This window comes from Trachinotus anak, unplaced genomic scaffold (assembly GCF_046630095.1).
Source record: "Trachinotus anak isolate AG129_WGS33_773 ecotype Australia unplaced genomic scaffold, CSIRO_AGI_Tana_v1 ptg000005l, whole genome shotgun sequence".
Classification (NCBI taxonomy): domain Eukaryota; kingdom Metazoa; phylum Chordata; class Actinopteri; order Carangiformes; family Carangidae; genus Trachinotus; species Trachinotus anak.
Genome location: NW_027273856.1, coordinates 12838258 through 12981890, shown reverse-complemented (window position 1 = coordinate 12981890; position 143633 = coordinate 12838258). Strand labels below are relative to the sequence as shown.

The 143633-nt window shown below is 44.8% G+C and overlaps 8 protein-coding genes across 8 annotated transcripts; 4 read left to right on the top strand and 4 right to left on the bottom strand.

Annotated features, from left to right (window-relative positions):
* Positions 1-21970: 21970 nt before the first annotated feature.
* gjd2b (gap junction protein delta 2b) lies at positions 21971-25709 on the top strand. The gene is made up of 2 exons (XM_071478395.1): positions 21971-22317; positions 24148-25709. Exons 1-2 carry the CDS (start codon positions 22247-22249, stop codon positions 24989-24991), a joined length of 915 nt encoding a protein of 304 aa, XP_071334496.1. The 5' UTR covers positions 21971-22246; the 3' UTR covers positions 24992-25709.
* Positions 25710-46269: 20560 nt separating this feature from the next.
* stxbp6l (syntaxin binding protein 6 (amisyn), like) lies at positions 46270-56829 on the bottom strand. Its single transcript, XM_071478345.1, has 8 exons — positions 56629-56829; positions 55452-55619; positions 52390-52520; positions 51596-51923; positions 51424-51516; positions 47434-47591; positions 46742-47304; positions 46270-46697 (listed from the first exon to the last, which is right to left on the bottom strand). The coding sequence occupies exons 1-7, from the start codon at positions 56717-56719 to the stop codon at positions 47281-47283; spliced, it is 993 nt and encodes a 330-aa protein (XP_071334446.1). The 5' UTR covers positions 56720-56829; the 3' UTR covers positions 46270-46697; positions 46742-47280.
* A 4617-nt stretch (positions 56830-61446) lies between these two features.
* ddhd1b (DDHD domain containing 1b) lies at positions 61447-80894 on the bottom strand. Its single transcript, XM_071478368.1, has 13 exons — positions 79789-80894; positions 78917-79093; positions 78528-78656; positions 77219-77366; positions 77024-77133; positions 75862-75968; positions 75393-75649; positions 70975-71050; positions 69890-70039; positions 69678-69742; positions 69281-69459; positions 68718-68969; positions 61447-64839 (listed from the first exon to the last, which is right to left on the bottom strand). Exons 1-13 carry the CDS (start codon positions 80480-80482, stop codon positions 64655-64657), a joined length of 2529 nt encoding a protein of 842 aa, XP_071334469.1. The 5' UTR covers positions 80483-80894; the 3' UTR covers positions 61447-64654.
* A 165-nt stretch (positions 80895-81059) lies between these two features.
* On the top strand, positions 81060-85714 carry cgrrf1 (cell growth regulator with ring finger domain 1). Its single transcript, XM_071478392.1, has 6 exons — positions 81060-81406; positions 81981-82117; positions 82303-82480; positions 82621-82768; positions 82953-83060; positions 83968-85714. The coding sequence occupies exons 1-6, from the start codon at positions 81303-81305 to the stop codon at positions 84283-84285; spliced, it is 993 nt and encodes a 330-aa protein (XP_071334493.1). The 5' UTR covers positions 81060-81302; the 3' UTR covers positions 84286-85714.
* Positions 85715-86307: 593 nt separating this feature from the next.
* psmc6 (proteasome 26S subunit, ATPase 6) lies at positions 86308-96422 on the bottom strand. The gene is made up of 14 exons (XM_071478385.1): positions 96276-96422; positions 95811-95890; positions 95209-95248; positions 94656-94708; positions 93113-93180; positions 92515-92629; positions 91321-91408; positions 91043-91104; positions 90811-90934; positions 88699-88760; positions 87774-87894; positions 87604-87684; positions 86698-86769; positions 86308-86612 (listed from the first exon to the last, which is right to left on the bottom strand). Exons 1-14 carry the CDS (start codon positions 96358-96360, stop codon positions 86494-86496), a joined length of 1170 nt encoding a protein of 389 aa, XP_071334486.1. The 5' UTR covers positions 96361-96422; the 3' UTR covers positions 86308-86493.
* Positions 96423-111554: 15132 nt separating this feature from the next.
* Positions 111555-115818, bottom strand: LOC139621661 (protein NLRC3-like). Its single transcript, XM_071478400.1, has one exon. It carries the CDS (start codon positions 112999-113001, stop codon positions 112255-112257), a length of 747 nt encoding a protein of 248 aa, XP_071334501.1. The 5' UTR covers positions 113002-115818; the 3' UTR covers positions 111555-112254.
* A 1696-nt stretch (positions 115819-117514) lies between these two features.
* Positions 117515-122056, top strand: zfp36l1b (zinc finger protein 36, C3H type-like 1b). The gene is made up of 2 exons (XM_071478389.1): positions 117515-117688; positions 119457-122056. Exons 1-2 carry the CDS (start codon positions 117638-117640, stop codon positions 120450-120452), a joined length of 1047 nt encoding a protein of 348 aa, XP_071334490.1. The 5' UTR covers positions 117515-117637; the 3' UTR covers positions 120453-122056.
* A 13477-nt stretch (positions 122057-135533) lies between these two features.
* On the top strand, positions 135534-142126 carry nus1 (NUS1 dehydrodolichyl diphosphate synthase subunit). The gene is made up of 5 exons (XM_071478396.1): positions 135534-136095; positions 137108-137239; positions 139513-139665; positions 140490-140589; positions 140743-142126. The coding sequence occupies exons 1-5, from the start codon at positions 135696-135698 to the stop codon at positions 140831-140833; spliced, it is 876 nt and encodes a 291-aa protein (XP_071334497.1). The 5' UTR covers positions 135534-135695; the 3' UTR covers positions 140834-142126.
* The last annotated feature ends 1507 nt before the right edge of the window (positions 142127-143633 follow it).

Genomic DNA, 143633 nt, shown 5'->3' with positions numbered 1-143633 from the left:
ACAATCAGGATAGAGTACAGAGCAGGTCAGATCCACCCCTCACTCCTCCTCAGCTCCACCTTCTCCTCCAAATATGTTTTTTTTTTTCTGGTTTCAAAAAACCAAGCCGTGGGTGATGTCACAGTGGGCTGATCTGATTGGAGCTCTTCTTCTTTCTCTGTGTGTCACCTCACTGCTGATGTCATTCACAGGGTCACAACAACAACTTCAGTTATTTGTGAAGGTGACTTCACGGCTCAGACTCTTTTTGACCCTTATGTGATCCCATAGAGAAGAATCTAGACGCGATGGTAGAGCTTTAAACAGAAAAATGGTTCAGGTGAGAGGATCAGCATCATGCTCATCTTTGTTCAGTGAGGTCCTGGTCCTCCCCTATGGAAATGTAATCTATGTACATATGTTGAATTTCCATGTAAGTATATATTAGAAATCAGGACAATTTCATATATTGACATATATGTCTAGTCCATATAAATATCTGTTTATGTATATATGTTTATACTGTAGACATAGTTACATGAATATATATCCATCCCAAAGCCTGTTAGTATATGTTGATCATATAGTATATATTAGAGTCAAAGTCTCAGACCACTGTCTCAGAGACAAGTTCAAAGTTACTGAGAAATTCATAAGAAAACATATTCAAACATATAGAAATGTTATATATCTGTTGTTTTAATAAACTTGGACATATAAATTAAGTATATATCATTAACATGGATAGATATTTTCAGTATATGCTCACATACAAATTTACTATGGGTATTTCATATACATTATAAACTTCATATATGTGTATATGATCAACATATATGGCAACATCACTCTGATATAGGGACATTTGTGTCACATATTACATTTCTGTTTAGCATTAACACTGTAAACAGGAGTCAGGTGAGTGAACCTTACTGAACAACACAAATACAGAGCTTTATTATAATAATAATAATAATAATAATAATCTTCACCACTCATAGATGTAGTAGTCTGACCTGCTGATGGTGTAGAAAGGTTAGGGGTCAGTGAGGGTTCATTTAATTAACAAGGGTTAAAGTGGAGTCTTCGTGGTTTCAGTTTGGTGTTGCCGCTTCTTTGTTTTATTCATTCTGACCTCACCACACCTCAAAATATAACAACCAGAAGGAGGAAACAAACAAAAGCATCTGTCATCGTTTCAAAAGCCTCAAAATGACCTACCTGAGCAGGTACACCTCCAGTGAGCTTGTGACATCACAGAGAGAGGAGGTCATGTGACTTTAACACATTTCCTACTCACAGTCATATTGAACCACGATCCTTTCTTAACCCTGACGAAGTGACTGGTGAATTCTCTGCACTCTTCATCTAGAGTCATCCTCACTGCTCCTCCAGCTGCTGCTGTGTCTGCTGCTCCACTGGAGCATGGAGGTGTAGCACACAGATACACACCAGCCCCTTCTTCCTCACAGTATTCTCACACGGTTGTTGTATTTTTAACCAAGGACACAGAATTTAGGGTGTGTGTTAGCCCCCTCAACTTCCCGGTCACACCTCATCAGCCCCGGCACACTCCCTCCACTGATCACAGACTATAAACCCCCGCATGACGCTGAAATTAACAAACGCTTGACATTTGCTCCACGTCCAATTACTCAATATCCAACGCTGAGCACATGTTTAATCAACATTCATATCCCCCAGGGACGGAGCAGGAGCTCCCTGCTCCACCACCCCGGCCACATTAGGCCGGCTCCCCTGGGCCCTGTTGGCAGGCGTCACTGTTTACCTTCTCCCAAATTTCCCCGTCCTCCTGGCCCCACACTGCACATGTGCCAAATCAACCACATGGGGGAATGTTGTTTGAGGAGCAAGACATCGATCTATCTGCAACGAAGGGCTCGAGAACACTAAGCCACACCCTGTCAGCCCTGATGGAGGCAGCCCTGGGTGGGGGTCAGGAGCAGGTTGGATGTAGCAGGAAGTGAACAGAGTCAGTCCTTTCTTTCTCTAATAACTGGATCAGATTTAAAAATGGACAGAATCACTGATCAAATCTGTGTGATAGAATCAGTCAGTCCACAAAATACAGACACGCTTCATCCATCTGTCATCAGGGTGTGACTATCAGGACAGGAGCACACATCCAGCACCATGGAGAGCGCCTACAACAACACAGCAACAACACAAGAGCTGTACACAGTGCTCACTGTCTCTGCTGTGTCTACTCTGTCTCCATCAGTTCACAGTGTGCTGTGGTGAAACAATGTGTTTTACACCGTCAGCAGTAAAGTAAGTCGTTAGCACCTTCGCTCCAGTAGGTGGCGTCTGGTTACATTTTAACATGGCGGAAAGATACATGGAAAGATACATGATTGGTTGGTGGAGTCAGGGAGTTCTGAAAAAATATAGCATTTAAAACAGATTTCCTCCATCTTTACACCACCTCACTTCCTGGATCACGACAACAACCAGCCTCCTGCACTAAGTGTAGCTCAGTTAGACTGAGGTGCTGTGAAAACCAGACAGGTTGTAACTGGTGGATCAGGACAGGAAGTGATCATCAGGAGAACGACTGCTTCATATTTGACATCATATGAATAAAAACATCATGTATGTAAAGTGGTGGTGGGTAATTAGACCATCTTCGAGATCAGTTTAATAAAATAATATCTCAACTCATCACAGTCTGATTTGGATGATGAGCCCAGGTTCAACCTTAGGTCGTCTTCAAAGTCAAACACCTGTGACAGAAACAAACTCTCTGGATGAATGAAATGACTCACAACAACTGTCTGATGTCACCTGTTTATTTTACTCTCAGGTTCTAGTGTCAGCTGAACTCATGGCTCCTCTGGCTGCTGTGGTTGTAACGATACAGGAACCAATAATCAGATAATTGAACCTAAATTATCTCAGATCAGTGACTGTTGTAACGCAGATACACTGTGCTCTGATTGGTCAGACTGAGTTCACCATGGTAACTGGCTCACCTGTGTGAGAGGAGAACTGTTGACAGAATATAACTGTGGATGTTTCTCAGTCAATCACTGCTGCTCAGCCAGTGGCCTCTTTCCCAGCAGTGATGTCATCACTCAATGAATGAATGAATGAATGAATGAATGAATGAATGAATGAGTTTTCCAGCATCTACACACCAGGTGTGGAGGTACCAATGCAGGTACAGGTGTGGTGGAGCATTTTGTATGATGATGACGAGCACGACCTGGTCAAGCCTCCAACCAACCAGGAGCCCTTGACTATAACTCAACTGTAACCAGAACTGTCTGCTGTAAATGTCATTATATATGTATATATATATATATATGTATGTATATATGTATATGTGTATATATATGTATATATGTATATGTATATGTATATATATATATATATATATATATATATATATATATATATATATATATATATATTGGTACTGCCGTAAACATTACATTTACTCATCTGTCCGATGCTTTTATCCAAAGCGACTTACAAGGGAAGGACAATATTAAAGCTGCAGTATCAGGTTCTACATCTGTTTAATCAGTGAAGGAGATCAGGTAAAGAAGTGAACTGAGAGACAGGTCAGAGCTAGTTAGACATGTTAGGGTGTTAGAGGGGTTAGGAGAGGAGGTGATTTATATAATTACATATTAGTACAGGACAGACCTGAACCCAGAGCTGTGAGAGTCTGACGAAGCTGGAGTCAGCTGGAGGCAGGTGGAGGCAGGTGGACAGGGTTCTGTGAGACATTCAGGATTGAGTGAACAACTAGAAGATAGAAAATCGAGGACTGTGGAGAACCCAGTCTCAGTTTTTAGTCCAGTCTTGGGTTTTTCTGTCATCAGAGTGGTCCTCTGTCAGTCTCCACCTCAAACAGTCTTTGGAAAACCTTGTCCCTCCTCCTGCACAGAGACTGGCTGCTCCATCACAGGTCCTGAGTCATAAACCAGGTCTGAGTCTTTACCCTGTAACAAGCTACATCTTCATTTTAGACCAGTAGTTCTATGATCAGACATATGAGTCCTGAGTCTCAGTCCTGAATCTAATGCTGGTCTCAGTCCTGAATATAATGTTGGTCTCAGTCGTGCATCTGGTGCTGGTCTCAGTCCTGAACCTAATGCTGGTCTCAATCCTGAATCTGGTGCTGGTCTCGGTCCTGAACCTAATGCTGGTCTCAGTCCTGAATCTGGTGCTGGTCTTAATCCTGAATCTAATGCTGGTCTCAGTCCTGAATCTGGTGCTGGTCTTAGTCCTGAATCTAATGCTGGTCTCAGTCCTGAACCTAGTGCTGGTCTCAGTCCCGTTACACCTGGGCCATGTTGGTTTCAGTCCTGTTTCCCCTGACAGAGACAGACAAAGACAGACAGACACAGACACAGACACAGACAGACAGGGACAGACCAGGACAACAGAGACACAGACACAGACACAGACACAGACACAGACAAACAGAGACATACAGGGACAGACCAGAACTACAGAGACAGGGACTGACAGGGACAGACCAGGACTACAGAGACAGATACAGACAGGGACAGACCAGGACTACAGAGAAGAGACAGACCAGGACAACAGAGACAGAGACAGAGACAGAGACAGAGACAGAGACAGAGACAAACAGAGACAGACAGGGACAGATCAGGACTACAGCTGTGTTCCTGTGCCTCAGATAGAAGTGGATGTGTCAGAGGATGATGGATGACCCGGAGAACGTGCTGCCTCCCTCAAGTCTTACAGCAGCGGCCGGTCCTCATCCATCTGAGCCCAGCTCCTCATCTGTCAGGGAAAAGCCATTTTCTGTGCAGCAATGCATGATGCTTACGGTTGTTCCATTTCTTTATTAGGAACCAGGATGTGGTCCTCCCAGGACCCTGGTCTCCAGTCCACATCCTCTGCAGCTGCTTCATAACACAGCTTTAATCAAGCTGTCCCTGCTTTTATCCTCAGAATATCACTCAGCCATAATTACACACTCAACCAGATATTTCTCAATGAATTCAATAAACCAACAGCCCCCACCCGCCGCCACCACCGTATGACAGGAGGCGACGTGATACGAGTTCATATTTACATGGCAGGGTGATGCTGTGTGCCGATCTGTGTGGGGTTAACACGAGACGGGTCATGTTTGGAAACTGTGCTCGGAGGAGCCACACAGGGAGACAAAGACAGGGCCACCGTCATCATTAATCTTAGTCAGTGGCCAAGGCTGGCCCAATCTGCATGACCAGGGCAGTGACAAATGCCACTATTGGACTGGGGCGTCGCATCTCTCCGGCTTCATTTCCCGTTAATGTCACATCCATCACGGCTGGCCCTGTCTTGCCATGTCGCAGGAGATGAGCCTGGTCATGGGTAAGAATTAATTGGAAGGACAAGAGCGAGGTGATTGGGTGGAGGCAGTGTCTGGGTGCAGGAGGAGTCCACAACCTGCAGAGGAATCCATTGCTTCCTTGAAAAGATCTGTCCAGAAATGGCTTTTATTGTCAGTGATAGTTGGTGTTGGAAACGGCAGAAACCTCTTTAATGCTGTAATAAATTCTATAAATGTTGCTGTTAAGACTCATTAAGAGGCTGTAAAGTCATGAGAGGATTGCTAAATGATGACACAGCTTTGTGCCATTCACTGAAGATGGGTTTAGTTCAGGTGGTGCCCTGTGACGCTCTGCTGCCCTCTGGTGGTGCAGTCTGTCCTCACAGATGTGAAACCCAACAAAGGCTAATTTGTGTCTCCACTGAAGACAGAAGCTCTTTCCATCTACACCCACAGTGTTACAGGAAATAAAGAGAATTAAATCTATATATCACTGATGCAGTAGTTCAGTGCTTTAAAGACTTATATACTGATATAAATATATATATACTTATACTTCTTTTATACTTCTTTTATACTTTTTAAAGTGACTATCAAAAAGACCGACCCTACATCACCAGAGGAGAACAACAGGTTATGTCACAAGGATTTTTACAGTTCATCTCTACAATAGTCTACAGAATGTTCAGGTTAGTTAAAGGTCCATCCAGTCTAAAGGTAGATGTCCATGTGTTTTTGATTATAAAGCAGGTCTTTGTTCTATATTAATACTGTGAAAGTATCAAAGCCTCAGTCCACAGAGAAATGCACACAGCCTGTATTCAGAAACTGAGCCTTAAAACCAGCCGTCAGGTCTTCTGGAACTTTGTGATGTCATAACAAAGCAGTCACTGCCCTCAGCCATGCCCCGTCCGAGTGTTTACCTGAAATCTGCTATATTTTTTATTGGATCACTCAGAAAACAGTCAGCCAATCAGAAGAGAGGCTCAGAGAGAAGCCTGAGAGCAGGCTCGGACTGATAATCTGTGCAACCAGGCAAATGCCCGGTGGGCCGGTCCACATTTGGGCCGGTAGCCTCTGATTTTTTTTATGCAAATGCAAAATTTTTAAGTTATTTATTTCTGTAGGCTACATAGGCTATGTTGAGTGGCCCATGAATGGCCCCGCGGCCCATCAAATTCAGTTGCATCCCTTTAGCTTAGGGGGTTGCACAGGCCAATATACCTTATTTGCCTCTTCAGGTCAGGTTTAGAAGCAGGTGCGTGTTACGATCGCGCCCCCTACCCCTACCCCTTAAGTGGATCGGCCCATGCAGCCACTATGTGTATGGGAAAAATTTACAGTGATAGAGTATTGGAGTGAAGAATAATGAGAAAATAAATTATTGACGACAGAGGCTCCAAAAAGAGGAAAGGGGGAGCGGAGAAGGTCTGCGAGAAAAAGCAAAAAGCCCTACAGGCTGATGCTGCCAAATGTTTAAAAATTGACAATTTGTTTGCTGCTGCCAGTAGTAGTGCTACTAGCGTTAGTGCTAGTACAAGTAGAACTAGCGACAGCTATGATAAAAATATTTATTTATTGATGCAATATCGCACTTTTTTTATTTGGTCTTTAAGCCTACATTGTAGCTGGGCCGGTCCAGAGGGAAAATTTCCAGGGCCAAATTTTGTTCCCAGTCTGACCCTGCCTGAGAGAGGAGATATAAAACTAAACTGAGATGGTTTTTGGTTCTTAAAACCATAAATATATCTTCGGATGGCTATAAACACTTCAGATAAAACACAAAGAATAAGAGTAAAATATGGATCTTTAATAAACGATAGTTACAGGATGATGTTTGTTACAGTAAATACACAAATGGATCCATAGTCCCAGACTGTAAAACCAGCTTTTCTATCTCAAGGTGAAGGTTTGATTTAAGACTCTTTCCAAAGCTCCAGTTCCTTTCTTCAAATATGTATGAAAGAGCAAGGTCAGTCTCTCTTTCTCTATCTCTCTCTCTCTCTCTCACACACACACACACACACACACACACACACACACACACACTCATATATACTTTATGTAGTGTGAATTTAAGGTGCTATAATTGGTGTATTCTCAGTTTGATTGCATATTTTTCTGATGCACAGTTCCATGTTCATCATTGGCCGCGTTCAGACTGCAGGCGAATCTGATTCAAATCAGATTCCTACTCAAATCCGATTTTTAGGGCTGACTGTCCACACTGTTTTTAGCAAGTGTCCAAATCGGATATTGCTCTGTTCAGACTGTGCCACATTATTGACTGGTGTGACAGGTTGCTGTAGTAACGGAGCGTCTGACGTCATATAATTGTGACAGCGACAGCGACAACAACAACAACAACAACAACAACAACAACAACAACAACAACAACAAACATGATGGAGGCAGGTCACCTCAGTATATTGGTATTATCACTGTCCAGTAGAGGTGCAGAACGTCTCAGACGCACTAGACATTTGCAACGCCGCAGGAGGCTGGTAGGGTTATACACAACAATGCTTCGTGCTGCACTCACTGCCGGAGTTTCTGTGCAGTGATGAGTGTGGTGCCACCCGAAGAGCTGGGTCTGGCGTCGCGTAGAGTGACGTCACGGACAGTCAAAACCGATCTGAGTGTTTGGAGCTGTTCAGACTGAGACGCATCTGTCCAAATGCGATCTGAAACTACCTCCCGAAGGTGGTTTCGATCTGGTTTCCAAAAATCGGATTTCATGTGATTTGTGACTGTTCAGACTTCAAAAGAGCCATCCAGTTCCAATCTGGATGGGCTAAAAATCGGATTTTGGCTGGCAGTCTGAACAAGGCCATTGTTCTTCCTGTCACAGCCACGCTGTGACCCACCTCTGGACACTGTCTAACCCTCACTGGATTCATCTCTCCCCAAATCCCCAGAGCCCCAGAAGGACTCGCACTCTCTCAAACTTTGTGTCATGCTGATAAAGACATTTTATTGTATAACACCAACTGTGTTTGTGTCTGAATCCACTCTGGAGTCCAAAGCCACTGATCTTCAGATCGTAACATTTCCTCAGTCACAGCTGTTGCATCATGTTAATCATGTAAATGCACTGAAATGTACTAAATACAGGTTTTACAACTGCTTTCATCCATTTTCTAAACTAAGTTTCATTTTTTTCAAACTCTACACACACATCCAAAAATTCTACACACAAAATGCAAAGTGACACAAATCTGCTTCAAAATAAGAAACACTGCATTGAAAATATAAATGTCTCAAAATCAAGTATTTACATCAAAGGCCAAACTCCTTTTTCATTATAGTAAATTTTTTGGATATAGCATGTTGTAAATGTTGTAAACTGCCATGATGCATTGAGCATTCTGTCTGTCTCTCTCTCTCTCTCTCTCTCTCTCTCTCTCTCTCTGTTTCTGGAGCAGCCACTTCTGTTTGTTACGTTTGTTACCTGCTCCCATGAAAAAAACCTTCTCTGTAAAAACTACGTAAATATAGAAGAAAATTGTCAAACATTTGCATTCAGTAAAAACATGGAAAACAGTCTCTCTAAAATTGCAAAATGGACAATTGTTTAAAACGTCAGGGTTGAGGACAGAAATAAAGGTTTTGGAAGCAATGGCACCATGTAAAATCCTCCACTGGAGGTGACCAGTCCACTGGGAGGTTTGTATAAAATCCTCCACTGTGGGCCAGGTCCATTTTGTCTCAGTCTCTTTGACCACACAGTGGGGAGTCTGTCGCTCAGTCCGGCCTGGTGGATGCTCTTACACAGTTCCTTTAGAGGGTTACCTTGTCCGCTCTGTGTAAGGTCAGTTTTGGTTCATTGACCACAGTGAGTAAGGGGCTGGTCTTCTCTCTCAGCCCTGGGCTCAGGAGGATCTCAGGGTAGGGGTCTGCAGGATTGGGTTTTAGTCTTTGTTTGTGAAAGTCTCTGAAGAGGCTCCTTTCTTTTCCTGAGAGCCTCTGGGTCCACAACTCCAGGATTTTTTGGGCTACTCGGACTGACTGCAGTCCCAGCTAAGAGCCCAGGGCCTGGGCATCGTTCAGCGCTGGCCCCACTGCATCCACCAGCTGCTACTGTCAGGGTTCCAGACCAGATCAGGGCCGCCGTCAGGCCAGGTGTCATCTCACTGCCGACGTCCAGTCTGGTCTTGTGGATCAGTGGTTCTCTCAACAACCAGTGCAGAAAAAAAAATGTTTTCAAAAAGTTTTTGGTAAAAAAGGGCCAATGATTTAAAAACACCTTGATAAAAAGGAGGAAGTCCACTTAAATTTAGAAATTTAGAGTCGGTTAAAAACAGAACATCATCCAACCCCATGGTTATTGGCACGCCTCAGGATGCTGCTGGTCACATACCTCCACACCAGATCCGTTGGCCCTGGGAACAGCATTGAACGAACAGTATTCTGAAAGTGGCAGTCTGGCTGGCCAGGTGGACAAGGCCCTGTCCCCACTCCTCTCTGGCTAAAAACAGCACCCCCTGTGGCACCCAGTGTAGACCATCCCAGAGGAATTTTTTTCTGTATTTCTGTGAATAAGCCTGGGGGTGGGTCTACACATGTGAGATGGTGCCACAGTTGGGATATCTTTGGTTCCTAAAAAACCCCAGGTACTTTATTCCATCTTTTTTCCACTGGAGGTCCTGGGGGAGAACTGGGAAACCACTGTGCCATTCACCGACAGCGAGGGCTTCACTTTTTGTCCAGTTGATCCTCTCTGCCGATGTTAAGTTAAAATCTCTAATGATGTCAACTAAATGGCAGTATCTGCTCCAGGTGTCTCTCAGAGGTGCAGGACTTCACGTAGCCTCCATCACCTGGTGTGTGTGGACCTCAGGTGTGTCAGTTGTGCCTCTGCCTCTCTCCCCTGCTCCCTGTTTGTCCCCGCTTTGTCTCTGTCTGTGTCTGTGTGTGTTGGGGGCGTGGCTTTCTGGGCTCCTGCACCTGCTTCAGACCAGTTCATCAATGACCCACTGTAGTATTTAAACCCTGACTCCTCATACCACAACCAGATCACCCCTTCACTCCGCTGGTTCCACACCGCAGCCAAAACCCTGGTTTTCTGAGATCATATGTCCTCCAGTCTGATTATTGTTTACCTGTGCTCCAGGTTCACCTTGTCAAGACCCCACAAACGGCCAACCTGAGGTCCAGCATCCAGCCAGCTCTGTGTTTGTCCCCCAGTCTAGCTTGGTCCTCTGCCCCACCGCCCCCCCCAGTTCCAGCTTCACACCAACCACAGCTGTCTGTGAGTCGGAGTCTGACCTGAAACAGAGCTTAAATCTATCTATCTGGTGCTGGACTGAACCTGTGCCCCTTAACGAACCACTATGAGAGATGAGCTCTCCTGTGACCCCCACATTTGTTGTATTCAAACAGAGGTATTCTACAGGAACCACCCTGAAAGAGCAGCAACAATCTCCTTTCTTATTTCCCTTCTGACAAATTGAAAGTGAGATCTTTGTTTACAGTGGAGGACCCCCCCCCCCCCTTCTGTTAATTGCCCCTGGGACATGACAAGCCCTGGACCCATCACTGCTGCAGCTCCGTCTCTGGAATGATGCAAATGATGACAAATTCCTTCATCCCTCGTCACGCGTGTGCAGCTAATCGGTGTAACACACAGGGATGAGCTCGTCCTGGTGCCTGGCTGAGGGGCTGAGCTGCCTGATTGAATCACTCAGGGGGGGGGGGGGGGGGGGGGGGGGGGTCTGCTCTCCTCTGGCCTCCCTTCACTTACATTTACAATGTCTGCTGCTGACTTCATTCCCATTTATCACAGGACCAGTCTGTCAATTCCTCCATGTGTCAGTGTCTGCAGAGGACCGTGCATTTGGTCCTCTGAGGCTATAACACTGATGGAAGGAATCACCGCCCACTAATATCACTTTAATGATATCAGTGTCTGAGGTTATATCTCATATGTGATCAGTCATATTTCATCATCTTTCTTTATTATAATCATCCTGTGGTGTGTTTAGTTCAGTGTGTTGTCCCTGCTCCAATAACATGTTTATAGATAATTAAAGCACAATCTGTGTTAGACATGTAAAGAAATGCACAGCTCCTCCCTCAAATTTCAAAATAAAAGACTTAATACATGCTGTATTCTACGTAGGAGTTTCACCCTGGTAAATACACCTGGTTCACATCAGGTAGTCTAACCTGAACCTACAACACAGTACAACCTGCTGATGTTCAATGATTGGTTAGAAATAAACTCACCTTTTATGATGTCACAACGCTATGGTGACGGTCTGGTTAGGTTTGTTAGGCTGAAGGACGGCTCATGATCAGTTTCTCAGTGCAGAGTTTGACAAGTCCAGACTTCCTTCATAAATTCAGCTCAGAAGTCCAGACTCTGAGGCCTGGAGGACTGTGATGGAACAGCAGCTCAGGTGACACTTCACCACACCTGTACCTGACTGAACTGTGACCAAATCATCTAAACTCAAATCTCCACAAACAGAAAAACAGAATTGACAGAGTGTAGCAAAATATATACTTTTCATATCCCATAGGTAATTTATTTTTGAAAAAAACTGCTTAATATAAACCACACTGCCACTGTTCATTTTTGGTTACATGTGGTGTCACATTTGTACATATAAGAATCCCACAGAGGCAGTGCTGTTGTTAACCTGTCCAGGAAATCACCTATTTTCAACTTCACCTTCTCAGATTAACCAGCAGCACCAAATATATTTCAATTCAGAGAGCACATTTCATCTGCTCGAAGGACAATTTCATCATATATCAAAACGCTACAGATAACAGAGCCACCAGAATATTGCCAGAAGACTGCAGAGCTAACACTTTTCTTCCGGGGATATGGCGCACACTGGCCACCTTATGGTGACCTCAGCAGCTGGGCAGCGAGCTGCTGACATGACCGCACGGTGGTCCTCACATCCCTGAAAATGTCCAATCAAGTTTCCAAACAGGCATTGTTTAGATAAACTGGCCACATATTCAGAAACTAGGTGGTCACTGTCTGAAGAAAATCAGAACTTTTAAGTGAAATAATGACAGACCTGTTTCGGCTTTGAGTCTGGATCAGAATGTGGTGTGAAATGCATTCTGGGATACTTAGCTGTCCGAAGTCCACAGAAATCACATCCTGAGGTGTCCTCAATGAAAAGGGCAGAGTGAGAACACTTCAGGATATTTGATCTGGACTGCGGAAAAAATAATGATCTATTCAGATTAAGATTCAGATTAAAGTCAGATTAAAATTCAGATTAAAATCATATTAAGATCAATATTAAAATCATATTAAGATTAAAATAGATTAAGATTCAGATTAAAGTCAGATTAAAATTCAGGTTAAAATCCGATTAAAATTCAAATTAAAGTCAGATTAAGATTCAGGTTAAAATCATATTAACATTAAAATAGATTAAAATTCAGATTAAAGTCAGATTAAAATTCAGGTTAAAATCCGATTAAAATCCGATTAAAATTCAGATTAAAGTCAGATTAAGATTCAGATTAAAATCAGATTAAGATTCACATTTAAGGAATGTAGCCCATGCCTGATACTTTTATACTGCATTTTTAATTTTAACACAACAGAATTTAAGATGTCTGTGACAATTGTTTTGTATGGAGATAATTTAACTTTTTTAATTAAGTTTTTAGTTTTAGACACTATAATTTCTGCACACATCTACAGAGGGAAGTTGAATATCCCTGAACTTATAGCTGGGATAACAACAGAACCCAAATGCTCTACTCTCAGTTTATGGAGGATGCTCTGTACAGTTTCTCTCAAACTCTTCTTGGTTTTGACCAACACTGGTTTAGATGAAGTCTGTTTAGCCTGTGGGCCAACTGCATGAATTACCTTTTGCAAGGTAGGTTGCCAGCACTGGTCACAAACACCTCTCCGGTTGTTAATTTCCCACATTTGTGAATGTGAGCATCACTCTCCTCTTGAATCACTGGCCCTCCAGCTGCACCAAGAGCTAGTGCAACACCACCACCATGCTGGAGGCTCTCATTGGCAGGATTGACAATGCCATCAACAATGAATGTCGTTAGATCTGCTCTCCATATGCACACCTCTATGCTCTGAGAGAATTCAGCTGAAAACATTTTGACTTGCTCTTGTATTATTTTTGTTGCTGTTGAACCCAGATCCACGGATGGTGGCACTTCCACTGAACTGACACTGGACACTCTCGCTATGTCAGTTCACCCTGTATCAAACTGCAAACTTTACGTATGTAAGTCTTGGGCAAAGTGATACATATTTATGCACTGTAACTGTATTATAATCACGGTTTTAATTCAGTAAAAAATATTACTCAGCATTTTTATAGGGTAAATTTATTTTTTTGTTAAGAAAAGACTAAAATAAGTTTGTTTTTAACTGACACTACATCTTAACTGTTATTATCTTACATTTTGTAATGCTTTAAGAACTTGTATTAGAAAACTCACCTGTGATGACACATGTTCTGAAGATAGCGTCTGTTCTTTATTTATGTAGATGATCTGGTAGAGGCACTGCTGGAGTTCTGCAAATATGGTTCGTTTAAATAATGACACTTCTATAAGAAACATTATACACACACACACACACACACACACACACACACACACACATACATATACACATCCATACCAACACCCCCACACCATTACAATGAAATAAATTTGTTCCCTTGGCTTACAGAGCTGTATGCGTTTGTGCCATACATCAAACATGGCTCCATCTAGTGGAAAATTGTAACAACAACAATTCTGGAGCCAGGAAGTGAAAGTCTAAGTACAGTGGATGATGTAGACTATAACGGCAGAGGTATCAACATTGCAGTTTTAATGTGTTGCAATGGACATTTTTGTCCTGAGTTATTTTGTGTAAATAGTGTATTATTAGACATATTATTAGAGCTGTCGTTGTAATACTAAAAGTCCTATATAAATACACACCTTTGGCATACTTTATGTCACATGTATCAACGTAGTCAAAGTAATCTATGTCCTTAAGGACTCACACGGTTAACCTCACTTAACCATCTGCCCTCTTACATTTTTCTGTCATCCTCAGAAGATGATTCAGTGTCATTTGGTGAGGAGAGAGTATTCACATTGTGGGGTATGTCTTCCAGTGGAGGCACACAGCTGGCAGAGTCAGAGTGTCTTTCATGTGGTGATTCTTCAGGGCTCACTTCAGTTATTTCCTAACCCAGAACTGGCTGAGCCCAACTCTGTTCCAGACTCTGGCTCCACAGCAGACGTGTCCATTGGGCTCACTTGCATGGTTTGATGACAGCTCTACACATATCCCCACACCCCAAAAACAACACAAGTTAATATTCATTGATAATGTTGAGATTATAGTATAAATTCAGAATTGTAGAACAACTATATTACTATATATATTTCATTTTTAATTCTAGTCCTGTTTGGTAGGACACTGGGGATTCCTAGGTCCTTTCAGACAATTCCCTAGAAACTCCCCTCTGGGTGGGAACTTTCTTTAGAGAGTGGCACATCCAGAATGTCTGAAGCACTCTTCACCAATTTTCTGGACAGTTCAAGCAATGGATAAAATGGTAAATTTTATGTTTTCTTTTAAAATTTGACAAAGCAAGCAACACATTAGCAAAAATAATTAACACTTACCCTTCCTAATGTGGAGAAGGAAAACAATCTGCAAAACTACTATAATTTGGGTTTAAAATATGTAAACATAGGCAATTTATTCTTTGCTGTTGTTGCCATGCTCTATGACATCATTATTATGTTGTAAAATACTTGTTTTTCCCCATTCATGAATCATACAGGGATATCAATAACTGCATGTGAGTCTGGTCTTATATGAACAAACTTCTTCAGCCAGAGTTAACTGGGGTCAGGGTTTAGTGGTCAGGGGAGCTTGGGGGGCATCCCTGGTCTTCCAGGGAACCTGAGGTGGAGAAAAGGGGGCATTAAAATCCTTGGAGTACACTTAGGAAGTGAGGACTTTCAGAGGCAGAACTGGGAGGGTGTGTTGGAAAAGGTGGAAGGTGAGTTGTCTAAATGGAAATGGATCCTAGCCCGCCTGTCGGGGAAGAGCTCTGATTGTCAACAACTTAGTCGCCTCGTCACTTTGGCACAGACTCAGTGTTTTAGTGCCACCACCAGGAGTGGTTAAGGGCAACGGCCCTGTATCTCCCTGTGGCAGAGGGAGGACATGGACTCATAGACATCATGTCCAGGACTGTGGCCTTCAGACCACAGGCGGCACAGAGGCTGTTGTATGGCTGTGGTCACTGCTGATTGGCTCCTGCTCTCAGGAGAGCCAGCTCCAGCTGGATGAGCAGCTTTTTCTACTGAGATCACCTGAAGCTGATCTGACTGGACTTACACCTTTTTACAGCTCAGTGGTTGATTCCTGGCTCTGAAGGTCACACAGACTTCTGACCCCAGACCAGGAATGTGTTTTTTTGAGGAGCCACTGTTTTATGAGGACTTCCTGACAAACGCCACGCTTTCCTCCACACCCTGAGTGTGTGTGTGTGTGTCTCTCTCTCTCTCTCTCTCTCTTTATGTCCCGACAGAGTGGGTGAGCATCAATCAGCTGTGTCTGAGTTCTGATCTCCTGATTTTCTGTAAACCTGGAGGCGCTGACAGAGTGGGCTGATCCGGAGAGCAGGGGATTCCAGAGTGAACCTCACAAAGCCACAGAAACAGGCAGACGGAGACCGAAGACACTGGGAAGCTGAAGTCATGTGGTTTCATGTGAGCAATTTAATAGAGACGAATGGGTGCGTGCCCCAGTAAAATGGGTCTGGTGATGCCGATATCTCTGTCTCTGACTCTGACTGTGTCTGTGTCTGTGTCTGTGTCTGTGTCTGTCTCTGACTTTGACTTTGACTTTGTCTCTGTCTCTGTCTCTGTCTCTGACTCTGACTTTGTCTTTGACTCTGTCTCTGACTCTTTCTCTGTCTGTGTCTCTGATTCTGACTCTGACTCTGTCTCTATTGCTCTGTCTCTGTCTCATGTTTCAGTCGTCCACGTCCATGTATGAAATGAATTTCTGTTCATGTGTTTCTGTTGTGTTACAGAAAAGGATTTTGGATCCAACTAACTCTTCCATCATCAAACTTCAAAACATGGTGTAGAAACAGAAGCCCAAGAAGAAGTGTAAGTCCTGCAGCTGTCAGACTTCAGATATGTGGACCTCAGTCCAGTGGATTCATATTTAGCTGTGAGCTGCTTTTTTTTAACAAGGAAGAACTAAAACCAATGTCACTGGGTGAATTTCCAGCTGCTCATTCAGCTGTAAACATTACTGCAGTGAGGTCATCACTGGAGGAACAGGGATTCAGTCCAAGACTCTGTTACAGATGTGGCCTCCATCACGTGCCAGTTGTATGTGCCAGCTGTTTACAGCTGAGGCACCGTGGATGAAGTATATGCTTTAAAGGTAGTGGTCAGAGATTTCACACCAGGGGCAGATGACATCAGAGTCAAGGCAGGAAGACAGTTTTCCATTTCAGGACAAGCCCTGTGGCAGGAGGTCGACAGGAGGTGGATCACTGGACCTGCACCGGTGACACTGACCACAGGTCTGTCTGCTCTGTCCTCAGCTGAGGACACAGCCCATCACAGCTGTTTCCGCTGACAGAACAGACTGTGTCTGGGTCAAAGGTCATCCTCCTCGTGTTGAGGCAACAAACAGTGAAGAGGCAGCTCTGCTCTGCACCCACCTCTGGTATTACTGTGAGACAGGTGACCCTCACCTGTTTTAAACCAGTGGGCTGCTGTGAGGAGGCTGACAGCACAATGTGCAACTGAAGGACCAACACCAGAGGCTGCAGACGCCTCAGGCACAGCTCTGATGATCAGGTTGTGTTGTACTGTACAATTTGAGAATGAGAGCACAGAAGTTCAGCTACCACAACCAACCATGCGTGTGTGCAGGTACTCAGGTGGCACACCTGGACCCCATGTCTGTGGAGGTGGGTCCTTATGGCAGCGGCTCAGGTTTGAGTCTGATGCTTGGTCCATGTTTCCCCTCCTCTCTGTTTGTACTTCTTCAGTTCAGGAGTTTTACTGGTTTACAAAATGAAAACTGTCCAAATCACAAGAACGTGGTGGAACAGCTTTATGAATTTATCAGTTAATTTATTCATTATCTACCAGTACACAGAACACAAGACAGAGAAAACAGGACAGAGAGCAAAGAACACAGAACAGAGAACACATGACAGGGAAAAGAGAACAAAGAACACAGAACAGAGAACATAGGACAGAGAACAAATAACAGAACAGAGAACACAGAACAGAGATCACAGGACAGAAAACACAGGATGCAGAACAGAGAACACATGACAGAAAACACAGGATGCAGAACAGAGAACACATGACAGAGAACAAAAAAACAGAGAACACAGAATAGAGAACACAGAACACAGGACAGAGAACACAGAACAGAGAACTGAGAACACAGAACTGAGAACACGGGACAGAGAACACAGAACAAATAACAGAGAACAAAGAACACAGAACAGAGAACAAATGACAGAGAACAAAGAACACAGAACAGGGAACAAATGACAGAACACAGAACAGGGAACAGAGAACAAAGAACACAGGACAGAGAACACAGAACAAAGAACAGAGGACAAACAACACAGAACAGAGAACACTGACAGAATAACGGGGACGTCAGACGGGGATCAGGTGTGTCAGGATGGTGTGATCTCTCTTCACCTCCTGGTGGACTAAACTAGGTTGAACACTGTATGAGACTCACAGGCAAAAACTACACACACGGCTTCTTATTCATGACTCATTATAAAGACTTTGAATGAGTGGCTGTCACTGTAACACAAGGTGTTCTCTACCTGTACACAGGACTGACACAGACCTCAGGTATTTTCTCTGGTAGTGTGATGTCAATGTGCATGAATGTGTTGATCATCATCTGTCAGCAGGGGGCACTGTACTACACTGTACTACAATGCACTACACATTAGATAGTTCACACTCACAGGATTTAACAGCCTCAAACACAGAGCTGAGAGGTGAAGTCAGGTTTTATTATTTAGTGCAGTATGAATGGAGAGAGATGAGAGGAGGATGTCCTGTGGGAAACAAAGGTTCTGGTTCTCTTAATAATGTATATAGTAATAATAATGTTCTGTGATGGCTTTATTATAATGTATAATAATAATGTAATAATAATAATGTATATGATAATAACAATAATAATAACAATAATGTTCTGAGATGGCTTTATTATAATGTATTATAATAATGTAATAATAATGTATATGATAATAACAATACTAATAATAATAATGTTCTGTGATGGCTTTAATACATCAGTGTCTGTGACCCACAAACTGTTCATTTATTACTCGTTTACATTTTCTCCAACTTTAATTCTGCTCCTCAACACCTGTGAAAGAACACACATACACACACACAAACACACACACACACACAAACACACAGTGTCTTTCCTTGTCTTCGTCCATGAGAATGACCTCAGCAAATATATTCTTCAAGCTGAGTTGTGTAGATAAATTACATTAAAATGGTTCTACTTGTATTTCACTCATTACATAATAAAATGTTATTAAAATGAAAAGTTATTACATATGAATACATTATTGAGTTGCTGGACTATTTGAATTTCCCCGAGGATCAATACTGTATTTGTTCAGATTTACTTCTCACCTCCATCATACTGTATCTGCATGTATGCATGCATGTTAGTGGAAGACAGTATTCTCTCGTCACAGGAAAATGTAATTCATACAAAAATGTGTTTATTATTGAACAATAATTTACCTGTTGGAACACTTTGCTTTGGACCCTTCAAAATAAAGTTGTTACGTTTATTTAGAGACGTGTGGATCTGTAACAGCAATAATTAAACTTCAATAAGAAAAGTGATACATGTTTTTAGTTGTAGTCATTTGTGGCAGCATATTTACTGCAGCAACATTTTCATTGTTATATCTTGTAAATATGTCACAGACTAAGAAATGAAGGGTTAGGAATTAATATTTATCTTTTCTTTGAAGTGTAAATTTGAGCTATTTAAGATCTATTGTTGTTCACTGAAGGGTTGAAGTTAATATTGAATTAGATTAATGAATCAAAAATAATTTATTTGGATAAAACTGACAAGAAGTCATTTTGAGTACAAGAAGCACCTTATGTTGTGTTTTACTGTGTTTTTATTGTAATGCAGTCATTAAGAAGGCTGGGAGCAAGTGTGATAGTCAGTATGTGTGACCTCAGGCCTTAGATCATATCCCTAAAGTCCTGAGAGTGAGGTTCTCTCTGATCTCACCTCTTTAGTCAGGTTTACTGACTGAGCACATAAGGTTAGGGTTAAGGTTAAATTAATCAATGTTCCACATTTATTAGATTAAGTGGTTTTAATCATTTCAGGACGTCTTTCCCTCTGAATGAACACCCACACTGATGAGTTTATACCTGTCTTCTCCAGTGTCCACACAGTAACCAACACTGTTCTGTTCTGTTCTGTTCTGTTCTGTCAATTAAACTTATCTGACACGTGGTTGCTTCAGCTCACATGGTCAAGATTCTACCAGTCAATTAATTATTCATTATTATTCATTATAATTACAGTCTGTTCTAGTCTGGTCTATTCTGGTCTGCTCTGTTCTGGTCTGATTTGGTCTGGGGTCTGTTCTGGTCTGGTCTGTTCTGGTCTGCTCCAATTTGTTCTGGACTCAAAATACAGCAATATTACCCCTGAAGTGCTGAAAAGTGCATCTGTGTGTATGTGTGTCTGTGTGTGTCTGTTGTTTACACTCACTTTCTGGCTTTCTTTCTTTCTTTCTTTCTTTCTTTCTTTTTGTTTTTCTGTCTGTTTTTCTGTCTGTCTTTCTGTTTTTCTTTCTGTCGTTCTTCCTTTCAGTTTTTCTTCCTTCCTTCCTGTCTGTCTTTCTTTCTGTTACTGTCTTTCTTTCTGTCTTTCTTTCCACCTGTTCCTTCCAGTCCCGTTTGACATTAAACCTTTAAAGTGGCTCTACTTTGTCCAGGTGTTCTCACATCAGCCACAAACCTGACACGTCTCTATCTCATCATCAGCTGCATGGATCTGTTTGAAGTTCACCTCACCTGATCTTCGGTCATCGCTCAGGCCATGAATAAGATTTATTGATGACTGATTAAAGTGGGCGTGGCTACACATTCCAGAGGTCTGTGTCACAGAGCTGAAGCCAACTGTGAGCTGAGCTCAGATCAGTTCAGTCCACATTCAATTCAATTCAATTCAATTCAATTTTATTTGTATAGCGCCAAATCATAATATACATTATCTCAAGGCACTTTACAGGGTCAGGTCAAGACCTTACTTTGTTACAGAGAAAAACCCAACAGTTCCCACAACGAGCAAGCGCTTGGCGACAGGGGGGAGGAAAAACTCCCTTTTAACAGGAAGAAACCTCCAACAGAACCGGGCTCAGGGTGGGCGGCCGTCTGCCTCGACCGGTTGGGTTTAGGAGAAGAGCTGACGCAGACTCTGCGTTTCAGACTGACCTCAGATCAGTCCAGTGAATCTGCAGTCACCTTCAGAGCCAGTTTGTACTGTTGGTCTCCACATTTTTGATCAAACTTCACTCACACTTTGTTGTCACCATGATAAGGTGTCCACACCTAGTGTCAGTGTCACAGTCAGAGTCACCTGAGGTCAGGTGAGTCCTGCTGTTGGTCACAGTGAGTGGTGTATTAATGGGATTAATGAGACAGAGCAGTTCTACAGGTCTTCCTCTTAAGTTGTTCTATATGTGGAAACAAAGTGAGGCAGTTAAAGAGATTACTCTGGTTCATCTAACACAGCTGAGACAACAGCAGGAGCACATGTCTGCTGATACAAAGTCTATAATGATATATATATATATATATCATCAGTGTATGAGTGTGTGTGAATGGTAGAAGCTCCATGTGTAGATGTGTGTGTGTGAATGGATGAATGTGGCTCACATTGTAAAGTGGTCAATAAGACTAGAGAAGAGCTATATAAGCAGTCCATTTACTATTTACTTCAGGAGGGGGTCAACTCACAGACACAGAGTGTGTGTTTCAGTGAGGTCACAGGTCAGAGGTCAGAGGTCACCTGTTCAACTTTAACTCAGCAGGTGTTCTTGTTCAGCCAGTAAAAACATGGCTGCACTCTGTTATTATTCCTGCAGGTTTAATCACTAACTGACTAACTAACGGATGACTGACTACTGACTAATTAACTAGCTAACTGACTGCCTAACTAACTGGCTGACTAACTAACTGAGTGACTGACTGATTGGATGTTACTACCACACAGCTGTGACTGAGCCAATAAAGGTACAGCAGACAGTAAACAGCACCTGAAGCAGTCAGACTTCAGGGTCTTCTTCTTCTGGTACCAATAAGTTACAAGAGACTGTTTGGTTAGTAGTACTCAGTCCTGCCTCTACCACTACTACTACTACTACTGCTGCTGCTGCTGCTGCTGCTGCTACTGCGGAGAAATAAATAAATAAAGTAATAATAATAATAAAGATTAAATAAATAAATGAAAAGTAAAACAAATGAACAAATAAATAACAAAATAAATAACACATATAAATACATGAAAAGTAAAAATAAATCAATATAAAAATAAAAATTTAATCACATGTTGACTCGTCACTTTTTGCAGCGCAGCTCCACACCGCGGTCTCAGCGCAGCGGGGGGTGATGGATGTGCAGCCGTGCGTCCCTGGCCTCTCCAGCCCACCAGCCGGTGTGCGTGTGACGCACAGGAGTCTACTTAAAGCGGGATTAGAGCTGCGCGCTGCCCTCCACACCGCGCTCAGTCTGTCAGAGGACGCAGGAGCGGCGGGCACGGACTCATCCGTGCAGCCTCTGGATACTGTCGGCGCGCTCGGTCACACACAATCCTAACCTCTCCGCGCTCCGACTGTGATCTTCTCCGGATGAGCAGCCATGGGGGAGTGGACCATACTAGAGCGTCTCCTGGAGGCGGCTGTCCAGCAGCACTCCACTATGATCGGAAGGTAAGACAGAGAGGTGTGTGTGAGAGGTGGAGGTGTGGACTGACGTCAGTCAGTCACCACACAGGGGGGGGAGAAGCCACAGGAGCCGCGTGACTTCACCTGTCAGCAGGATGTAGAGGCTGCTGTAGGAGAACCCAGGGGTGAGACTGAGGGGCACTTACTCCAGCACTGGACGCACGCGCGCGTCATTCACTGCTATGGTGGATTAGTTTCCTCTTTTAAACCCTTTAAAGTTTGACACAGGTTTGAGTGGAGGGAAATAATCCAGTGATCAGATCAGTTCTTTTAATCTTATGATAATTTAGTTTTTATGGTTTAACCATTAGAAACACATTTATTTACCTGAGCTTGTCAGTCTGACACACTCAGTAACAGCATGTGTTTGTGGGTTTGTTGTTGTGTGTCTGTGATGACAGCAGTGTTACACATGAAGGCATCATCAGTAAGAATAATGAAACATGATGATGACACACTTTGTCTCCCAAACTATACAAAGTTCGTAAATCCTGAAGAACTGTGGATGAGAAAGTGACATGTTTTTTCTGATGTATGTTTTGTAATACGCCCTAAAATAAAGGAGAAAAAAAACATGATGAGGAACAGTGTTTGATGCAGACTTCAGACCTGCTGCAGGACATGGATCACAGAGAACATCAGCCCTGCTCCTAACAATCACAGAACAAATGACGTTCACTGTGACAACAACTCAACAACATCCGACACATGATGGTGGAAACGGACTCACAGTAAACGAGCTGCTGTCCTCAACCTTTCTCACCACATCACTGATTAAACCCATGAACAGACTGTCCTGTAACAAATGAGCCCACAGGTCATCTGTCAGCAGGTTATTATGACCCATAGTTAGGTTTTGTTCTAGTGGTGGTTTTAATGATGATTGGAGCAAAGGGAAAAGTGCAGTGACATAGTTTATAGAGCGACAAAGTCCACATCAGGAGGAGGTTGGGGTGGATGGATGAATATGACACAGGAGAGCGGTGTTCGATTCCCATGTGAAAGTAGCAGTTTATGTTGTTTCTATTATCCATGACCGTTCATTGTTATTATTGTAACCATGACAACAAAGATCGTCTAATCTTGAGGAAGTACTTATTTTAACCCAAAACACCATCTTTTCCTAAACCTAACCAAGCCATGACCGTTAATATACTAACCATGGCAACGAAGGTAGGTGCACCACCATCTCTGTAGTCTGTGTGTTTATTATTGTCTGTGTGATCCAATAAAAATCTAGCAGATTTCAGGTAAACACTCAGAGAAACTAAATCCTGCAAGGCTGGATGGTGGGTTCAGGTGGGCGGGGCTTGGGGCATGGCTGAGGGAGCAGTGACTGCTTTTTTGTGACATCACAAAGTTCCAGAAGTCCTGACGGCTGGTTTTAAGACTCAGTTTCTGAATACAGGCTGTGTGCATTTCTCTGTGGACTGAGGCTTTGATACTTTCACAGTATTAATATAGAACCTAGACCTGCTTTATAATCAAAAACACATGGACATCTACCTTTAGACTGGATGGACCTTTAACTTACTTCTAAACAAAAGAAGAACCAGAACATTAAAAATCATGTTGAAGGAAACATGAGTGATTTTAGTCCAGTTCAGACTGGGGTAGTGATGCAGCCTCCTGTGGCTGAAATCAGTATCACAGCAACAAACAATAATAATTTGTCTTCTGTAAAAAGAGCAGAGATAATCCCTGCAGCAGACAGGGATTATCGTCTCTGGTCACCTCCTCCGGGGTACAGTACAGTACACGTGAAACTGAAGCTCTCCAGGTTCAGGTGTTTATCTCTGACTTCTGTTCCCTCAGGATCCTGCTGACCGTGGTGGTGATCTTCAGGATCCTGATCGTGGCGATCGTTGGAGAGACCGTATACAATGACGAACAGTCCATGTTTGTGTGTAACACCTTACAGCCGGGCTGCAACCAGGCCTGCTACGACAAGGCCTTCCCCATCTCCCACATCAGGTACTGGGTGTTCCAGATCATCATGGTGTGCTGCCCCAGCCTCTGCTTCATTACCTACTCTGTGCACCAGTCCGCCAAGCAGCGGGAGCGGCGCTACTCCACGGTGTACCTCTCCCTGGACAAAGACCAGGATGCCATGAGACGGGATGACAGCAAGAAGATCAAGAACACCATTGTGAACGGGGTCCTGCAGAACACAGAGAACTCCAACAAAGAGGCCGAGCCCGACTGCTTGGAGGTCAAGGACATTCCCTGCTCAGTCTTGAGAACTACAAAGTCAAAGATGAGGAGGCAGGAGGGCATCTCCCGGTTCTACATCATCCAGGTGGTGTTCAGGAATGCGCTCGAGATTGGCTTTCTGGTGGGTCAGTATTTCCTGTATGGATTCAACGTCCCCGCGGTGTACGAGTGCGATCGATACCCCTGCATTAAAGATGTGGAGTGCTACGTCTCCAGACCCACGGAGAAGACAGTTTTCCTGGTCTTCATGTTTGCCGTCAGTGGGATCTGTGTGGTGCTGAACCTGGCGGAGCTCAATCATCTGGGCTGGAGGAAGATTAAGACCGCTGTGAGAGGGGTGCAGGCCAGGAGGAAGTCCATCTATGAGATCCGGAACAAAGACCTGCCCAGGATGAGTATGCCAAACTTTGGTCGCACTCAGTCCAGTGACTCTGCATATGTGTAGCTGGGTGGTGCCCGGACCTGAGAAGGAACTATCAGGGACAAGTGAGGAGGTCTATGGTGAGACACACTGGTTCATTAAGGTGGGGCAGTCAGGTCAGTGACATCAGGGCCACCTGAGTCTCCACCTTTGTAAAGTGCTTCTTAAAACAGAAACTGATGCACAACGTGGCCAAATGTATGTGGACACCCACCACTTCAGACATCTGTGACAGATGAAAGTGTGACTGTGACACCTCATCCTCACGTCTCCAGTTACAGGTTAGCTGTGACAGGAAATCCCAAAGGACATAAAGGTGGGATTTGACTTTCCCTCCCTGTCTGTCAGACCAAGTCTTTAGAGACTCTTCAGAAAGCTCCTTCAGATGTGTTTCTATAGTCCATCCCTGAGGTCTGGGTCTCAGTCAGGACAGTTGATCAGCTGATCTCCCTCAGATGTGAACCTTCTTGTTTCAGATGCCTGCACCATGACCTTAACCTGACAACCAGTTTCACCAAGAGCCCCTATCTGTGATGTTGTTGTTGTGACGTCATCAAGTGCCATTCATGTACAAACCTGTAGAAAAACATGACTCCTCCCCCAGCCACCAGTCACCTCAACCAGCCATTACACAGTCCAGATTATTGATCTGAGTATTGATCTGACTCTGGTCCTAATCAGTGAACTTCAGATTGTCACAGTTAATACCATCTGTAATAAAATGTTACCATACCAAGGAGAACAGTGTGTGTGTTTGTGTGTGTGATGTTCATCTGCTCCACACTTTTCTACTGGAGATAAAAACACCTGATAAACAGCTGCTCACTGAGGTTTCATCAAACAACAGGAGGACATCTGTGTGTGTCTGTGTATGTGTGTGTCTGTATGTGTGTGTGTGTGTGTTTGTGTGTGTGTGTGTGTGTGTGTGTGTGTGTGTGTGTGTGTGTGTGTCAGACAGGAGGCAGCGCAGCAGGGTGAGAACCTGCCAAGATGACTCAGGAAGTTTGAGGACAAAAACTGGAGGACAGAGCTCCACATACACACACACACACAGGTGTGTTGAAGTTGAGTCCACTAGGACTAGTAGACACTTAGTAGACACTGGTCTACTAAGGACCACCTTTGTAGCCTGAGAAGGTGGTCTATGAAGGCTGAACCCAGATGAGACTGTCTGGTCTACAGAGGATTTTCTGTTTGTGTCACCAGCTGTCCCGCCCTTACCATGGCTCCTGTTGCCTAGCAACCTTGACAACATGTGACTTGAGGTCCTTGGTTTTAACAGTTGTTCCGTTACTGTTGAACTGAGTTGAAACACAATACTGACATTAACAGTGTGATCCTCAGGCTCTCTGTCTGTGCTGTTTGATGACAGATTATTTTTATTACTGGAGCAATGAATCTTGGGATATGCTGGACCATGAAGGCTCCGCCTTTTGGATCATTTGAGGTCCAGGAAAAGACCCTGCAGTGCCTGGCTCTGAGCAAAGTAATGACAGATTCAGGTCTGAGGGGGTTATCAGTCAGATATCAGTCTGGTACCTGATGACAGTGGGCAGACACATCAGAGGTCATCTGAGGTCAAGTAACAACATCAGTGGTCGTCTGAGGTTATCGGAGTTCATCTAACATCATCAGAGGTCATCTAAGGTCCTCAGAGATCATCTGAGGTCATCAGAGGTGACTGGAGATGGTACATGTTTTTGCACATTGTCATCATCAAGTCAAACATGAAAAGTCTGTTGGAGGAGATGATGTGATGCTGTATTATTAGACATCAACAGTTCTACATGCTGTTTTCAGGTTCAGTAACATCATTCAGAGTCAGAACAACCATACAGACTGTCGTGTGTCTGTGACCAGGTGAACCTCTGCCAACTTCCTCCTGCAGTGAACACGCACAGTCCAGACTCAGCCTGAGAGGTCTGTGCTGCAGGAGAGAGAGAGCCTGAGAGTGATGACTGAGATGCTCTCACACTCTGCTCTAATATCTCACATCCTGTTTTCTGTCACGCCCCAGGTGAGTTGTGCATCCTCCACCTGGTCTTCCTCAGCTATAATAAAGACAGATGATGAGTGAAATTATCAGTCAACACCATGACTGAGTGTTTCCACCTTGAACTGCAGAGAACCAATAACAGTCTCATAAAAACAGATTCAGATAGTCAGGGATTCATACGTCATAGAAACTAAGGAACCAATCCTTGTTTACTCCAAAACCTGTGGGGATGGGTGGCGAGGCTAAATACACCTGAATCCTTGTCAGTACAGAGAGCTAGAGTTAGCATTAGCACAACCACTAACACTCTGACAGCCACTGCCAGTTACAAGTTAAAAAACATAAACAGAAAAAAGATGCTAATTAAGCTAACCATTCTGATACCTTTGCTAGTCTCTGATTCTGGTCTCAACAGACTCCTCATCTGAGTCTGGGTCTGACTGAGGCTCCAACATGAGGCTGAGTCTCTCTGATGTTTCCTCCTCTAACCATCTTCATACTCTGCTCTTTCACCTGGACACCTAGAGCAAGCAGGTGGTGGGCGGGGCCAAGGCCTGATCCAGGTTCTCAGTCAGGAAGTCAGAATAGATGAGCGTCAGACCAGTTTTAGTCACAGCAGTCACAGTGACCCTGGATCAGAGAGACTTCCTGGACCGGGAGACAGTGGGCTGAGGGTCTCTCTGGGTTTACATGTCCTCCATGAACCTGCGTGGTTTCCAGTCTGAAGACATGGCATCACCCTGTCCAGGTCCACCTCACCTCTCATCTGGAAACCCTGACAGAGCTGATGATGAAGTTCTTTTTGACTCTTCCTCTTTTTCACCCTGTTCTTCATGGTTTTGACTCGTCTCTCACCTCAGATGCTCATGTCCACTTTTAGCTCAACACATCATATCTAAAATTTAAAAGCTGTGTGTGTGTGTGTGTGTGTGTGTGTGTGAGAGAGAGAGAGAGAGAGAGAGAGAGAGAGAGAGAGAGAGAGCTTCTTCCACAGACAAACAGCACTCACATCAATGTTCATGGTCCCAGCAGCTCCATCAGGATGGATGTGTGTCCGTCAGGTAAAGAGGGCTAGTCAGCTGTATGAAAGGAGCTGTTGACCCAGTTAGATTCATCACATTGACTATGAGTATATCCTGAGATCAGGTCTAACTATGGATCTTACACCTATGAGACCAACAGTGAGTCATGGTTAATTATACAGAGAGTAGTTTCATATACACCATGTTGTTTACTCTGCAGTGTCATAAGACGACACCTCATGTTGTTCAGACGGGAAGTAGAACTCTAACACTGACTCATCATGCTGGGCTCTGGATATTGCAATATGTGACGTCACCATTGCAACGAATGCTATGACCAATCAGACCAATCAGACATTCTGTTTGGACAGTGTCTGTATATGGGACCTACAGTTAATACTTGATTCTGTTTAAAGGTCCATACAGTCTCAAAGTATTTAAAGGTCAATACAGTCTAAAGGTAGATGTCCATGTGTTTCTGATTATAAAGCAGGTCTAGGTTCTATATTAATACTGTGAAAGTATCAAAGCCTCAGTCCACAGAGAAATGCACACAGCCTGTATTCAGAAACTGAGCCTTAAAACCAGCCGTCAGGACTTCTGGAACTTTGTGATGTCACAACAAAGCAGTCACTGCTCCCTCAGGCACACTCTAAGTATCGCCCACCTGCCCATCCAAGTTTGCACAATTTGGTTTCTCTTAGTGTTTACCTGAAATCTGGATCATTCGGAAAGCAATCAGAAGAGAGGCTCAGAGTCTCTCTTGTTTTATTCTGAAATCACCTTGTGTGTCTCTTTGTTCTGTTTTCCTCCTTGCTGATTGTCTGCCCCGCCCTCATGTGTTTCTCCTGTGTTAAATTACCTTGTGTATTTAAGTCTCTGTCATTCAGTCTGTTGTACTTCAGTCTGGATTTGTTTTTGGACTTCCTGGTTTTTGTTCCTGTGCCTGAGTTTCTATGTTGAGTTCTGTAAGTTAGTCACTTTTGTTGCTATTTTCCACCAACCTCCTTATTGTGTTGGCTGCATTTGGGTTCAGTTTTTCCTAAACTGTGACACTGAGGTGGTTTTCGGTTCTTAAAATGGCAGATATATCTTCTGATGGATATCAACGCTTCAGATAAAACACAGTGTAAAGTATGAGACCTTTAATTTAGACCTGTTGACCTCATTAGTCGACACTTTGTGTATCCCAGGAATGGCAAGAGGCCGTCTCAATCAACATGATCTGCAACAGAGAGCAAAGAGTTAAAAGTGGGACAGGTATGAAAGCTCCTCAGAGTCTCTGGTTGAAACTTTATTTCTGATAAATAATGTTTGTAGTTAGTTTGTAACAAGCTGCTAATCGGGAGGTACTGTTTGAGGTCATCAGGACTGAACTGATGAGCAAATCATTTACAGGAGCCTCATACATGCCACTAAAGCCCAGTCCACTTGGTATGAAGAACCTTGTGCTGGCCTCAGTGTGACAGTTCACAGGTCCAGGAAGCAGAGGGACTGGGTTTTGGAGGCTATCGCACATCTGGCTACACCTCTGCATCCTGGTACTAAAGTACACTGTGACCAGTTCAACCATGAAGGCTGTGGACCAAATGCAGGAGAAGTAGGTGTACCTGACTGTACAGTGATGAAGAGCCAGGTCACCAAAGCACCACAGAGCTGCCAGGTGACCAGACCATGAGCCTCGGCATCGTTACCAGAGCAGAAGGTGTGTGTGGTGATATGTGACAACAAATCTGAGGCTTTACCACCAGAGGACAGTGGCAGTCAATCACTGGGGCTGACCCGCTGACAAGATGATGAGTTAAAGAGCGTCAGGAGGAAGACATGAATGATCAAGATGCTGCTGCGCTTCACTGACCTCACTTCAGCGAACAGCTGGATGCTGCGTCGCCAAGACAACAGTGAATGAAATAGTTCAGCCATATTTGACACTGCCCATGTTTTCCTGCTTTACGAATGTATGAACTAATAAAACAAGAACGCAAACTCGTCAGTTTTGAAGAAACTCTCAAATGTCACAAAAAATAGTCCATGCTCACATGAGGTGGTTTTTCAGACTGTTGGACAAAGCAACATTTTCACCAGATGGAAACACTTTTTTAAGTCACATGACATGAGTGGTCACATGACATCCAAGAACACTGCAGCCTGTTTTCCCCAATTAGCCCTGACACATGGCTACTGTCAGATACGAGAGGTTTGTCTTTCATCATCACGCCTTTGTCACCTTCGATTAAACACTACGACTCTGCTGTGGATGTCATCGTTCCAATAACTAGCAGCTGCTCGAAACCTGTCACCATGTTTAACTGGTTTAACTGGAATGATACGATAAGAGGAGAAAACCAGCTTCATTCACAGAGCATCACTCAGTGGAAACAGAACATTCACACCTGAGTTTTCTAGAAGAAAATCACTGAGTGGAAACGTGGCTCCAGATGTTGAACAGGGTGAGAATGAACATCAGCTCACCATAGCAACCAGAGGAAGAGGAAGAGGAAGAGGAACGAGGAAGAGGAACGAGGAAGAGTAAGAGGAAAAGGAAGATCATGTTCTCAATGATGAGGAACAGACAGTGTGTCCACTTTCTCATGTTAAAGAAATAAACCAACATGAATCCTGGTCTCTAGAGACATAAATCCTGGATTATCTGGATAAACCACAGAGTTGTATGTAAATGTAACAAGTGTTGACAGGTTGATGTCCTTGTGACCTGAAGCAGACTGACGATCACATCGCTGACCTGTGACTGAGGCAGAATGAAGACCACATCACTGACCTGTGACTGACCTGTGGCTCGGGTATGTCCTGACTCATCCCTTAGTTATGCTGCTATAGAGCTAGACTGCTGGGGGATTCCCACGAATCACTGGGCTCTCTCTCTCTCTCTCTCTCTCTCTCGATTACTTTATGCCATTAACTTTGTATTTTTTTTCTCTCCTGTAGTTTGTGCTTCTCCTCTCTCTCTCTCTCTCTCTGTCCTCATTCTGCAGGTCTCTCTGCCTCTGGAGCAGCAGGATCCAGATCCACCACTACTCATCATTACTATTAACCACTGTTATCTGTCATTATTATTGATAACACCATTACCTACACAGCTGTTCCTGGTCCCCCCCCCCCCCCCCCCCGGTCGAGGCAGACGGCCGCCCACCCTGAGCCCGGTTCTGTTGGAGGTTTCTTCCCGTTAAAGGGAGTTTTTCCTCCCCCCTGTCGCCAAGCGCTTGCTCTTTGTGGGAACTGTTGGGTTTTTCTCTGTAACAAAGTAAGGTCTTGACCTTACCCTGTAAAGTGCCTCGAGATAATGTATATTATGATTTGGCACTATACAAATAAAATTGAATTGAATTGAATTGAATTGACTGAGGCAGACTGAAGACCACATCACTGACCTGTGACCTGAGGCAGACTTCTGTATTCACTTTGTTTCGACATTTGTTCATTTCCTGTTTTAATTTGAAGGAATTTACCCTGCGTGTCCTCTGTTGTTTTACTGCCTGTCCCGCCTTAAAGTGTTTCAACTGCGTCTTGTCACCTGCTTTCCTTATTTCTGCTGCTGTCAGTTTCTCTTCCTGTTCTGGATGGTTCATCTTTTTGGGTTTGGTTTTCTTGTTGCACCAGTTTGGACGTTGTTTCTCCTGAAGAGTAAGACTTTGTGTTTTTACGCTTTGATGAATAAATGATTGAGTTGACCCTGCTGTGTCTGTGTGGTCTGTGTTTGGGTCCAGCTGTCCTCAATGTGACACAGCCATACCAGTCCACCACCACTCTACCAGCGCCAGTCCACCACCACCACCAGTCCACCACCACCAGCACCAGTCCACCACCAGCACCAGTCGAACAGCACCAGTCCACCACTAGCACCAGTCCACCACTCTGAACAGTGATGTCATGTGTGATGTTAGCTTACAAAAAACTGAACAAAGTAAACAGTCATTTATTATGAACCTTTAACTTGGACTGAACATGGTTCCTTTATGTTGGTATGTGATACTTCACCTGTGAGAGGGAAACAACAGGTGTGGAGGACTTTCACTGGTTCACTGTTGATTGATCACCAGTCTTCAGAGGGTGGGTCTTAGCTAATGTGGGACTCCCTCCTTCTGAGGACAGAAGGAGATCTGAATACTACAGTTATGAGCAGGGGTTGATAGTAAAAGAGTACATTTACTTCAGTCCTGTACTTCAGTATATTTTTTCCAGTCTTTGTACTTTACCTGAGTTAGATTTTTATAGTAAACTTCTGACTTTTCCTCCACTACATCTAAAGACAAATATTGTAATTTTGACTCCACTACATTCCTATGTAGTACTCCTACTTTGAAGCAGCTTTGAGTCAGTGAGTAAATTTTATTTTATTTTGAAAAATCCGATAGACCATACACTGTGTTGATCACAGGAGAAAAAACAATCACAGCAAACTACTCCTCTGTCAGTCATATTTGAACCTGTCAGTGTCCTAATGAAGCTTTGTTAGATAAAGATTCTTCACCAGAGACCAGGACCTGATCTGAAGTCTGGGTTTGAAGGTTTAAAAACAAAGGAAGATTAATTTAGTTTTAAATCTTATCAGTCGACAAAAATTCATCGTCCAACTCGAGAGAGCGTGTCAAGGACAGTTTTCAGTGGCTGGCTGAACTTCTGTTGATTCAGTTGAGTTTCATGTCTATGTCTTCAGTCTTTGTATCTATTCTTTAATGTCCAGGTTCTACAGTCAGTCAGTCAGCAGGTTGTTTCACAGTCATCAGGTTCTGTAAAGGTGCTGACATAAAAAATGTACTTTTAAAGTATTTTTTAAATCAAGTACTCCAGTACTTTAACTGAAGTTAAACTAAACAACTTTCACTTATATTGCAGTAACATTTTACCAATATCTATACTCTGATTCAAGTACTGGAGCTGTGGACTCTGTCCACCTCTGGTTATGAGTATCTTCTGGTCGAGACTGTGACAGACAGTAACTGATGACCCTCATACCTCAAATATTTTGGATCTGCGTCTAGATCAGCCTTAATGACCTACCTCTGTGTCAGTGCAGGGTTGGTGGTATGAGGAGAGGACCAGAGTGAGCTGGTGCAACCACAGGATGAGTGGAGGGGCAACAGTTCACCAGGGTTCAGGTAAGGTCTACATCCTTAAAACGAGCTGTCAGGACTTCTGTAACTTTGTGATGTCACAACAAACAGTCTCCACCCTCCACTGAAGCGCCAGCATTTTGGATCAGCTGGAAGCTTTTCACTGAGTTACTGGGACAGCCTGATGATAAAGGATTACAGTTGCCCAGTCTAGAGGGAACAGATGGAAGTTTGTTAAAGTCCAAGTCCTGATCAAAGATAACTCCCTGATGTTCGTGCTGGAGGCCAGGACGATGACATCTACAGTAAGTATATCATTAGATGATGTGTTTCTGAGCTGTTTGGGTTCAAATACAATAACTTCAGTTTTGTCACAATTTAATAGCAAGGAAGAGGTTGAAGTTTAGCCACTTGATCAGTCTCATCAGGTTTGATTAATTGGTTATAACTGGGTATCATCTGCATAACAAAGAAAGTTTATGGAGTGTTTCCTAATATTACCTATCAATAATGATGACAGATAACAGTGGTTAATAGTAATGATGAGTAGTGGCGGATCTGGATCTTGCTGCTCCAGAGGTAGAGATACCTGCAGAATGAGGACAGAGAGAGAGAGAGAGAGAGGAGAAGCACAAACTACAGGAGAGAAAAAAATACAAAGTTAATGTCATAAAGTAATCGAGAGAGAGAGAGAGAGAGAGAGAGAGAAAGCGCGAGAGAGAGAGAGTGCCCAGTGCATCATGGGAATCCCCCAGCAGTCTAGCTCTATAGAAGCATAACTAATGGATGGATCAGGACATACCCGAGCCAGCCCTAACTATAAGCTTTACTAAACAAGACAGTTTTAAGCCTGATCTTAAAGGTAGAGAGGGGGTCTGCCTCCCGAACCCACACTGGGAGCTGGTTCCACAGGAGAGGAGCCTGATAGCTGAAGGCTCTGCCCCCCATTCTACTCTTACAAACTCTGGGAACCACAAGTTGACCTGCATTTAGAGAGCGAAGTGTCCTATTGGGAAAATAGGGAACTATAAGCTCTCCAAGGTACGATGGTGCCTGACCATTAATGGCTTTGTAGGTGAGGAGGAGGATTTTAAATTCTATCCTGGATTTTACAGGGAGCCAATGCAGAGAGGCTAACACAGGAGAGATGTGATCTCGTTTCCTAGTTCCTGTCAGTACTTGTGCTGCCGCATGTGGTGTAGCCTGTTAATAAAGAGATCGATCATATTTAGTAAAGAAGAGCTGACTAAGGTCAAACTACAGCCCAGTTTAGATGAAGAACTCGGTGAAGTGAAGGATGATGGGAGAAAATGTGTCTAAATATATACCAGGTTGTAAGGTGTGTGTGTTTGAGGGCTGGAGGTGAGAGTTAGTCAGAGTACATATCAGACGTTCCACTCAGGGTGAAAGATGTTGTTGAGAGAGCCCTCAGTACTGACCCCCCCACCCCACGCCCAGAAAAATAAAGTCTTTCTCTTGCTATTATTGCTGCTGGCACAGTGTGTGCTGTCTGACAACGCAGGAACGCCATCAAACAAGAGTCTTTAAATTCACTAAAAGAGCCTTTTTTAGCTTCACGTCTCTGTAAGAGCTCAGGCAGCAGCACAGTAACTACAGACTGTCATCTAATTTTAATGAAGACATCAAACAGAGCAAAAATATCTCTCCACCCAGAGACATCAGCCTTGTCTCCACCTGTCTACCTGAGTAGAGCCTCTCGTCCTCAGCTCACACTCAGCTGTCTGATGGTTGGTGTCCCTGAGGTGTGGTCACCTGTCACCTGAGCCATCTCCTGCACAGTCTGGCAGTGGACAGCTTCATGACCCATCACCTCACATCAATAAACCTACATCATCTAACCTACATCATAAAACCTGCATCAATAAACCTGCACAGCCTGTATGTGTGGGTTGTGGGTTTGTCTGGGGCCCCTCTGAGAGTGTGGGTCCTCCCACACAGGAGGACACACAGGACCCTGAGTGCTCCAGGTTTGACCTCTGACATTCCAAACACATGCAGGTGATCTTAAATATGACCCTAACCCTTACTGCCATCACCATCATCACCACCACTTATCACAATCATGGTGATGATAATGTGATGTTGGTTGCTGTGGTTATAGTACAGTCTGACTCCGAAGGAGACTGAACACAGTCTGTTCCAGCATATCACTCCCTTTAAGCTAAACTGTAGCTCTGTGCTCAGTACACAGTGAGACTGAGATCCATCTCCCGTGGAACTTTCCTTTAATCCTCCAGATACAGTAACTGAGAGCACATAAAACAGGGCAGAGAGCTGGTTCAGCTCCACCTTGTATGAGTACATTGTTCCCCACTGAAGTCTTGATCACAGCCTGGGCACACAGCCTGTAATCAGACCAGAGAGGTCAGAAGCTGCTGCAGAACATTAAGAAGGCACGGACAGTGATCACTCATGTAACTTCAGTCCACCTGATATCAATATGTCCTCCTGGATCCTTAGACCAGGCTGAACTCACAGGCAGCCCTGTGTTTGAGAGCTGAGGCTGGTACACTCTCCAGAAAGCACTTTGATTGTGAGGAAGATGCTCTCAGACAGAGTCTCCGGTGTATCTTTGAATCCTGGTGGTTTGGAGTTACCATCACTGAGCATCACCTCAGACACATGAGAGCCTGCGAACAGCTTCACCAGCACGTGGCCTTGCCTTGTCATGGGTGAAGTGTTGTGACAGTGATAAAGTCATTTTGAGGAATCACTCAAACTGAAGAGAATTTCATGACAGACACAGACAGTAACCAGAGCAATAAGCAGGCTGTATGTTATTTTATTATCTTACACATTACAAGTCAAACAGTGGACCACATTAAAACATGTCCTCTGTGTTGTCCTCTGTTCTCAGGAGTCCTTATAATTATCTTCAGTGTCTGCTGCTACAGTTCTGTCTGTTTACACAGAGTTTACAGGAGACTTGAATGTTGAATATCTCTTAATTCTTAATTAATGTCTGATTTATTTTGACAGAAAATGTCTCTAACCTCCACTGTCTCCACATGCAGCAGCTGAAATGATTAAAATATATCTTTATATTTTTCATGCCTATGACATGTTCAGATTCAGCCTGGACATAGAGACTATAATGGGAGGTGTCAGTGCTGTGTAATATTGCTGGTATGATGTCATTATGACATCATCAGGTCTTTTCTCTGTCTACTTTTGCTGCAAGATGCATTACGTGTGAAAAATAGACGAGACACTAAACTTCTAGATTCCGTGACGTGCGAGATGTGCATCTCACAGGCAGTGTGTCACTCTGATCTGTTACTGTGGACATCGATGTGAAAAGAAAGACACGCACACACGCAACCCATGTGTGTCTCTGGCCTTGGGATCTGGCACTATTTAAATCCAAGTGAACTGAATAATGACAAAGTGAAAACATGTTTTAAGAATTTTTGGGGAAATTTCTTGAAAATTTAAAACTTAAATCTGTCATTTACACCAGTGTTGAGACTGAGACTTGTTTTCAGGTGCCTCCTGTTTAATTATCCTCAACATGTAACTGTTAGCTAAACTCTCAGTAACATGAAGGACTGACTCGTTAGACAGGTCTTGACCAACAGTAAATTTCATGTGTGGAAGATTTCAGTGAAAGTTGACACTAAACACACAACAACAAGCACAACTGAAGTTAAAGTTAAAATTATGTAAAACATTATGTAGCATCAAATTACTGACACAGAGGAAAAGAAAAAAGTTCTGAGTCCAGCTGGAGCCTTTAGCAGCTCGTAGGGTTCTCCATCTCAGTAGAGACAGACCAGGACTGGATCGACAGTCGGACTGAGAAAGAGATTCAGCCTTGGACTGATCCACTGCGACCAGCCTTATAAATGACACTGATGGAGCTGGTAAAAACTTCAAAAACTTTCTGGATCTGGACCAGGATCATACCTGAATGCTGCGTACTGCACTGTGTCATCTCACCTGTGGGCGGAGCCTGTGTGTTTATAATCGGGAAATTATAAACACACAGGAATGTAATGGTTGATGTAATGTGTAGTATGTGTGATAAGTGTATGAAGGTGCAATGAGGGAGCATAAAGTGTGTTAACTACTCACCAGTCTCTTTGTCTTCAGGGTGTTCAGGCAAAAGGTTTCCCCAGACAATGGACCCCATGTTTTATAGTTCTGGGGGTAACCAGGTGTAAATTGGTGTGGGAAGGTTTAGATGTGTGCATTTTATTTTGGTAAATGTAATGTGGTTTAGTGGGGTTTTGTTTCATTGTTAGTGGAAGAAATGAATATGTATTTAGGGGTGTGAGGATGTGTGTATAATTATACGAAAAGAAAAGAGTGTGTTAATATGTGAGCAGGCAGTGGATCCCTGTGAGTGGAGTCTCCCGAGGTCATTAGCCGAAACACAGTATAAAAAGGCGCCATTTTAACAACTTGAGTGTTGCTGGTCTGATACTGATGCTTACTCCTGAAGATGGAGGAATAAAAGGCCTCATCTGTTACACATGCCAAACCTGCCTGTGAGTCATTTTATCGCTGTATCGTCCAACCATAATTGTGGTCTATCTTATAGTAATATACAGTAGATGTGTGTGCATTTCTTTTATGTTGCTCGAACCAGGGAGAAACACTCTTATAGGATTTACAGACATTAACCTGGAGGTGTCAGATGACCTTCATGCTCAGTGTGGAGATCAACCAGAGCTGAACTGACAAAGAAACATATCAGAGCACATCCTCCAGAAACACTGCGGATTCCTGTACCCCTTTGTGTACCAGAGGATGATACTGACTTACCTGTGATGAAAGCTGATGTCAGACCCGAGGTCAGCACAATGAAAGGTCACATACACATGTTAGCGCAGAATCACCTGTGTGAAGAGTGACAGTTTTAACAGACAGAAATACGGAGGATCCACCGTTGGATCCTTTGTGGTCCTGCCCGTTTCCACAGAGACAGCCTCTCATTGTGTGGTACACTGACTCTTCACCTATTCAGGATGTACAGCAGGTAAACATACCCTTCCTCCCTCCTCCCCCCTGCTCTCTCCTCTCAGTGTCTAACTGCTGCTGGACGAGCAGGAGGAGCCACTGTCGCACGCACGCACGCACACACTGTTTCAGTATTCAGTATCTTCCTTCTTGTTCACAATAGTGTCAGGAAAACAGTCTCCTGATACTTTTATTGTGACACCGCCTCACCTCCTGGATCACGAAAACAACCAGCCTCCTGCACTAGTGTAGCTCAGTTAGACTGAGGTGCTGTGAAAACCAGACAGGTTGTAACTGGTGGATCAGGACAGGAAGTGATCATCAGGAGAACGACTGCTTCATATTTGACATCATATGAATAAAAACATCATGTATGTAAAGTGGTGGTGGGTAATTAGACCATCTTCGAGATCAGTTTAATAAAATAATATCTCAACTCATCACAGTCTGATTTGGATGATGAGCCCAGGTTCAACCTTAGGTCGTCTTCAAAGTCAAACACCTGTGACAGAAACAAACTCTCTGGATGAATGAAATGACTCACAACAACTGTCTGATGTCACCTGTTTATTTTACTCTCAGGTTCTAGTGTCAGCTGAACTCATGGCTCCTCTGGCTGCTGTGGTTGTAACGATACAGGAACCAATAATCAGATAATTGAACCTAAATTATCTCAGATCAGTGACTGTTGTAACGCAGATACACTGTGCTCTGATTGGTCAGACTTCAGAAAGTCTGTTTAACATGTATAATTACATTTCTTCCTCTTCTTTAGTCATGTGAACGAAAAATGTTAGATTATGGCCTTTGTAAAGTCATACAAACCTAAAAAACCTGTTACTGAATCTTCAGAAAGTTTCAAAGCGACAGAGACAGAGCATCGCCATAACAACAGCTCCATCAACAGCTCCATCAACAGCTCCATCAACAGCCCTGTGCTTCCACTGTCCATTACAGCCCCTACAGCAGCACAGTGTAACTCCATCAAATACATGCCAAACACACGGCCCTGGTTACACTGGTGACACATGTTACTACGGTATTAGAATAGCAAACACAGTGAGCACTTTATTACACCTCAGCCAATCATGTGGTAGCAGTGTATAATCTCCTGCAGATCCTGGAGAGGAGCTTCACATCAAACATCTGAGTGTTTCTGACACTGATGATCCCCTGGATTTTCACACACAACAGTCTCCAGAGTTGATGAATTCCACAGGGAGGTGGTCAGGGTGGATGGTGGGTGGAGACCAAGTTCACATCCTGGGCCCACCTTTGTTTAGGTTTAGACCCTGGCTCAGGTTTTGGAAAACGGAGTAGTTGTTGGATACTGGAGGAAAAACAATGAGATGTGCTGTAGGGGAGTCTTTTGTTCACAGTCCTGGTTGGAGGACTGGTTGTTCAGGATGGAGGACTTAGTGGAGGACTGGTTGGAGGACTGGTTGTTCAGGATGGAGGACTAGTTGAAGGTCTGGTTTGATCACAAAGAAAAAGAAAAGTAAATAGTAGAGAAAAGCTCAGAGTCCACCTCTGAGTGATGACAGGGATCTGATGAACAGACTCTGAGGACCACCCTCAGGGTGGAGACAGACATCTGCTTTACTTTGTGGTTTGAATTGAGGTGATTTGATCACTGGGTGTACGTAACAGTCTGTGGTGTGATCAACAGACTGATAACCAGTGAATTATTTATCCATGGACACAGTGTGATCACCACCAGTGAACTGGAAGTGACTGTGATGGGCTGTCATCAGAGGAGGTGTAACAACAGTTCATTATGTCCTGTTAACAGACTGATGTCTCTCCATCATTACCAGCCTCTGATTCAGTTCAGTAACAGTCCTCTTTAACAGGCTTTGTCCTCATTTCATCTGGCTCGTCCCTCGATGACAGGACCATTAGGCATATTTGGGATTGATGTTTATTCAAAGCACAGACTGGGATTGTGTCTGGCCTCTTTAATCATCCAGCAGCCAGCAGCATGTGTGGATTATGGGATTTGCAACTGCCCCTCTGTCTCATTGTTTTTCAGGTGAAGTAGGCCAGTGGTTTGAACTAAAGTCTGCCTGGCTGCCACAGCTTTGATATCACTGAACTCACCAGAGTCCACTGTAAAAAACATACATTTTACCACTCAGTCCCTCAGTGTCTTCCCCGTTTCTACACTATTTGACAAAAACTCAAACACTTCACTAGTACTTCACACAGGTGACATCATATCAGAGAGAATGAGAGATGTCAGTGGTGTCAGTAGGTCTCTGGACTCAACCATCAGAAGATATATTTGTAGTTTTAAGAACCAAAAACCATCACAGTGTAATTTTACATCTCCTGTCTCAGGCTTCTCTCTGGAGTTGTAGTAACAACAGGTCAATCAGCATCCAGTACCTGATTGTTCCACCAGGTGTAACAACCCCTGCAGGCTCGTATTGCAGTCAACCAGATTATGGTTCAGGTCTGCTGGAGAGGGACAGAGGGAGAACGTAGGGTCTTCACCCATATGACTGTATAATGAAGCTGGTTTTTGTTCACCTTTAAGATTGGGGGCTCAAGAGACAAAACTGAAGGCATCATTGCTTCAACTGCCAGGAAGCAAGGACTTGTCACTACTTTGAAGGCCTCCAGTGGTGTCCTGGCTGCTGGTTCACTTAGTCCTTGTCCTTCAGGGTTGCACCATACCAGCGTCCTGGGCTTTGAACTGGCTTCTGTCACTGTTGGAGTTGACTCATCAGCAGTGATGCGTTGATCCAACATATCCTGGACCTGCTCAGCTCAATGTTCTCCTGTGATCATATCATCCATATCAGGACTGATTGGAGGGAGCCGCAGGCCGAGACCGAGCTGCCCCAGAGAGTGATAAATAAATAGCTAAATAACTACCAGCTCCAAAACGTCACAGTCCCTGAGAAACTGGTACTTAAGGTATCAGCCTCTCAGGTTCACCATCACTGATCACACAGAGACAGGGGGGAGGCAGATTACCTTACCTCACATCACCTTGAGGAGGAGGGGGGCGATGTGACAGATGTTTCCGTCTGTGTTTAACACGGTCATGGTCATCTTCATGGTCACATGACCTCCATAATGTTGTGATACTGACTTTTACCGCAGAGAAATGTTTATGAAAATGTCTGGTAGAGATGTTAGACACACACACACACACACACACACACACAGACACACACACACACGTCCTTACCTCTCTGATAACATAGAGAGACATTCAACTGGATTATACAGATATAAATAGAGCAGGAGGAAGAACAATAAAGTGAGCGTGACATATGATCCATGCAGGATGTGTGTGTGTGTGTGTGTTTGTGTGTGTGTGTGTGTGTGTGTGTGTGTGTGACTGAGACTAAGAGAGAGAGAGACCATGCCTGCACTGAGAGGAGTATGTGAGGAGAGCAGATGAAGATGGGATTAGGAGGCAATTGTGACCTGACTCTCTCACCTTGTACAGATCCCGGTTCACCTGGACTTACCTGGTGAACCACGTCTGTGAGGGTCTACCGTCTGTACCTGGACTGACCTGGTGAATCCTGCTGCAGCATCATCACTGTTTCACTGCGGCTGTGATGATGGTCAGGTGATGAAGCAGAGTCTGACCTCGACCACAGATGTCCTTGTCTGAGCCATCCAGCCTGTGTCTCTGTGTCCTGTCCATGAACCACACACACACACACACACACACACACACACACAGATACTTACACTCACCACTTTCACAGAGCAGAACCTGTTAGATTAGGGATGTTCTCTGTTAAGCTGCTTAACACGTTGTTTTTCACCTCCACCGTTCTGGTCCTGAACACCTGGACTTGAACCTGGGCCTGGAGACAGATAACTGAAGAAATCCAGACTGACCTATAATCATTTATAGGTGTATAAGTGTAACAGCAGCATCTCTGTGGAAAGTCGCCCTCTCATTTGAGCTGTGCTGCCTGTTGTTTGACAGCTACAGTACATGGCAGCAGGAGAACTGGTCCTTGGACAGAGGTGGGCTGAGGACTTGATGTGACAGAGTCTTCCTCTGATTTAGACTCACATCAATGAACCAATTCATGAGTCACACCTCAGTTCAAAATGTAACAGTGAAGGTAACAACATGTACTAACACAGACCAGAGGACTCCACAGGAACATGAATTGCTACTTTCACATGGGAATCGAACACCACTCTCCTGTTTCATATTCATCCATCCACCCCAACCTCCTCCTGACGTGGACTTTGTCGCTCTATAAACTACAGCACTGCACTTCTCCCTTTGCTCCTGTCATCATTAGTATGACCACTAGATGGAGCTGTGACTGAGACATCGATCTGTGGATCAGTCACCTGATCAGGTGAGGCAGAGAAGTCTTGGTGATCATTTTGGCAAAATCTTATATTCACATTAAAACCTGCTCCGAACTCTTATCACACACACACACACACACACACACACACACACACACTCACACGTATTTCCCAAAAATCACAAAACCCCTTTGGTTCATGTTAAGATTTGCCTCTTCCTGTTTTCTACCACATACTGTAAATAAAGATGGGCGGAGCCTCTGTGACATCACCACAGGTTTCTAAAGCTCAGCTCAGCTCTAGAGACCAGAACAGTTTTTGTACCAGGCTGTAAACATGTTAATTTCTGCTCTAAAGTTGGACATTTTAACATGGGAGTCTATGGGGACTGACTCACTGTTGGAACCAGACTCTAGTGGTCATTGGAGGAACTGCAGCCTTTAGCTCTTCACTGTTGATGCTTCATGTTTTAGACCTGAGGTTGATGATTGTTTGCACCACATTATTTTCTCACCCTAACCTGAGTAAATGAGGAGAAACAGTGTGTGATGAGGCTGTGGGTGAGGTAAGGGTGATGCTGGGTGAGTGTGGGTGAGGCTGAAGGTGACAGTGAACACCATATGGTCCTGCTGTGGACAGGCAGCCCTGACCTCTGCTGCTGCACAGACACTCACAGACCAGGAGCCTGGTCTTCACTGGTGACAGCCATGGGGCTTGCTCTGTATCTCCACCTTCTCCAGGACGGTAGTCGGTAGACGGTAGACAGCAGAAATGACTATGATAAAGGTAAAAACAATAAAAATTGACAATAATGATATTGTGAATGTCACTTACATTGAGGAAACACTGACGACAGGAAAACAAAGATAAAGACAGAATAATAAAACACTCAGAGAGAGGAGAAGAACTGAGAAGAGTAAAACCAGGAATTAAAGGGAGGGTATTAACAGACTGAGTCTGTCTGTGTTTGCTGCTCAGTTGTGTTTCTGTGAGAGTTCAGACTCCACTTCTGGATCTGATGAATCTGGATCTGATGAATCTCTGTAGGTTCATCACTGAGACCCTGACATCATTAGCTCATATGTTGTATTATACTTCTGTTGATTACAGGCTTTTAGATATTGTGGACTACCTGTGCTGTTCTGACACTGTGTACCTCTGTGGCCACTTTAGAAAGCAGATCCAGATCCTCCTGCAGACCTCAGCCTTGGATCAGTAACACACACACAATCCCCGGGTGTAGTTCAGGTCATATCTCTCCTGACACTGTAAAAACACAAACTACATCACAAATGATCCTTCAGGCTTCAGCAGGTCAGAGTTCACCTCCGGGGTCAAATCAAGGTGAAAAGGATCTATGGGGAGTCTTGAAACAGAAAACCTGTCCCCTGGCATCATCATCATCACCATCGTCACTGTCATCATCATCATCATCATCATCATCATCATCATCATCATCTTCAAACAGTTTCTTTTATAAACAGTTCTGTCCTCAGTCCTGTCCTCAGGTCTGTCCTCCTCAGTCCTGTCCTCCTCAGGTCTGTCCTCAGGTCTGTCCTCAGTCCTATCCTTGTCAGTTTTATCCTCAGTTCTGTCCTCAATTCAGTCCTCAATTCAGTCCTCAGTCCTGTCCTCCTAAATTCTGTCCTCCTCAGGTCTGTCCTCAGTTCTGTCCTCAGTCCTGTCCTCCTCAGTTCTGTCCTCAGGTCTGTCCTCAGTTCTGTCCTCCTAAGTCCTGTCCTCCTCAGTTCTGTCCTCATTTCTGTCCTACTCAGTCCTGTCCTTAGTTCTGTCCTCAGTCCTATCCTTTTCAGTTCTATCCTCAGTTCTGTCCTCAATTCAGTCCTCAATTCAGTCCTCAGTTCTGTCCTCGGTCCTGTCCTCCTAAATTCTGTCCTCCTCAGGTCTGTCCTCAGTTCTGTCTTCAAGTCTTTCCTCAGTTCTGTCCTCAGTCCTGTCCTCCTCAGTTCTGTCCTCAAGTCTGTCCTCAGTTCTGTCCTCAGTTCTGTCCTCCTCAGTTCTGTCCTTCTCAGTTCTGTTCTCCTTTCTGTCCTCAGTCCTATCCTCAGTCCTGTCCTCAGTTCTGTCCTCAAGTATGTCCTCAGTTCTGTCCTCAGTTCTGTCCTAAGTCCTGTCCTACTCTGTCCTGTCCTTAGTTCTGTCCTCAGTCCTGTCCTCAGTTCAGCTGTTATCTACAGCCTCACATGAAGCATGTGGTTCACAGCATGCAGTGAAGTTTATATCTCAAAGAGGCCTCATGCTACTGAAACTCATAGTGTCCTGAACACACACACACACACACACACACACACACACACACACACACTCCTGTCCCACTTTCAGCAGCTCCTAGTTGTTAATCCTCCCCCACAGTGACAGCAGCTTCACTGTTTCTTTTCCTTTCACTGTACAGATGTGTCAGTCAGCTGATCAAACATCTGCACAGATGTATCAGATTTGTCAGTGATCTTGTATATGTCTGTTCCTTGTTAAGACAACAACTGAAAATAGACAGGCCTCCAGATGTTGACTGACAGATGTCACTGTCATTCAAACATCATTCATCACTGCAATGCAAATAAATGCTGCTGCTGCTGTGTGTGCATACATGCGTTTGTGTGGAGGTGACACAGGCGGCGCAGCAGCAGGATCAATACAGACTGATGATCTGCCGTCACACTGTCACCACCCCAGATTCCTGCTGATGCTTTTCCTTCAGCTCCTTTGTCAGAGTGACACTGCAGTCTCCATCAATAATAAGACCAGACCTGGACCCAGCAGAGCCGCACACCCCTCACCCTGAAGCTCTATCTGAGCTGAAGCAGCTCGAGAGGAAGACTGGTCCAGACCTCCTCCTGAACCCAGAGCACGTCTGATCAACAGCTACTGAGGAGCTGGTTTCAGATTCAGGTTTGCTAAGGAGGTTTGATGACTGAAGATTATAACTGTGTGACTGAGATCAGGTCAGAGACACTGAGTCTGTCCACATCTGTGCCTGAGATGATCAGATCACAGTTATGATCAGTTAATCAAAGCTTCACTGCTGTAGGTGAACCTTTACAAGGGTCAACACATGTATTGTTATATAAACATCAGTCTTTACTGTGGGTTGTTTGTCTCACTGTGGACCTAACACTTAAACACTACTCATATAAACTGCTGGTATACATCTTTCATTTCCACTGTGATGGACATTTTGACTGAGACAGTGTGAAGTATGAGGGATTTTCCCATTACTGCCAGTTTTCCCCATGTGGCACACTAACATGTAAACAGGTCCACAGTGTGTCACTCAGTGTGATATGTTCCATCAGACTCTGTTGACCCCACAGAGCAGGTAAATGTCTCAGCTCACTACAATGTTATACTGACTTCATCCCAAATATCTCTGATGATGGCCAGTGATCTGTGGCTGTGTTCACATCAAAACCTGTGTGTTTAAAAGGTTTAATGTAAGAACGTCACAACAAGATGTTGACTTGAGAGCATCTAAAGACAGTTTGTCATGATATGACTTTGCTAACTTCATAAACTATTAAATGACACATTTAATAAATGCACAAGAAACTTAGTGCATTAACTTTTGACTTTTGGCTAACTTTAATGTATTTCTTCTTTTCACTTCAAAGATCATGGTGGCCGTACATAAGCACGTACCTGTGTAGATTGAAGTGAAGAAGTGTGTTACTCCACTTCCTCTTCAGCCTGACATCAGGTATTGTCCTCTGTCACCTGGTTTTAATGTTGTGGCTCATTGGTGTATGTTAATCCTGACAGGACCAAAGTCACATTAGAAAACAGTATCAGACCAGTATCAGCTACATTTCAGCTACAGCTGTTGAGGTGTCTCTTTTTTGCTGCTGGAGTGCCACCTGGTGGCTGACACCTGAACAGCTGAGATCCTGACAAGTGAAGAAACCAAAACACTGCTGACACAGAAGCTCCAGTTTTATTTAATCAGGTCAACAAGAGGGGTAGGAGCATTGTCAGTAGGTGAAGTCTTAATTTACATCACACACATTAAAACTGCAGAAACAACAGACACAGGAGACATCTGGTTAGAATCAGTTTCCTCAGTCCAAACCATATTAGATCTTCAGGAACAAAGACACCATCACCATGTAAAGGTCTGTCACCAGAAGAGCTTCAACAGGGACAAACAGTTATACATAGACCTGATCCACCTGACCCCCCTGACCCCCTGAAACACCTGAACCACCTGACGACTCCACCACAAACAGAGATGACAGAGATACACAAACCAGACGACACAGTACAGACAGAACATGAAGTGATAGATTGATGCTCAGGACATATGAACACAGAGGACAAGACAGATATGACAACATGACACTGTACTGTACATACACACACAAACACACACAAACACACACACACACACACACACACACACACACACACACACACACACACACACACACACACAAACACGCACACATCAGGAACACAGTGATAGGGACAAGTGGTGATGACAATTCAAACATTTAGTGAAGTTAAACAGAAGTACCATAGGACCATTCCCTCTGAGCAGTACCACCTGTCACTCACGTCTAGGTGAGGCAGGTTAAAACCACCGCTGTCACAGGAAGGTCTGCAGTGGCTTCAAAACCATGTCAAAAACTTATTATAGAAAACACATGTTAAATAACTTCAGCTTCCTCTTCTCATCAAGTGCAGGACTCATCTGAGACAAACTGAACACAGCAGGTGAGCCTCAGGTCGAGGGGTGGAGTCTCCAACAGGTAGAGACTACAATCACAAGGACAGAGATTTTACTCCTTTCTGCTGTTTTAAAGAAGCAGTTTAGTGACAGTCTGAGTCTCAGAGTCTTCTCCAGTCGTCTCTTCTGCACCAGCTGGACTCAGACCTTCAGACCGTGTTAGTGTTACAGGATCCATCATCCTCATCCTCCAACAGACTCTACTTTGAATACTTCAGGGCCAGCTGCATGGGAAAAGAAACCAACATCAAACATGTTGCTGTGATAAAAACATACAAAGATACACTCAGGTATGAAACATGATCACTGTGGGAAGATGTGTGGGTTGTAGAATAGCTGTATGTTATTGTCACCTTGTGAGCAGTGTCTGCGAACTGCTGGGCTTTGTGCATCAGCTCCACAGTCTTGTCCTCAGCTCGAGTCAGTCTGTCTCCACGCTCCCCCAGAGCCAGATTCACTCTCTGGACTACATTACCCATACTGCTCCCTGTGATACGCTGCCCAGGCTGACCTGTTCATACACACACAAAAGACAGACTGATGGACGGACGGACTGATGGACTGATGGACTGACGGACTGACGGACTGACGGACCGACGGACTGATGGACCGACGGACTGATGGACCGACGGACTGATGGACTGATGGACTGATGGACTGATGGACTAACAGACTGACGGACTGACGGACTGATGGACTAACAGACCGACAGACTGATGCACTGATGGATTGATGGACTGATGGACTAACAGACTGATGGACTGACGGACTGACAGACTGATGGAGTAATAGACTGATGGACAGATGGACTGATGGACTAACAGACTGATGGACTGACGGACTGACAGACTGATGGACTGATGGACTAATAGACTGATGGACTGACAGACAGACGGAGTGATGAACTAATAGACTGATGGACTGACAGACAGACGGACTGATGGACTGACGGACCGACGGAGTGATGGACTAATAGACTGATGGACTGATGGACTGATGGACTAATAGACTGATGGACTGATGGACTGATGGACTAATAGACTGATGGACAGTTTTCTGTAATGCTACAATGCCGTTGTCGGCCGTGTGTCAGGAAGTCTCGCCCTGCTGAAGTGCCTGTGAGCAGGAGCCCTGTCCTCTGACTGTACTCCAGGGGTCACAGGTCAACCGAGGTGAAGCATGAAGTGCTGTTGAGCTTGGTGCTTGGCTGCAGCCTGGCACGTCTCCCACCCATTACACTACCCCTGTCAGCGGGTTCAATGGTGCACCGGCCTCCCCCTCAGTCTCAGGGCCCCCGCCTCCTAAAGACCGGCTATTGTATCCACCTCCCCGAAATAAACAAAGTGTCCTCTCATCAGACCGCCTCGCCACAGAAAGGCCTTTCTGCTGCAGCACAGTGAGGACAATAGACAAATACTGAGGCAAAATGACCCAGAAAGACACAGGCCCAGGATCATGTGACCTGACCAGACATGGTGGTCTATGGTGGAGGTGAGGGGGAGACCTGCAACAGGAAGTTTGAGTCCCACAATGCACTAGAAAAGGAAGCAGAGGTCAAAGCAGTCTTCCTGTTGAATGAAGACAGGAGTTAGTAAAGTTTGACCTCAGCTCCACAGAGCATCCTCTGGCTGTGTGATCTCTCCTCCCTCTCTGATTACCAGATGTTTAGTGCTGGTGGGAAAACTGGTTTTCAGGTTCAGTTGCAGAATTTTCTATGCATATGTTCACCGACCAATAGGGACACAGATTGCTCCTCTGTACATAACTGTCAACATGTGTCAGTGAAAATGTGACTGTTTGACCATCAGGTGCTTTTTTTTTTTACCAAGGATCAGCTTCTATTCTATCAAATCCATCTGAAAAGAATATTAAACTCTCGTATGTAACACAGTTTCTCTCCTTTCTCTCATATTCCTGTGTTTTGTTGACCCATCCATCCACACCAACCTCCTCCTGACCAGAGATGGACAGAGTACTCGACCCCAGTACTTGAGTAAGAGTACAAATACTACCGGTCAAAATTTACTCCGTTACAAGTAAAAGTAGCTCAGTCTAAATGTTACTCAAGTAAGAGTAAAAAAGTACTTGCTTTTAAAGGTACTTAAGTATCCAAAAGTACATGCTTTTAAATTTACTTTAAGTAAAAGTAAGAGTAAGAGTAAGAGTAAACTTCTTATTTTTCACATCAATGAATTACTAAAATTTTTTCTAAATGAATTTAAGGACCTTTTAACTCTTGTTTCTGAGAATTAACTCTTTGAAACCACCTGCACTGATGTGCCTGCTTTTAGAACCACAAAGTTATATAAAGCCTGCAGAAACACCTATAAGAACAAATAAAATGAATGGGATCATAAGAGGACAGCAGATGTTGCAGATGCAGTGTTTATTAACAATCATTAAAATTGTAACCAAATGAACCTGCACCGTCCAACTAACTCTCTATCATTTCGCTAAGTTGGGAACTGGAACCCCCTCAAAGACCAATGTTGTCCCCAGACCACTGGTTGAGAACCACTGCTTTACAAAAAACTACATCTCTGCTTTCAATAACTCAATGTTGAAGTCACTTGACTTTCCAGGAAGGACATGTACCAGTACAATATAGGAGCACAACAAACTCTGTCTCCCCATGTCTGTCTTGTCTTGTCTCTTGTCTCTATTATCCGCTTTTACGTAGATCCCAGTGGAGAGCGTGCACTGTGATAGGTTTCATTCTTTGACAAACACAGCTTGTGTCCAATAGTATTTTAGAATTAAAAAAAAAATTTCCAAAAAGAGCAGACCTGAAAGTAACGAGTACTTTTCAGCCTTCCTAGAAATTTACTCGAGTAAAAGTAAAAATATTTGTCTTGGAAATGTATTCAAGTAAGAGTAATAAGTACCAAAGAAATCTAATACTCAAGTAAAGTACAAATCCTCTGGATATGTACTTAAGTACAGTACTCAAGTAAATTTACTCCGTTACTGTCCACCACTGCTCCTGACGTGGACTTTGTCGTTCTGTAAACTATGTCACTGCACTTTTCCCTTTGCTCCTGTCATCATTACTACGACCACTAGATGTCACCTAGCATCAAAACCTAACTATGAGTCATAATAACCTGCTGACAGAGGACCAATGGGCTCGTTTGTTACAGAACAGTCTCACAGAGCGAGGACTGTGGATTTATCCCCATCACCGGCACTGGAGTCACTTTGGGAAGGGGGTCTCTTCACAGCCAGTACAGACAACATCCACAAACCATTTCAGTATGAGCTGTTAATATTGTTTAATGATGCAGAAAAATGTGAACTTATCCTTTATTCCAGCTTGAGACTCAGACTCAGCCTCTTTCTACTGACTGGGAGGGAAACAGAGCCCAGCTCCTCCACCCACTGACCATGAATGCTGCATGCTTCACTTTCATTCTTTTCATTCACAAAACCCTGATAACTTATGTAAACATACATTGTCGGTGCTGCCAGGTGCAACAGTGATGTGGGCCCCTGGCCCCCATGTTCTAACAGGTCAGGGTCCAACATGTAGTCTACAACATGTGTAGACAGGATGTATGGCTCAATATGACTAAAATGACTCGGTAACCATCTAAAAGGTAGTCTCAAGCAGTCCTATTGGCAAACGAACAGGAAATAGAAGAGAACATGATACAACTACAAACTACTACAAACAGGATGTTGATGAGAGGAAACAGATAAACAACTGTTGTCTTAGCCATGGTTGTGTTTATTATCTCATCCATCATTTCCACCACTGATTTAAAGGATCAGTTCAGTCACATCATTGACAATTCAAAAATAGGTCCAGCAGTCAAAACTGACTTTCAATCCATAGAGTGGGTCAAACTCCAAATACAATGGATCCTACATTTCCAATAATGCATCCAACAGCACCTTTTCATTAAACCCTCCCTGGCTGTCAAAACCCACATCTTTCAAATCTCCACAATAATCACACAGGCTTTCTGATATAAATACATAAGTTGTTACAGCGATGCAACTAGACTGTCCCATTCAGGGTTAGGCTCCTTCCAATGGAGCCAAGAAATGCATCCTTCTTTTCCATCTTTTCCAACAGGTGGGTCTTTCATGGCCCAATATCTCCTAAGATTCAACAGACTGTCTTATTTTGGTTCAGCCTTTTCAGTCTACAATGGTTACGAAGGCCCATACTTTTGTAGATCGGGTCCTCCAAAGGATGTGGTTCCTTAATTGGGATACAGCTATACTTTCCTAGCACAGCTGGAGATCACCCTGATGACATCACTATGACATCACCAGAGTTATCTTCCCTGACTTGACTAGTAAACTTCTGTGATCAGTGATCAGTATGACTGAAGTACCTGGTGACCGCCTTTGGTTTGCAACCATCATGTTCTTCATACGATTCAGGAAAGCCTTGCAGCGGTAGATGACCAGATTCATGGTGCAGGCATCTGAGAGAACAAGGACAGCTCATTAAAAAAATCTTCCTTCACATATGAACTAAATATCATGAGTGTTAGTGACCACTACCTCCTGTGAGTTTGGACTGGCAGTTGATGAACTCTGCCTGTTTGGGGGGAATGTAGCTCTTCCGTCGGGCCTGCAGGGTTCTGGATGCAGAGACTGGTGAGGAGTCACTGGGACCAGCCCCAGTCTCACGGTGAGCACCCTGACTCGCTCGCCTCTGGGTGCTCTTCCTGCCCAGCTTCCCAGTCTTTCCCAGAGTCCCGGCTTTACCCTCCCAGTAGGTCTGGCAGGCGTGGTACAGGATCTGGACAAAGATACACTTCTCTGCTGATGAGCTGGCCACCCACTGGTCCACAGTGTTGTCAAACACCAGGTCGAACTCCGGGCTGTCCTGGAAGAGAAGGGTACACTCAGTAATCACTTTATTAGGAGCACCACTCCACCACTGGGTAGTTCCTCAGTTCCTCATGTCATGTTGACATGACTGCATCACATTCATGTTGCAGGTCTCCTGTTCTACCACATCCCAAAGGGGGTGTACTGGATCCAGGTCTGCCGACTGAACTGGACTCACTGTCATGTTAATGAAACCAGAAGTTTCAGAAGCAATCAGATCAGCATCTGACACCAACAACCATGTCACAGTCAGAGTGTCTGAGATTCTGATGCTTGATGTATACATTACCTGATGCTCCTCACCTGGATCTGGAGGTCTTTATACACTGCTGACACATGATAATGCTGCATGAATCAGCAGGTGTACATGTGTTTGTATGTGTGTACATATATAAACGTATTATTACAGATATGATCATAAACCACTCCTGGTAAGAAGAGAATGTCTGAGTGCTGCTCACCTTATTGGGGTTGATGCCATTCACCTGTCGAAGCTGCTCCACCGTCCACTGAGACCTCCTGGTGAAGGAGGAGGAGCCTCCAAATTGTTTCACCTTTGTAATGAGAAGCTGGTGTGGCTTCACATTGGTCACTATATAAACAGACCATATACAAAAAATTACATCTCCACTGAAGGTCTTCAAAAAGACTTTCTGATGAACAGCTGCTTTAAGACGCTGGAGCTGTGCTGAGCAATTTTTATTTTTTTTAAAGATATTTTTTGGGGCATTTTTTGCCTTTATTGACAGGACAGTAGAGAGTGACAGGAAAGAGGCAGAGAGAGAGGGGGATTGACACGCAGGAAAGAGTCAGGATGGTCGGGAGTCAAACTGGCACGCACCTGCTAAGAGCATCCGCTCATGTGATATGCACCCTAACCACTCCGCTATCGGGCTGCCCCTGTGCTGAGCAATTTTAACAAGAATTCTGTTTCCTTGAATCGTTTTAGTCAGAGACATAAAGTCTGAGACTAAGTCCAGTAACTGACCATTAAAGGTAACTGGTTGTACAGTCAGACTGGGGAATAAGGGTTCTTCTCTTAGAGGGAGCTCTCAAAGAACCTTGAGGGTCCAGGAGACCCCAGACCTGAGGAGTCCTGGAGAGCCTGAGGAGTCCTGGAGAGCCCAGGCCTGTTAAAAGAAGTTTTTATTGTCACTGTCACCAGGTGCTGCTCATGGGGGATGGGGGTCTCCGTAATAATATCATGAAGAGTACGGTCCAGACCTGCTCAATTTGAAAAGCGCCCTGACATAACCTCTGGTGTGATTTGGTACTGTATAAATGAAATTGAACTGAATTGTATTAAATGTGTGTGTGTGGTCTTTAGTTGTAGTGGAAGAAAAGCCACTTTAAACAAAACAGCAGTTTAAACCCTACTGAAACAATCATGATGTGATTCCTCTGTTAAGTGGTTAACCAACAGTATGTATGGATGTATGGGGAGCAGATTGTAAAGTGGTGTATGCTGAAATTAAAGGAAACATTTCCCCCCATCACATCACTTTTTACCAGATTAACAGCAATATGAACTTTGTCACATTCACTTTTCTTGTATAAAAAAGAAATTAATTTAATGTAATTTTAATGTTTAGTCTAAATGTTGGTGAAAGTAAATATTTCCACTGCTGGTCAGAGGAAGTATGAACATAACAGCTTGATCCAGAACTATCCTGGCTCAAAGCTTTCACAGTTCTGGTGCTGGGACTGATGTTATATGACCTTACTAAGTTATGATATTTTTTCAGGTGAGAACATGACTGATAGATTTGTGATATTTGGTCAGTTTATCTAAATAATGCCTTTTTGAATACTTGCTGAGCTTGAAACATCAATACACTGAAAGCACAACTGAGCTGAAGATGTCAGTGTGGAGCATCACTGCAGTATGAACAGTAATGTGTTCACTTACTGATGCACAGACTGAAGTGTGTTTCACCCGTCATATGTGTGTTGGCATGGAAAAACCAAACTGTCTGAACTGACCTGAAGGAAACAATTTGAATCAGCAAAGTCATTCAAACTGTCCAGTAGCTCATGAACCTGATAGGTCATGAAGCATGAATGAGGCAGCTGGCATTGAACACCTGAGCATCAGTTCTCTGCCTGAACTAACTCAGAACCTCATATTCAATATTAAAATACTGCACATTTATTAACACATCTAAATATGTGTAAGATAATATAATGGTGGTGCAGTGGTTAGATCTGTTTCCTCACAGCAGGAAGGTTCTGGGTTCGAACCCCCTTTCTGTGTGGAGTTTGCATGTTCTCCCTGTGTCTGCGTGGGTTGCCTCCGGGTTCTCCAGCTTCCTCCCACAGTCCATAGACATGCACGTTAGGTTAATTGGTGATTCTAAATTGCCGGTAGGTGTGAATGTGAGTGTGTGTGGTTGTTTGCCCACCCCCCCACGACCCAGTTCGTATATGTGTTATAGATAATGGATGGATGGATTAATATGTGTAATATTTGTAAACAGCTATAATGAGTCACTGGGACATTTCCTGCAGCTTGTTATTGTCATGTCAACTAACAGCTCTGCTCCTGCATCTCTCCACCCTGAGTTCTCCTGAACAATGGCTGCTGTGATGCATCATTCAACAATGCATCTGTTCTGAGCCACAATAACTGGGTTTAACCTTCAGAAACAAACTGAAACACAAACAGAAAGGTTGGAGTGTGAATGAGACGTCAGGTTAGAGTTCGCACACTGGCTGCTCAGTGTGGCCATGTGAAAGAAAAGAGGTGAGGGAGCTGCTCTGTCTTATCACATGACCCATGAGCAAAGCTTTGAAAGTGAAATGGCTGAAAGTGATGCTCAGGGGCCAACAGTGGAGGCCCTTTGTTGCATGTCATAACCCTCTCTGTCCCCTTGTTCCCTGTCTGCATCTCTACTGTCACTGCAGATAAGAGTGTTTTGTTGTTCAATGTTTGTCATGATTTAATGTGAGCCCCCCCCCCACCACCACCACCACCAACCTGCACCCCAACAACATCCAAACACAAGGATCATAACTCACACCATTCAAACATCGACACGTGGAGGTGACTGATTCAGACTATTTTGGCTCCATGTTGACAGAACTAGACTCTGTTTCAATTTAATTTAAGAGAATTTTAATTGATAGATTTATTGTATTAAATAGTAAATTGAACTCATGATATTCATTTGTTCTTTGCGTTACTTTTCACTGTTTCTGTTTTGTAGTCATGTTAAACGTGAGACAGCTCTGTGTTCAGTAAGACAACCTCCAGCTGGTCAGCTGACAGGACAGGCTCTTCGTTACCAGATGTAATGTATAACTGGCCAATCACAGCTCCTGATACGGATCTGAGGTTTGCACTCAGGTTTCAGTCCAGTTTGGTTAGGTTTAGGAAAAGGTCATGGTCTGGGTTAACACAGACCCTTTCACAATGTTGACCACATCCAGACTTCTCCCATGAGGATCTGATCTCCTTCCATGTGTGTGTGAATTACTCTGAATGCTTAGACAGATAAACAGAGTCTACAGGGTCAGATTTTACCTGACACACAGATGAATGTGGCATAGTCTCCTTTGGCTCCAGTCGGCAGGAAGGACATCCTTTTCCTCTTCCTCCTCTGCACCTCAACTGCCACCAGCATCCGCTCATCACGAGGGATAAAGACCTCCTTGTTGATGGCAGACTGAATGTTCATTGTGGTCCTGAGACCTACACAGGTGATGGATGGACACTGTTAGGTCTGTTGAAACAGCGGACAAATGTCCAGACAGTGTAGATGTGCAACATCAGCTCTGTAGTCTCCAGCAGCTGATCAGAGAAACCTCAGCGAATTAGCATTAGCATTTGTGTGTAATACAGTATGTGAATTAGCATTAGCATATGTGTGTAATACAGAATGTGAATCAGCATTAGCATTGGGTGTGTATTACAGTATGTGAATTAGCATTGTGTGTAATTTAGAATGTGTTGTTTCATCATTGGTCGTTGCTCTTTCAGAATAAACTGATGTTTACCAACTTTTAAAAACTCTTCACTGACTCTTTTGGGTTTTTTTTTAAACACAGATCCAGTGACTTTTAGGATGAAACTTACTGACTCTCCATGGAAGACAGTCTGCAGCTTTCCCTCCACAGACAGCTCTCTCTGCTGAGCACAGCAGCTGATGTGACTGATCTTTTAACTTTCTCTGGGATCATTTTACAGTAATTACACTGAAATCTCAGCTCAGTCTTTGTGTGTAAGTGATGTGTTTGATGACATCATTGTTATAAAATCAGGATTTTAGCAGCAGCTTGAAGTGCCTGCTGGTTAACATGTCATCTTAATGGACCATGTTTCACTGTTTTAAAACTTGTTCTATTGTTATGACAACAGAAACAGAGAAAGGTGTCCATGAGAACAGCTGTGAATTCAGCTGAATTAAAATACTGTATATGTAACACAGAGAGGAGGAGAGAAGAGGACAAAGAGCTGACACCAGCTGATACTAGACTGAATGATGATTTGACATGATCCACATATAGACTAGGTCTTGACCTGGTCTTGTTTAGTGTTGGTACAGTATTTTCAGCTCTTGCTATCAGCCAGAGTTCATGGTTAAACACACCTTTCAGCACCAGTCTAACAAAGCAGCCAGTGATGTATCATTCATTTCATTTCCACAGGTCATTTATAATTCATGATTGTACACCTGCAGGTGGGTTTAAGGTCAGCCTACCTGGTCTTGTCCTCTTCTCAACCCAAAAAACGGACTCTTGACTCCTGCAGTGGTTTCTAGTCCAGAGAGACAGTCTCGTTAGGTCAAACATTTAATTAGTAGCCTGTTAGATTCACTCAGTATTTGATGAATTTATACCCGGCGCACCGAGCGGCGAGCCTTGCTGCGAAGGCACAAATTAACCACAGTCCACCCCATTTCAAGAGGCTGACAGACACGTGGTGAAACACTGGAAGCCAGAGAACAGTCACCAGCTGTCTCATGGACACACACACACACACACACACACACACACACACACACACTAGCCGGGGTAGTGAATGTGTGCTGTTCTTCAATGGGGACCCACATTTCGTCTTATTAAAGCCATGATGAGATCATGAATCAATACAGAACTAATGTTATTTAATAATGAAACGTGTCAACTTCTTATGGCTTCAGCTGGTGGACAGGAAGTCACCTGACTCACTCTGTATGTCTTGGCAATGAAAAATAAAAGTGGTAAAACATGACGTTGTGAAATAAAGACAGATTTCAAAATGTACATTTTGATAAAGCTCTGGACAGAGTGTGGCCATTCTTACATCTGTGTTTATGTCTAAATAATCCCTTTTCCTGTATTTGTACTTTCAGAATCAGAATCAGAATCAGAATCAGAATCAGTTTTATTGCCAAGTATGTTTTCACATACAAGGAATTTTTTCTGGTGATTGGTGCAATTGATCAGCAACAGTGGGGCTCTCTAGCCTTGTTGATAAGGCTAATAGCAGATGGGAAGAAGTTATTTTTGTGGCGAGAGGTTTTGGTCCTGAAGGACCGCAGCCTCCTGCCAGAGGGGAGTGTCTCAAAGAGTTTGTGTCCAGGGTGGGAGGAGTCAGCTACAATCTTCCCTGCACGCCTCAGAGTCCTTGAGGCGTACAGGTCCTGGAGGGACGGAAGATTGCAGCCAATCACTTTCTCAGCAGAGTGGATGATACGCTGCAGTCTGTTATTGTCCCTCTCCGTGGCAGCAGCGTACCAGATGGTGATGGAGGAGGTGAGGATGGACTCAATGATGGAGGTGTAGAAGTTCACCATCATAGTCCTTGGCAGGTTGAACTTCTTCAATTGCCTCAGGAAATACATCCTCTGCTGAGCTTTTTTGATGAGGGAGCTGATGTTTAGCTCCCATTTGAGATCCTGTGTGATGGTGGTTCCCAAGAAGCGGAAATGCTCCACGGTAGCCACGGGGGAGTCACACAGGGAGATGGGGGTGGGTGGGCTCTTCCTGAAGTCCACTATCATTTCCACTGTCTTCAGAGCGTTTAGCTCTAGGTTGTTCTGCCTGCACCAGGTCACCAGACGGTCAGTCTCCCACCTGTAGGCAGACTCATCGCCATCAGAGATGAGTCCAATGAGAGTGGTGTCGTCTGCAAACTTCAGGAGCTTGACAGACTGAAGGGTGGAGGTGCAGGTGTTGGTGTACAGGGAGAAGAGCAGAGGAGAAAGAACGCAGCCTTGCGGGGATCCAGTGCTGATGGTCTGGGAGTCAGACACATGCTTTCCTAGCTTCACGTGCTGCCTCCTGTCAGACAGGAAGTCGGTGATCCACCTGCAGGTGGAGTCAGGCACGCTCAGCTGGGAGAGCTTGTCCTGCAGCAGAGCCGGGATGATGGTGTTGAAGGCAGAGCTGAAGTACACAAACAGGATCCTGGCATAGGTCCCTGAGGAGTCCAGGTGCTGGAGGATGAAGTGGAGAGCCATGTTGACGGCGTCGTCTACAGACCTGTTGGCTCTGTAGGCGAACTGCAGGGGGTCCAGGAGTGGGTCAGTGATGGATTTGAGATGGGACAGGACAAGGCGCTCAAATGATTTCATGACCACAGAGGTCAGGGCAATGGGTCTGTAGTCATTTAGTCCTGTGGGCCTTGGTTTTTTGGGGACAGGGATGATGGTGGAGGATTTTAAGCAGGCTGGCACGTGGCAGGTCTCCAGTGAGGTGTTGAAGATGTCCGTGAACACTGGAGACAGCTGATCAGCACAGTGCTTCAGGGATGATGGAGAGACAGAGTCAGGACCGGCTGCTTTGCGGGGGTTCTGCTTCTTAAAAAGCCTGTTGACATCTCTCTCCAGGATAGAGAGAGACGTTCCTTTGGTAGAGGAGGAGGAGGGGGGTTCTGATGTGGCTCTGATGTGGAGGTTAGTGTCAGACTTGTCCCATTGTCTTTCAAAGCGGCAGTAGAACTCATTCAGATCGTTGGCCAGACGGAAGTCGTTAGTGGAGTGGGGGGGTTTAGGTTTGTAGTTAGTGATCTTTCTGAGCCCTTTCCAGACAGAAGCAGAGTCATTGGCTGAGAACTGGAGCTGAAGTTTCTCAGAGTACAGTCGTTTAGCTTCTCTCACCGCTTTGCTAAACCTGTACTTGGACTCTTTAAACCTGTCCCTGTCCCCACTCCTGAAAGCTTCCTCCTTTTGCCTCCTGAGCTGACTGAGCTTAGCTGTGAACCAGGGTTTGTCATTGTTATAACTCACCCTGGTGCGTGATGGGATACAGCAGTCCTCACAGAAGCTGATGTATGACGTCACAGCCTCTGTGAACTCATCCAGACTGTTGGAAGCAGTCCTGAACACCTCCCAGTCAGTGCAGTCCAAACATGCCCGCAGATCCTCTATGGCTTCACTGCTCCACTGCTTTGATGTCCTCGCAACAGGTTTACACAGTTTTAGTTTCTGCCTGTATGTGGGAATCAGGTGGACCATGACATGGTTTCCATGACCTGATCAGAAGTCTGTTTGAAATTTTAGAAACAAAGAAAGATTCATTTAATTTTTAATGTTTGCTGTTTTTACTAAAACCAAAATTTATCAGTCTGCAGCGTTTTATGTCCATTTATCAGTGTTTATGTCCATTTACCAGTGTTTTAAGTCCATTGTCTTTGTATCATATTCTGCAAGTAGTTTATTCTCCAGGTTCTACAGTTGGTCAGTCACCAGGTTCTGTAAAGGTGTTCACATAAAAAATGTACTTTTGAAGTATTTTTTAAAAAATCAAGTACTCTAATACTTTAACTGAAGTAAATATTTGACTGAGCAACTTTCACTTGTATTGGAGGAATATTTGACCAGGAGGATCTATACTGTGACTCAAGTAACAGAGCTGTGGACTTTGTCCACCTCTAACAGTTACACAGGAGTCTGATTGTTTCAGTCCTGTAATGATGCTGAGTCAAGGTTACGCAGGAGTCTGAATGGTTCAGTCCTGTAAAGATGCTGAGTCATGGTCACACAGGAGTCTGATTGGTTCAGTTCTGTAAAGATGCTGAGTCACAGTTAGGAGTCTTATTGGGAACCCTCATCAAACGTGTCTGATGAATTTATATCTCTCATTGATCAGCATCTTAAAGCAGATTTCCCAGCATGCACTTCTCAGAGTGAGGACTCAGTTGTTGTAGTTTGAACTAAATATTTCTGATGGAAACTTGTGTCTTTATCATATGTTAAATTGTGGTTGTTTTGTTGGTGCTTTGGTTGATGTAAATCATGATGAAGACCAGTATCAGCTTCAGTCCTGACCCCCAAGCTTTACTAAACAGGACAGTTTTAAGCCTGATCTTAAAGGTAGAGAGGGGGTCTGCCTCCCGAACCCACACTGGGAGCTGGTTCCACAGGAGAGGAGCCTGATAGCTGAAGGCTCTGCCCCCATTCTGCTCTTACAAACTCTGGGAACAACAAGTTGACCTGCATTTAGAGAGCGAAGTGTCCTATTGGGAAAATAGGGAACTCTAAGCTCTTTAAGGTACGATGGTGCCTGACCATTAATGGCTTTGTAGGTGAGGAGGAGGATTTTAAATTCTATCCTGGAGCCAATGCAGAGAGGCTAACACAGGAGAGATGTGATCTCATTTCCTAGTTCCTGTCAGTACTCGTGCTGCCGCATTTTAGATCAATTGGAGGCTTTTTACTAAATTTTTGGGACATCCTGACAATAAAGAGTTACAGTAGTCCAGTCTTGAAGTAACAAATGCATGAACTAGCTTTTCAGCATCCTTTAGACACAGAATGGGTCTGATTTTTGCAATATTGCGCAGGTGGAAGAAGGCTGTCCTAGAGACTTGCTTTATATGTGAAGTAAAGGACAAGTCCTGGTCAAAAATGACACCAAGGTTTCTGACTGTAGCACTGGAGGCCAAGGTGATGTCATCCAGAGTCAGTATATTATCACATAGTGTATCTCTGAGGTGTTTTGGGCCAATTACAATAACTTCAGTTTTGTCTGAATTTAAGAGTAAGAAATTACTGGTCATCCAGGTTTTTATGTCCTTAAGACACACCTGAAGCTTGGCTACCTGGTTAGTCTCACCTGGCTTCATGGATAAGTACAGCTGGGTGTCATCTGCGTAACAATGGAAATTTATCTGGTGCCTCCTAATAATGTTGACATACAGCGTCCACCACAGTCCCCTGACATTTCACCATGGCAATAATAATAACATTAATAATAATAATGCTCCAATACTGTAGCTTTGATCTGTGAGGACTTTGTTTTGTTTGGACACAAACACAAACACAGTTGATGTAAAAGATGTACAGGATTCATCCATCCATCAGACACCACTTCTCCTCTGAGGATCACTGGGGGGGCTGGAGCCACACCAGCTGAGGGGCGAGGGGCTGGTTACACCTGGACAGGTCACCAGCCAATCATAGGACTGACATAAACAACCGTTCACACCTAGATGGAATTTTAGAGTCAACTGCATGAGTTTGGTATGTGGGAGGAAACACACACACACACACACACACACACACAGATCAGGCTGAATGAATGTAAACCAGGGGGTGGGGGTGGGGGAGGCACAGGTCCCCTTTATTTTAATGAAAAATCAGGAAAAGCACCACATCATCCAGAAGGAGCAGAACAGAGAAAAGAGGATGACCACAGACTGACACTGAGCTGATGAAGAGGGTCCTCTTCATCACACTAATCAGCTGGAACATCAGAATATTAACAACAAAACAACACTATGGCACAAAATAAACAGCACTGTCAAACATCCTGGATCCAAGAGGGTCCATCAGGACCACCTCAGTCCTCTGCAGACCACCCTTCATGTTGCTGAGATATGGCACAGGTATTGGTGGGCCTGAGGTGATCCATTTTACCACAGGGACCCAGAAGCTATCATTTAACCAACAGTGAGGAGCTTTCCACCTGTGTTACAGCAGAGAAACTGTCATGAAGCAGACATCTGTGTTCAATCAGTCCCTCTGACCTCCCACACATGCAGTGACAGGTCTGAATAAACCCGTGAAACATGCAGCAGGCACAGGGCAGGAAACAGGACATGTGTCTTTTTAGCTGAGCTCTCAGTCCTAATAAATCAAAGACCATGATCTGTGCACATGCTTTGTCTGAGCCGGTTCTCTAATGGGACCTTGTCGTCATGGATACACAGTTGTTCACAAACACTACAGGACCCTCTGACTCCAGCTGTTCCTTCACAGAACAGGCTCATGTCGGCTGTCTGACAGATGAGGGAGGGGTTGGCATGTCTGTGATGTCACCTCAGTTCAGTAAACATCTGGACACAGACACAGGTATGACAGGTAAAGATCCATGAGGTGACGAGGCTCTGACAGGAAGTGAAACAACCTGCGCTGCAAATGTCTTGTAGCTAATAATATTAACTCTGAGAGACTGTCCAGTAACAACTGAGCCCACAGGTCGTCTGTCAGCAGGTTATTATGACCCACAGTTAGATTTTGTTGCTAGGCAACATCTAGTGGTCGTAGTAATGATGACAGGAGCAAAGGGAAAAGTGCGGTGACGTAGTTTATAGAGCGACAAAGTCCACATCAGGAGGAGGTTGGGGTGAATGGATGAATATGACTCAGGAGAGCCGTGTTTGATTCCCATGTGAAAGCAGCAGTTTATGTTGTTTCTATTATCCATGACTGTTCATTGTTATTATTGTAACCATGACAACAGAGATCGTCTAATGTTGAGGAAGTACTTATTTTAACCCAAATCACCATGTTTTCCTAAACCTGACCAAGACATGACTGTTATCATAGTAACCATGGGGACAAATGCAGATACGCCGCTCTCATTACAGTCTGTGTGATTATTATTGTAACCATGACAACCGAGGTCCATTACCCCTGCTGCTGTAGGGGTGCAATTTTAGGGGACACTGAGGGTCGAATCAGAGGGCTGATGGTTGAACAGTTTGGGGGACTGGTTAGGGGACTGATTTGGGGACTGGTTGGGGGACTGGTTGGGGGATTAGTTGGGGGACTGGTTGGACTCTGCTACTCCAGCCACAGCTTCAGTATGTTTACATGCAGTCAAGACTCCAGGTTCCATAGGTAATCAGGGAACACCTGTACATGCTGCAGGACCAGGTGTGGCTGTTTCCTCAGTTCCCTCAGAGACTCAGTGTGAACAGAAGCTGTGGTGACGCTGCAGTCCTCTAGTACCAGCAGTACTAACATGTCTAACTATAATGGGATAATGTTTTCTATCCAGGTGCCAGGTGAGCCTGGTCACATGACTGTGATCTGGTCAAAAATCACTTCATGCTGCTTTAACTCAGACATTAGCTGTTTCTTAAAGCCACTGATCTACTGATCTCTGAACAGATTTAAATCCTCCTCACGTCCTGAGAGCAGTGACATGACAGGAGTGATACTGAGGCTAGGCAAGAAGTAGAGGAGCAGAAAGACAAAGAGGAAGAAGAAGAATAAGAAGAAGAGGAGGAGGAGGAGGAGGAGGAGGGAGACGAAGAGGAAGAAGAAGAAGAAGAAGAAGAGGAGGAGGAGGAGGGAGACGAAGAGGAAGAAGAAGAAGAAGAAGAGGAGGAGGGAGACGAAGAGGAAGAAGAAGAAGAAGAGGAGGAGGGAGACGAAGAGGAAGAAAAAGAAGAAGAGGAGGAGGGGGAGATGAAGAGGAACAAGAAGAAGAAGAGGAGCAGGACGGAGACGAAGAAGAAGAAGAAGAAGAAGAAGAAGAAGACGAAGAAGAAGAAGAGGAGGGAGACGAAGAGAAAGAAGAAGATGAGGAGGAGGGAGACGAAGAGGAAGACAAAGAGGAAGAAGAGGAAGAAGAAGAAGAACGGGAGGAGGAGGAGGGAGACAGGAAGAAGACAAAGAAGAAGAGGAGGAGGAGGGAGACAAAGAGGAAGAAGAAAAGGGAGGGGAAGAAGGAGAAGAAGAAGAGGAGGAAGAGATGAAGAGGAAGAAGAAAAGGAAGAAGAAGAAGAAGAGGAGGAGGAGGAGGAGGGGGAAGGGGGGGATGAAGAAGACGAAGAAGAAGAGGAATAAGAAGAGGTCACACAGGAGTGTCAGGGAAGGCTCAGTCAGTTCTAGCTAAGGCCTTGGTCTCAGGGATCTTGGGATGCGGGCGTACATCTTGCTGGCGGGAATCCTCTCAGCCTCCTGGACAGTGGGTCACATGACCATCACGTGGTTAGTACGTTCTTGGACAGTCACAGACTGTCCAAGAACAGAGGTTCAGGGGATCCTCAGCGGGATCTGACTCAGGTGAGCACAGGTGAGCACAGGTGAGCACAGCAGGAACCAGAGGACAGCTTGTCTGACATCTGAGCTCAGTCTGGATCAAAGGTCACATGGAGATCACGGTGTGTAAACTGGGAGGACTTCAGGGGTGTGTGTGCGTGTGTTGGGTCCATTCAGTTTCATGTCTCAGGTATAACAGTCGGTTCAGTTTAACTTTATTTGTGGCTACATGATGTAATCAACCTGCAGCCTCATGATTGGTTGCTGCCAAAGTTCAAAGGTCACTCTGCTGGCGATGACTGTCAGTGCTGTGGGCACTCGCTCCAGCCCTTCTCCAATCAAATCAAACAGCTCATGAAGTAGCATCAGTCAGTAGCATCTGGTTAATGGTAAGAAAACCTGCTGTTCATCTGATCACAATGTGTAAACATGACGTGAAGCTCCATGACCTGAGCTTCACACTGACTCTGAAGGCGGGAGGAGACGATGAACTGACCCCAGTCTGCTGTGGGCCCCCCCCCCCCCGGTGTTACGAGGTGTCTGGGTGGTCCTCTGCAGGTTCAGCTGGTTCTTGGGGTCTGTACATGAAGGTGAGGAGGAAAAGAGCCACATCATAAGAGCACCAATAGGCTGTGTGTGAGGTCACCGCCGACCAATAGCGGCTCTCCACCAGGCCCTCCCGCAGCTCGAAGTCGATGCGTCTCTCCAGCTCCACTGCAACAGATGGACAGATCACCATCAACTGGACTGACAGTCTCACTCTGACCCCCCACCACATCAGGCACCAGCCATTACAAACTCTTTATTTCAATATCATCATACAACATTAATTAAAACCATGATTCATTGGTAATCTGGTCTGGAGAAGTCTGCACCAAAAAGGACCGTGGAAGTCCACATAAATCCACATGAGGCCCCTCACAGAAACACGTAGAAACATAAAAACAGAGACCCTCAGGACCCTGCTCCATCACTACACACCCCCAGAACTACAACCACTGGAGACCAGTAAGGTCTGCATACTGTTAGGCAGGTTGTCCCTTTGTTTTATACCAAAAAACATAAAAACTAAAAATGTTAAAACCTAAAAATATGAAAAGGAGTTTTTCAGTTTTTATTTTCAGAATAAAAAAAAACAAACAAGAAACCATCCACCTCTGGTGTCTGCACTTTTTTTTTTTTTTCCTTGTTGAATTGAAGAATAAAGAGGGTAGTCAGGTGACAGGGAAGTAAAAGTAAATATCTAAAAATAAAAGCCAAGAAATGAAGTTAGAATAGCCATTCTATAAAGTGTAACATGATGCAAGCACAAACAGACAGTGTGTTTATTCCATGTTTATTTCATTGCTGTTTTTCTGTTTCTGTTTTAAATCAAACGAGCTGAATCTTCACTGTCCTTTTCTCTTCTTTTCTAATGTCTCCAGTATTTGTGTTTCCTGTGTTTCCTTCACCTCCTGTGTGGTTACCTGACCCCTCCCTAGTGTGTCATTGTCCCCCCTCCCTCAGAGTATTTGGTCTCAGTGTTCCTTCATCTTGTTCCCATAGTGACAGCGGTCCAGCCTTTTCTCCTACATGTGTGTTTTCCCAGTGACCCAGTGCTTGACCACTTCCTGTTTCTTGACCCTGCCTTTAGTCATGGACTGTCTTTCTGTGTCCCGGACCTTTTCCTGAATGAAGGCCTGTTTATTGACCACTGAGTGTCTGTGCTGTGTTTGATTCCATGTCTGTGTTCAGTCATAACATTCACTAACGCTTAGCTTCCTTTACGTTACTCTCTGAAGTGAAACCACGCTCACTTCTGTGTTTATGTGTTTTGTTGATTCAAGTTTCATTTTAGTGAACACATCATGACAACAGCAACAAAAGAAACCGTTTGGACTTCAGTCCAGATTGGAAGAATGACGACAGACAACTGATGTGGGCTTTTGAAACTTCGCTTGAGGGTGCTGCTTAGGGCTCAGGGCTGTTAGTCTGAAACACAGACTGTAAATAAAGATGGGCGGAGCCTCTATGACATCACCCTCAGGTTTCTGTGGCTCAGAGTGAGCTGCTCCACTGTCGCCATCTTGGCAGTGCCTGACTCCACCCCTAACTCCCTGCTAATCCCAATATGGTCAAAGAGGTGGGGCGTGTATGTAGGTGAGACTGTGGTGAATACACTCACTCACCTGTCACTCAAAGAGGCCACGCCCTCAATTCTCCATAACTTCAGTCCTTAATGAAATGTAAACAGGTGAGTTCTATAAAATTCATCCCGTACAGTTGTCATGAAGGAGGAAATAGGCTCTAGAGACCAGAACAGTTTTTGTACCAGGCTGTAAACATGTTTATTTCTGCTGTAAAGTTGGACAATTGAACATGGGAGTCTATGGGGACTGACCCACTGTTGGAGCCAGACTCTAGTGGTCATTAGAGGAACTGCAGCTTTTAGCTCTTCACTGTTGGTTCAAAGATCCTCTTTACCAGGGATAATCAACTACATTTGTCAAAGGGCCAGAATTTTTCTCAGCAGACACTGTGGGGGCCAGACTTTAAAATAAAATGAAATAAAATGTACATTTTGGCCTAATTAATGTATTGTTGTTTTGATATTTTAATTTTCTGACAAAATTGTTGGCATTTTTTGGCCTTTATCAGTCAGGCTCCTATCACCTATACTGCAGTCAGCCACCAGAGGTGATAGAGATATTTTGCCTTGATATTTGTCAGGCCGTCATGTCCTTCACTGGCTTCAACGCTAATACGCAGTTTCATGATTGGTGGAAAACACGTGCAGGAAAAAGGCCTTTATAATTGATTTCATGCAGGTAAAATGGCGCTCTCGAAGTGCATGAAAGGAAAAGTTGATGCGGAAAACCGCCTCTTTAATGATGATTGGACTGATAAGTATGTATTCATCATGCCAACTTTTAGAAATGCGATACCTGTATGCCTCATTTGCAATGAAACTGTCGCTGTTGCAAAAGAATACAATCTGTGGTGTCAACACAACACAAAGCATACAAGTTTCAAGGAGTCATATCCTGAGCAGTCAGAGGCCCGTCAAAGAAAAATTGCCATGCCAGAGGAATTATTAATCGAGCTTTAACTGAACAAGAGAGGTTAACGAGTGCATCTCTGCAAGCTACCTGGGTGCTCTCCAAGCATAACAGGCCATTTACCGACACTGAGGTATTTAAGGAGTGCATGGTCACTGTTCTGGAGGAACAAGTCTATGGACAGAATTATTGCGTCTGTTAAACAGATATCTCTGTCTGCTCCAACTGTCGCACGTCGTGTCCACGTCTGGGCAGAGGATGTTGGGATCTTGATGGGATCAAGAAAGCCAAACACATATCTCTGGCTATTGATGAGTCCACTGACAATACTGACATTTCCCAGTTGTGCGTTTCTGTCCGATATTTTGATGGCAAACATTTCAGATAGACATTTTTTCCTATTTGAACAAACTCAATCTACAACTACAAGGGACAGAAAAGTCCGTGGTGGATATGGTGGAAAAACATGATGCCTTTGGGAACAAACTTGATCTGTTCCACGCAGATTTGTTGTCAGGGAGGCTGCTGCACTTCACAGTGGGGGACAGCAACATCACGAAGAAGATGAAGAAATTCATCACACAATTTAAGGAGAACTTCTCAGCCAGATTCAATGACTTTGTTATTTCCAGGGATGTTATTGGATTTGTGTGTGACCCATTCACTATCAACCCAGGTGGAGAATTCTCCGGTAATGCGAGGGAGGTGATACAGTTGGACGAGGCAGCTATTGAAAGTGAGCTGGTTGAAATCCAGGCCGCCAGTGACATGAAGGCTGCTCTCCATGGAGCTGAAAGCTTGAGCACTTTGTGGGTGTCTTGTCCCCAAGACTATTTCTCCCACTAACCAAGTGTGAATATTTTAGCCTTGTGATTTCACATAATGTGAAATCATTAACGTTTGATTTGATGTGCTGGGCAACACTTCTGACCTGTGTTTTTTTCTGTTATCGCGCAAGGTTAGTATTTACCATCCTTTTTTAAGTGATGTTTTTCTTCTGCTGTTTGTTATTGAGGGCATGTGAAAAATGACGTTAAATAAGAACAGCACATAAAACAATAAATGTTAAATGACTGCGACGGGTTTGTCCTCATTCTTGAATGTAAACAGACTACGACAGTCATAAAAGGTGGGGATGTGTTTCAGCTTCACCTGTTGTAGGCTACTACTGTTCAGTGCACAACCAGAAGCAAGCTGCGGAAAGCACATGAGGGAGGTAGGCCTACCTGTAGCGCTTACTCCTGGTTGAAAACTCGCTGATAAGCGCCGACAGATTGATTCTGGAATGGATCAAATGGTAAATCATTTCTGCTAAAGTCATTTCCATCTCAATTGTTTTTGGGTTGCTTTAAGAGTGGGGATTTTTTGTTTTTAAAAATATACCATAAGTACCACAAGATTTTTTTTTATTTTTTTTTTCCTCCTCGCAATTCCAGAATTCAATCATGGGGCGGATTGGAAGCTTCGGCCGCCAGTTGACGATCACTGCTCTAATGGGTCTGACCCCACAGCAGGTGAGTCCACCTGGGTCTCTGACCAAAGCACAGTACTCACATGAGGTGCTGTCCATGACGGCTGAGGTGGACTGGGACATGGCGGGCTCCACCTCCCTCCTCTCCTCCTCTGTTTGTTTGTCCTTCACCTCACTGTCCATCACTCCTTCCTCTCCTGACGCAGTGTTTTCCACCTCAGAGGCTCCACCCTCACAGTCTGACGGCTCCTCCTCCACTCCACCCACCTGGCTGCTGGAACGCGAGAAGCGGGAAAACAGGATTCCTCCTATTCCCTTCCCAAGACTCGCAGCACCTGAGGGGAAGAAAGATCCAGGGATCAGGTCAGACCTGGATCCAGACTGAGCTCCACACTGTCCTGAGGACTGCTGGAGCGTAGCCTGTTGTACCTGTAACCACACCTACCAGTGATGTCACGGCGTACTGACATAACCTGGAGTACACTTCGACATCACTGCAGCAAGGTCAGAACTGCCGGGAGTTGTACAGGGGTCATGTGAACCAATGTTTGAATTTTAATAGAAGTGAGAGCTCCGCTTCTTCCACCATGTCCTCCTGCCCCTGGATCTGCCCTCCACACAGCCCTGACCCTCATTGTGTGCTCACCCATGATGCTGGCCTTGCCCAGGCTGGTAATAGACTCTCCGTAGTGCCGTCGGGTCTGGGGTGGGGAGGTGCAGGGGCTCGGAATGCTCTCAGAGTCTGAGATGGACGCTGTCTCCTTTGGGGGGTTGAGCAGCGTTGGTCGGATCTGATTGTACGGTGTCGGGCTGGTGGTGTTGTACCTGCACATCACATCAGATCAGGCTCAGGTCACTGACTGTAGTTGTCCTCCTGTCCCCAGCTGTCAGCTCATTAAACACTGTAGCTGATAGTTCTGCTGGTTTATAGCAGCTCATTGTAGCAGTGCTCTTATTGTAAACTGTTCAGAGGAACAAAGTCAGACAACATCACAGTCTCTGCTGCTCTGCTAAACTCACAAGAGATAAAACCACGCACTTACCAGTGGATCTGAACGGGTGCAATGTTACTGTAGTGTTTTAGGATGAGAGGCTCCAACCTGTACGCCTGAAAGACAAACGCATGTTGAGGGCTGAACTCTCAGCATGTGGTTTACCTCTCATTATTCTGTAGTGTAACATTATAAGAGCAACAATGAGATATATAACATCCATATGTGATACAAAGTGACTCGTAGTGGGGACAGTGACTCGCCACAGGGTCTGTGGGGTGGAATATGTTGAAGAGGCGTTTGCAGATAGTTGTGGGGAGGATGTGGTCCTGCACCCCATTGTTTCCGGGACGGATCCCTCTCAGTGCCAGGAACACAGCCAGAGGAGAACCCATGCAGAAGAAGTTCTCCACCTGCCACACAGAGAGCAGGTGGATTCAACATGAGAGAAGGTCTGTAGTTTAAATCAGAAGGTCTGTAGTTAGAATCAGAAGGTCTGTAGTTTAAATCAGAAGGTCTGTAGTTAGAATCAGAAGGTCTGTAGTTTAAATCAGAAGGTCTGTCGTTAGAATCAGAAGGTCTGTAGTTTAAAACATAAGGTCTGTACTTTAAATCAAAAGGTCTGTAATTAGAATCAGAAGGTCTGTAGTTGGAATCAGAAGGTCTGTGGGTTAAATCAGAAGGCCTGTAGTTTAAACCAGAAGGTCTGTAGTTTAAATCAGAAGGTCTGTAGTTTCAACCAGAAATTCTGTAGTTAGAAATCAGAAGGTCTGTCGTTAGAATCAGAAGGTCTGTAGTTTAAATCAGAAGGCCTGTACTTTAAATCAGAAGGTCTATAGTTTAAATCAGGTCTGTAGTTTCAACCAGAAGGTCTGTAGTTTAAATCAGGTCTGTAGTTTCAACCAGAAAGTCTGTAGTTAGAAATCAGAAGGTCTGTCGTTAGAATCAGAAGGTCTGTAGTTTAAACCAGAAGGTCTGTACTTTAAATCAGAAGGTCTGTAGTTTAAATCAGAAGGTCTGTAGTTAGAAATCAGAAGGTCTGTAGTTAGAATCAGAAGGTCTGTAGTTTAAATCAGAAGGTCTGTAGTTAGAATCAGAAGGTCTGTAGTTTAAATCAGAAGGTCTGTAGTTAGAAATCAGAAGGTCTGTAGTTAGAATCAGAAGGTCTGTAGTTTAAATCGGAAGGTCTGCAGTTTCAACCAGAAAGTCTGTAGTCTAAATCAGAAGGTCAGTAGCTAGAAATCAGAAGGTCTGTAGTTTAAATCAGAAGGTCTGCAGTTTCATATCTATTCTGCATGGTGAGCAGAAAATGCTGGTGATACAGTAGAATCCTACTCGTCAGCATTACCTTGAATTTCAAGGCAGGTACTGCGACACAAGATGAGGTCTGCAGACCCTGGAACTGATCCTCCAGGTCCCTCAGCCTGTTGGGATCATACACAGAGATTAAAATTACTAACCACTAAGAGTAAATAAGAAACAATTTGATCAAGATGTTACTTTACAATCCAGAACAGAGATTTAGTTGGTAATATATGCAACTCCCTGCAACCATCGAGATTTAGAAATCTTGGTGACCATAGGCAGTGGAGCAGTTCTGTTGTTACTAACATAGAAGAGAGATTGAATACATTCAAACATAGTGGAATACAGAGTTGTTGTGTCAGCCGCGTGGTTCATCTCAGTCTCACCTTATCTCAGGTCTAATGATCATCAGTTATTGTTCAGCACAAACCTTGCATGTCAGGTCATTCCTCAGTCGCCTTTACACTATGCTTCATCATGTCGCACAAACCCAGTCTGACTGGGACCTAATCCCTTGGTTGTAATAATAGGTGATTTGTTTTGTTTTGCCAAAAACATAGTCTAACGTTTGATACCATGGAGATAAGTTACGAAAGGAGAGAGAAAAAAAAGAAACTGAGGTACGAAAATGGCACCAATAAAGACTGTCTGGATTACTTGGTGAACAAGTTTATTTTCTTTTAAATAATAGATGTCATGATTTCCTGAACCATTCAGTCCTGCAGTGCAAAGAGATGAGATGTTGGCTGCTGCTGTAGCTGTTTCTTTGGCCTGCAAGGATGATATGGAGAGGATGGTTGGTATTATCCAAGATTACAGAGCATGTGTCTCCACAACAGTCCTGAGTGAGTCCAGAATCCTACAGTCACAGACCCCATGTGCACCATCTCAATGTCCTTCCCTCGAACGCTGATTGACTGAAGGGTGGGACTAGACCAAAGTCAATGACCATCTCCTTGGTCTTGGAGGTTCAGAAGGAGGCAGTTCTTGTGGCTCCAGTCACTGAAGGCCATCGTCAGATCCCTGTACTCTGCTTCTTGCCTATTCCTGATACACACCACAACAACTGTGTCATCTGAGTATTTCTGGATCTGGAGTTGTATTTAAAGTCTGTCGTATACCGGGTGAACAGGACTGGAGCCAGAACAGTCCCCTGTGGAGCCCCAGTGTCTCTCACCACTGTCCCTGAGACACAGTTACCAGCCTGACGTACTGTGGTCGTCTTGTGAGGTAATCCACAATCCAGGACGTGAAGGAGGGATCCACCCCCATCCCTTGCAGCTTGTCTTTGAGAATGGGGGGTAGATGGTGTTAAATGCACTTGAAAAATCAAAGAACATGTAACCACCTGATTCATCCAAGTAAGAATGGGCCCAATGGAGCGTGTAGAGGACAGCATCATCCACTCCAATATGTTCCTGTAACAAACTGTAGGGGATCTAGTGCTGTCCAACCTGTGGCCTCGGTAGGTGTAGAAGCGGCCGCTCCAGGGTCTTCATGATGTGTGATGAGAGGGCCACGTCTATAGTCATTTATCTCAGCCAGACATCCTACTTAAGGTACCAGAACAAGACATGATGTTTTCCACAGGACCAGGACCCTCCCTGTTTGCAGACGTGAGTTGAAGATACTCTGGAGAGGCTCAGCCCGCTGAGCTGCACAGACCATCGGACACACACCATCCAGGCCGGCTGCCTTTCCAGGACATAGCCTCTTGAGCTCCGCCCTCACCTCATCCACTGTAAGGGACAGAAGACTTGATCCCAGTGTGGAGGAATTTGCAGCTGCAGTGTCAGGGTTGCAGCAGCGTGAAGGAGATGTTGTAGGAGAAGCTGCAGGTGAAGCAGTGGGAGAGAGAACAGGTGAGGCTGTGTCACACCTGTTGTAGAACAGGTTGAACTCATTGGCCCCCACATCACCTGATGTTACCTGGCTGTTCCTCTCTTTATAAGCCTGTGATGGTCCTCATCCTCTTCCACACCTTTCTGGTGTTGTTGTGCTGCAGCTTTCTCTCTACTTTCCCCTTTTCATCCTCCTTCACCTGCTTTAATCTCCTTTTCACACACCTACGCTTCTCCCTGTTCAACCCTGAAGGCCTCCTGTTTCTGGTTGAGGAGGGTCTTGATGTTACTGGTGATCCAGAGTCTGTTGTTAGGGAAGCATTGGACAGTTCTTGTTGGTATTACAGTGTCCATACAGAACTGAATGTAATCCATGGTGCAGTCAACCATTCTAGGATCAGTGTCCCTGCTGTTTTCATCTTCCTGCGGCTCAAACAGTACACTCCAATCCGTGCACTCAAAACAGTCCCGACACCCATTCAGCTGGGTGTCATTGAACAAGTGGAGCAACCTGCAGACTGGGTAAATTCATCACTTGTGTTATAAAAATGCCAAAAATCTTAATGAGAATATAAAAAGAGAGCTAGAAAAGCTCCAAGAGAAAGGGCTGAACAGAAAAAATGAAAGGGTGTTACTAAAATCATCTTTGTGGGAGACAAACTCACAGGAGAAAGTGGGGGGACCAGATCAATCAAAAGTCCAGGACATACTGGACATGACTGCCCCTACAGACAAAAAAGGAGTCCTGCGAGCCATGGGGATGATCAGCTTCCTGAAAAAGTTCATTCCTTAACTTTCTGCAAAAACTTTTTGCCTCAGAGAATTGCTACAATACAACAAAGTGTTTAAATAGACAGCAAGACATGAGAAAGAATGGAAAAACTGTAACAGCCTCTAACAATTCACTGTGAAGACTGAAGATGGACAAGTGATCAGGAGAAACAGGAAGAGTCTGGTGAAGATTCAGGAGATTGTGGAGGAAGAGAGGGTCAATGAGACCAAGGAAACTACCTGACAGACTCATAGAGCAGTGATAAGCTGTTGGCACGTTTAAAAGAAAAACGTTTTATATGTATGAAGTTATGAGTGCACTGTAGGTAACCTTATATCGAACAGGTATTTTCATTGCACCTCATGTTGTTCAAGAAAGTTTTCACTCAGAAAGTGAAAGTACTGCTCAGATATAAAGTTGTGAAAGTACATGTTAACCTATCTAGGAGAGAGGATGAAATGATGGTGGTTTGTGATGTGTTGCCAGTAGGTGGCAGTCTGACATATGTTACCACAAGAAAGGAGAGAGGAAAAAAAAGAAACTGAGGTATGAAGATGGCACCAGTCTGAAGACTGTCTGGATTACTCAATGAAAGAGTTTGTTTTCTTTTAAAAAACATTACCGTGGTCATACCATCCTTCAATATATCTGTAAATATACGTACATACAGATACACATGAAGTCAACACCATCCTCATTTTTAATGTGTAGTGTAACTTCCTTAGCAGTGACTGTCTGCAGACTGAGACCCTCAGCAGACTCTCTGGATCCTCCCTGGTGATGCTCTACACAGCTTCACTGCAGCTCCGCAGCTCTTCTTGCTGTGGGGTCTCTGTCTTTAGTCCAGTCTTCAGCAGGTGGACTGACACCAGGTGAATGACTCTTTGGTTGCTTTGTTGGTATGTTAAGGATCGTTGTCCTGCTGTAGACCTATGTGTTCATCCTGCTGCTTCTGTCAGCAGTGAAATCATCAGTAAACACCAGTGAGTCACTGGAGCCAGACATTGTGTACATCTTCTTGTGTGTCTTTGTGAACAGCAGCCTGGTCTTCTGGTGAATCCTCCAGGTTCCGGTCATGACACTGGTTCCAGGTTGTTGACATGGAAACACGTTGCCTGCGTCCTGGAGAGCGTTCTTGATTTGCTGTGTAACCACATGAACGCTTTTCGGATCCTCCACAGGACTCGTGCTCCTTGTGCCTCGGGGCGGCGACAGTCAGCGCCAGAGGCAGCATGTTTTCAGGTTGTTCATCCATCCCATTCTTGTGAACTCAGTAACGCCTTGAAGGAATTTCTTCAAATCTGGTACAAACATTCACTTGGACTCAAGGATGAACTGACCAGAATCTGGTGGTCAAAGGTCAAAGGTCATTGTGACCTCACAAAGCACTTTTTAGCCTTTACTCAAGACTTCACACAGCAATTATCACAGAATTTGACACAGTTGATATTTGATATAACTCTGGGATGTATCCCGGAACTAGGCTAAGTGGCGGAGGGAGAGAACCACGAGGCGGTGATTCTAGTTTAAAATGAGAATCTGAGATTTTGTTGAGCCTCTTTATTCACCTACACAGTCAACTGTTCACTCCTCGTGTTGAGAGACGACACTCTCACCTCTCAGCTGCCGGAGTCCAGTTACTTCTGAACCTCTAAACCTCAGGCCTCGTGTGTCAACGAGCTCCTCTGTGTTCACACAGCTCTGTCTGTACTGATCTAGATCCTGACTGTTCTGAGGCTTTAACTGGAGGTGAACTTCGTCCAGTCCAAGTTCTGAAAACTGCTCAATCTTACCTCTGCTTTCTATCAGTCACTGAAACCTGTTCCAGAATAATACCCCGTGCAGTACCTGAGGTGTGTGAGCCTCAGCTGCTCCTGAAGGTGGCGCTCCTCGTCACTCGGCCAGCGCACCCTCGTCTCCTCTGGGTCTGGTGCTTCTTGGTGATGGAAGCGAACGGGGTCCCAGCCCGTCATAATATCGAAGGTGATGACGCAGCCCAGCGAGTGCGACACTATCGACACTTTCCCGTTCTTCTCAAAGTCTGGATTCCGTGAGCAGAACAGTGAGTAGAGACGATTCAGCTCCAGAGTCAGACCCCTGGTGATCTACTCACACACACAGACATGCAACAACACACTTACATGTTTGATGACTGTTACTTCATAGCCATAATTCAGAGCCACAGCCATGTTGGATTACAACATTAGTCATGACGGAGTTGATTCAGAGTCATGAGACTGATGCTCCCAAACCAGCAGCAGCAGCTGAGAGGGGTCAGAGCGAGGCTTAAAACTGTAGTGGACAGTGTCAGACTCACCTCGTCTCTGTACAGGGGGCTGGTGTAGTACATGATGTCCATGGCGCTGCTGTTCAGCATGTCTCTGAGACCTCGCACTTTATCTGGAGTGATGGAGTCCACCGTGTCTGCAGCAGAACACATGCAACACAGCTGAAGAAGTTCAGACCTCACATGACCTCACTCTGTTTCCCACAATCCTCCGCTTCTCAGCCTGCTGCTTGAACTCTATTTATTAATGTACTGTATTGTATTGTATAGTGACAGTATCATTGGTGACCTGGTGACCGGCCCAGACCATTTAGTAAAACTTTGTATTCAGCTCTGTATGTGACTGGAAACCAGTCAAAGACCTGAACTGGACTAATGTGCTCCCTGTTCTTTCAGTCAGGACCCTGAACAACTGGAGCTGCCTTATGGTCTGGTTTGGTGAACCAGTGGTGATGATGGACTCTGGAGGATGTGAAGACATGAAGAACTTTCTGGTGAGATACAGTCTCTGACCACAGCTGGGTGTTTGAGATGCACATTTAGTTACAGCTTTGATGTGGACACTGAAACGACTGAGACGGTCTGGTCTACAGAGAATTTTCTCTGTTCTGTTTTGCTGTTCCTGCCCTTACTGTTGTGTCACAAAGCACCGCTCCTGTTGCCCAGCAACCTTGACAACTTCTTTTCACCTGAACTTGAGGTTTTAAGGTCCTGGGTTTAACAGTTGTACCATTAGTATTGAACTGAGCTGAAACAAAATACTGACATTTAACAGTGTGATCCTCAGACTGTCTGTGCTGGTTGATGACAGATTGTTTTCATTACTGGAGCAATGAATCTTGGGATATGCTGGACCATGAAGGATCAATAAAGTATCTGTCTATCTATCTATCTATCTATCTATCTATCTATCCGTCCCTTTGGATCCTTCGTGGTCCAGGAAAAGCAGGACTCCACTGTGACGCAGTCATTCTTCAGCCTCTGAACGTTGACACCCTGATCTGGGACTCAGCCACTGACTGACATCTGTCCTCACATCTGATCTCAAAGCAGCCTTCTGTGAATGTTTCCAGTCAAATTGTTGTTTATGTGGTAACCATGGCTACTGTGTCATTAGGTCTGTCTTTACCTGAATGAGCTGCAGCTGTTAAAGGGGGACAGGTGGGTCAGGTTGTGCTGAGGTGTAGCCTACCTCCATCCAGAGCCAGCTTAGACCTCCACTCCACAGGGAGGAACTCCACATGCTCTGTGGTGCGGTCAGAGAAGTGCTTCTCCTCCATCTTCCTGGCAGCGTCTCTCATCCTGTGTACCAGACAGAACAGTTACTGCAACACCAGCTCTGCCTCCACTCAGCTCTATGTTCCCACCAGAAACCTGCGTATCTCACATGCTGGTGTTCCTGATGATGCGGCCTTGGTCCATCTTCTGGCCGATGCCGTGCACAACGAAAACAATGTGTGTGGTTTCAGGCGGGGTGTCCTCAGGTGCTGCCTCCTCAACGTAGCCCCGATGGAGACGTGTGCCGCTGCTGGAGGCTGAGGACACCAGAGAGGGAGCATCATTACCCAGCATGCAGTCTGCTGACGGCCGCCAGACTGAAGCAGCCAGACTTCACCTGTTTCTGAAACCGTCTACATCAGCAAGAAAACCACGTAGCAGTGCAGATGACCCTGACATTCAGATGGTCACAGTGCACGGAGCAACCCCTCAGAGCTGCTGTGTAACGGCTCAGTTCTGTGTTGTCCTGCATTAATGAATAAAGGGTCAGTTCACCCAAATGACACAACCACAGATTTTCCCTCCTCCCTGTGACCCTCTGTCTCCGCTAACCCTCACCCCATGACATTTAATAACATTTTTCCTGACGATCTCACATCAGCTGCCGTGGGTGCTGAGGAGATGGTGAGTGAGGATGAGGGTGAGGATGAAGGCAGCAGTTTGTGAACTGAGCCTTTAGACTCAGCTGTTGGACCTGCAGTGGTGAAACACCTGAGTGTAAAGACAGAATATTGAAGCTCCATATCTTACTCTTCTTCTGTGTTTTATCTGAAGTGTTGCTCTTCTTCAGAAGATATATTTGTGGTTTTAAGAACCAAAAACCATCTCAGTGTAGTTTTACATCTCCTCTCTGGAGCTCTAGTAACAACAGGTCAGTCAGCCAATCAGAAGAGAGGCTCTGAGCCTCTTCTGATTGGCTGACTGTTTTCTGAGTGATCCAATAAAAATATAGCAGATTTCAGGTAAACACTCAAATAAACCAAATCATGCAAGGTTGGATGGTGGGTCCAAGTGGGCGGGGCTTGGGGCATGGCTGAAAGCGGTGATTGTTTGTTGTGACATCACAAAGTTGCAGAAGGCCCGGCGGCTGGTTTTAAGGCTCAGTTTCTGAATACAGGCTGTGTGCATTTCTCTGTGGACTGAGGCTTTGATACTTTCACAGTATTAATATAGAACCTAGACCTGCTTTATGATCACAAACACATGGACATCTACCTTTAGACTGTATGGACCTTTAAACAGAATCCAGTAGAACTAATGTGTGAAGAATGTGAAATATTTTCCTGTAAAGTGGAACGTGTTGAATCCTCCTTTAATAATGTATCAGACTGTGTGAAACACTTCCTCCTCTGCTCTGCAGCTGAAGCTCTTTGTCAGAGTCTGTGATGAACTCTCCAGGTGTTACACGTCCCACGTACCTTTAGAGAAGCCCAGTTTCTGTGTGACAGTGCGAGCGATCTTGGAGGTGGTGGCGTCGCTGTACAAGTAAACCTCGTCCACACTGTGCCAGTCCACATGACTCCTGCTCAGCTTCAGACTGTGGATGGCTGGGAGACAGTCACACTGTGATTAACAGTGACACACTTCAGATGGCACAGTTATTTCACCGTGTGTGTGTGTGTGTGTGTAACCTTCAGTTCACTACAGTCCATTCACAAAAGTCATAATTCAGACTGTACACACACTCAGCTAGAATAACATCACCTGACTTGATTAGTGGCTTTACCTTGAATGGTTACACACACACACACACACACACACACACACACACACACACACACAAAGACCTCTCTCTTCCATCCCTTACCATCCTTGCAGTCCACTGTGGTGGTCACTGCCTCCATCTCGTAGGTGTCCCTCATCTGTTGCCCCCGGAAACGAGCGAGGTGCTCCAGCTCGATGAGGTCACTCTCGTCCTCCTCCAGGGGCAGCCACGTCCCATCAATGAACCACTGACCCCTCATCACAGGAATACGGTCTTGTTCTGAGGGACATTTAACACCAAGGAGGAGGAGGTGAACACAGTGACTCCACTCTGCTGATATAAGTGTTGTACTGACAAAAGTAGCAGGAACAATAATAATGGCAGTGATACCATGTGACAGTTTGGCTGTAGATAACAAACTGCACACCACATTTACTGAGAGTCTGCTGCTGTAAGACAATCACCAGTGACTGATGTGTCATCATGGCCTCTGATTAATATGTGGTTTATTTCATGTTTATTTAATCTGTGGTTTATTTAATGTGATCGATCAGTGGTTTAAATCACCATGAACATGGAAACAGCTTCTCCTCCTGCTTCACTGCTTCCAGTCTGTGAGTGTGTTGTGAAACTATTAAATGATGAAGTGTTTGAGTTTTTGTCCATCAGCTGTAGGTGACGTGTCCACATGAGGACCTGCAGCCTCAGGAGAACCTGAGGTAGTGACCAGGCGTGTGATCACGTGTTGTGTATCTTTGTATAATAATGACTGTCTAGTGGGGTTTGTGGCAATGTTACTGGTAACAGTCCAGACAGAGTGGTGGTACTGGTTCAGCTACATGTTTGTGACAACTGTAGCAGGTCTACCAGTGCAGGACCAGGTCTGGTTCTATCAGTGGAGCTGGTGTTAGCAGCAGGTGCTAACGGTGCTAAAACAGTGATGAAGATCATTAACAACATGAATCGTTGCTCACGGTTCCAGTAAACGGGGTAGCACTCCTTCTCTCGGATATCCACCTCGTAGAGCCCCCCTCTGACACATACTGCCTCCACGCTGATGCTGATGTCGTCCGGGTCTTTGGTCTCCTCTCCGCCCCGCTGCCCTGACGGCTCCGCCCGGACACTACCGCTGTCAGCGGCCCCGCTCTCCTGCGGGACATCGCCGGACCTGGCAGCCTCTTTCCCTTCGGCCTCGGCGGGATCTACGGGGCGTTTGACCTTGTCGGGGCTTTGCTCGCAGAATCTCCGATAGACGATCTCGATTTTTAGAGAGTCGTGTCCGACGAACGGCTTCCACGTCCGCTTGTCCTCTTTGTAAAACCACCGGACCTCCTCAGGTCCCAGCTCCGTGACGATGTCCCCGCGGTGCCGTGAACTGTTGGACCTTATGCGCTTTTTGGTTGTGACGTTCCCGTCACTTTCGGTGTAGTTTGGCTCGATGTCCAGATACGATGAGCCCGAGTATTCCTCCCCAGCCAGGCCCAGCATCATGCCATCCTGGGGCAGCAGCGGCAGGTGTCTGTCCAAGCCGGACTGCACCGGGTCCGGGTCTCCAGAAGCACTGTCGTCGTAGCCGGACACAAACACGTCGTTGGCCATGTCCCACTCGCTGCTGCTGACTGAGTTGTTCTCCGAGCTCTGCTGGCGGACAGTCGCTTTCTCCGTCATGGTGCTCACGGTCCGTGATGCCCCCACCGTCAGACTGTTACACCGGATTAACGGCTTCTTCTTCCACAGCTGCTAACATCTGTAAGCCGAACTGTTACGACATCCCCTGTTTTCCTTAACATTATAGCTACAGATGAAACACAACAGTCCAGACCATTTAAACGGCAAGTGAAGCGGCTGCATCCCCGCCTGGACACACCGCGGTCCTCGGTTTTCGTGATGACTGCTGGGATGATCAATGAACGGTACTAGCTAGGATGCAATCTCAGCTGCCCCCTGCTGTCAAGTCAACTTCCTGTTAAAAAATTCAAAATAAAATCCATATCCACATGCAAGAACCATGGTGAATTTTAAACGTATTACAATACAATACAGAGCACACATATAAGAGGAATATATATTGTATGAAAATACAACTGTCACGCAGGTTTTCATTGTATTTTTCAGAGCACAGCAATATGACCACTCTTTCAAACTGACGTCAACGGAGGGGCTTTTATTTTGAAGTTGGCCGTATAAGCGGATTTCCTCTGAATGTCGCCGCAGCTTGACTCATTTGCTTCTTCGCGTTAAAAGATCCTGCCTGAATTCAGTCAGTAAAATGGTTCAGACCAACATGTTCTTCTGAAGCGGCTCTTCAGTTATTTAGAGGATAAAATAAAAACGTTAAATATCTTAAATAAGCCCAGTGTTAGTTGTGTACTTGTACCTTTTAGGCCACCGTAGTTGTATTTGCGGATTCGTGTTATGGCCGCCATGAAGACAGTTTACCAGGATAGTTTTTAATAAACCGCTCTCTCTCGGACACAGATGATGTGAAATGGCAGCCGTCTTCCTGGTGACCCTGTATGAGTACTCCCCACTGTTTTACATTAGCGTGGTTTCTTTGTGTTTCCTTGTCACCGCTGCCATGGTGCTCGGCTGGTAAGTGACAGTTAGCCTAGTTAGCTTAGCCTCAGTCCTGACAGCAGCAGCCTGACGCTTTAAACTCGTGCATTAAACTGCGTTTCTTCACTGTTTTATCATAAAAACCCCATAAGGTCACAGCAGCACCAGAACCAGTCAGGGATCTGTCACATGGATCAATGTGCTGAGTCATCTGTCAAACATAAGACATTTTTTTATTACTCTCTGCTCATTACTAACTACTTTCATGTTCAAACACAAGGCAGTTTAATGCTAAATAACTTCATGCTGTGAACTGTGATCACTGCACACAGCAGCAGATCTAACGAGATGGATCATTTTTGTTTTATTTTGGTATCAGTCCCATGGACAAGAATATAACCCGACTGTATCGATTGATACTATATGGATCGATCAGAGGTCACCTCTGATCGATTGTTGACCTCCTGGAAGGTTCAGTCATGACAGTTCGCCCTCTCACTTGAATGAGTCTGGTGTAAAAGTGCAAGTGTCTGAGGTCCACACCTGATCAGTGGGTGTGGTGTGAGTGATGAAGAACACCTATACTCTTCGCTTCGTCTCTGTCCCTCAGGTTTGGCTTCGATGTCCCTGTGATTCTTCGCAGCTCTGATGAGACAGAGTCCGTCCTACCAACCCCTGAGAAGCAAATGGTCCAGGTGACCAATCCCTTCGCCCTGGAGCTGGGCGGTGGAGCAGCGTCTGTCACAGGTGAGCACGCTCATCCTCAGTAACAGAGGGGTAGAGTCACAGTGTAAATGATCAGTACAGTGTGAAACCACTGTGACAGTCACTATGACATCACTGGACGTGTTTGTGTGATCACATGACCAATGAACCAGCTGAACAGCAGTGAATAATAATATCCATGTTTACCCTCCTCTGTGACTGAGCAGGTGGTGTATCACTGAGGTCCTGCTGTCTGGAGCCCTGTGTGCTCAGCTGTTTCTGGGGCTGTGACGTCATCGCCTTGCAGGGGGCGCTGCGGGCTCACCAGCTCGGCCCGAGGCTCAGGACCCCCCAGGACTTCCAGGAGGCCCTGCACCTGCACTACTTCCACTACCAGAGCTTCCAGTATCCTTCACATCTTCCCCACCCCCTGCACTGTAACAACAGTAACAGGCAGCCTTGTCATGTGTTGCTCATTTGTTCGGCTGACATTCATTGTTCCTGAAGCAGTTCCTTGGTTATCCTCTTTGACCCCGTCCCCTCAGCGTCAGCAGTGATGACAGTGAGGAACGCTACACACAGATTCCTGCTGAGCGGGGGATCAGAGATTTTGGACGGTTGCCAAGGGAACGCTACCCCCTGGTGGCTGTGCTGACGCTGGCAGAGCCAGAGGCCAGAGACACGTACAATATCGTGAGTCCAGCTCAGTCAGACAGGCTCCTCCCAGTCAAGTGTCAATCATCTTCATCAGCAGCTTGATGATGACCACACTCGCACCAGACTGAAACTACGTCCCAGCTCCCTCACTGTCTGTGCTCTCCTCAGGAGAGGGGGGGCTGAACACTCCAGGAAGTCACCGTTGTCTCTCCTCTTTCAGGTGTGCAGTGTGACAGTGATCCATGTTCCTGATGACACGTACAGCCTCTCCGCACGGCTCCTCTTCCAGTATCTTCTCACCTCCCAGGGCAGCACCTTCGAGTTAAAGGTAGGTGTGTGTGCTCAGGGGGAGGGGAGAGGGGGGTCTAGCCAAGTGACTGCTCACCTGTCATGGGTGGTGGTTTTGGAGGGATCTCATGTTGCCTGCTGGCCTTCATACAACAGTCACAGACCCACATCACACTGGAGGCTGTAGTGGCTCCTGTTCATACTGATTAGTTCCTGTCAGTGGTGGGTAACCAGGTCCGGTTGTAGATATGAGGCCTCTGTCTGATTGGACCCCTCTGAGTCTTACACTCCCCAGGACTGTGGATGTCCCCCTCCTCTCACCTGTTGGCTTCAGGCTGCTGTGAAGATCTGAGCTCTGTTAGTACGTCATTAATGAAGGGTTGTTAGCCTGTCCACTCAGTGGAGACTCATTAACCAATCATAAAGGTTTCTAACAGAGTTCAGTGTTTACATGACGCCGTCAGATTCACATGAAGGGGTGAATACCTGAAGCCTTGGTTGGTTCCAGCCCGGTTCATCCTGTCACACACTCACCGTCTGTTCACACACACCCTGTCTGTCTCAGTTTGATCCACACAACACACTGAGCAGGAGTTTCTCAGTGTAAAGGTCAGACCTTTGACACAGGCTGCAGAACCTCAACGATCCAGCAGCCTGACAGGGGACAGGAAGCACTCTTCTCCTTCACTGTCAGAATGTGTCTGACCCAGCAGCCTCTGGTGGGGGATATGGTCACATGGTCACATGTTCCTGTAGTTTAGAGACAGATCTAAACCTGCAGCAGAGGTGGATCCTACATTTCCCGCCTTTTCATTAGACTCTAAACTGTGTGATGTAGGTCTGTTCCAATATCTGAGCCTGACCTGAGGTAACCTTGATGACATCACAAAGACATCACAGTTCTGTTTGAGTTGTAATCATGTGTCACTGCTCTCTGTCTCCTGCAGCCTCTCTTCATGTCAGCTGACAGCAGGGGGGGCCCTTGGCCTCCTGACTCAGAGCAGAGCCCCTCGCCCAGTGAAGCCCCTGAGGAGGCCAGCAGGGCAGAGCAGGGTCCAGAGCTGGAGGAGGAGGAGAGCTGGGCAGAGGGGACAGGCAGAGACTGCGTGGTGTGTCAGAACGCCGCAGTGAACAGGGTGCTGCTGCCCTGCAGACACGCTTGTGTGTGTGACAGCTGCGTCTCACACTTCCAGCACTGCCCCATCTGCAGGGCCTTCATCCTGGAGTCCTTTGCCCTGACGCAGGGACCAGCTGCAGACCACTGACCCACACTGACCCCTGACATCAGCTCCCTGACTCCATCTGGATGGTGGACTGAGTTTACATTGGTCACACTGCAGCAGCAGCAAAAACAGAACCTGCACAATCACATTGACCCTGAACCAGAGCTGGCACTGAACAGGGACCTAAGACCTGTGCCAGCTGTTCCTGTGGTTCCAGTTCTGCAGAGACAAGCATGCACCACTTCATATAGTGTGGTTAGACTCAGTCCAACTCTGCTGCTCTGCTGGAGGCCTGAGGTACCTGTGGGGAGTTAAAGCTGACAGCTGATCAGTTTCAGAGCTGCAGTGAAGGATGTAGAGAACGTGTCTAGATTATTGATGTTGACTCTGTGTTAGTCTGAGGATTAGACCAGTTTAAGGAGCACACCACTGAAGGAGAACATGACCCTGACTGAAGGTGAATGTAAACTAAGACATGATGACATAATGTCCAGCAGAGGGCACCACCACACAGGAGACCAGGCTTGATGTGGGTCCTCAGACAGACTGCAGCTGTGTTTTGAGCTGAAGTGTGAGACTTGGAAGGTTTAAGTGGTTTGTGTGACGAACAGCTGACCCCTCCCACGATTCACCACTTCAAACTGTTCAGCTCTTGAAAGACATTTTTTCCTCTTCTCCCCTTTTAAAACAGTCAGCCTTTTAGAAAAATGAAATCCTGATGTTCAGACATCATTCAAACATTCAGCTTTTTGATTCACCACAGTTTCAGTTGTGTTTATTTCTGACAGTTGGACTTTATAATGTGCGTCTGTGGTTCTCACTCTAAACTGCAACTGCTCTTTACACAAAGGATTCACACTTTATCCCTCATGACTAACAAATCCAGACAAAGTTTACAGCTGTAGACAGATAGTGAAATAAAGTTTTATCCATTTGAAACGGTCAAATATTTTGGGTCCATTACAAACTGTGTTGGGACTAATCACACTGCGTCAGAGGACGTCTATAGAGGAAGACAGATAACATTAACACAGCCAACATCAGGAGAACGAAAGCAACAGTTGCTGATTTTATCCTGTTCTTATTTCCATCATGTCCAACTGTGATAAAACTCTGAATCAGCTGTGATCAGCTCCTGTCTGTATCATGATGTTCAGACAACATCACTGGATCACTGTGATACTGATGGAAACTTAAAATAGGGAGGATTCTGAATGAATGAATTCTGCTGTAGGGCTGTAAAGATTAGGTCAGCCTAACTGTTTATTACCGTGGTTAATGTGACTCACGTTAGGTTCTGTAGCATGTGTAGCAGTAACATGTTATGTGTCAGTTAAACATGGAGACAGTGACAGAGCTGCTCCTCAGATTTTTCAGCCTCTAAAGCCTTTTCACACCAAAGTTAGTGGATATTAAAAGGGTTTTCAAACACAAGTAAACCTAATAAAATAATGGCAATTGTCTCCTTTTACACTGACAGACCAGTTTCTGTTCAGAATGATGTCATCACATGACATCATAGAGCACACACAGACGCATGAGAGACAGAGTGAGCTGGGTTTCATTTTGACTGATGGACAGAGACAGCTGCTAACACCTGTTTTTTTTCAGTGTGATTGCTCTACTGAGTCTGCAGTATTCACAGGTGTTTCTCAGCCAATTCTGGTGTAAGAGGGTCTTTTCCAGACCAGATCCTGGACCAGGGTTCATGTCATGTGAACAGGGCTTTAATCTGTGACTGCACATTTTCAACAAGCCCAGAGGACAAAAACATTAACCACCAAATCACCTGACAGGTCTTACAATTTATACAAATTAATCTTGACTCAAAGTCCACTTATTTGCTTCTTCCAGAGCTTTCAACCAGTCACAGGCTTCATCAGGAGATGGAGTTGTAGTTATCTGTTGATGAGGACTGTGAGAGGTTGAAAGGCCTGAAAAAGCTCCTAAGTGCACCTTGAGTTCAGAATACTGAAGTGTGCCATGTGTTTGACTCCGCCCTGCACGCTGTGATGTCACTGCTCAGCTGGAGGACCTGAGAGAAGAAAGTGAAGACCACAGAGCTTCCAACATTAAGGTGTATTTCAGTACAAGTTATTTATACAAGTGATGCGTCAGACTAACAAGCGGAAACGGGAGTTACTGTCAGGACCAAACGTAACGTGTTCTGGCCTGGAAGCAGAGAACACAGCAGAGCCATAACCAAGCAATAAAAAAACAGTAGGTGGACAGAAGCTCCACCCTCAGGCTCTACACAGGCTTGTAGTCCAGCTTGGACTCCAGCTTCTTGGAGTCAGCCACCTTCCTCACTGCTTTCATGAAGTCCTCCTGAGTGACGTACTCTCGGTCCGAGCGGATGGCAAACAGACCTGCAGACACACAGATGCACATGATCACAGCTGTTTGTGGATGACTCAGACTGTCATGATGATCCTGAGATGCCTCATGTCTCACCTGCTTCTGTGCATACGTTCCTCAGATCAGCTCCGTTGAATCCGTCTGACAGCTTCACGATGGCCTCAAAATCTGACAACAAGAGGAGGAGAGGTTCTGAGTCCACTGTCCCACCCCCATTACTCTGAGTCAAAAACATGAGGCCAGAAGTCCTGACTTCAGGACTGGCAGGTACCCCAACCCTCAGTCGGACAGTGAGGAGAAACTTTTAGTCTGAATATGGGTCCTGATGTTTACAGCTCAGAATTTAATAAATTAACCCGTTAAGAGTGAAAAGCATTATGGGAAATGTGTTTCATTTGGTTTTAGAGTCATGGTTCAGACAATGGCTGACAACCTGAGTGAGGGGAGAAATACTGAAGCAGATTTCAGCAGTTAGCTGGATAAAAAACTACTAAAACAACCACTGCAGACAGTGACTTCAACCTGCTGCCAACCAGGTCAAGGCCCAAGGGGAGACATGGGAGGAGGAGTGGGATTATAACAAAACCAACAATTTAAATAAACCCTGGAAAAGTTGAACTGAATCAAGAATGTCTGACAGATATGAAACAGGTCTGATTGTTAACGAAGCACGAATGTTTAAACTAATGAGTCACCACTTCAGAATCATTACAATTAATGGTGCCAAAACACTGGAGAGAATCACTGCTACCAACAAGAGGACAGGCTGTTGATCAGCTTCAGTTTTGTGTCATGTCTGACAGTTGGAGGGAAAAACAGGGCTGCACCTAATTAATCAATACATTAATCAATAAATCCTTTTACTCACAGATTTATACATTATTACCAATAACACCTGCAGAGGTGAGTTGATCAGTGAGGTCTAACACCAGCGTGTGACTGTGATGAGCTGCTGATGCCGTAGCAGGGAGGATGATAGACAGCAGCAGTGGACTCACTCACCGATCTCTCCGTGCTTGGTGATGGGGCTGGAGTGGATCTTCAGGATGTCCAGACGAGCCTGTTCGTTGGGCAGCTCGATGTCTGGAGAACACAAGAGGACACAGGTTTTTGTGCATGTGGTCACACAGAGCCGACACACAGGAGATGAGAACCACACCAGGACATCTTACGGATCTTGCGGTCCAGTCTGCCGGGCCGCAGGAGGGCGGGATCCAGGGTGTCAGGTCTGTTGGTGGCCATGATCATCTTTACTCTGTGCAGCGTGTCAAAGCCGTCCATCTGGTTCAGCAGCTGATAGGACACACACACACACACACACACACACACACACACACACACCTTCAGAAGTGGTTCTCCTGCTGCTGGTAACACTGACCAGTACCACACACCACCCCACGACAGATAAGGCTGTCTGACCTCGTCTGAGGAGGGTGTAGTCAACCCGCTAAGAGGGGAACGTCAAAGTGTAACACGTAATTTCCTGCTACCAGTAGATGGCGGTGCAACTCTCCCTGAACACTGCAGGTGGAGGTCCTCAGACCACGTTCTCCAAGCAGAGTAGAAACAAAATCAACAAACTACATGTCTGTGGTGTCAGCAGCTATCTGCAGCTGTGAACACGTCCACAGGACAGTACCACGGAGACCTCCTTCACTAGTTGTACTGGTCCAAAAGGATAAACAAACGTGTCAGCTGTGACGTGATGTCATCACTAATTAAAATGACCATTTCCTTCCTGGTTATTTTTCCTCACAGACCCTGATCCTCCCTGATTTTAACTTCTCTGACATGAGAAGTGCAGCCTACACAAACTAACACACATTTAATACCACAGTGTGTGGTGTGAACTGTTGTATTAATATGGAATCATTTTTTAATTGATGCATTCAAAGGTCAACTTGTGAACAGGGACGTAATTTTTCCAGTGGAGCATGAATGCACCATTTTGGCAGATTGTTCATTTGCTCCTGATAAAACAAAGCTGTCAGTCACTTGGATGATGTCATCACTGAAGCACGTGTGTGGGTTTCCACAGGACATAAGAGCAGTGGTTGTTGTGGTGTGTGAGGTTGGGCTGTACAGTGACTCCATTACCTCCATCAGAGTCCTCTGGATCTCTCTGTCAGCAGAGGTTCCCTCAGAGAAACGACGGCCGCCTGCAGGGAAGACACACGAAGGACAGAGGTCAGAGGTCAGAACATCACAGATTCACCGACAAATGGCTGCTCCTACGTTACCAAGCCCCATAGAGAATCTGTCAAGCCCCCAGTCATTAAAAACTGTATTTATGAGCTGGTCCAGGACCTGGTGCTGGTCAGCAGGATTACACACAAAGTCCTGGACTGGTCTGCTCTGGACTTGTGGAGGGATAGGTCATGGACCAGGGAAGAACCTGTTAAGCTCTGAGGCAGGTATCCTGGATCAGCTGTAGCAGAAACGGCTCATCATCACAGCACCTTCATCATTAACTCCAGTCAAAGTCTTCTGATAACTGAACTTATGTATCAGCTGATACTGATGCATTAAAAACTACTGACCCTGTGTGGATGTGATGTGAGTGCTGTTGTTGTGTGGTTCAGGTTAAACCTTCGTAAAACATGAACAGAAACATGAGGCCATAGAATCTCATTTACTGTCTAATTTGATTGTCGGTCATAAAAAATAAATCTAGTAAAAAAATTACAGTTCCTTAAAAAAAAACTTTAACTGCAGCCACAATTCAGTAAAATAAGACATTTAAATATTTAAATAGTACAATAACAGGATAAAACGTGGAGCAGCAGCAACTTAAACACTAAATAAATCCAGGAATAATAACTCATTTCCAGTGTTTGCTGCTGCAGTTCGTCCTGTTTCCTCTCATCATTCTCTTCTGTGACGTGTCATCAGAAGCTTCAAAAGAAGCTGGTGTTGAAACTGACTAAGCTGCTGCCTCCCCTCTACATTACAGCCGTGCACGTTGCCTTTTTGCTCGTGGGAGAGTTCCAGAGTAAAGTGTTGCCAAATTTCTGACGGCTAACACTCATGCTAATCAGGAAATCAATTCTTCTTCGCTACTCTAAAACAGTGGTTACTTCCTGTGCAGGTTACAGTTTTAAAGTGGTGAAGAAGAGCTGATTTCCGACATGGTGTCTAGGGGTGGGAATCACAGGGTACCGCACAATACGCGATACATGGCCCATGATACCAATAACATCCATTCTTCCGTGGCCTTCTGTAACACCTCTGCCATATGAGCACCGGTATGAGTGTCGAGCATCGCCCTTGTTTGTAACACGTAGGAGTGCATTTGCCACTCGTTATCAATAAAATGGGCCGTAACATCTCATGTGAGCGCAACTCTCTCTGCAGTCTGGAGTGCTTTCTCCACCTTTCCTCTCGTCTCATTGTAATGAGCTGGAACAGCTTTTTCGGTTAAATATTTCCTGCTCTGTATTTACCATGGCTTTTCTTTTATCCTGTCGATGTTATAAAAGCCAAAGTGGGCCCAGACCTTTGACTTAATGTGGCTGGGGCATGTCTTAGCATAGCTTTCTCTGCCATCATCCTGCTGTTAACTTTCTCTTCTGCCAATTAACTTTCACCCAAGTTTCCCTCATTCATTTAAGCAGGGCAACCGAGAGGAGACATGAAGTAGCGATGCCGGCAAATCAAATTGGCAGGGAAAATATCGATGTTGGCACCTGCGCATCGATTATCGTATCACACGAGGAAGGACAACGATATATCGCCAAATCAATATTTTGTCCCGCCCCTAATGGTGTCAGATGTGTGCTTGGACCTGATCCAGCAACAGAAGCTTTTCCATCTCAGCATCTGAACATCAAACAGCAGAGCTTTCTTTTTATCAATCAGCTCCTTAATGCAAGATGTTCTTTACTCCATGGAGACTTCAGATTTTCTCTGACACACTGTGATGATGAAGTGTAACTGCTCTGACTCCTTATGTGAACACAAGGTAACCAGCCGAAGTGACTCGGTGCAGCTCACAGCTTCACAGGTGGCGCTTCCTTCTGTTCAGCATAGAGCAACTACAACCTGAACTGAAATAAACTGATCTCCTCACAGTCACGTTTCCACTCACTGAGCAGTAACGGAGGCGAAAGGAACCTTCAGCTGCTCCACAGAAAAACAGTGAAGAGCAGAGGAGCAGGTGCACACAGCCTTTTAACATCACCACAGCTGAATGTGAACAAGGTCACTCACCGATGGCATCGATCTCATCCATGAAGATGATGCATGGCTGGTGGTCCCTGGCATAGTTGAACATCTCTCTGATCAGCCTGGCACTTTCACCAATGTACTTGTCCACGATGGAGCTGGAAACCACCTGCACGCACGCGCACGCACACAAGCACACACACACACACACACACACAGAGTCAGCTGACTGACCGCCCTGCAGTGCGACAGTACCTGAGCATGCTGAGGAAGTTACCTTGAGGAAGTTACAGTCCAGCTGACTGGCCACTGCTCTGGCCAGGAGAGTCTTCCCGGTGCCTGTTGGAGAATCTCTCATCAGCACCACATCAACTGCTCAAACACTGATCATTTGTATTGAAGTCAATGAAGAACATGAAGCAGATTCATGTGTTACTGTCTCAGAACTGAGTTCCTGCCTAAACCTGTTTAGAATACTGACACAAACATGATAACACTGATGGATGTCACTGGTATGTGATGGAGCCTGACGAAGACTCTGAGTGAGTCACTAACCTGGAGGCCCATAGAGCAGGCAGCCCTTAGGGGGGATGATGCCCACCCTCTGGAAGAGCTCAGGGTTGGTGAGAGGCAGCTCGATCACCTGAAACGACCACACACCAACATATATCATCCAGAGTCGTATCTAAAACAGAATCCCTACAAACACATGTGTAACACACACTGGTTCACACACTGCCACTGCATCAGAATCAGAATCAGAATCAGAATCAGTTTTATTGCCAAGTATGTTTTCACATACAAGGAATTTTTTCTGGTGATTGGTGCAATTGATCAGCAACAGTGGGGCTCTCTAGCCTTGTTGATAAGGCTAATAGCAGATGGGAAGAAGCTATTTTTGTGGCGAGAGGTTTTGGTCCTGAAGGACCGCAGCCTCCTGCCAGAGGGGAGTGTCACAAAGAGTTTGTGTCCAGGGTGGGAGGAGTCAGCTACAATCTTATCTTATCAGAGCCACAGAACAGACAAACATGGAAAGTGTGTGGGTTCGGGAGACAGGCACCCTCTCTACCTTTAAGATCAGGCTTAAAACTGTCCTGTTTAGTAAAGCTTATAGTTAAGGTTGGCTCGGGTATGTCCTGACCCATCCCTTAGTTATGCTGCTATAGAGCTAGACTGCTGGGGGATTCCCATGATGCACTGGGCACTCTTTCTCTCTCGATTACTTTATGCCATTAACTTTGTATTTTTTTTCTCTCCTGTAGTTTGTGCTTCTCCTCTCTCTCCCTCTCTCTGTCCTCATTCTGCAGGTCTCTCTGCCTCGGGAGCAGCAGGATCCAGATCCACCACTACTCATCATTACTATTAACCACTGTTATCTGTCATCATTATTGTTAACACCATTACTTACACAGCTGTTCCTGGTCTCTCTCTTTTCTCCTCTCTCCTCCCCCCTCTGCCCCTTTTTTATCTCCTCCTAAACCCAACCAGTCGAGGCAGACGGCCACCCACCCTGAGCCCAGTTCTGTTGGAGGTTTCTTCCTGTTAAAGGGAGTTTTTCCTCCCCCCTGTTGCCAAGCGCTTGCTCTTTGTGGGAACTGTTGGGTTTTTCTCTGTAACAAAGTCAGGTCTCGACCTTACCCTGTAAAGTGCCTCGAGATAATGTATATTATGATTTGGCACTATACAAATAAAATTGAATTGAATTGAATTGAAGTGAGCCCGGCGTGGTATCACTGCACATCATTGTACCTCTCTCAGCTCACGGATCTGCTCAGACAAGCCTCCGATCTCAGAGTAGGAGACGCTGCCTGGGTCCTCGTGGGACATGTTGTACACCAGAGGGTCCACCTCTCTGGGCAGGTACCTTCAGAAGAACAGGAGACACATGCTGTGATCTGAGTGCTGCAGGGTACAACTCAGCATGTCAGTAGTTAATGGGGGGGGGGGGGTGATTCAGGTGATTGACAGTTCATCTAGAGCCCTGTCACCTCACACTGATGACATCATACTCCCCCTCACTCAGGGAGCAGTGGCTCTGTTTCAGACAGGAAACAGCCACAGAGGAAACGAGTGTGTGATGTCATCATCTACTGACTGAAGTGATCACAGGACGTGTCAGGATCTGGGTGTTAGGTCCTCACCCTGACTCACACATGAACAATCACAACAGCACAGTCAGGCCCACGTTCAGTCATTGATTATCGATCGGTCCTGTGTGAATGTGCAGCAGGAGGCTGCTTAAGGGGCCATGTGGAGGAGGACACACACTATCCAGTTCAGGGCTCAGCAAAACCACCTCAGGCCCTCATTAGCTTGTGAGACAGGTTCATGAAGACGCCCAGCCTACCTCATTATAGTGAGCGTGGTCATGTCCAAAGCCACTCTGGTGCCCGGCTTCAGTTGGGACTTGTCCAACTGAAAAAGATGAAGAGCTTTGTTGATTAGACACTGTTGACTGAGACTCTGAGCTCTGTGTCAGCAAAGCTGCAACTTTATTTCAATTAATAAACCATGAAAATGAAATAAAACAAATGTGGTCAACATAGTTTGTGTGTGTAAATGGAAAATGGACTTGCCCCTATATAGCACTTTCTCTAGTCTTACTGACTTTACAATACACCCCACATTCACCCATTCAGTCATACATTCATGCATCTCTCTCTCTCGCTCTCCCTCTCTCTCTCCCTCTCTCTCCCTCTCTCCCCTTTGTGAGTACACTCATTGACATAATGCATTCCCTAGCCCCTTACCCTAAGCCTAACCATCACAACTGAGTGCCTAACCCTGACCCTAACCTAAACCTAATTCTAACCATAACTCGAAAAACAAGTCTTACCCCTCAACATGTGATTTTAAGGTGTCTCAAAAAGTGAGGACCAGCCAAAATGTCCTCACTTTCCCAAAATGTCCTCACTCTGTTAATAAAATACTTTTTTTGGTCCTTACTATGTAGCAAGTACAAGTACACACACACACACACACACACACACACACACACACACACACACACACACACACACACACACACACACACACATCAGGGGTGGTGTGGGGTTCAGTATCTTGTCCAACGACTTGAGGAGCCGGGGATCGAACCACCGACCTTCTAATTAGTGGACTACCCGCCCTACCTCCTGTGTGAAGTCATGTATCATGGATTTGACAAGTATTTAATTAATGGATCAGACAAAAACTGATCAATTAATCAGGAAACATCAACATCACTAAATCACAGAAAAATCCAACATTCATCACTGATATACAAAATTACCCACAATGCAACCTGAGACAAAGACAAATACCATAGTACAGGATAGGATAGTATAGTATAGTATAGTATAGTATAGTATAGTATAGTGTAGTGTGTGTGTGTGTGTGTGATCTCACTCCACAGAATAATGATGCCACTTCTTTAACACTGGTGGACAGTTTTAAAAAAGAATCTAAATCAAGGCAGCAGAACCAGACACATCAGCTTTTCTTCCCTCTGGAGACTGAAGGCCAAAAACAGCTGCTCTTATACAGCAGTGACCCCCTCCACCTGGAAACAGCTGGAAACACACACTAATGTGCACCATGCCCTTTAACTTTAAATGGGCAAACCCTTATGTGCAGCCGATGGCACCAAACCTGAATTCAGGTTTTATCTGCATCTGCTTTGTCTCATGATCAACACATTTAAGGTTGGGGTTGTATTTACCTGTCAATAGCCAAAGTCAAATTATTATCTTCACCTGGACAGTCTACCCAGGTGTTCTTGATGTTCTGCAGTTTCTGGTGCAGGGGGGTTTGCAATATTCACTTTTATTTGACATAAATGTCCTAGAACCAAACATGCCACACTCCTGGCTGTGCACAACCCACATGATGTCAGTTTGATCAGCACTCACCTGTCTGCGGCATCCAACCACGTATCGGGGGCCATTGGTGGCCTTGACAATGACTGGAATAAACACAAAACACATTAGCATCACATGTCTGAGTGAACACTGGTAACCAAGCTTCAGGAGGGCGGGTCTTACATCAGAGAACAGATGACAGAGAAGTGAGCATAGAGGAGAGAGAGACGAGCAGAGATGTGGGAAACGTGAGCGTGACATGCAGCGGGTGAGGGTTCGGAGCGAGCCCAGTCCTGGCACATGAACCCTGCAACACTCATTGCGCACAGGGGCTCACAAGGGCCAGTCTAACCACGACAGGCCAGTCTGTGTGTGTGTGTGTGTGTTTGCGCGCACATGAGAGAGAGGGAGGAAGGGGGCCATGATGACACAAAGAGAACCTTCATGTTCGTTGTAAAAACATCTCTACACACAAATTAGACCGAGGTGTTTGATCCACTGCAGGGAAACGTTGCCCCTTCAACTGCTGTGAGAAAAAATCCACACCATCACAGCTCTACATGACACATGTAAACGTGACACATCCATCCATCAATGAACTTACATTTCTCCTCCGTTAGCTGTTTCAGCACCTCTCCAACAATCTGCAGAGAGCAGGGCACAGGTGAGGTTAGTAAAGACCAGATAAATCAGCCTGTGATCCTCTTGCCCCCTCCCCACTGTCTCCACCCACTGAACACACTCAGACAACTGTGTGATAAACAGTCTAGATTGTAATGATGGCAACAACACCACGTTTAAAAGTGCAGATTCTGAGTCGACTGTGATGAACTGAATAATATACATATTTGTTACAATGCATTTAAATGTCTTTAAAAGTTCAAATGTAGAGACTGTGTTAGCATACAGAGCTATGTGACTGAGGGTCGTAAGCACAGTCAGTTTTAGTTCACCAGACACACCAAGTGATGGTAACTGGATCATCGGAACTGTCAGGTTTATTTTGTGTGGCTCCAAATAATCAGTAATGAGTGAAGCTTTAGAATACGTCCAGTATCAGATCAATAAGTATGTGGACCACACTGGACACTGGTGACAACTGGAAAAACAAGTCCGGTGTGACGAGGTTTGTCCTGCAGTGACTGTACACTGTGAGTGGTGAGGCCTAGTCGGGCTCTGGTGTTGGTTTAAAAGGAAAACCTTTACCTGTCCGACGCTCTGCAGAGCCTTCAGGTCGTTCTCTGACTTCTCGTACTGTTTGGTTTGCTCCCTCAGCTGCTCTCTCACTGAAAACAGACAAACACTGCTGACTTACTGCGTTAACGTTAGCTGTCCAGTTAGCTTAGCCCACAGCTCTCGACTGCCTTATCGTACAAGTACAACGTGTATATCACAGTAAAGGCTACTCATGCTCTCGTTAACAGACAGTAACAAATCATTAATCAGCTTACTGTCTGTTACAGCACCACTGTCTGTTTGTCGTAAGCTAAGTTAGCATTGCTAAAGCTAACCGCTACACTTCCATTCATTTCTACGGAGATGCTAACTGCATGACAAAGCACTAGCTATCTGTCCAGCTAGCTGACTCTAACTATCCGATAACATGGATCTCAATCAAAGTGAACAAGACGTCTGCCACTCCACAGACATCGCACTTAAATTGTCTCTTACATTCTTTTAACCGCCCGTCAACTTCTTTGTGTTCCAGTAATTTTTTTCTGTAGTCCTGTAGCGCTTTCTCTCTGCCGTCCGCCATGATGCCCCACTGAATACTGGGAAACTGCAGCGTCACTACGGTGTATGCTTTTTTCTTCTCCTCTGGGTTTAAAAAAAACATCTTTATTGATAATAAAAGAGTCGTTAAACAGATCGTTAACACACAGAAAACCACATTAGAGCAGTCTTTATGTTTGGTTTCATTTTATCATTATCATTAATAAAAGTTGAGAGTGGCTACACCTGGATTCATGGATACAAAATTTTGCTTTTATAATCACCAAATTAAGTTTATAATGATTGTTATTGAGGATACCAAACAGCACAAACTGTGGTATCAAGAGATTCAGAGCAGCTCAGTAGGATTACATTGTTGTTGAACCAGACAAAGACACTTTTACATTTGAAAATGACTGACCACGCTAAAAGCATCTGTCTGTGGACTGAGCCACATCTTGACAATATGGCTCCCCCCAGCTGGGATACACCTGTCAACTGGAGATCTGGGGTGTATTCCAGAAATCAGGTTTAATGAAAACTTTGAGTTTCTTAATCCTGAGATAGGGGAAACTGGGTTTTCTGTTCCAGAAACTGAGATCACTATGATTCTGAGTCAGTTGCCGCAGTAACCTACTCTGTGAAGATAACCTGCTCACTGGCAAGTTTTTCTTCAACAAACCCAACCATGACATCTTTTATGATTAACCAGTCAAGGACAGAGACAGATCTCTGACATTTAGTTATTACACATGGAGGCTCATCCTCAATTCAAATTAAAATCTGCACTGTCTGTCTTTATAGCACTGAAACCGAGGACATTAAGACACCTGTCATATTGTCAATCAGTCCCTTTACACTGAAACTGTGGCAAAAAATCACCTGGAGAAGACGGTCCAAGTTTTAGGATCCTTTATTCACATAAAAGACCTGAGTTTGTCTCTGCAGAGGACAAGACTGATCAATGCAAGGAAATAGACTCAGATATATGGTGACAGATCTCCAGCCCATGTCTCCTCTCACAGACTCTTTAGCCTTGGTTCTACATGTTTAACATACACAAGATGATTTGCATCACTAGACAGATCTCTCATCTAGTCCTGGAGCTGGATGCAAGGACACTCAGGGCCTGTGTCTTCACTAGGAAGACAGCATGGGACACACATTTCTTTCATGATGAGAATGAGGCCTTGCAGTCTTTAAAATTAACCAATGAAACACGTGGGAATGGTGCAGTAAATAATGAATATAAAACAGTAAGCATAGAGTTATTATCTGGAATAAAATCAACAAAGAGGTTTCCACCACAAACATTTACTCTGCATTCGTCATGTGAAGCTTTAGACGCAAAACTCTGATCTGTGAATAATCCTTTTGCTCATGTTCTGATTGGTCTCACTGATGACCAGTCCTATCATAGGTGTCATATATTGTAGATGGTGTGATACTTCTGAGTGAGCATGACAGTAAGCTAGTGCAGCTGAAAATACTTTAACTTTTAAAAACTGGGCTAAATGAAAAATAAAAATGTGTGAGTGTTTGAATGTAGGCTGCAGCAGTTTTAACAGCATTTCACTGTATAAATTTATTCATTGATGTTGTAGAGCAAGATTTCTAAATGTAAAGTAGATATCTGAAAATGTACACTCAGTTTTAACCTTAATGCTTTTTCAACTGAAAGAAGCTGTTCCTGGGTCAGAATCTGAGGTTAGATCTGTAAATTTCTGTCTGATCTGTTTTACCTATGTTGTCTCTTAATCCCCATCACATCACCACAGGTGATTAAATATATTTAAACATTAATCTAACATGCTAAATAATGTAGTGGATGACACTGAATAAAATGTAATAGTTTGAACTTAGTGACTCTTTTCCCAGCAATGCAGTCTTCCATGCGAGGTAATGGACAGGAATCTGGCTTAGTAACCGTGTTAACTTTATGGTAATCTGTACAGAATCGAGGAGATTTATCCACTTTGTCCACCAACAAGCAAGGCGATGCCCAACTGGAGGTCGATGGAACTGCAATATTATTCTTTAACATGTAGTTCACTTCAGCCTCCACGATTTTACGCTTGTATGGCGCACACCTATAAAACTGTTGTCTGATTGGCATACTATCTCCAATATCTATGTCATGTTCTATTAGGTGTGTGCGTGTTGGCGTGTCACTAAACAAAACTGGATAACCCCCAATTAAATCAGCCAATTCCAAAGCCTGAGATTCCGGCAAATGCGCTAACAGACTGCCCAAATGAAGCAGCGTCCCAGAGTTCTTGAGCCTAACGCAAATAACTGCAAATAACCCCCCCCCCCCCCCCCCCCCCCCAGCAGCAGAAACCAATGGACCTGAAGGAGCAGAATTAACTGTGAGTACAGGACTGACATTCACACACTGCATCTTAGAATGTGCTATTTTAGCATCATTCGTACGCAAATAGTATGGCTTTAACACATTTACGTGACAAAGGCGAGAAGATTTTCTCCGCTTTGGAGTGGCAATAAAATCATTTTGCTCTGACACTTGCCGCTCCACAGTATATGGATCTGTGAATTTAGCTTGAAACGGAGAACCCACTACTGGAGTAAGGGCCAAAACCTGATCCTAGGGCTAAATTGGCGACGTTCAGCCCGTCTATAATTCCCCCGCGGCACAGGCAGACAAAAGTGAAAACTAAACATAGAACAAGCTTATTAGCTTGATACAAACATTAGCATGCATGGCATGTAATATGGCATTTTACCAAAGTAAAATAAAACAAAGAAAAATACCTCTTTGGCTGCATGCCACAAAGGAGGGAATAATTCTTAGTGTTCTTATTGGGAGTCTTCATACTAACGTCTGTTTGACAGTCTTAATGTCCATGCTTGCTGCTTCTGATGTCCTTTTTGCTTTTCTTTGAGTCTTACTCGCAAGAATTGTCTTACAGAATCTCCTTACAAACTTAGGCCTTCAAAATAAAGGCACTGTCACCAATTCTGATTAAAACAATGTACAAATAACAAATACAACCCAAAATTACAAATGATAAAATTAGTCTTACAAAAGAACAAACAAATTATGTAAATAATATAAACTATAATGGCAACAGTTACACTCCCACCAAATCACACAAATTTTAATGTGGGATTTCTCTTGATACAGTGGTTGTTGCAAGTACACACCACAATTTCTCAACTAAACAATTCTATTATTAACCATTTATGGTAAACCTAACATTTTAGTCTGCTTCAAGCAGAGTAACAACTGTTATATTTAAGAGGCTTGACAACCGACTTCGTGTAACATAACTTTACTGTACGTCTGTACAACTCCAAGCCATAACACAGAGTAGCATCATGAACACGCTTCTTGTTCTACTTCCATATCACATATCACGTAGCACATAGGCTACCTACGGGTACCTCTGAGGCTCACAAGTCTATTACATTACATCCCCTTTTTTATGCATTTTTAAGTTAACATGCATGAGAGTCTGTGTTCAGGTTGAGGTCTTGTGCATCTGTGACATGAAAGGTTTTCTCATCAGTTTTCCGCAGATACTTTCTGTTTCTTCTACACAGTCTCCCATCAGGTGTACAAACCACAAACGATCGCGGTTGGACATGTTTGTGCAAGACTACTACTGGCTGCCAGGTCCCTCCTTTTTGCACCCTGACATTTTCTCCTGCCTGCAGGTTGGACAGTGTCTTGGTTTGTCTGTCAAAATATAGTTTTTGTTTCTCCTGCTTTCCTTTCAGCTGACTGCATACTCGGAGAGCACTCTCTGGTGTAAGGAGTGACGCTGAAGTTGGCAGTTTCCCTTTTAGCCGCCGTCCCATTAGTAGCTGGGCTGGTGATAATCCTACTCCCTCCAGCGGTGTGTTGCGATACTCCAGCAGTGAAATGTAGGGGTCACCATTAACTTCTGATTTTTTCAGCAGATTCTTAATTGTCTGTACTGTCCTTTCTGCCTGGCCGTTTGACTGAGCATGACCAGGACTGGACGTGTTGTGTGTGAATTCCCACTGTTCTGCAAAGTCCTTGAACTCAGCACTGGCATACTGCGGACCATCATCCGAGATGACTACATCAGGAATGCCATGCCTGGCAAACACTGATTTCAGTGCGACTATGACACTACTACTTGTGGTGTCTCTCAACTTTGCTATTTCAGGGAACTTGGAGAAATAATCAATGCAAAGCAGAAACTCAGATCCTTTGAAGTGAAAGAGATCAGTCCCTACTTTCTCCCACGGTCTGTCTGGTACAGGGTGTGAGAGTAGCGGCTCTCTTGGGTTGCTGTTGCAGTTCTCATTACAAGTGGGACACTGTGACACCATCTCTTCAATGTGTGTATACAGGTGCGGCCAGTACAAAACATCGCTGGCTCTCTCTTTGCACTTAACAATTCCTAAGTGTGATTCATGGATTTTGTTAAGCATTTCTTGTCTCAGCTGATGTGGAACAATGAGCTTTGCTCCTTTGAACATCAGCCCAGATGTGTGTGATTTCATCTCTAAATGTCCAATAGGGCTGAATTTCTTTTGGTACTGCACTTTTTTCATTCGGCCAACCTCTTAATGTAATGTCTTTCAGTAACTGCATTTCAGGGTCGTTTGATGTTGCTGCCCTGAACTTGTGCAGTTTTTCCTCTGACATGGGTAAATGATGTGTGATCATGTTTACCTGTAGTTCTTTCTCCAGCAGCTCTTCATTCTGCTCATTGAGGAATGCTCGACTCAACGCATCCGCAATATGCAATTCCTTGCCCGGTCTGTAGGTGACTTTAAGGCTGTATCTTTGCAGCCTAAGCAGCATCCTCTGAAGCCTCATGGGAGCTTGGTGCAAGGGTTTTTTGAAAATACTCTCCAGCGGCTTGTGGTCACTCTCAACCTGAATGTCTTTTCCATACACATACTGGTGGAATTTCTCACACCCATAGACAATGGCAAGTAGTTCTTTTTCTATTTGTGCATACCTGCGCTGACAGTCAGTGAGTGCCCTCGACCTGTAAGCTACTGGTTGTTCATCCTGCAATCTGACTGCACCGATGCCTTCTGAGCTTGCATCTACTGACAGCGTCAGTGGTTTGTTAACATCATAAAACTTTAGGGTTGGAGCGTTGGTGACCAGCTGTTTAAGATGCTCAAAACTCCTCTTTTGTGTTTCCTCCCAGTGCCACTCCGTGTCTCCTTCAAGCAGCTTTCTTAAAGGTGCACTGATGTCTGACAAATTTGGGATGAACTTTGCGAGGTACTGAATCATCCCCATGAACCTCAGCAGTTCCTGCTTATTCTGTGGGTCTGGGAGCTGTGTCACTGCTCTCACTTTTTCCTCATCTGGTTTCAGTCCACTGGTGCTGAGTGTGTGTCCGATGTATTTAATTTCTTTTGTCCTGATAAAGCACTTGTTTTTGTTGAGTTTTAGGTTATTCTTTTTTGCTCTCTCCAGCAACAACTTCAATCTGTGGTCGTGCTCTGCCACAGTGTCTCCCCAGACAAGCAAGTCATCAATGATGTTCACGACCCCATCTAGCCCTTCAATCATCTGCGCAATAGCTCTCTGAAACACCTCTGGCGCTGAAGAGATCCCAAACGGTAAACGCAGGAATCTGTATCTTCCGACGGGGGTATTAAATGTGCAGAGTTTTGAGCTTTCATCATCAAGTTTTATCTGCCAAAAGCCCTGACTGGCGTCTAGCACTGAGAAGTACTTAGCGTTTGGCATACGGGAAACAACTTCTTCCACTGTGAGCAATGGGTAATGCTCCAGTTTGATTGCTTGGTTTAAATCTTTTGGGTCCATGCAGATACGAATTTTCTTGGGTGTGACCACTGTTACCATGCTGTTAACCCACTCTGTCGGCTCTGTCTGCCTGGTTATTACTCCCAATTTCTCCATATGCTGTAGTTCCTCGTTTACTCTTTGTCTGAGTGCTACAGGAATCCTTCTGGGAGCGTGCACAACAGGTGTAACAGTGTGATCAATCTGCATATGATGCTGACCAGGTAAGCAACCTAGTCTGGTGAAAAGATCCTCATAGTCCTTAAGAATGTCATTTTCTTTTCCAACATCATGCATCCTCTTCACTAAGCCAAGTTTCACACATGTGGCTCCTCCCAGTATAGCCGGAACATCTTCTTGTGTGATTTCAAACACAATCTTGTGCTTTTGGCCTTTTCAAGTGACACTAGTCTAGTTGTGGATTTCCCTCTTTTGTCAAATGTGGTTTCACTAACAAGTAACCTTAATTTTCTCACCCTACTCATTAGTCAAATACTGCACCCAGCGCCAACTCCTATGAAGATAAAGATCTTCTCTGACAAATTGTCCAGGTGGGGGCAGAATGATTGAGGACTTCATTGTGAAGATTCAATTCAATTCAATTCAATTTTATTTGTATAGCGCCAAATCATAATATACATTATCTCAAGGCACTTTACAGGGTAAGGTCAAGACCTTACTTTGTTACAGAAAAAAACCCAACAGTTCCCACAACGAGCAAGCGCTTGGCGACAGGGGGGAGGAAAAACTCCCTTTTAACAGGAAGAAACCTCCAACAGAACCCGGGCTCAGGGTGGGCGGCCGTCTGCCTCGACCGGTTGGGTTTAGGAGAAGATAGAAAGAGGGGGAGGGGGAGGAGAGGGGAGAGAAGAGAGAGAGAGACCAGGAACAGCTGTGTAGGTAATGGTGTTATCAATAATAATGACAGGTAACAGTGGTTAATAGTAATGCTGAGTAGTGGTGGATCTGGATCCTGCTGCTCCAGGGGCAGAGAGACCTGCAGAATGAGGACAGAGAGAGAGAGAGAGAGGAGAAGCACAAACTACAGGAGAGAAAAAATACAAAGTTAATGGCATGAAGTCATCGAGAGAGAGAGGGGGAGAGAGACAGAAATAGAGAGAGAGCGCCCAGTGAATCATGGGAATCCCCCAGCAGTCTAGCTCTATAGCAGCATAGCTAAGGGATGTGGTTAGGAGTTAGAGGTTCAGGTCCGAAGGTCCGATCATTCAAATGTTCAGCAGTGAGTGGTCTGCTGTTAATGATGGCCATAACCTCATATAAGAATGTCCTTAAAGAGGCGCTGTCAAGTCTTTGTGCTGATTGGTTGAGAATAGCAGTAAGAACACTCCTTATTGTTCTTATTTGTCTCTCCCAGACACCACCCATGTGACTTGCTGTTGGAGGGTTCATTCACACCCCAAGGCCTTCACTCTTTCTTGATCCATTCCCTTTATGAGTTCTGCAAACTCTCTCTTTGCACCAACAAAATTGGTTCCTTGGTCACATCTCAGTTGGCAAACATTGCCTCTTATAGGAATGAATGCTCTCAAAGCACTGATAAATGCGTCAGTTGTCATATCATCCATCATCTCTATGTGTATGGCCCTTGAACAAAGACAGGTAAGTAAGAGGCCATATCTTTTCAGGTTCTTTCTTCCTTCTTTCACATGGATTGGACCAAAACAGTCTATACCGATGTAGGTGAAAGGTGGAGTTGTTTCCATTCTGTCTGGTGGTAAGTCACCCATTCTCTGTTCTTCAGTAGATTTTCTGTATTTTCTACACTTGACACATTTGAAAATGTGTGACGCGACAGCACTGCTGCACCCCAGGATCCACCATCCATTTGCTTGCAGTTCATTCATTGTCATTCCACGTCCTTGATGATGTACCTTTTCGTGAAAATGGTTGATAAGCAAAGCTGATATGTGGCTGTTCTTGGGAAATATTGCTGGATGTTTCACATGTGGGTGTAATGTGGCTTGACTTAGTCGTCCTCCCACCCTCAGGATACCTTCTTCATCCAAAAATGGACTTAACTTGTACAGCTTCCTGTCTTTGGTCTTGGCAACTACCTTTCTCAGTTTCAAGCTCTTTATCTCATCAGAGAATGCCTTCTCTTGAACTAACTTAACAATAGCAAGACCTGCTTCTTTTCTTTCTTCAAGGCTCGTACCTTCATTGGTTTTGTGCTTCACACCCTGGTATTCTTTAACTACTCTTTTCAATCTGGCGACTGCCTTTACTACCCTTGCCCAGTCAGAGAATTTCTGTAAACGATCCAATAATGAGCTCTCCTCTTTTGCCTTAGTGTTACACACAAGAGCCTTGCGGAGTTCAGGATCATTATCCTTGACTTCTCCCACCTTGCACTCTCTGTCAGGCAGGTCCTTTTGCCAGAGAAACTTTGGTCCAGTGAACCAATTTGAGTCCTTAAGTTGCTCCGCAGTCAAACCCCGAGAAGCATGATCTGCTGGATTGTTCTCAGAGGCAACATAAGCCCATTGCTCAAGTTTTGTACTTGATTTGCTGTATGCAGTTGGATACAAATACTTGAAACCTTCTGGCATCGTTGCTTAAGTAGCCAAGAACAACTGTCGAATCAGTCCAAAAGAACTCTTGCAGATCTTTGATGTCGAGTTCTTTCCTAAGCATGTTGCTGGTGCGAACTGCAACAACTGCTGCAGTGAGTTCCAGTCTTGGTATAGTTGTGACATTAGTTGGAGAAACTCTTGACTTTCCCATTACCAGACAGCAATGGACTTTGTTAGACTTGTTAATGGCTCGCAGGTAAGTACATACACCATATCCTGAGACACTTGCATCTGAAAAATGATGAAGTTCATACCCTTTAACACTGCCAAAACATGGAGGTAAGAAGCATCTGTGGATTTGCATTTCAGCCAGACTGGGTAGGTCCCACCGAGTCTTTAGATTTTCTGGAATTTCTTCATCCCAGCCAATCTCCTTGCACATTTGCTGCAGTATTTGTTTTCCCAGAAGTACAAAGGGTGCCATGAACCCCAAGGGATCATACATAGAAGCTACAGTAGAAAGCACACCTCTCCTTGTGAGTGGATTAGGTTTTACTTTAACTCTGAACTTAAATGAGTCAGATGTGACACACCACTCTACTCCAAGTGCTCTCTCCATACATGGTAAACTCAAGGCCATGTTAGCATTCTTTATTGCAGCGTGTTCTTCCTTCGGGATGGTTGCCATCACATTCTCACTGTTTGAGACAAACTTATGGAGTCTTAACTTCCCAGTGGAGCAAAGTTCTCTTGCTTCTCTGACAAGCTGGACAGCCTCCTCCTCAGTTTGAAAGCTCATCAGACCGTCGTCTACGTAAAAGTTTCTTTGAATGAAGCATATGGCATCTTCACTGAATTGACCTTTCCCTTGTGTCGCCATGTTTTAGGCCAAAATTGGCACAGCCAGGAGACGAGGCTGCTCCAAACAAGTTCATTCTGTAAACTGATGGTGTGCTGTCCAAGTTTCCATTCTCCCACCATAGAAATCGTAAGTAATCTTGATCTTCCCTTTTCACGTGGAACTGGTGGAACATTCTTTCAATGTCGCACATGACTGCAACAGAACCTTTCCGGAAACGGCATAGGACACCCACCAATGTATTTGTCAAGTCAGGACCCGTGAGCAGATGGTCGTTGAGGGATGTTTCCTGAAACTTGGCAGAACAGTCAAATACTACACGTATTTTTTCTGGTTTCTGTGGATGGTAAACGCCATGATGTGGAATGTACCAAGCTGCGCTGTTGTCAATTTCCTCCTCAGGGACCTTCTCTGCATCACCACGTGAAATTATGTAATTCATGAAGTCCACATAGTCCTTGTGGTACCTCTGATTTTTCCTTAGTCTCCTTTCAAGACAGTTCAAGCGGTGTATTGCACATGTCTTGTTGTTGGGTAATTTGGGTCTCTCCCGTTTGAATGGTAATGGCATCTCGTAGTGACCATTGCTCTTTTGTGTAATGTTTTCTCTCAACTTTGACAGGAACTTGAGATCTTCTTGAGACACAACATCATTGTCTCCAGCCTTTTCTGAGAAGTCTGATTCAAGGACTTTTATGATGTCTGAAGGCGTAATTTCCCTTACTTTGGTTCGGCTCACATAGTGTACTTCAGTTTTCAGATTGACAGAAGACTCAGTAACTGGCATCACTTGTCGCACTACTATGCGATTGGTGACTCCAATGGCATCACCATACTCCAAGCAGGGATTCCCATGGCCAACAATACTCCATCCAAGGTCTGTACGCTGTGCATAAGGCTGATTTTCTTCACCAGAAACAACTTCCCTTGGAAGTAGGATTTGTGAGCAGTTATACCCAATAAGCAGACCTACTTCACAGTCCTGCAGTGGTGCTATCTCTTCTTGGAGGTGCTCCAGATGGGACCAAGCCTTTGCAGTTTCATCAGTTAGTATGTGAGTTTTGTTGGCTGGAATAAACTTACGTGTGTAGACTGGTGGTAGAAGGAGTTTCTTACTGGAGTAAAAACCTCTGACTTGTAGGTTATTTACTCTTTGAGAACTGACTACTGTGGTTCTTGAGATCATAGTAGACAACTTGAGCTTGACTTGTTCTTTGCTTGCTTCCAAAGCTTCAGCTACTTCACTTATAATAAAGGTTGTGTTGCTTTGAGAATCCAACAGAGCATACACAAGAACTTTGTGGGCTGGTTGAGCAGTTGATGAAAGCCAGACAGGAATTATTGAAGCTGTTTGCATGTTACTTTCATTAAGTATCACTCTGTTTGAAGTAGCAGCTGTGGTTGGGTAGATTGACGTTTTTCTTTGTACTTTACTTGATTTATACTTGGCCTTTCTGGATTTGGATTTTGCTTGACTTGTAGTGATCTTTGATCTTCCTTGGTTCACTTCTCATGCAAAGAGGTAGGATGCCGCTTTTCACAAATGTCACAAACACTTCTACTGTTGCAGCCCTTTGAGTGGTGACCAGACTTGAGACACCCAAAGCATAACCTTTCAGCTTGAACATATTTAATCCTGTCTGAGAGTGTTTTTTCCATAAAATTTCTGCATTTGTGCAAAGCATGCCCATTCTCCTTACAGAAAATGCATGTTATGACAGTCCTTTCACTGGAATTTGTAGTTAACGTCTTTGCTTTGATGTCTTTGGGTTTTGAGTTTTCAGCCTGACCCTGTTTCAGTGACTGCAATGACGTGACAGGATTGTGACATCTTGTCAGAAACTTGACAAATTGGCTGAAAGAAGGGAAATGGTTACTTTCTTCTTCTATTTCAATAACCTTCCGGTTTCACCTTGCTGTTAACCAATCTGGTAACTTTGAAAGAATTTTCCTGTTCTCATTACAGTCATTTAGGATTTCCAATGGTTTTATGTGGACCATGGCAGCCTCACAACTATGAAGAAAGTCTACAAACTCTCTGAGCTCATAGCTATCCTTAGATCCCATCTTGGGCCATGCTTGAAGCTTGTCTCTATATGCCTTGGTGATTGTAAATGCGTTTCCGTATCTCTCTTCCAAAATCTCCCATGCCGCAACATAGGCAGATCGAGTTCCAAGTAGGAAATAGCCATCCAGGGCATTCTTAGCTTGTCCACTTACATATCTATGGAGATAGTATATCTTCTCCTTATCTTGAATGTTTTTCTAGTCAATCAGTGTTTCAAAGGAGAGTTTCCAGTCGTTGTATTTCAGTGGATCCACACTGAATACTGAAGGTTCAGGAACAGGAATCCTGTTGGTACTTAAAGTGCTAGCACCTTAACAAGCTCTGCTATACTTTCATTTGAGGAGATGGTCACAGCTTGTGGTGCAGGAGACATGTATGGTGACAGAGGACTTGTGGGAGCTGGCACGCACTTATGTGCTACCATCTTCTTTTCTGGTATGTCTTTCCACTCCTCTCCTATGACCTTCTCTTGATCGTACACCTGCATTGTTGCTTGTGCTGCATTAAGACCCTTCATTGCCTCTAAGTGCTGTATCTTTCTCCGTTTTTCCTCCAGAGTTCTTTGTAGAGCTGCATGCTCTTCTTCCAGCTGAGCTTTAATTTTAGCTTCTTCTTCCTCCCTCTCTATTCTTCGTTTCACCTCTTCTGCTTCTCGTTCTAAACTGCTGCCTCTTGATCAACTATCTTTCTTTTAGCTTCTGATTCTAGGCACTGTATTTCCTGTTGATCCTTTTCTTGTTCTTGTAACACCTTTAGAACAGCTTGGCTTGCAGCAGCATCAGCGGCAGCTTCTTGTCGTTTTGCGGTAGATCTACTTGAATACTCTGAGGTGCCTTTCAAGAAAGAAATGACAGAACCTGATTTTGAGGTGCTTGAATTGAAGAGAGAGCCTGCTTCTGGCCAAGACTGCTCTTCTCCTTCTGGAATCTTTCCATCCAGTCGACTTAAAGCTCTGTTTACAATGAAACTGGAAATCTCTACACAGATCCACTCTTCGACGTGTGTCCTGGTCTGGAGTTGAGACCTTGCGTAGCTCATCATAAATATGCCGGACATCTGCAGAAAGACCTCTGACATCACATTAAGCAGATCTTCAGATAAAGCCTCTGTTGTCTGTGACAATGGCTGTTTAGAGGATTTAACTTGTTTTCTCCATTTATCGTAAATATAGTTGAACCTTTGCTGAAGCGCTTTAATTTTGTTAGCTTGCATTTCCTTGCCCTTCTCTGTTAGACTTCTGTTTCTTTTACTACATCTTGGCTCCTGCACTTCATCCTGATAAGCTTCAGCACCACCCACTTTCACATCTTTAGGTTGATCTTGGGCACTGTTCCTACCACTGTCCATTACCTGAACTGTAGCCTCACCTGACTCTGACATCTTGAAACACTGCCTTAAAGTAAGCCAAATTTGTAAATAGAAATATAAAGTAAATAAACCTTCAAATGAAACTGTCACACTTACTAATTATTTGCTATTGAAGTTGAGTAATTAAGCATGTAATATCACCAATCCTACAGCATAAATGTAAATATGAAATATGAAAATGTTTAGGCTTAAACAAGACTAATTTCTGTTAACAGTGCTTCAGTAAGGTTTAAAAATTGAAAATTCACTCAATATTAACTACAAACTTCAATGTGTGTAAATATAAATAACCTTTGGTTTGAAATACAAAGGTTAAAAAAAAAATTTATTTACCCTTTAACTTAAACGCTTTGAGTCTATAAATGGCAAACGTCAATTAAATGACATAACAAATAAGTCTATTTACCACACACTTCACAGTAACTCAGTTATCATCCACAGTGAAAACTTGGTGAAAGACCCTCTTCTCAGATCACTCTTTACTTATTAGTGTCCAAGTTCTTTAAGGCTTTGCCTTTACTGTTGCTCTTTAGAACTGTGTGCGTCTTCTTACTTCTTTATGTGTGTGTGCAGTGTTCGTTTCCGACTCATCCATCAGTCCTTCAATGACAGCTCGCACACGTTGAGAGAATCACGCCGATCATTTGAACCTGCCGCATCTCCCGCTCACGCCGATGAACAGACGAGTTTTCACTATAATTCCCCCGAAGCATTTGGCATTTTATTGAAGTAAAATAAAACAAAGAAAAATACCTCTTTGGCTGCATGCCACAAAGGAGGGAATAATTCTTAGTGTTCTTATTGGGAGTCTTCATACTAACGTCTGTTTGACAGTCTTAATGTCCATGCTTGCTGCTTACTTCTGATGTTCTTTTTGCTTTTCTTTGAGTCTTACTCGCAAGAATTGTCTTACAGAATCTCCTTACAAACTTAGGCCTTCAAAATAAAGGTACTGTCACCTATTCTGATTAAAACGATGTACAAATAACAAATACAACCCAAAATTACAAATGATAAAATTAGTCTTACAAAAGAACAAACAAATTATGTAAATAATATAAACTATAATGGCAACAGTTACCCCGTCTTTCATACAGCCTTTTCATTTTTGATTGAGCATACTCCAGATTTTTTCGCGCCATCTCCACGGCTGTGTATAAGCGATGTTGGAAACCATTGACATAATCGATCAGATTCTTTGGAGGATCAGCCTACACCAAACCATCTCGAAGAACAGCCAGAGGACCATGCACCGTATGGCCAAACACAAGTTCATTAGGGCTAAACCCAGTGCTCTCTTGCACGACCTGCCTGGCTGACAGTATCAGCCACGGCAGTCCCTCTTCCTAGTCACCACGCATCTCCGTGCAATACACACGCAGGAGCGACTTTAAAGTCTACTTTAAAGCCAACAACTACAATTGCTGGAATGGGACACAGAGGTGCTGGCTTGACAGACTGACCTGGTTTACCAGTAAGTTGGCATGTATGACACGTTTTAATGTAATTGGACACATCGCGCTTTAACCTCGGCCAGAAAAAAAACCTTTGGATGCGATCATAAGTTTTCCTTACGCCTAAGTGCCCCGAGTCATTGTGCGCAACCCTTAACACTGCATTCTGAAACCTTTCAGGCACAACCATCTGAAACACTGGCTCACCAACAAAATCACCGTCACAAGGCACCCATTTTCTCAGCAATCCGTTCTGCAAAAAGTACCCAGCAGCAACATGTTTTATCTCATCCTCTGAAACAGTACTGTCTAAACTGGACAGAGATGGATCGACCTGCTGGCTCTTAACCCACTCTTCTCTCAGCAGCGGGCCGAAGCTCGGTGGAAGATCAGGAAACACAACCAGAATCCCCCTTCACCTCACTAACCCCTGGAGTAGGTGAGACTGGTGCAACCACACTAAGGCTCTGCGCTCTGTAAAACCACGGGAGGAGGCGGCCCATCCGCCCACACAGCACCACCAGCCAGATCGTTCCCCAGAATCATGACCACCCCATCAATTGGAAGAGTGAGGCGCACACCAACAGCAACAACACTGCATACCAGATCACACTCAAGCACCATGTTATGCCACGGTACAGGTATCAGCTTCATACCCATCCCCTGCATCAGGATAAAATCTCCGGTCTCTGTCGCAGGTGAAAAAGGCAAGACTGACCCCCACAATGAACAAGTGCTTGGCGCCTGTGTCACGCAAAAGTTTTATTGGCACACGCACCTCACTGCCAACCAAAGACAACAGCATCTGCAATAAAAGGCTCACACTGAAGCATTAAAGTTCTGTCTGCGTCCGGCCACTGTTTTGCATCCGCGATGCGTTCAAACAAAAGAAAGAACACATCGGGATCCTGTTCATTAAATTTAGGCACCAAACGTAGATTAGCACCCACATCAAAGGAACTCTGCTCAGCTTGAGAAACCACTGACCCCTCAGCTGAAAGCTTTCCATCTTTAATCAAGCTCAATTTAAACTGCTCCAACTTTCAGTCTCCTGCCAAATTTTTTCCACTTGAACTTGCCGTTCCATTTCAACCTTAAGTCGTATTTTTTCTGCTCAAATTGTATACCCAGCAACTCCTTATGCTGCTCAAACGTCATCTCTAACCCTGGCACAAACACTGGCAGGGACACTGGCAGCCCTGGCGCTGCCGTATCCGAAAAAACCTCTTTCCGCAAAATACCCCTCTCCACTAAAGTGGACAAAATAATGTCTTTAATGTCACCTTTACGTTTCTTATCTGCAACATTAATCCCATAATGTTCGGCTATTTGTAGTAACTGATCCTTTGTACAGCCACAAACAAACACCTCTGAAGGCGGCACAGAAGCCATAACCACTTGTTAGCTGGACCCAACAGAACGCAAAGTGGTAGCCCTCTCCCAATACACACCTGAGGTCAGACTGAACCCCTTGGAGTTTTTTTCCCCACTAACTGCCTAACACGGATCTAACTAAAACTCAACCCTAGACTTCATGCAACAGTGGGTATTTACGCACTTAAAACCAGCATGTTTGCGCAGGCAACAGCACAAGATCACACGGATGTGCCCCCGAGACAATTGCCCGAAGACAATTGACACTAACCACGCTGTCGCAACACTATTAAAAAACAAACAAACAAAAAAAACAAACAAACTGACGCATCCCAAAGGGGAAACACCACACAACCTAATAGGGGAAACTCCAAACTAGTGCACCGGGGCGACAACACTTGTATGTATGTAAGTGTAAGTATGATGACACATGTGTGAGATGATTCTGCTGGACAGCTCTTCATCACTGGATCTCCTCCTGAAGTACTCCTCCTTCTGTGCATCAGTGAAGCCTCATACTTCTGTTACCCTGTCAAAAAATGTAAGAGGGATCTGATTGGCTGCTGCAGGTGTGGAAGTGATCCAGACGAAAGCGGAGGGAAGCAGGTTCCCCAGGATGAGGTTTGTCAGCAGCAGGTTGACTGATGACGTCTGTGTGACATCAGACACAACCTCCCTGTTGTTGAAATCCAGTGAAAGTCTGCTTTCTTCCAGGCCGTCCAAGATGAACAGAACTTTACAGACAGCCAGCTGCTCTGCTGTGACCTTCTGTATTGTTGGATGGAAAACATGGAGCAGCCTGAGAAGACTGTACTGCTGCTCTCTGATCAGGTTCAGCTCCCTGAACGAAAGCAGAACCAGCAGACTGACATCTTGGTTCTCCAAGCCCTCTGCCCAGTCCAGACTGAACTTCTGCACTGAGAAGGTTTTTCCGATGCCAGCGACGCCGTTGGTCAGAACCACTCTAATGGGTCCCTGTTGGTCAGGTAAGGCTTTAAAGATGCCCCAACACTTGATTGCAGCCTCATGGAGGGTCCTCGTCTTGTAAGCTCTCTCCAGCTGCCTCACCTCATGTTGGGTATTAACCTCTTCACTCTGTCCCTCTGTGTTGTAGAGCTCAGTGTAGATCCTGTTGAGGAGGGTTCCACTTCCTGTTCCATCAGTTCCTTCAGTCACATGTTCACATCTGCTTCTCAGACTGATCTTATGTTGATCTAAAATTTCCTGCAGATCACTATCTGCTGAAAGAGAAGAGACCATGTCAGACTGAAGAAAGAGAACAACATGTCCTGGTTTCAGAAATTAAGACATCAGCAGAAAGATGTTCATTCTCACTTTGTACAGTGCTGCTCTGACTGGCTGTCTGTAGTCCAGGTCTCCTGAAGAACCAGACTGGTCCCAGTATGAGGTGATGCACTGTCTGCAGAACCGGTGTCCACAGCTGGTAGAGACTGGATCCTTCAGGACGTCCTGACACAGAGCACAGCAGGACAGCTGCTCCTCCACAGAGACACCACTCCTCTTCCTCCCTCTATGAAGACATTTCTTCATCACTAACATGTCACAGCTTCTCATCTCTGTTCTGATTGGCTACCCACCTCAAGAGGGCATGCCTTCAGTAACAGGAGTCAGCCTGAGGGCAGACACCAGAGGAAGAGAGAGAGAGACAGTAGTGAAAGACAAGTGCAGAGTGTTGAGCTGAATGAAAACCTGGTCCTAAAGCGGTCTGGTTTCTGTCTCTGTTTAGTTGTGAACCTACATGAACTGAAGCAAACGCTGAGCTCAGGTCTCAACTGGTGACATGTGAAAAACTGCTCCTCCCATGTGACAACGCTGTGGATTTATTTCCTGATTACTCTCAGTGATGGGTTCTTGTTAAGGTCTCCTCCTGAGAACCTTCTCTGTTTAAATTCAGCATTGTGCTCTTTCAACTGTCTGGTTCTCATCAACATGTTTGCTGACTTTTCAAAATAACAGTGTCTGTATCTGCTTTAATCTTTACTGTGACTTCAGTTTAAAGGCTCAGAGGTGTGAATCATTAAAGTGCCACCTCCAACATGGAGACACTGTGCTTTGTCTGCAAACAAAAACATGTTTTTATTCATATCACATTGATCACTGATCAATTCAATTTCAATTTCAATATTTTTTTCAGTTCAACAGGTTTTATTGGCACGACATTTTGAATGTGTTGCCAAAGCACAATTACAATTATTCAATGCAATTAAATTATTGCAAAAAAGAAAGGAAAGGGTAAAAAAGCAAATATACATTCAGATATATACACTCATTTTTTTTTTTTGTCATTGGGCTGCTCTGCTCAGGGTCACCAATTAACCTAACATGCATGTCTTTGGACGGTGGGAGGAAGCAAGAGTACCCAGATGGAACCCACGCAGACACGGGGAGAACATGCAAACACAGAAAAACCAGAACCCAGAACCTTCTTGCTGTGAGGCAAAAGCACTAACCACTGCACCATTGTCCCACCCTATATACACTCATATATACATCTGCAAATATATGCGTATATACATAAACTTATACATACATATAAGATGTGGTGATGAGTACATTTTCTAGATTTCTATATTTAGCTGTCTTTGTTGTGACAGGAAGTGACATATTTAGCAGCTGACACTGCACATTCTTTCTTTTCTCCCAGAATGATGTGTAATTTCTCTGTCTGTTAAACTTTTAAGAGACAGTCTGTCCTCTCTGGACAGGAGGTCTGTCTGTGTCTGCAGAATGTGCTCACTCAGTCTGTTCTCTGTCAGTGTGTTTCTCAGGTTCTCATCAGTCTCTGTGGTCGCTCAGTAGTAGTTCAGTCTCTACAGCCCTCTCATCAAAGAGACAGCATAGTCTGTCCTCTCTGGACAGCAGGTCTGTCTGTGTCTGGAGAATGTGCTCACTCAGTCTGTTCACTGTCAGTGTGTTTCTCAGGTTCTCATCAGTCACTGTGGTCATGTAGTCTGCCACAGTGAACTGTTTCGGGCCAGATGTGTCTCCAGTTTGTGTTGTGACCGTATCATATGGTTCCAGTAGCTGATGTATCTTTATTCTTGTTTAGTTATAATATGGTTGGGTCTAATCTTCTGAGTGATGAGTTGTCTCCGAAATCACTCACTCATTCACTCCTTCCTACTCACTATCCAAGGAGTTCTATGTAGAGGACTATATAGTGAGCTCATTCAGTAAAACAAAAAAACACTTACCCAGACAATACATGGGTAATTTTCTCTGCATCGTTTTTCAGTCTTTCACCGCAAGCACAATGCATGATGGTATATATTCCTTGGTTAGTGACCATCAGTTGTACACTACTTTTTATGATGCACTGTGGGATACTATGAGTCCACTATATAGGGTATAATAATTGTCACTATACATTTGGACAGCACTGCAAAATGGTGAACTTACTATATAGTGGACTATATAGGGAATACTGAGTGATTTCGGACACAGCCATGGTGTAACTGCTCTGAGGCTACATCCACACTACTACGTTTTCATTTTAACATGCATCACTTCTGCTATACAGTTTCACCTACTGAACCTCGAAAACACAGCATTTTGGAAACACTGTGGTCCCCATTTAGTTTTAGTTTGAAAGCTCCATGGTTGTGTTGTAGTATGGACGAGCGAAAATGGAGACCTTTGGAAATGATGATGTAGACACACCTGGTCGCTCCCTGATTGGGTCTTATCGACCTCGGCTACCAGTAGTGAAAACATGAATTACAAGTGTTACTGATCTTGTTGTCTTTGCTAGCAGCTGTTGTTCATTGAAATCCTGCATGTTAACGCTACAACTTTCTTTGCTTTCCTTGTTCGTAGTATTTTCTGCATCTAATAAGCTAGGCACACCTGAGATTAGACAGTCGGCTTCCTGTTTACTTCCTGCTCAGCACGTATGCGTTTTCAGGTGAGGTGGTATGGACGTGTAATGGGAAATTTTGGTATAACTCATGTGTGCCTATTCAAAACTGTGTAACCAAAAACTGTGTGTCTATTTCTGATGAAGTTTTGAAGTGACCTATGTTTACCTTTTGTGGTTGTGTAAGAGACCTCTGTGTGAACTGATGAAGAACACATGTAGACAATATATGTGGATGCCTTTGCCCTTCTCTTAATGATAAGTGCTGCTCATTTGACCCTTGTGGAGACAGAGCTGTGAGTTACAGTGACATTGTGTTGGGGGAGAGGCAAGCAGGTGAAGACTCAGGCCAGAGACAATGTGTTTGTTCTTTTCAGGTACAGAGTGATGTGGTAGAGGTGTTTGTTCTTTTACTGTGAAGGCTCTCAAACAGGTTTGGTCTAAGTCTGTTATATCATAATCACCACTACTGCTGCCAAGGTCTGAACAATATGCAGAATGTCCAGAGGGGTCCCCTCGCAGCCTCCACTGATAATGTACAGACCCAGGGCTCTGCAGAGCTGTAAGATTTGTTTTCCACTCTGGTTTTTGTCACCATTATTCTGCTTGCAGAGGACAGGGAAGTTAATGTTGGCTCCATTGATGTAATGGTCACATTCAGATTAGTAAAGTCTATTTCCTCCCCAGTTCTAGCATTTAGATCTCCAGTGATCAGCACAGATCCCTGGGCCTGGAAATAACTGATCTCTGCTTCTATGGAGGAGAAAATCTCATCAAAATATGGAGACTCTACTGGTGGAAAGTATTAAATGCAAATGTAATATTTCTCCTTTTCATTATTTCTATTGAGTCCGCTAATTCTGACTTGTTCTGATCAACTCCCCCTGAGTGTCTGCTCTGGGTGACTCCATTAGTTTTGTTGATGAAACTATAAACTCTCTATAGTCAGGGGGAAAATCAGTGGGGACATCTCCTTTACACCAGGTCTCCTGCAGAACCACAATATCAACATCATTAACCTTGTCCAAGAAATCAAGGTTTTTACTTTTTAAATCAAATAAATAAGAGTTGAAACCCAGAATATTCCAAACAGATATGCTGAATGATTTCTTTTCAAATGTAAAAAATTGCCATTTAAAAAAAAGAAAGAAATAATTGCTCTAAACATCAAATACATTTACCATGTGATTATTACGTAGACCACAGATTTCAAGTTTTAACTTGTGTGTACATTCAGTGTTTACTTTGGTTACTTAATGTTAAAGAACCACTACCTGCTCATCACCACTGACCACGACTGTGGCCCATAAGATGAGAGCATAATGCACAACTGCCAGTTAGTTGCTACTAACTCCAACTGTCCCTGTTTGACCTCAGCTCAGGTTAGGTCAGGTTTTCAACAGGCCAGGTTCTCTCTCTCTTTTTTTGAGAGTCTGTTGTGTGTTGATTGCTGTTGTTGTTTGTTGACACCTGTTCTCCCTGTCTTAGCAACAAGCTTCTGTTGATCCCTAGTAATCAGCTGATGCTCCTGCTGTTTTGACCTGAATATAAGTCACTGAGAGAGACAGGCCTGAATAAAGTTAACTTTCTACTGATTTTGGAATGATCAGAAGATCTAAAACTGATATGATATTAAATACTTTTGGAGGGTCAGCTTTTCAACAAGGAAAGTCTTTGACTGAAATATGAAGAGTTTCATATTAAATTTAACCTTACTGTTTCATCTTAAGAATACGCTATTGTTTTTGTTGCTCTTTCTTTTACTTTGGTTGTTAAAATGTATGTAAAATGCTTATTCTGATTAACTATTTATAATGTCCATACTGACTCCTAATAATTCGTCTTCAGACTCCGGAGCAGCTCCGTCCTGCAGGGGCGCTGTGATCCCTCAGGAAGCCAGAGCCGTTGCTTGCTGAAAACGGACTGCGCAGCACGGTGGCGCAGGAGAGGGGGCTCTGCACGGGGCAGAGGACGCCGGCTACCCTAAAGAACCAGCAGCTCCTATTCTTTACCAAAAACATGACAGCGACTGTTATTTCTTTTGTGGAGTACGGAGAAGCCTCCCACCAGGTAAACGACTCCTCTCCGGGAAGGACCGGCCGGCTGATTGCGGCCCTGGACAAAACATGCTAACATTAGCCTAGCCACTTAGCGAGTTTGATGTGAAGTTTTTCAGGCTGGTAACTTGTGTCACCCACAGGTTGTTGACTAGTTACCGAGTCACCGTTAAACGGCGTTCAATCAGTTACTGAGAGGAATTAGCAGCGAGTGTTAGCGCTAACTGGTTAATGTCGGCGCAAAGTGAGCGTCATTTAGGGACTAATGAGAGTGTGGCGCACACTGAGCACAGTTAAAGTTCACACTGAAATAAAGTTAGTTACGTGTTTGAACCTTATCCCGTTTCTAGATCACCTTATCGTAGCCATTTAAAGTTAAACAGCGTTAATTAGCAGCTCACTGTGTGGTCAGGACTCTGAGTGATGTTAACTGGTTAGTTCAGTTGTTGTGGTGGTTACGGGTAGCTACGTTAGTCTTTATGTGTGAGTTAGCTGTGCGGACAGAGACTGACCGTGTGAGTTGTTGCAGTTGCTCCCTGCAGAGTCCAGCTGCGGCTCAAGGAACTGAACCAGGACCGAATAAGTCCTGGTTCAAGTCTGGACTGGACTATACAGTTTACTGTGAAATCAATCAGTTTACAGAAGTGTCACTTTATGCAGGATGTAATGATAGAAAGCTTTACTGGCTGCAAGACGGGCAGTGTTTCAGCTGTGTCTCAGAGGGAGTGACTGCAGTGAACACTTCTAGTGACATAATATTAATGGTCTTTAAGGTCTTGTTTACACTATTTTTTTTGGGGGGGGGGGCGCATCAGAAAATGGTTTCAGTCCAAGGCTGAGAAAATTTAACGTTGTTAACACTGTTCTACATTACAGAAAAATACCAAACTGTAAAAATGAGCCTTTAATGAGCAAAGAGGCCACAATTCTGAATATGTTAGAACAACCAGCCAGGAAAAACATTTGAGCCAGCAGCCATACTAAGTAACTAATGTTAGGCTACTTCCATGTTTAAAAAAAAGATAATTCATGTTTGAGGTTGATTAATCTAAGGTGAACGTTTACCTGCAGAGTTTGCAGGTCGCCCTCTTTGGATCGTCCTTTAACCTCTCTAAATGATCCTACACTTTGATTTCCTGTCTGACACACCGGTATCTATGGTAAACTACTGTCCTGTGTTTACTGTGTGTGTCCATGTTTGAGGTAGTGGCTCAGTCCCAGTGTTCCCCCTCAGGTGTAAGTCCTGAACTGTCACAGACTTGACTGGCAGGTGATTGAGGGTGAGAGGCTGTGAGGACTCAAAATGGTGTAAAGAAGACTGGGACAGCACTTTGTGCCATATCACATTATCATGACAATACCAGAACAGAACTGTTAAAGTACCAGTACAAAAAAAAGTACCAGTTCAATGAAGTACTGGATTAAAACGAGCACTGTTAAAGTTCCGGGTAGATCAGAATGTATGCAGAACCTCTGTCAGGCCCCACTGAAGTTGATGGTCTGAAGACTTGTCTTGATTTGTGTTGATGCTGTAGCTGATTGTGAAATATTAGGGCCCAACACACATTCTTAGAGCATGCTGCATGAAATGCTGCGTCATGTTGGACACTGCACATGTGACCTGTCTGTAGCTGCTGAGGGAAAAAGAAGATAGACAATAATAGAGTCAGGAGGGATGGGGGGGTGACATGCAGCAAAGGCCTCAGGTCAGAGAGGGTTAATAAACCCAGCCACACCGATCTCATGGTGTGTTTACTGAACTGTCACATTTCTCTTCACAGGACAAGAAGATGTTGAACTACAGCAACAACAACCTCGGTGAACCTCAGCTGACATCTGCCCCGTGCTCCAGTGCCAACCTCACCCCCTGCACCCCCACTGGGTCTCTGCTGGACAGGAAGGTGGTGGGGGCCCCCTCTGTAGGAGACCTGTTCCGACGGCGTCACTCACTCAGCCTCCCCAGTGCAAAGTTCATCCAGAACCATGTTGTCAGCTGCCTCGAAACGGGTTCCTCAGTGTTGCTGGGTGGCATCTGCAGCGGCAACAACAAAGAGAACCGTTTCCGTGAGCGCTCTTACTCCGAGCTGGGGGACAGGCTGCGCACTGGTGCTCAGGCGTGTGTGGGTGTGAATGGCCAAGTCAACTCAAGCCGCTATAAAACAGAGCTGTGCCGGCCCTTCGAGGATAACGGTACCTGCAAATATGGCGATAAGTGCCAGTTCGCCCACGGCATGCACGAGCTGCGCAGCCTGAGCCGTCACCCAAAGTACAAGACCGAGCTGTGCCGCACCTTCCACACCATTGGGTTCTGCCCCTACGGCCCCCGCTGCCACTTCATCCACAACGCGGAGGAGCGCCGTGGGCCCCCTCCCCTCTCTGCTTTCAACAAGACGGCACGCCCTCCGCTTCAGCACAGCTTCAGCTTTGCCAGCTTCCCCAGCTCTGGGGGCCCACAAGACAGCCCCACCTCGTTCACCCCTCCACCTGTGTTCTCCATTGAAGGCCTGACAGGGTGCCAGAGAAACCCCTTCACCTACTCCAGCCAGGAGCTCGCCAGCTTGTTCGGCCCAAGCATGGGGCCCCTGCCTGTGTCTGAGCCTCAAGATCTGGCCCTGCCTCAGCCCACATCAGAGAGCCCCCCGAGAGCTCCAGACTCTCTGTCTGACCAGGAAGGATACCAGAGCAGCATGGGCAGTCAGAGCGGCCCTGAGTCCCCCCTCCTGGATGCCTCCCACCGCCTCCCCATCTTCAGCAGGCTGTCTGTCACTGATGACTGAGGCATCTGCCTCCCTGGGCCTGAGATGGGAGTGATTGAGGGGGAGTGAGAGAGGAGGAAGTAGACTCCCCCCACCTTCTTGTTTTCAGCCGACTGCTGTATGTGTTGTTGTTGCTGCCATTGAGTCACATCACATCAGAACAGCAGATGCCTTCTCTTGTGTCAGGATGAACTTACCTTTAAGACCCCCCCCCCCCGAGGAAGAAAAAAAAAGTGCCTTCATGACCGACAGGAAATCTGTCCTGATTGTTCCCAGTCTCCTGCTCTGACTTGTGTCGTGTGACTGTGCTGGTCCAGGGTCAGTTATCATTCACTGGGTGTTCTCTGGACAGGACTCTAATTCACCTGAGGCTGGCTTAAAACCTCACCTGTGTCTGAGGTGAGGGGTGAGTCAGCTGTTCTGTTGATTCCACCATGTCCAATATGATGATGATGATGATGGTGGTGGTGGAGGGCCCTCGGAGTTGGAGCTCTGGCCGTCACTGCTTATTTATCAAAATGTATTTATTGCTGATCCGAAGTATTTTATTTAGTATTTATCTGGTGAATGAGAATAGAATATATTTTTTCTTCTATGTTAAATTATGATCTGATTTAATCACAAGATGTTATTTTTATTAATATTTTCTACTGCAATGACATTTTTCTAACACTTGATATATTTTGAAAGCGAGTCTTAATTTAAAACACAGAGGTTTAGTGTTGGTATTTATTGTTGGAGCCTCCCACACGTTTTACTGTTGCACAGGAAGTGTCCGCTCCAGAATCTTGACCACACACTGTGCAGCTGCCATAACCAGGTTCAGAGGAGCAGTGACTTCAGCTTGTTGTGTGGCCACACTGTGGAAGCAGTCAGCATTCAGCCGACATACACAACATCTGTCCCACCTGCTAGAGACGACACACTGCTGTTCCAGTGTGTGTGTGTGTGTGTGTGTGTGTGTGTGTGTGTGTGTGTGTGTGTGTGGTTGTTTGCCCCATCTTTACACACAGGATGCGGCTCATGTCTCTAAGTTCACTGTGAGTGTATAGAAATACCTATATGTACTCAAGTGAATTTAAAGGCCTTTTATTTCAACGTGTGGTTTGATGGAAACAGTTGACTCAGTGTCTGTACACCTCCCTCCTTCAGGTGGCCCAGTGTCAGGGGAACGGTCTCCTGCAGAGCGTCTGCATAACCAATGTCCAACTAAAGGACGTGTGACAACATTAATATTGATCTGCAGGATTACATTCAGAGTGTAGAGCCCTGTTCACCTACCAGGTGTAGAAGGTCAGATCACAGTGCTTCCTGTATCCAGGCCTCTGATCTGTTCGTCTTCACTGTGAGCAGACTGACTCTGGAAGACCAGGGTCTCATTTACCATCAGTCACTGTCACTCTTATTTTGACAGGATGATGGAAGGTCCACAGTGTCACACACAGATGTGGTAGCACTTTGACTCATGATGATGTAAAAGTCATGTGTGACCTCTTGCTCCATGAAGTGCCTATGAAACATTCCAGGTGTCCAAATGTTGCCTTCAGGTGTTTGTGTAGCAGCAGGTGATTGTGTCCACTGTGGTTTGTTTTCTGATGAATCCAATAAAACGTCTTTATACTGAATGTGTGAGTCTATGATGATAACATTCAGTAGTTGACTGAGTATGCTCTGGATCATGTGACATCACTGCTGCTCGTTGTCACAGGTCATAGTCTGGTTGTGTTTGAATGATGTGAGAACTCGGATGTCTTCCAGCATCATGATCAGTTTCATCTTCATGTCTGTTCAGTGAAGGTTTGATCAACACTCACTCCACTCCACTTCACTCATTCACCTCAGTGATGACTATCACACTGACTTGGGGCTGAGCCAGGTAAACACCATCCTGTGGGTTAGGATGGGGAGTGTTGTCTGTGTGTTAGCTGCCATCTCGATGATCGCTTCCCACCACACTGTCCCTGCAGCTCACCTGTGCACTGCCTTTAGTCTGACAGACAGGTACTGAACTGAGCTGTGGAGACCTCCTCCTCCTCACACACACCCACCAGCTGTTTACAGCTTTATTTAACCAACACCACTCAAGGAGACACAAAGAGCTTCACAGAGATTTGCACATCCATTAAAAGAACATTAAGATGATATAAAACAGGATTTAACACTAAATAGAATAAAAACATTTAAGTCAGGTCAGAGCTGTAAAAGAGGAGCTGAGATTAAAGACACTGAGATTAAAAAGACATTAGTATGTGATTTATCAATGAGCTGCAGCAGACGGTGATGTTTTAATCCTGATTTAAATCAGCTGACAGTCTCAGCACAGCTCAGGTGTTCAGGAAGCTGGATCCACAGGTGAGGAACAGAGAAGCTACAAGCTTCCTCACCTGACTCTGGTTCTGATCCTGATCTGTCCGTCTGGATGATTTGTATTGTACAAGTAGATCAGAGATGTGTTCAGACCAGAGACCAGGTCTTCTCAGACCAGTAGGACCCGACCCAAAGGAAGTCAGAGCAGTGACGTAAGGAGCCGTGTGACTGGTGCTGAGAGGGATCTGACCCTCATGAAATGATGGACTCTGCAGCCGGTCTAATGTGGTCTGGATCTTTGAGGAAGTCAGACGTGACCTCACTAGTACACTAACTCATGAACGAATGAACGCTTCATCCTCATAAGACACTGCTGCCTCAGGTATCAACCTCCACCTGCTCTGGTCTGTATCATTTAGGACGGTGACCAGGTCAGAGTGTCATTTACCTGCTGCTTTTTGGCTCCGCCCAGAGACAGCCAGAGCAGGAGGCAGTCTGTCCGTCTCACTCAGTAACACCTTGATGGAACTCCAAAGCACAAATGTTAATTAGTAGGTCAAAGGTCAAGGAACACAATATCCAAGGAACTCTTCAAGGGAATCCCTTCACATTTGGCACTCAAGAACGTACTGATTAGAAATGTTGAGGTCAAAGGTCAAGGTCAGTGTGAGCTCACAAAACACTTTTTAGCCATAACTCAAGACTTCAGACAGTTGGTTAATATTTGTCTCTGGATAAACAGGGATGTGATCTGGAACTAGTTTGAGTGGCAGAGGGATAATTTTAGTTTCTGTTCAGCTCAACATCCAAACAGTCACAGGTGTGTGTTTCCATCCAGCATGAACCTGCATCAGAGTGAACCTACATCCTGGTGTTTCTCTGCTGATAATAAGGCACAGAGTTCTGTTACTGTGATCACTGTGTTCATTCATGGGGATTTTTATTTTGTAGTGTCACAAAGTGTAAACCTGGGATGAAATTTAATGCATCCTCTTGTATTTCATGTTGCTGTAACTAAGGAGAAATAACCCAGAGGTTAAACCACTGAGATGATGTTTCATATCAGCAGCTTTGATCAGCAGCTGTCAGCAGTGTTGATGAACCCAGCCTCCAGCCTCACTTCTTCCTGTGTTAGCACCAGCTCAGAGGAGAGAAGGACCCCTGACCCCTGAACCAAACAACGTCTCTGATATTGTTTACCTCCAGCTCATACTCCAGCTCAGAGCCCTGGACCATTTCTTTAACCCTGCATTAGTGGAGCAGAGAGGAAGTCAGACATATTTGTGGCTGTAACAGTGTTTAGGGAGGTTTCCTACTCAGATGTCATTGCAAATCCTCCATTGGTTGTTAAGAGTCACATTTTGAGACATTACTATGGTGTAAAGTTGTCAGCCCTCTGGGGCCCCTAATAGCCTTGGGCCCCGCGCATTCACAAGCCGTGTCTCTGGACATCACTGTGAGGATCTTTGTTGTGTGGACAGAATCCTGCTCTTTGATATATACAGGTCCTTGTCAGGGGCCAAGTCCTTACAGGGGGCACATTGCACTGACACTGTCAGTGGATAATATTAACCAAAAACACATTTCCAACAACAAGGAGTGTCGTTAAACCAGCCAGCAGAACGAAAGTGGTCTCAGCAGGTGGTTCAGGATGTGAACTGATGTAACGCTGCTGCAGGGGCCCCACGGCCTCACCTGGTAACGTCCTTACTGCAGTGGTTTGAACCCAGCTCAGGCCTTCGCTGCATGTCATCCCCTCTGCCCTCCAAGACCCAGCTCAGTTCATCCCTGGAGGTGTCAAACCAAAGCACACGGTCTGAGGCCTTTATCAGCCCAGCACAGACAAAGAAGTCCAGATCTATATCCACTTTATTATGTACACCTAATGCAGTGAGCCATCTACCTGTACAGAGTCCAGCCTTTATAGACCATCAGAGATGTCCGCTCAAATTTATAAATGGGCTTGTCACATAGTCCACTTCAACAACACTGCAGCCGTAAGAATGAACAGGTAGTTGAACACAGTAAAGACTGAACAGTGAACACACTATCTCACACACCATCCATCTGTTCATCCTCTCATCCACCCAGAGCTTCCTCCATGTTTTTGACCTTTCCCATCATTTTACAGGCTGGGACACATATGGTAAATACAAACAGTGATCCATGACTGACGGAGCTGCTGAGGTAAAAGACAACTGAGCATGTGCTGCTGATGGACAGGTGAATAAATATTAAGCTATGTGTGTGACATGATCCCACACTGAAGTAGAAGCTCTCTGCCATTTGGTGTTTGCCAGCAGGAAGGCAGAGTGGCTGCCTCTGAGTCTGTGGATGTGTGTGTGTGTATCTGAGGACTTTGCTCTCTGCAGAACAAGTCTTATGAGTTATTAAGACACAGATAATCCTGACTGGACTAATCTAACCTGCAGGTGTGTAAAACCACTGATTAGTAAACATCCATGTATACACACCGATCATGAAAGTGTGGGATTATCTCTTTACACCCACAACACACTGTCCTCCTCAGTGTGATACAGTACCTCCATTACACACACTGTATGTTCACTATGAGCCCTGTACTGAGTATTACTGCATTATTACATCACTACTCAGTTATAAGTACATTATTACTACAATATTACTACGCTATTACATTACTACTCAATAGTTATTACTATTGTGTGTGTGTGTGTGTGTGTGTGTGTGTGTGTCAGGAGATTAGAAGCGGCAAAACCCTGGACACCATATTCAAAAGTAGGACACAACAAGGCAGGAACTTCCCATGATCCTTTAGTGAAAAAATCATCTCTGACATGAACAGCATGGATTGACATCCATACCCCTTTTGTCTTCTTCCTTTGCTTTTCCTATTATTAACTAATAACTAAGCTGTGAAGTCCTCCAAACACACACACACACACACACACACACACTGTATATAAACAGCATGCAGTGGCTTCGTGCTCCTGCAGCTGAACACGGCCAGAGGAACCAGCAGAAATAACACCATTGTGCAGCTAAGTGGCCAAACTTCCCCTGAAGCCTCTTGGCTGTGGGAACACAGGTCATGGGAATGGTCGCCATGGTAACAGCATGTCAGAGCATGTTAATAACCTGCAGGACTGATGGGTCATGTTCAGGCCTGAGCATCAGCAGCTGGTTCAGGCTGAAGCAGCTGATCTGTGACCTCACTGAGACCTCACCTAATGAAGACACTGTCCACAAGTTACAGGGACACACAACCAGCACACACTCGGCTACAGCTGGAGCTGAACTGAAGATTAAAGTGGCTGAAAGCTGCTCTTCTCCTCTGAGACAGGTCCAACAGGTAGTTCTGACATTTCACTGTCAGAAACCGTCCAGTGATGAAACACTGAGGTTGACATCATCAAGGCTAAGGTCTGTCTCTCACAATACAGAGCGGCCGTCAATACAGACCTCTCAGTTCCTCAGGCTGGCAGAGAAGAAGTCTGGTCTCAGACTGGGTTTGTATTCTCCCTGTGTGGCGTTCACACTCAGACTTCATGTTGTCACACTGGGACTTCTGGACAAATGACCTGTCCTGTGGCTCCAACAACCTGAGACCAGCTCCAGCTCCAGAACACAGCTTTAACAAACCTTGAACTCTGACTTGACTAAACCGGAGATGGTTCCAGAACAGCTGATTATTGTCAGTTCAACCAATCAACCATCATCGGAGGAGCACCGACACACACACACACACACCTATATGTACAGTGTGCAGAGTAAGGCACTACATTCTATATTTTATTCGCACAAATTACACACAGGTCAAACAGCTTCACAGCCTATGACCATTAAATCAGAAACATTGTTACCACCAAAAATAGGCCAGGCTGCAAGTGAATCCAGTCCACACTGTGATGGTAATGGAGAGAGCAGTATGTAGTTCTCTTTATTAAAGTGAAACAGTGATAAATCACCATTGATGATACAGTAGCATAGCCTCATTTTACACGCAATCTGTGTTGACAAAGGTACAAAACATAGAAAATACACGGCAGAATATCATTGTTAAAACCCCCTATAACTACCTTGTAGTTCAATCCAGTCTGTAACCTGATTGGCTGGAGGCCTGGATCTGTGCCCTCATACAGGACTTCCTGGCTGTTGCCTCCTAGAAAACACAGTGAACACAAAGAGAGTCAGACACACTCACTCCTTCAGGAACAGTCCAGAATCAGAGGAAGTGGTCTCATCACCCTGGTACAGGGCCTGTGCACTGACTCAGTTTTCAGAGCCGGTGGAGGTGTGGTCCTGAGCACAGGGGGAGGAGTCAATTAAAGGTCACTCCACACAAGTTTTAAAGACAGAAACAGGATGAACAATAAAATCCTGATGTGACATCTGATCCTGTCTCACTGACAGACAAAAACTGTTGTGTCGTGATTCAGGCCTGAAGCCTCAATACAAGCGGCTACAGACGCAGCCCTCAGCTGTGAAGCTGACCTGATGGTGTGATGTCACAGAGCTGATACTTTGTGTGTCACAGCTGGAGGCAGCAGTGTGCAGCAGTCACCATGAGGCGTGTCAAAACAACTATGGCTCAGCTGCATTATTAGAAACTCAGCAAGATGGCTTGAGCCTCAAAAGTAAGTTAAGGTGCTTTTATTTACACAAGAAATCATGAGAACAAAACCTTGGATGTCTAAAGAAAGAAATGATAACTTATAACTTTATATACCACTTGTAGAAATCAACTGCCTGGTTCACAGCCACACTCAGACAGCCTCGCTGTCCTCTCTCTCAGAGAGAGCCTTGCTGACCAGAGGCTTATGAGTGCTAAGCCCCGCCCCCTAGACCAACCAACAATCTTTAATCAATTATCTTCTATTTCCCCCCAGTGTTCAACTCTACTACTGAAGAAATATAACTTATCAAAGACACAAAATTTGCCAATTAAATTTCTCACAACTAGCTCAACAAGTTTCCATGCTCACCACAGTGCACACAGCTCCAGTTTCAATTTTTTCAGCCAGAGTCCAGCTCCCATGGCCACAACTCTGACAATCCACTGTCTACCCTGTCCTACGATAGATTTAAGGAAAAAGTAAAATCCTGTTTTGACCAACCTAAGCACTCCGGCAATGCCTCCAGTCGACTCCTGAGTCTCCGCCAGGGAAACAGAAGTGTGGCGGATTACTCAACTGAGTTCTGGACGTTAACTGCAGACACTGATTGGAATGAGGTTTTTGTTAAAGGGCTAAATGAAACTCTAAAAGATGAATAAGCCACACAGGATGAGCCAGCAAATTTGAACTTGCTCATCTCACCATCCATTAAAATTGACAACCGGCTGCGTAAGTGTAGGCTGGAGCAAATAGCTCGCCCAGTGGTCATTCCTACCTCCCAGATTTCTCTGCCTTCTTCCAGGAGAACCACCTGTTCCATGCTGGTAATTCCCAGTGAGCCGCAGGAGATGGCGGAGGACGAAACCATGCAACTGGGCTGGGCTCATCTGTTGGTGAAGGAGCGGCTCCGGAGGATCCCATACAGCCAAAAGAGAGGGCTCATCAGTGAATGTGGGGGTACTGATGAGCCAGATTGACAACCAATCCCCCAAGAACTGTCATTTGCAATTGCCTGCTACTCCCTGTCATCGTCGTTGAGGACAATTTTCTGAACCAGGAATTGGCAGCTCAAGCAGGTTTCCCCATTGAACCACCTAAGACTCTCCTGTCAGCTTCAGCCCTCGATGGTAGACTGTCGGCCAAGGTCACACATTGCACTTCACCCCTGACTCTGGTCCTGTCCAGTAACCACACTCCGATTTCCACCTAATTTCAGCTCCACAGTCTCCACTCATCCTAGGCTAACCCTGATTAATGAAACACTACCCCTATATTGAGTGGTCAGCCAACTGAATAATTAGCTGGAGTCCTTTTTGTCATTCTGCATGCCTTCACTCTGCTCTGTCTCCTGCCTGCAGTTCCTTGGACTCACCTGGTTCAGACTCAGCTCCACCCGATCTCTCCAGTATCCCAGAGTATTGTGATCTGTGGGAGATCTTCAGTAAGACCAGTGCTCTGAGCCTGCCTCCTCATCGGCAGTATGACTGCTCTATTGACCTGCTTCCTGGGGCACCCCTGCCTTCCAGCCGTCTCTACAATCTGTCATGGCCCGAACGGGAGGCCATGGAGAAATGCATCAAGGACACTTTGGCAGCAGGTATCATCCACCCTTCCTCCTCACCTCTCTTTGTTGAGAAGAAAGATAAGACACTCCACCTATGCATTGACCACCGCGGCCTGAAAAGTATAACTGTTAAAAATAAATACCCCCTACCTCTAATTAACTCTGCATTCGAACTGCTCCAGGGCACCACCATCTTTTTAAAGCTCGATCTCTGCAACCCCTACCATCTGGTTAGGATCCAAGAAGGGAACAAATGGAAGATGGTCTTTAACACCCTGCTTGGACACTCTGAGTATTTAGTCATGCCTTTTGGTCTAAATAATGCCCCAGCTGTTTTCCAGGCCCTAATTAATGAAGTGCGCCATGACTTCCTGAACTGTTCTGGACGACATTCTTGTCTTTTCATAAAATCCTGCTGAGTATGTTTCACACGTCTGCCAGGTCCTTCAGTGTTTAATGGAGAATAAACTCTTTGTGGAAGCGGAAAAGTGTGAGTTCCATGTGGACATGGTTAGTTTCCTGGGCTACATCATTGGTTGTGGCCAAGTGGAGGCAGACCCTGAGAAGATCAAGGCTGTGGCAGAGTGGCTCAAGCCTACCACCAGGAGGCAGCTCCAACATTTCTTGGGGTTTGCAAACTTCTATCGTCACCTCATCTGTGACTACAGCAAGGTAGCAGCACCACTCACCAAACTCACCTCCACCAAACAGTAATTCTCCTGGTCCCCTGAAGCGTAGGCTGCATTCTCCAAGTTAAAACACCTGTTCACCTCAGCACTAATCCTGGTCCAGCCCGATTTGTCCAAGGAATTCATGGTGGAGGTGAATGCCTCAGATTCTGGGGTAGGAGCAGTTCTTTCCAATATTCTGATTCTGACTCTAAAATGCATCCATGAACTTTTTTCATGCCATCTCATCCCTGCAGAGAGAAATTATGATGTGGGCAACTGAGAACTGTTGACAGTCAAATTGTGGTGGAAATTCTCTGCTGTTGGTGAGGAATGAAATAGAGACTTCTGCCGGCCGACAAGGTTTTTATTTTCTTTGCAAAGAAAAGGTCAATCAACATGCGAGCGGTCAGAATGAAGAAAGACCCCGAGTATGGGGAGACCTAAACAGACCCCCCCCCCCCCCTGTTCTTTGGCTGGTTCAATTTCACTCTCACCTATTGCCCCAGATCCAGAAATGTGAAACCTGAGGCCCAGAGAGATCAGCCAGACCCAGGTGGTGGTCCCCCTGCCATCCGGGGATTAATCACACTTTATCTCTGTTAAGGAGAAGTTTCTGGTGGCCCACCGTGGATGCTGACACAGTGGAATATGTTGATGCTTGCTCAGTATGTGCTAGGGGCAAAGTTTCCCACATCGCTCCTGCGGGTCTGTTGCAACCACTTCCTGTCCCTGGTCGGCTTTGGTATCACATTGGCTTGGATTTCATTACTGGTCTGCCCCCCTCCCAAGGTAAAAACACCATTCTTACTATTGTGGACCGTTTTTCTAAGGCCATTCACATAGTGGCCTGCCCAAGTTGCCATCAAACTTTGAGATGGCTACTCTGGTGGTGCAGGAGGTGGTTAGGCTGCATGGTATCCCTGTTGATATTGTGTCTGACCAAGGGCCCCAATTCACCTCTCAGGTATGGAGGGAGTTCTGTCGTGCTTTAGGGGCCTCAGTGAGTCTGTCCTCTGGTTTCCACCCACAAAGTACAATCAGACCAAGAGAGCCAATCAGAATGCGCAATCAGTATTACGCTGTGTTGCTGCCTCCAACCACTCCTCTAATCATCTGCCCTAGGTGGAGTATTCCTACAATGCTCTCACCAGTTCTGCCATAGGTATGTCACCATTTGAAGCGTCCCTGGGTTATCAGCCACCTCTGTTCTCCTCTCTGGAGTACCTTCTGTACAGCATCACCTTCACCATTGTTAGAAAGTGTGGAAAGACACCTGAGCTGCCCTCCTCCATTCTGTGGATTCTGCTAGGAGGACTGCAGATAAGCATTGCACACCAGCCCCTGACTACACTCCAGGTCAGTCTGTTTGGTTATCTGCCAAGAATATTCCCTGAGACTGAGTCTAAGAAACTTGCTCCACGGTTCATTGGTCCGCCAAACCTCACACACTGACCTACAACATTACATAGTACTGTGTGACCCTTGAATTCCCCAACAAAGCAGTCAGAAAGACTGTAGCTGAAGCTCAGGAGAGACATGGGAACTTGGGTCTTGAGGAGTTGTACCCATTTATTTACTGACAAACAGCCTAAAGTGCACAAACATTACACTTCTACGTTCACAGCTACACTGCTAACTAACGAGCTAACTCTTTGCTCAGGGTCGCCAGCATCAGTGCCGTCTCTCTCTCTGTCTGTCTCTGTCCCTCTCTGTCTCTCTTTTCCTCTCTCTCTCTCGCCACGCACACAATCTACGTACTGATCTATTCCTAAAAGCAGCTGCTCTACATCTGAAACAATATTCTGTCTCAAACATATCAAACTTACTGCAGATCTTCCACAGAGATGATGAGTCAGTGTAATTTGCTTGTTTTCTTGCTGCTGCCTCTTAATGTGCAGCTTTAGTTTCCACACACGTCTATGCATGCACATGATACTACAATGTAACTGATCTCAGAACAGTAGAGGCTAAGTCAAGCTAGTTTTCAGAGATAATACTCTGCAGTCACCACCAGAGGGCAGTAAATGACATGACGAATACAAACAGGCATCCAATCTTTTATGGGACAGAAAGCTGTTCAGAGATCAGAGATATCGCTTTACTGAAGTATCTTTCTGATTGATGTCTATTTTTAACTTTAACTGGACAAACACTGGAATTTAATATAACTCTGACACAAATGTTATCTTTACTCCTCCCAACTGTAACTACAACTGTAACTGTAACTACAACTGTAACTGTAACTACAACGTGACTACAATATATATTGACTCTTGACTTTAACCATATGTGTTGACACACACCTTTTCCAGAGACAGATGTGGACCCAGAGAGGAGTCCTGCTGGGCAGAAAACACCTTCAGAGTCCTGACAGAAACTGTTTCCAGTTGTCCTTTATTTTCACTCCTGTTGCTCTCTGTGCTGAATCCTCTGGACGTCCTGTTGAGCCCTCTGAGGTGTTGGTTCCACTTTATTCCAGATAGGGTCTTATTTTCAGTGATGACTTAGCTCCAAATCCATTCAGTCTGCAAACTGCGATCCCTCTTTACTGCTGCTGAGGGTCACTGTCACTGAGGAGAGCCACTTCATTACTCCTGAAAAACAACAGTCAGTGAGACTCTACCTGAGAACGGCTTCTCTTCTGCTTTACAACAACCAGCTTATTGAAAATGATGAGTGAGTTGTAATTCTAAGAATCTGGTGCAGTGGTTTTTTTCTCATTGATTAAAGAAATAGGAGATGATAATTAGATTTAGATAACCATTATTCAGAAAGGTCATTTCACTGGAAACCTTATTGTAATAAGGAATTAATGACACTCAACATACATGTTCAAGAACCTGTTCAAGAACTGAAAAACAGTCAGTGTAACTCTGACAGATCTAGACTCCATGAAGGATGCCTCAAACATGGAAACTGGGTCCAAGGCAGGTTTGGAAAATGCCCATGGACACACAACTGATAATGAAATTCTAGTCATCAGACTCCCATATTCAAATAAATAATAATAAGAATAATAATAATAGTAACTTTATTTGTACAGTACCTTTAAAAAGGAGGGTTTAACAAGTGCTTTGAAAAACAATGATAATCAAAAGCAACAGAGGGAAGACAAACAATATATTACATTGTAAAGAAGGAGGGAGCAAAACCAAACACACACACACACACACACACACACACACACTGTAAAAACAGTGAAAGAACAATACAGAGAAAATAAAAAGATAAAAAAATATGAAAATAAATAAATAAATAAAATAAAATAAAAAGACAAGCTCACATAAAAGTGCGTCTATAAAAAAAGTTTTTAGAGGTGATTCTAAGGAGGTCACTGATTCTGCCTTATCCCCTCGGACAGGTCGATCCAAAGTCGAGGTGCCCTGATGGCAAAAGCATGGTCATCTGTAGATTTAAGCCTCGACTTTGGAACTGCCAGAAGGGCCCAGAGGATCTAAGGCTGCGTCCTGGCTCCCATGGGGTCAACAGTTCTATCATGTAGCTCAGGGCCAGGCCCCGTGGAGCTTTAGAAGTGGTCAGTAAAATCTTAAAATCAATTCTGAAACAACAGGGAGCCAGTGAAGGACTGAGGTGATGTGATGTCATCTGCTAAAACCAGTCAGAAGCCAAGCTGCTGTGTTCTGAACCAGTGACTTTTAGTCAGACAGGAGGAGGTAGAGTCATCCAGCTCCAGGAAATGAAGGTGTGAATGACAGATCAGGCTGTAAGAGAACAGATTGATTTTTGATGGATTTTGATGGAAGCAGGACTGGATGGTGATCAAAGGTCAGGTGTAACTTAAACAGAACTCCATGGATTTGACAGAGCGATTTCATGCTGTGTTTGAGTGTCATAAAAATGTGTGTGTTCAGAAAGAAGCTTAATCCCCTTTAAACACTGATGATGAAGTGGTTCATACAGAAGGGATCTGGATTTACATCTGCGCCGTCAGCACCACTGGCTGCACACACCACCATGTATTCATGTATTCATCATATCATATTCATATCTAACATCATGACAGATCTCTTCCCCGTAACATTACACCGAGAAACAGTCTCTGAGCAGATTCATGTGGACGAGGGAGTAAAACAGGGTAAAGTCAAACTGACTCAGAGACAGAAGTTGTTGTAGACACTTTGAATTCAAATTTAAAGAGAGAAACTACTCCAGGTTTTTTTTGTAATTATCTTTCATTAGACCTTTTCTTATCTGTTAGGGATTGTCAGCTCTACTTGATGGTCATTTTCCACACCAAAGCCACAGCCTAGACATAACGACTGTGAGGCGCGGGCTGATGATCAATAATATCAAATATCACAATATTTCCTGCCATATGTGATATTTACAGTGTAGTTCAGTCCAGTCTGTCCTGCTGCAGAATCCTACCCTCTCTCATTGCTTTGTTTACTCAACATTGAACCTTGTCACATGAGAAATCAAACTGTGATCACTTATACCTGAAACATCAAACACATTCATATAATTACCGGTATACATCATAAAAACATCTGAAACATAAAATACAATTATATAATGATGTATGATTAAGCAAAACAAATGAAACATAAATTACAACATTAATTATCCACTAAGATAATCGTGTATCACTGTATGGACATATTAAATATTACATATAGGTAGCACTGTTCTGGTCTTAGGGAGCTTTACACTACGATCTCAACCAAACCTCACCTTCGGACATCACACAAAAACCACCACACATACACAAAAAAACACACACACACATACACACACACTTGAACTGTAATCACCCAGTTAGTGACAAAGGAGGGAAAACCACACACACACTGGTGGTGTTATTATATTATTCTATTCATTATTATTATTTTATTTATTTATTATTTATTGAATTTTAGTATTTTTATATATTCATTTCTCTCTGCTTCACATGATATATGTATATATATATATATATATATATACATATATCATGTGAAGCAGAGTGTAGTTGTATGAGCCATTGAACAGACAGAGGCAGCTCATTCTCACTTGTTGAGCCTGCTGCTACTGGAACATTCCTGCAGGTGGCAGCAGAAGAGGAATCTTCAGAGGATGGACTTCAGTGACACTGATCACTGAACAATGTCATCATGCTCTCCAGCTGTTCGTTCTCCTCAGCTTCTTGTCTCACCTCACAATATTTCGTACCCACTTCATTAGATTAAAGCTCCATATTTTAACTTCTCCAGGGTTTTATCTTAAGTGTTGATATCCATCAGAAGATATATTTATGGTTTTAAGAACCAGAAACCATCTCAATGTAGATTTACATCTCCTACATCTCCTCTCTCAGGCTTCTCTCTGGAGCTCCAGTAACAACAGGTCAGTCAGCCAATCAGAAAAGAGGCTCTGAACCTCTCTTCTGATTGGTTAATTATTTTCTGAGTGATCCAATAAAAATATAGCAGATTTCAGGTAAACACTTAAAGAAAGCAGATCCTGCAAGGTTGGATGGTGGGTCCAGGTGGGCAGCTCTTGGGGTGCGGCTGAGGGTGGTGACTGCTTTGTTGTGACATCACAAAGTTCCAGAAGTCCTGACGGCTGGTTTTAAGACTCAGTTTCTGAATACAGGCTGTGTGCATTTCTCTGTGGACTGAGGCTTTGATACTTTCACAGTATTAATATAGAACCTAGACCTGCTTTATGATCACAAACACATGGACATCTACCTTTAGACTGGGTGGAGCTTTAATGGTCAGTTTTAGTTCTCTTTAACGTCTCTGCGAGCTCTGTTTTCATGTTCTCCACAGTCCTGAGAGAAACAGCCTCTGCTGTTTATTCATCTATGTCCAGATATGAACCAGTATTTCGCGGCCTGCTCTAGGCCTAATCTGACAACCTGGCTGTAACGACCATAAACTGTATGACACTTGTTAAGGCGGCTTCAGTAGTGCGTCACTCTAATCCTGACCAATCAGCGAGCTACGTGTATCACGCTGAGGGTTTACAGGTCAAGGGTTGCCAAGGAGAGAGGAAGATGGCGGCAGGCAGAGTGAGCGGTAGGCTCCGCTGACACAGATTTAGCAGGCAGACCGTGCTTTAGAGAACCGCGTTGTGCTGCTCATCTGACCGCTGACTTCTCTCCGCGGGAATAAGGACGGTAATGGCGCTGCTGAACGGCTTGTTATGGCGGTTCTTGCTGGTTTTGGTCCACGTCAACAGAGCGCTCGTCTCCTGGCTCCGTGTCTGGCTTCGAAGCTGGAAGGACCGGTTGTGGGAGCGGGCTATGGCCGCCCTGCTGCTGCCGGTAGCCCTGACTGGGTTCGCGGACCACCAGAAAAAGTTAAACCACAACCCCGATGCTAACGCTAACCCGGCGACTGGAAACCACGCTGCAGGTCGTCGGTCACGGTGGCTGTCCGACGGCAGGTCTCTGGAGAAGCTGCCGGTCCACATCGGCCTGTTGGTGGCGGAAGAAGAGCCCAGCTACACGGACATAGCGAACCTGGTGGTCTGGTGTATGGCTGTCGGGATTTCTTATGTCAGCGTCTACGACAATCACGGTAAACACTTCACTCTGTATCCCTGCTGGGTGAAGGCGCGGCTCTGTGGTCCACCTCTGTACTGTCAGGTTTAAGTTAGTTCACTAACTAGTCTCCCAGGTTCATACCGGGTCAGTCATGAGTCCGATCCAGAGAGCTGGACACCGGAGGACTGCAGGCAGCTGAGCGGCCTCTGGGTGCCGTGTACCGCAGTCATGTCTGCTGCTGTCTAAACCACACAGCTGTTGTCTTATCTCATTACTTTCATTCACTCCTTTGTGTTTCATTTGTTTGGCTTGATATGTTTGTTTGACTTTCATAACGTGTCACAACTCAAATGACCATAATTTATACAGTCAGCAGCATGCCCCCCCTTCCCCCTGTGAGGTCATGTGACTGTAGAGGTTATATTAGTTTGTTCCACACAGTCTGATCGTCTCTGAAGAAACAGACGCCTACTTGAGACTGCTGATCTGTATTCACATCAGGGCTCATACAGGACAGGGTTAGGACAGGACCTTGGTTAGAGTAGACTGGTTTACTCCTAAAACAACTTGAAAGAGCTGGTGTTTATAATCTGTAAAGCTGTAGTTAAATATTATATTACCCTCTGAATCTCTGTATTCTTTCTGTGCATGCCACAATTTCTCTCTTTAAGAGCTAAGGCATCTTTGTCAGGGCAGCCATCTTTGAATCTGTGAAAGTGACTGGTCCTGGAGTCCACCACTCAGTCGTACATTCTGATCACAGCGGATAAAAGAAAAAAACAACTACAGCACAGAAATGAGCTGACAGCAGATCCAAGCTCTCAGTGCTGTTCATGTCTGTTGTGGGTGAATGTGATCTTTGTATGTAACACTTAAACAGTTTTGAAGGAGCTGCTACTTGGACAGATTCAGAAGGAAACATAATGACTCAGAGCTGCACTGTTTCATCGTGTTTCCTGCAGCGTCTTAATGAAAGAGATCAAAATGTTTTTATGTTCTTGATTTTGGATTGAACTACTTTATCCTCTCCTTGGTTTCCCCCTCAGGTATCTTTCGAAAGAACAACTCCCGCCTGCTGGAGGAGATAGTGAGGCAGCAGCAGGACTTGTTGGGTGTGGATGGATCCAAACACAGCGTGGAGTTCCTGAGCAACGGCTCTGACAAACACCAGCACCATGGTAAGGACCTGTCCTGTTATTTCACTCACTGTGTTCAGCATGTGTGAACAGGCTGGTGTCTGTTGTATTTCCATGTGAACACAGACACACACAGGAACAACACAATAAAACTAGAAGGGCACCGACCTCAAACATCATACACCAGGCTTCAGAGAAAAACATTCACATTCATAGTAAAGGTCTTGGGTCCTGCCCTGGTCCATGAGCCGCCCTCCACCCAGTTATGTGTAAAAAAAAAAAAAAAAAAAACCACAACCTCCTTTTTGCAGGTGAAAGATCAACAGGTGTCTTTACTGCATTTAAAGAAGCTTTGGTTCCAAAATAAGTTGTGGGGGGGGCTGAATCCCTGTTCCAGGATCCACCTCCGGACTGGACCTGTTCCCACGCTCTCATCTTTCAGTGTGAAACGTGACTCTGAGCTTTTCTGACTGTAACTGTTGGAGTAGCTGCTACTGGATCCTTCAAACTTCACAGAGCGACAGGTGAACTGGATTTAACAGCCTGATGTACTGACGTTATCGTCTGCTCGACATTATCCGTCCTCTGCAACAAACAGGAGCAGAGTGGAGAACGTGTAGGCTGTGTTCAGACGCAGGCTCAGGGCTCAGTTTGTCCCGAGGCGGACTGAAACACCGTCCTGTCGGTCTGTGGGAGGAGCACGGCTCAGGGGTACTGCATTCCTCTGGTAGGTGGGACAAGTTCTTTGGGACAAAGGACAGAAACTGACACTGCCAGCTACCACCCCATGACACCTGATTCTGGTGCTCCTCCCTCTTCAACTGGGTCCTGGTCTTCCTGACTGGTAGACTGCAGTCAGTCCAGATCGGCACCTCCAGCACCTCCACCCTGAGCTCTCCAGGGCTGCTGACAAATGACTGCATTGCATCGTCAAGTTTTGTGGTGACACAACATTGGTGGACCAATGAAGAAGCAGCTCACTGAGAGGAGGTGGGGCTACTTGCAGTGTGGTGGTGTAAGACCAAAACTCTGGCTCTCTGTACTGACAAGGTGTCAGGTGTATTTAAACCCGGTCCCTGTCCCCACAAGTTGACAGGATTGGTTCCCTGGCTGTCTGAATCAGTTTTTATGAGACTGTCATTGGTTCACTGCAGTTCAAGGTGGAAACACTCAGTTATGGTGTTAGTATTATTTCACCCATCATGTGTCTTTATTATAGAAAAACATCATGTGGATGTTAAATAAGGTGAAACAGCTGATCTTCATCAGAGGCTCTTTAAAGATGGAGGAGCAGACTGATCACTGACCCAGACATAATGTGTTTACCTGTGTGTGATTCAATCCAGGTACATTAAACAATAAACTGAATGTTGGGCCCCTTCAGCACTAATGAAGTCTGGAATAATTCCACTTATCTCCAACCTCTGGTCTGTTATATAATAACACTTCCCCCACCCGGAGAGAGCTCAGTGAGGGCTGCTTCAAACCAACCTGGTCAACATGTGCAGGATTTTATTATTAACTCTGTCTGCTCATGTTAGCAGATCTCAAGATAGAATTATCTCTCAGGTCTCACAGTCTGGACCCAAATCTGTATTTACTGTCAGGGACATCAGTGCCTCCCTACAGGAGTTCACCTTACTGCTGTTGTCTCATGATACGGTTCAGTCAGGACTGGGGTCAGTTCGGTTTGGTCGTCAGCCTCTTCTTCTGACATCACAGCACCAATAACCAATCACTTGTCTTCTGCTTCATTAGCCTCTGTTCATTTCTCATCACTAATTAGCCTCATCACAGAGTTCTCTGCACTCTGTAGATCACATGCTGCTGATACACAGCCTCAGTGACAACAACCAACCATCTTTTTACAACCATCTGTCCTGTGGGAGGGCTAGCAGGAAGGCACAGGTGGTTTTCAAAGTAAGGGCTTTATTTACCCAAAATAAAATTTACAAAAACAAATAAAGTTCTGGACCCATAAAAGAGGTGAACTGAACAAAGTAACCAGACAAACCGACGGACACCTAACACACACTGATATTTACTGACAGATCAGACCAGGATTAACTTTAACACTTTCACTTTCAATGTAACAACAGAGAAACCAACAGCACACTGAGTCTTAAACTGAAATAAAATCCTGCTAATATATACATCCTGTTAAATACACAAAATCAACGCAATAGGTTAAAATCAATACAGCAGGTTAAAATCAACACAACAGGTTTCCACCACACCTGCAAAAATAATCCAAAGTCTCAGATGTTGAGTCATGGGGAGTTGACGGTGATCATGTGTTGTGTTGTGTGTGTCAGTGGTGTCCTGCAGGCCCACAGTGAAGGTGCTGTCTCCTGAGGACGGGAAGCAGAGCATTGTCCAGGCAGCGCAGCAGCTCTGTCGCTCAGTGGAGAACAAGGAGAGGAGCTCCAAGGACATCAGTGTCAGCATGCTGGACATCCTGCTCAGAGGTACTGTGTGTGGTCTCAGCTTTATATTTTTAATACATCCTTCAGTGTAGCTTTATTCAACAAACTACTCACAAAACAAGAGATGAAATTCCCATAATCCTCTGCTGCAACACCAGCTGCACTGCAGCATCAATGCTGCTTTAATGTTCCCAGAGGGGAGAAAACAAACAGCTGCACCAGCCACTCTCTCTCTCATCATTCATCTGAACAGTGTCACACAGGATGCGTTCAGGAGCAGTGCTGAGTGTAGGTCTCACAGAGCCCAGCACACACTCACTGTAGTTAGGAGCAGAAAACATGTCATCAGTGATGTCATCATCATCATCAATGATGTCATCAGTTGTTCAGATAGTTAGTCAGATAGCATTTTTCACTCTTCAGACCTTAAGTTAACAGCTCTGACTTGGTTTAACAACCATCAGTCCCACAGAGCTCAGGGTCATCAACCCTGATAAAATCTGGCTTTTATCATCTGTGTGAAAGGAAACATGTCAGGACTGAAAGAGGCAGACCCCTAAACACGTGAACACATGATCACGTGATCATATGTCACTGTCTCAGTGTCTAACAGCCATGAACTGATGTGCTGCCAGGAAACAGGCACTGACAGATTCCATCATCTGGCCCAGTGCCATCACTCCATCATCTGACCTGCAGTGTCACAGCCACTGAGGTCTCTGTAGTCCAGAACTCAGAGTCAGCAGGTCACTGGTGGACTGTCTGTGTAATACTTCCTGAATGCAGCTGTGACGTCTGACCCTGTGACATCCGGTCATGTGGAATGACTTGGTGCTGATGACTTGCTCTCTGTCTGTGTTTCTCAGAGTCGAAGAACATCCCCGACCCTGAGCTGGTGCTGAAGTTTGGTCCTGTGGACAGCACGCTGGGCTTCCTGCCCTGGCACATCAGACTCACCGAGTTCATGTGAGTCCTAGTCTGGGTCAGATTCAGAGTCAGTCTGGTTCAGACCAGCAGCACATTCAGGGTTAACCATTCCTCCAGCAGAACAGCAGATGTCACTGTTGAGCCGTGGGTGTCAGGATGTGGTCTGAGCTGTGTGTCCTGCTCTGTCCTCAGATCCCTGCCCTCCCACAGGAACATGTCCTACGAGGACCTGCTGGGCGCCCTGCAGCGGTACGGAGCCTGTCAGCAGAGGCTCGGCCAGTGACGCTCAGGCCGGCTTCAGGTTCTTCAGAGGGAAGAAGTGTGGGGTGTCTGGACAGGTGGTGTCCCTCACTGCTCCTGGATATCCACCGGCTCAAGGGCGAGGGAGCCAGGAGAGCCCACCAGCTCACTTCCTGCCACCAGCTCTTGTCTTATAATAAACTCACATTCCACAGGACTTGTGGAACATGCTCTCCAAGCTCAGAGAGAATGAGACATCAGAGACACACTGGCATGAGAGGCCTCAGTGTTCCACAAACCCTGTTCTGTCCTCTGGCTCTCTCTTTGTCTTCAGTGTCCAGCTGCTGTTTACTGCTGAACACTCGCCTCCACTCAGCAGACAACAAAGAAGAAACCAGGCTTTGTGCCCGTTCTTCTGAGGCATCCTGGGAAATACAGCTGCATGTTCAGGGACACGCTCAACTTCCCAACTGTGTGTGAGCTGAGCATTGGACGTTGAGCTGAGGGACAGTGTCAGCAAGTGTAAATATGAGAAGGCCACATGGCTCTGTGTTCGTCCCTGTGGCCTCAGCTTTCAGTCGTGTGTTCATGTGTAATGTTGCTGCAGAAACGTCCAGAGTGTGAGGCTCCTGTTGGACTGACCTAGCTCTGAAATAAAGACCAGCTCTGTCTGTGCGTGCGTGCGTGCGTGCGTGCGTGCGTGCGTGCGTGCGTGCTTGCTTGCGTGTCACAGAACAGTCGGAAATCATCTCAGTTCCGTCCACATTGACACATTTCAGTTTTGAACACGTCTCCTCTTCTACATTTTGGTTTTAAGCTCATCTCTTCTTCTACATTTCAGTTTTAAACTCATCTCTTCTTCTCAGTTTCCTCCTCCGTCCACTCTCCTCCAGAGTCTTCAACCCCTAAAACAGAGACTTTCAGAAACGCTGCTGGACCCCTTTTAATCTAAACCTCCAGGGTTGTGTTGTAGTCTGGACGGACAGAAACACAGACCATTGGAAACGATGACATAGACACCCACGGTGGCTCCTGATTGGCTCTCATCAGCCTGGACTACCAGTGGTGAAACAACATGGATAATGAATTAAAGTGTTACTGACTTTGTTGTCTTTGCAGCAGCTGTTGTTCAGTTCAGGTCTGGATTTGAACTCTACAACTGTCTTTGCTGTTTCTCCTTAAGAGGATTTACTGGAACCAACCAAGAGGAGACAATGCGCTTCCTGTTTACACTGGCTCGCATATGCTCAGTGTAGGTGAATGGTGATGTGATAGTCTGGACGGAGATCTTTTCATTTTGATTCGCCATTTTAAAATAAAAACATGTTACTGTGGACGTAGCCTCACTGTGACTGAGTTAGCCTTATCACTTATCATGTTAATATGGTCACTTGATGTCAGCTCAACTGTCTCCACCCACTGATGGAGACCATGAACGATGAAGCTCCACAGAAAAGTAGTAAGTGGACTTTGAGTTGATTGAAGTTCACTCTCTACTTTGGTCTATTTCTTACAGATTAAACAGAATAAATTTGTTTGCCCCAAATAACCACTAACAAAGTGAGAACACAGTGACATCACTAAGAGGAAGTGATGTGAGTCAGCTGATCATCAGGCTGGACACAAACCAGCAGAGACCTGGACTATGAAATAAATTCAACAAATTCAGTATAAGATTTCTTTATCCGGTTTAACTGAACCTAACATCAACAGTCCTGATCACCTGGTTCAGATAACTAATGTTCACCTGTCCAGGTACCAGCTCATTCATGTGAGAGAGGAAGAGTTGTTAATTATAATCATCATCATCATCATCATCATCAGAACCTTGAATAAAGTATTAATATGATCTGAGAGGAAACTGAGACCTGCAGGTGAGTTCAGTCAGTGATGTCATCAGGTGACTTGAACAGTGTGATGTAGTAGATGTGTGATGAGGTCAGTGAGACTGAAACGTTCAGTTGTAATGATGAAACATTGATCAGTGTGTGGATCTTTGTTTTATGTCATTTCTGATCACAGACTCTCCTCATGTTACTCTGAGCTGCAGTGATGAGGAGGAGAGTTTTCCATTGATCTGATTGGTCAGTAGTTTGGCTGTTGACAAGTTTTGATCTGGAGCAGGTTAGAGCTCAGCATCAGTTACCATGGTGATTTACCCTGGTAACAAGAAAACCAGACTTAAACTTGAAGATATCTGGATGACCTCAGATCCTGGTTCAGTCCAGACCTCAGGTCAGACGGGTGAATGATAAGAGCTGAGCTCTGATGACTTGGTCTTAACCTTTGGCCTCATGACACAGAAGAGAGCTCCTCTGAAAGCTGGACTCTGACCAGGGGAGAGCCCAGAGCTGACGGTTCAGTGTCATTAGTTCTATAGTGGAACATAAAGAGATCTGTCATGTGATACACAAGGAAGCAGTTCTGTGGGTTGGAGTCAGGTCCTGCAGTCCTTTAAAATTTTCGTTGAGTGAGGTGTTCCTGTTCCTTCCACTTGGATCAGACCCACTTCACCTGGAAAACAGCGACTGAAGAGGTCTGCCAGTCCTGGGCTGTCCCTGCAGGAACCCTGCACTCAGAACTGAAGGACCCTCTTGGGAGGAGGGTGGGAGGGGTATGTGAGTGGGTAAACACTGTTATTGGCTAATGAGTTACACATAAACATACATATCGTTGATATTCATTCAGTATTAAATGTAACTCCAGTTGAATTAATACATTTTATTAAATACATAAATAAATCAGAGAGATGGAGACGACACTTTACATTTCCCTCAGTTACTCAGAGACTTTTATGGATTAAACTTCCATCTGTCTGCTAATTAGAAATTCCATTTAAAGAT

Coding starts and splice junctions, on each gene's coding strand:
- nus1 (XM_071478396.1), top strand. CDS start 135,696: ATGGCGCTGCTGAACGGCTTGTTATGGCGGTTCTTGCTGGTTTTGGTC. Junction 137,240..139,512: donor TGACAAACACCAGCACCATG/GTAAGGACCTGT, acceptor TGTGTGTGTCAG/TGGTGTCCTGCAGGCCCACA. Junction 140,590..140,742: donor ATCAGACTCACCGAGTTCAT/GTGAGTCCTAGT, acceptor CTCTGTCCTCAG/ATCCCTGCCCTCCCACAGGA.
- cgrrf1 (XM_071478392.1), top strand. CDS start 81,303: ATGGCAGCCGTCTTCCTGGTGACCCTGTATGAGTACTCCCCACTGTTT. Junction 82,481..82,620: donor TTCCACTACCAGAGCTTCCA/GTATCCTTCACA, acceptor CCGTCCCCTCAG/CGTCAGCAGTGATGACAGTG. Junction 83,061..83,967: donor GCAGCACCTTCGAGTTAAAG/GTAGGTGTGTGT, acceptor TGTCTCCTGCAG/CCTCTCTTCATGTCAGCTGA.
- ddhd1b (XM_071478368.1), bottom strand. CDS start 80,482: ATGACGGAGAAAGCGACTGTCCGCCAGCAGAGCTCGGAGAACAACTCA. Junction 75,650..75,861: donor GCCCCCTGTACAGAGACGAG/GTGAGTCTGACA, acceptor GTGTGTGAGTAG/ATCACCAGGGGTCTGACTCT. Junction 64,840..68,717: donor CGTCATGGACAGCACCTCAT/GTGAGTACTGTG, acceptor CATCTGTTGCAG/TGGAGCTGGAGAGACGCATC.
- psmc6 (XM_071478385.1), bottom strand. CDS start 96,360: ATGGCGGACGGCAGAGAGAAAGCGCTACAGGACTACAGAAAAAAATTA. Junction 95,891..96,275: donor TGACGGGCGGTTAAAAGAAT/GTAAGAGACAAT, acceptor GTCTGTTTTCAG/TGAGAGAGCAGCTGAGGGAG. Junction 88,761..90,810: donor GGATGAGATCGATGCCATCG/GTGAGTGACCTT, acceptor TCTTCCCTGCAG/GCGGCCGTCGTTTCTCTGAG.
- gjd2b (XM_071478395.1), top strand. CDS start 22,247: ATGGGGGAGTGGACCATACTAGAGCGTCTCCTGGAGGCGGCTGTCCAG. Junction 22,318..24,147: donor CACTCCACTATGATCGGAAG/GTAAGACAGAGA, acceptor CTGTTCCCTCAG/GATCCTGCTGACCGTGGTGG.
- zfp36l1b (XM_071478389.1), top strand. CDS start 117,638: ATGACAGCGACTGTTATTTCTTTTGTGGAGTACGGAGAAGCCTCCCAC. Junction 117,689..119,456: donor ACGGAGAAGCCTCCCACCAG/GTAAACGACTCC, acceptor TTCTCTTCACAG/GACAAGAAGATGTTGAACTA.
- LOC139621661 (XM_071478400.1), bottom strand. CDS start 113,001: ATGGTCTCTTCTCTTTCAGCAGATAGTGATCTGCAGGAAATTTTAGAT.
- stxbp6l (XM_071478345.1), bottom strand. CDS start 56,719: ATGTTTGACCTAACGAGACTGTCTCTCTGGACTAGAAACCACTGCAGG. Junction 51,924..52,389: donor ATGGCATCAACCCCAATAAG/GTGAGCAGCACT, acceptor CTTCTCTTCCAG/GACAGCCCGGAGTTCGACCT. Junction 47,305..47,433: donor TCGCAGACACTGCTCACAAG/GTGACAATAACA, acceptor TTTCCCATGCAG/CTGGCCCTGAAGTATTCAAA.